At 40.3% G+C, this 117,912-nt stretch overlaps 4 protein-coding genes across 10 annotated transcripts; 2 read left to right on the plus strand and 2 right to left on the minus strand.

Moving 5' to 3' along the window:
* The first annotated feature begins 6,026 nt into the window (after positions 1-6,026).
* On the plus strand, positions 6,027-81,550 carry KIAA0232 (KIAA0232 ortholog). Of its 7 annotated transcripts, none has more exons than XM_032219581.1 (13): positions 6,099-6,192; positions 6,703-6,812; positions 33,987-34,491; positions 38,279-38,416; positions 41,823-41,889; positions 43,096-43,180; positions 46,809-50,055; positions 51,171-51,279; positions 74,691-74,789; positions 75,029-75,103; positions 75,388-75,513; positions 77,966-78,063; positions 79,048-81,550. In XM_032219581.1, the coding sequence occupies exons 3-13, from the start codon at positions 34,261-34,263 to the stop codon at positions 79,225-79,227; spliced, it is 4,455 nt and encodes a 1,484-aa protein (XP_032075472.1). In that variant the 5' UTR covers positions 6,099-6,192; positions 6,703-6,812; positions 33,987-34,260; the 3' UTR covers positions 79,228-81,550. The 7 variants fall into 7 exon arrangements, with proteins under 7 accessions (XP_032075471.1, XP_032075474.1, XP_032075478.1 ...); XM_032219585.1 differs by having other exon boundaries at positions 33,987-34,028; XM_032219580.1 differs by lacking the exon at positions 6,703-6,812 and having other exon boundaries at positions 6,027-6,192.
* An 8,781-nt stretch (positions 81,551-90,331) lies between these two features.
* Positions 90,332-92,838, minus strand: CCDC96 (coiled-coil domain containing 96). The gene is made up of 2 exons (XM_032219963.1): positions 91,726-92,838; positions 90,332-91,246 (listed from the first exon to the last, which is right to left on the minus strand). Exons 1-2 carry the CDS (start codon positions 92,797-92,799, stop codon positions 90,701-90,703), a joined length of 1,620 nt encoding a protein of 539 aa, XP_032075854.1. The 5' UTR covers positions 92,800-92,838; the 3' UTR covers positions 90,332-90,700.
* Positions 92,839-93,033: 195 nt separating this feature from the next.
* On the plus strand, positions 93,034-101,813 carry TADA2B (transcriptional adaptor 2B). The gene is made up of 2 exons (XM_032220094.1): positions 93,034-93,347; positions 99,487-101,813. Exons 1-2 carry the CDS (start codon positions 93,078-93,080, stop codon positions 100,477-100,479), a joined length of 1,263 nt encoding a protein of 420 aa, XP_032075985.1. The 5' UTR covers positions 93,034-93,077; the 3' UTR covers positions 100,480-101,813.
* A 1,639-nt stretch (positions 101,814-103,452) lies between these two features.
* GRPEL1 (GrpE like 1, mitochondrial) lies at positions 103,453-111,580 on the minus strand. The gene is made up of 4 exons (XM_032220164.1): positions 111,475-111,580; positions 109,386-109,551; positions 105,652-105,733; positions 103,453-104,843 (listed from the first exon to the last, which is right to left on the minus strand). Exons 1-4 carry the CDS (start codon positions 111,549-111,551, stop codon positions 104,497-104,499), a joined length of 672 nt encoding a protein of 223 aa, XP_032076055.1. The 5' UTR covers positions 111,552-111,580; the 3' UTR covers positions 103,453-104,496.
* Between the last annotated feature and the right edge of the window lie 6,332 nt (positions 111,581-117,912).

Raw genomic sequence — 117,912 nt, forward strand, 5'->3', positions numbered from 1 at the left:
ACATACAGTTATGAAAACCAGAATTTTCCTTCAAATATCTTCTAAGAAAGTTCTCGTTTTTCATTTGACTTGTAGGTCCTGAGCCCATGGAGAATAGCAGTCTCTTACTTCCCTCTTTGGCAGGTAGAGGACAGTTTCTCCTATTTATTATGCAACACCATTTTCTTTTAAATTTAGAACTATGTGAAAACTAAATAAAGTCTCATAACTGGATGGATAAGAATTAGCTTGAAATGTAATTTTTTCTCTATAAAATAAAACATTAATCTCCATACTTTCCTTTTTATTTGTAAAGCCTATTATACTAAGTTCCAAGCAAATTCTGTGACAGTATTGATTTATTCCACTGTAATCAGTGTTTTCCTATGGATTTAAAATATTCTAGCTTGGAATATGAGAGAAAAAGTGCATTAAGATATTTAGTTTATTATCAAAGTAATTTAAAAAAACCTGTTAGATAGTTGGTAAGATATCTTCAGTCCTGTTCCAGGACTGTTTCCCACACTATTTCCCCCAGTTTTACTCCGTGGAATATATAAGGCATCATGTGACACCTAACTATGTAAAAGTGGAGCAAATGAAGGCAACAATAAACAAATACAATAATCCAAACAGGAAATCAACATTAATTTATATGTTTAAAAACTGCTTTTCCCTGCCTTTAGGCAGACTGCAACTTATTAACATGCATACTATTAATTTTTTTAATATAATCGGTATGTAAGCAACATGTTGTTATTACTGTTATTATATATTACCTCAGCGATTATGGTGAACTGATGACTGAACAGGTTTCTGTTTTGCAAAACAAAAGTTGTTTAAGCATGCTTCATCGGAAAGACTATTCCAAAAGCCTTTCTAAAACTACATAAAATAGCTTTTTTAACAGTGGCGATCCAACTGGAAAAATACTCTACTTTCAGGGGAAAAAGAAGGAAAACAAATTTAATTAATTTTTTAAACTATTTTTATTTATTCAAAGAAAACTTAAAATACAAAACTAAAAGATTTTTTTTTAAAAAAATACAAAGCATCAAAGACTTTAAAAAGATGCATTAAAAAAGAAAAAGAACCCAACATATATTCACATATTATCCCCCTTGGTTGAATATTGATTCCTACAATATTAGTTCCCACCCCTTGCAAAAGAAGTCCCCTCTCCATTTTTTTAAACTAGTAAATCCATTTGCAAACTATTGCACCAGTGGCGGCTTTCAAAAATATTCACCATGAGGGAGGAGCCAACGTCACGATGACACATCACACGGACCCGACAGTCTGGGTCTCTCAATGAAACTTTTGTCCTTGGACGGTCCGGTAGGACCTAAACCGTCCCGAAGAAGCCAAAGCCTTGCTGGTCACAGGGACATCACAAAATCCCTGTTTGACCCAAGGGTAGCGCTTCCAACTGAGGACAAACAGGCAGCCCCCTGGCTGGCATATTCGGAGACGGCTCCTGAAGGAAGAGACGAAGCGAAAGCGTTCCATCTGGTGAGGTTTTTTTTTTCTTTTTTTACTTTCTGAAGATCCGTGTTAAGAAACTTTTTTCTTTAAAAAAATAATAACAACTAGTCCTCAAAGTAAGAATAAAGCGGCGAATTTGACACTTATTGGACTGCTACTAGAAAATTTCCTGCTTTAGTTAGTAACGATATTTTGTGGATTGAAGTAATTGCAACATTTCCTGTCTCCCTGCTTGTAGTCTATGGACTGATCTTTTTTTTTCTATTTTTTTTCCTTTTTACTACCCTAATTTTTTTTTGTTGGCTAAATTAAACTTCTTCTCTTACTTCAACAAATTTTTCCTTCTATTGGTTAAAACTATATGAAAGATATTTAAGGGAAAGCAAAAACAAACAAACAATTGACTAATTATTGAATCTGCCACCTGGAAGCCAAAGTTTTGGATACAATGTATCCTTTGTTCTGCTTCATTTGGTTTCACTGACCTTGCAATGGAAAGGTTTGGAATTCGCTTATAAAACCTGATAAGACTTAAAAGCACGAAACCTGTTTTTTAGTGCTTCTGGTAAATATTTTGGCAAGAGAAGGAAAAGACAAGCAAGAATAAAAACCCTCCTATTTTAAAAACTTTGAAAGAACTTGTATCTAAGACTTAAAATAAATACAGACACATCCCCTAAAATTTTGACAGGCTAGAGTGGCAGATTCTATTTCCTATTTTTTTTCTTTATATTCCTTTACATTTTGAAAAATGGATCAATATTCAGAGGAAGAAAATCTAATAATCCAAAACATCCTGGCTGGACTTCAAAATATTTCAGAAGGACTTAAGAGATTTGACAAGAAATGGGACAGTTTATGGAGTGCTACAGTTAAAGAGGAGGGGGTTGGAGCCCCAGAGATCAAAGAAGAGAATGGAAACATAGAAAATAAAGATAAGATGTCAGATGAATCCATCAATGGACTAAATACGAGCGCAAGTGAAAAGAAGGGAAGCTGGAAAAGTGTTTTTGAAAACTTGGAGCCCTTCTTTCAACTTCAAGATGCAGGAGGGGAAAAAAGAGTGAAAAGGATGGAATTAAGAAAACAAATATATCCAGAAACAAGTTTGATAACCAAAGTTAAGCCTACGTTAATAACAATTAAAGAGCAACGGAACTACATGAGAGATCCTTTAAGCTACAGAGTGCGGAGAGAAGTGTCAAACTCTGAAAAGATTCCAATAAGAGAAATGACACAACTGCTGGCGAGAGAGAAAGGATTATTTTGCTACTGGAAAGACATTGGCTGATAATGCCAATTGATGATAAAAATTAGCTAATTTTTGATGATTAATAAGTAGGGATTATAGTATTTTGTAGACTCTTATAGATTATCATTGAATGTTTATTCGTTAACATATAATATATCATATTAACAATGAAAGGACAACCTTAATTAGGATAAATAACCAGGCCGCAAATTGCAACTGAGATTTGGTGAAACGATAAAGCTTATAAATTTGTGTTCCAGACCTTGTTATGAAGCTATAAATAATTTGGATTAGAATAAGAGGTGATGTGATGTAAATAGCAAACAATTGTTTTCTTTTTTTTCTTCTCTGTCTTTTTCTAATTACAATAATAAAAGGGAATGTTAATGCATACCTTGGAGATTATCAACTAGAAATTTTAATTTGGATTAGAAATGGCAAACAATTGGTTTTTTTCTGTCTTTTAACTACAAAAACAAAAGGGAAGGTTAACATATACTTTGGTGATTATCAACTAGAAATGTCAACATTTTTCCTTTTCTCTTTAGATTGTCTTAGATTTTAAATCGTCATTTTGTTAACACATATTAATAGATAGTTGTTTAGAGATTGTTGCTTTTTGCGTCTGTGGAGAGAAGAGGAGAGAAAAATGTAAATAAACCATAGTTAACTATAATAATAATAAAGATATGTTAGAGAGAGGAAATGTTAGATGTCCTACTAATTGACTTTTTTTTTTCTTAGAATATGTTATAAAGATACAAAGATATGGCAGATTGACTGAAACTGGGGGAAGGGGGAAAAAATGCCAGCAGGTGGCTGTTTTTGAAATCTTAACTAAATGAAAATGGTGGTATGGTGATAGTAAAATATATAAATTTTTAACATATACAATTTAAACTGAATGGAATATATGTGATTGTGGAAAGAACGCACGAAATGTACTTGTGACCAATGGATACGCTTTCTACAAGATGTAATGAAAGATGATTCTTTTCTTTTCGTGTTTTTTCTGTAATAAAACTAATAAAATTTTAAAAAAAATTCACCACCACGTTTGGAGGGTGTGGCTAGGTGGGGGGCAGTGACTGAGTGGGTGTGGCTAACTTGACATCACTCCTGCACATGCAGTCACATGACACCCCCCCCATTGAACCGGACGCCATGGGGTGGGATCTCGCAGATGGGATCTCCCATCTCGTGGACGGGGCACAGCAGCCTGGCTCAGTGCATCAGCAGGAGTAGGGTGCTCCGGCTGCAACTCCAGGGAAGGCGCGCCAGAAGCAATAAGGGGCGCTCCTTGTGTGGCCATCACAGAAGCCGCCTGGGCGAGTCGCTCCCTGCCTCCACAGGCCATGCCCACAGGTCACACTAGACCGAGACTGCAGTTGCTGCCTGCTCCCTTTGTCTGCCCAGACTGGTTCAGAGCTGTGGTCAGCCGGCTATCGCTACTGATTTTCTGATCTCGAGGAAATGGCTGCCACGGGTTCGTGCGAACTGGTGCAAACCACTGAATACCACCTCTGTATTGCACTGTCATTTATCTGCTATATTAATGACAAAATAATTAACAGGAAGAACAATAACAATGAAAAGGACAAGATTAGAGTTTCCAAATCCTCTGTTAACAAAGTGTTATTGTGATCAATTCATAGAAAATTTACCATAGCATCTTATCTATCCCAAATCATACAGAAACGTAAGAGTAATTAATCCTGAATCAAATATCCACCTTTCTTTCTTGATACCATTTCTTCTCAATTATTGTCTAGTTAAATATAATATATTCAATCTCCACAATTGGTCTATCTTCCCAGATAAAAGTGGTTGGCACTTTTTACATACTTACATGCGATATGATTCAAAACCTAAAGGGTTCATCTTAAAGTTGTAAGACACTTATCAAAATGCTACTGTTGTGTTTAAGAGATGCCTATGGTTAGCATACTGTATGAGTTTACATAGGTAAATAAGTAAAGCCAGTCACAGTGCTTACCAACCATGATTTATGACATGCCTCATTATAACCCAAGCCACCATAGCTTCAGTTTCCACACGATAGAAAGTCATAATATCGTTAATTTATGGTTTCACATTATGTCTGATTTCAGCCATTGGGAATTTATCCTTAAGTCTGACAAAGCTCTTAGATAAGCCTATTAACGATTGGTCCATTTCAATGGGTTTATTTTAAGCATTTCTTCCTCAACTGTAAGTTGATCCATTCAAACATTGTTGTCAGTTGAATTTAAAAGTGGGCATTAATCACTATTGGTGGCGCAGTACTGGAAGAAGGAAGAATTGCCTACTATTCAAGAATGGACACTAAAAGTAACAAACTTAGCAGAGGTGGCTAAAGTATCAGCATAACTTAAGGACCATTCAGATGAGAAATACAAGCTGGAATGGAGAAGATGGATTGACTATATTCAGAATAAAAATGGGACTAAGAAATTCCAGATAGTTTATGAGTGAATGAGCAAGGAAGGATACAATTTGCTTAAAGTTAGCTGTACCAAAGGTGAGTTAAAGTACATGTGAGGCAGGGGTGGGTTTCTCGCCCCGTTCCAACCGGTTCGGTTGGAACGGGGCCGGCGGCATCCTCGTGCACGTGTGCGGTGCACGCATACGTACTAGAGTCGGCAGGACGCTCCAGCTGCTCCTGGATGATCACGCAGGCGCTGTATGCATCCTGCACATGCGTGGAAGCACAGAAACCGGGTAAGGACCGCGGGCAGGCGGGCGCGCCCTTCGCCATTCCCGGAAGTTACTTACTTCCGGGTTCAGCGACCAACCAGTTCGCAGGGACCGCCGCGAACCGGTTGAAACCCACCCCTGAAGTGAGGGATGATGCTAAAGTCTGTTAGCTTATTTTAGAATATGGATGTTAATGTTTATACCTTGTATTTGCTCTGGGAGGTTGGGGGGTGGGTGGGGGGGAGTTGGGTTCGGGGGGGGGGAGGGGAGGCATATATTTGTAAAACTTGTTTCTTTTAAAAATTTCAAAAAAAAAAAGTGGGCATTAATCAGCAAAAAAGCTGTACTGAAAAAGCGACAAGAGGGAAAGTGCTGTCTAGAAATAAATACGTTCGATTTTAGTTATACCAGACTGCCACTTTCATCACATTTCAACCCAAGCGACAAAAAGGGCAACAGTACGCCGTTACACAAGCTCGAGTGCCCGTCCACCGGCTTGAACCTGACGCCGAGAGGGTCCACCTCACACCCCCCCCCCACTTCCGCGTCAGGCTCCGACGACAGAGGCACCACAGCACACGGAGCTCCTCCCCCTCCCCGCGGAGGCCGGGGCGGAGTCAGCGGATAGCAAGCCGCTTGCGCAGTGGCCGGCGAGCGCGCCCCGCCTTTTCGTTCCTCCCCTCGGCGGGGCCGGTGCCGGTTTACGTAACGCCTCTTCGGGCGAATTCCGGCTTGGTCCCGCCGCCTGACTTGGGACGGGTCGCCAGAGGCCCCGGCAGGTAAGGGCGACCTTGAGGGAGGCCGCTGCCGTCTTCCTCGGACAGCGCTGTACCGCATCCCTCCCCTTCTCCTCCCCCCACCCCCCCTGCCTGTCCGGCCTGCTGAGGCCTGTGGCGCTGTAAGGCGAGAACGGACTGGAGAGGCAGGCCTATCCTGGTTTGGCCTGGCGGCCTTGTCCGCCGAGTGATCCAGAGGCCCCGCTGACTCGGCGTCAGGGGCAGCGGGGCGCCCCCTCAGGGAAAGAATGCTCGCGTTCCCTCGGCCTGTCCGCCTCCGCCTGCCTCCCGCAGGAGGGACAGTAAAACGAGCAAGTCCGCGCCGCGGCTTGCCGCCCAGGGGACTAGGTCGCTCCGACCGGGATGGGAGGCTACTACGGCCTTCGTGAAAGATCTTTCGGCCAGCGGCCTTTCGCGAGGTCGGTTCTGAAGGCAGGCAGTTACCGAAAACAGCTTGGTTTCCCAAATGACAGACGCGTTTCTTAACAATACACCCCCTGTGGTTTTGTTCAGATCCGTTTCTTCGTCCTTGGATGGTTCGGCACTGCGGTGCTGAACTGCAAGAGGGTGGAGAAGATCCAAAGACTTTGCTGTGAGAAGCGCTGCTTTCTTGGCTGCTGCAGGTTCGCACCTTGTTTGGCTGCTGGAGGTTTTTGCTGGCTTGGACTCTTACGGGTTTTGCTGAATAGTATGGTTGCACCGTGAGGCTCAATAAGTAGCGATTCAGTTTTGTTGGCTTTGGTGTTTACTGCATTGATTTAACTATTTTTGTGTTAAGTGTACTCAAGATGGTTTAGGCTTATACTTTAGGTATTAAATAGTGCCCAGATGAAAGTAGGAACCAAACGTTCTTAACTCTTTTTTGTTCCAGGTATGCATTGCCAGTAATAGATAGGTGACCTTGGTTGATCTTGAAAAACTTCAGCTGTGTTAAACTGGTTGCTATTTGGATGAGAAACCATTAGGAAATCTAACGTGTAGGCTTGAAAGTAAAAAAATGAATCCCCAAAGATGGTAATGACAAACCGCTCTTGTATAGTTGCTAGAGTAGATCACTACAGGAATATGAGGAAGCCTTGAAAATTACCCATTAAAACTGTGGCTTAATCAACAGTGTTGATAACACTGGTTTTCACATAAAGATATTGCTGACTATCTGAACCAAGCCTAAGGAACATATTACTAGCTTTCCTGCTCACAACTGCTTATTCATCTGTGTCATATCAATGTTTGGATGAGTTACCTGCTAAATTGCAGTTGAAATGCTGATCGTATTACAGTACCTGTACTTGAAAGCAATTATTTGTCTGAAAGGTTTTACAAGTCTTAATATGGTGGAAAAGTATAATATAAATTCCTAATAAACCAAGCTTAGTATGTGGTTTGAAATAAAAGACTACTCTGGAAAAAAGCTTTTTCTTCAAACTTTTCCAACTCCTGAATCTCAAAGTTTAAGGGAGGTTAAAATAGTTTTGATGTTATCCTGGATTAAAAATAAGACATTGAAAGGTAGCATTTGACACCTATTTTAAATATTCAAAGGAGGAGTTTCAACTATTTAGAATGAATTACTCATCCAATTAAGAAATACTTGTGTGGATTGTGTACATGGATTGTAAAACAGCATCTTCACCCCTCCCCCCCATTGAACCAGGACATGCATATGTTGCAATCTTAATTAACAGGGTGCTTGTGTAATCTATTCTCAATTTGTATATCAGTAGTTGTTTTCAGTCCTGAAGATTATTAAGTATAGTAAAGCACAGTTTCTCTGACTATGACAACTCCTTGGTTTCATGCAGACCTAGTCCCTGGAACTACAGTGTTTCTGTTCCTTCATTATCAACAAATAAATGTTAGTCTCTGAATACGTGATGAATGCTCATCAGAAAATCAGATCTGGGACTTCAAATGTACAGTTTGAGCTCCCCCCCCCCCCCGCTTAAAATTTGTATTTAAAATGTATAATGTTCCATGAATCACTGTGATCCTCATAGAATAATGGGTTTGCAGTTGCACTTCAGGTTCTGCTTTTTTGTCATGCAAAAGTATTTCTCACAAGTGTCTTTCAGTGAGTTCTCACCATTGATTTTCTGCATCTTTAATAATGCTGCCAATATTTTAATGCCTACTTTTTTATTAGAGTCAAAAGTTAACAGGTTCAACATTATTCACTTATCTAGTTCCTATTTTTGCTATGCCGAAGGGTATCTCCCATAGTAACTATTGTTCATGTTCTTTCTGTCTGTAGAATTGCTTTTGTCAGTCCTACCCCCACTCCCAATATTGTACACACAATATTGTAAATGGTGATAAGACAGATGAAGGCATAAGATTTTTATAATATCCCCAGTTATATTGTATAACAATTTAAGTTATAGAGTCAGTTTGGCATAGTAGTTAAGGTGCTGAACTAGACACTAGGTGTTTTATGAGTTGTAGTCCTGATGCATAAAGATGGCTGGGTGACTTTGGGCTTGTTGTTTTCTCTCAGCCCAACACACCTTGCAGGTTTGTTGTTATAGGAGGCGGGTGCTGCCTCCAGTTGTACAAAATAAAGGTGTAATATAAATAAGGCTATTCTACCATCTCAATTCAATGTCGGAAAATGTGCTTATATATTCGTTAGCAGAATATGATAATTTTTAAAACTACAAAAACCCAAAAATAATATGCAAAATATAATAAAGTTTATTTCTAAATTAATATATTTTAATATATTTTAGTTTGTGTAGTGTATAAACATGATAACTATATGGTTTATGTTAGAGTATAATATGTGAATGGAGTGATTGCTTGTTAACAGTGATTGGTACTTTATTTGGGGAAAGGGTAGATAGAGTGAGATAAATCACATTTGTGAATATTTCCATGGTATTAGTAAACTAGGGGAGCTAATAGGAGTTTGTCAACTGAGTTCAAGGGAGACTAACAATTTTTCTCCACTATGTCAGTACAAATAGTTTTTGTTTAGTGACTTCCTTGGACAGTGATCGTTTGCAGTTATGATGGTGATGAAAAGTAACTTTGCAAGCACTGCCTGCATTTATGACCTTCACAATATGCTTCTTTCTCTTTCTCTGTCACACTTTCACTATTTCAATCAGATAGTACATTTTGTCCTGTGCCTTGGTTTTTTTTCTCCCACTGCCCCCCCCCCCCCCCCCCCAGTCAAGAGATTGTTTAAGCAAGCTCTCTTCCAGAGCTGCTTTTCTCTCACGTACTGGAGTACTTCCCTAAAAAGTATTGAGAACAAGTTAACAAGTTGGGCTCGGTGATCTTAATTAGCTGATTAGCATTCTTGCAGTTGCTATCTACAATTGACAAGCTCTAATCAGTTTCACATTACAGGTAGTCCTCAGCTTATGACTACAATGAAGTCTGGAATTTTGGATGTAAATTGTTGCAGCTGCAAAGTCAAGCATTATGTGATCAGCTTCAATTTTACTACTATTTTTACAATGGCTCTAAAGCAAGACACCACATTCATTAAGGAAATCGTGTGGTTAAGCAAATCCAGTATCTATAGTTTTTTGCCATTTTCTGGCAGAAAATAGCAAAACATTTTGCAAGTTACAATCATGTAATTGTGGGGCATTACAACTGGTTATAAATGTGGGCAATTGCCAAAGTGCCTGAATTAGTTTGATGGGAAGGAGGGCAAGTCATAACTTTGAGAACAGATTGTAAGTAGCTTTTTTAAAAGTCCATAATTTTGAATGGTTCTTAAATGATTGGTTGTAAGTTGAGGACTACCTGTAAAGTTTTTTTGTTTTCTTCTAAACCTGGTTTAAAAACATCAGCAGGGTCCTTTTGATATATATTCTCTGTTGCGTCCCTGCTTACTCTCTTGTAATCCTTTCTTTTCCAATGAATGTAAATACAAACCTCAATTCTCTTCTTGCTCATTATGCCAGTATAAAGGGGAAGATTTTAAAGCATGGGGGAGAAGGTGAAAAGGAGTTATAGGATTTCCCTTTTTACTTGGCTTTCTCCTGAATCAAATTCCAGAAATCCTATTGGCTGTTTGGGATTTATCTAACACTTTAAAATAAAGGAAGGTGAAGTAAAATTGTAAGCACAGTCATGGTCATATGATTTTTCCTTTCAATCTCTTTGCTTAACAACTATGTTGCTGGTCCCAATTGTAGCGGATAGATGAGTACTACCTGTAGTGTAATCCCTGGCTAGTATGGGAACCTGAGATTCAAAAACAGATATACTTTTCTCCTGACATGTTTGCACTCTTGACATATTTTATGCAAATGCAAACTTACTCTGGTAATGGGAGAAGTAATCAGAATAGCAAATGCCCAGCTCCTAACCAAGAATGAAGAATTTTCAGATCAGCTAGTAAATATGCTATCACAAAGTTACTGTCTGTAAAAAACAAAAAGAGAAAGGCAGAAAATAATCATTTATAATTATAACTAAGGGAAAAAATAAAATAGCTGTAGCTATGTCATCATAGTCTTAGAGGAAGGAAGTTGAAAAATTCTGAAAAGTCACTTGGTGTTCTCATTGTATTCCTGGCCCATGAAAGAAGAATGGAAAGGGAAAGAAGAACATTATAAGTGAATGTTAAGAGTTCCACAAAGTGTGTCATGGATATTTAGTTTTTAGACAAAACTATTAAAGAAAGCCCTGTTGGCAAGAAATAAGGCATACTTTGTAAGGGAAAAATATATTTGTCTTAAGAATGTTGAGGTTGTTTACAAAAACTTTATCCTGTGGTGGCTGAACATGAAAACCCTGAAAAAAAGACTTCAGATAAAAACAATGCTCTAATGGAGCATGTAGATTGAAGTAAATGAAGGAACAAATAAACAATATTTTTGTAAGTATCCAGAGAGATATGGGTGATAGTTCTGAAACATAAATTGCAGATTTTTCAGAGAGGTATTAAATTGTAGTGATGGGGAAACACAGGGAGATAGGCAATCTGACCTTCAGACTAGATTCTAGAGCAGACAATAAAGTGAGCAGAATGAAAATGAGTGTGTTTAGAATAATTCGGCATGTATTTGATAGAAACAAGTATTACCAGATTGACAATCTAATTATTGGATCAGGTAACTTAATAGATTTCAGGAATGTTGTAGGCATAATATATCTTGATTCCAGCAAAGTATTTCATAAAGGCCTATAGGACATTCTAATTAACATACTAATTCTACTTAACATGTTCCGTGAATTCATAAATACTTCAAATTGTATTCAGAGAGCCCATGATCACACTAATAATATGTATGGATGCCACAAGATCATTGCGGCGGTTGAGTACTCGGCCGATGCTTCACTTAACGCCACCAAATTTTCATCAAGGGCTATGGCTTCAAATGTGACCACCTGCCGTTTACTGTGGCTACGCCACTGGCAGGCAGACATGAAGGCTAAGTGGAAGTTGGCCTCGGCACCCTTCAAGTGTGGCAAGCTATATGGGGAGGCCTTGGACTCTGTCCTGATTGAGTCCAAGGACAAACAGAAGTTTTTACCAGTGGTCACCAAGAAACCGGACCACAAAGGTCGGCCTTATTTTCGTAGGCAGTCCTTTCGGAACAATGAATCCCCTTCCACCTCGGAGAGCTTTGCCAGGTCCTATTCCCAATCACAGGACCACACCTAGGATAGGGCGTCCTTCAGGGACAGACCCAGGCAGCAGGGGAACCGCAGGTCCTTTCGAGGGGGGGTTCTCCAACCGCTCCTTTCACAGATCCAAGTGACCATCAGCGGTCCCCTCCCATCTGGGGTCAGCTACAGCTTTATGCCAATCAGTGGGAGGAGACAATGACGGACGCTTGGGTACTGTACACCATTCGTCATGGTCTCACCTTAGACTTCCTATCCCTTCCTCCTCGGTCCTTCATTCGTTGCCCCATCCCAAAGTCGCCCCACAAGCAACAAATGATGCAGGTGGAGAGCCAGCATCTACTGGACATAGCGGCCATAGAGCAGGTGCCCCGGGGTCAGGAAGGCAGGGGATTCTACTCGATCCTCTCTCTGATTCCCAAAGCTTCGGGAGGGGTGAGAGCCATTTTGGATCTCAAGAAACTCAACATCCACATAGCGTACAACCGCTTCAAGAGGCAGCCCCTCCAGACCATCTTGGGTTGCATCAGGCAGGGCGACTTTCTGACTTCAATCGACCTGAAGGAAGCGTACCTGCATGTTCCCATTCATCCAGCGCATCACAATTTCCTGAGGTTCCAGTTTGCAAACCAACATTATCAATACAAAGCGCTCCCCTTCGGCCTGTCATCAGCCCCCAGGACTTTCACCAAGCTCCTGGCTGCTGTCACTGCACACCTCAGGACTCGTCCGGTGAGGATCGCCTGGTACCTGGACGACATCCTGTTAATGTCGGCGTCCAGACAGAGGGCACGCCAGGATCTCGATGGCACTGTCCACGCACTATAGCAACACGGGTTCTCCATCAATCTGGAGAAGAGCCATTTGGAACCTACCTTCAGGATTCAACACTTGGGCATTGTGATCGACTCCAGAACCTGCAGGATCTTCCTCACACAGGAGCAAAGGGACAGCATCACATCCCTAGTATGCCAGGTCAGGAAATCCAGGTCAGCACTTCTAGTGACTGTCTCAGCTGCTGGGGAAGCTGATCTCATGCATTGCTGTTGTTCCATGGGTGTGGCTGCATGCACGAGAACTTCAGTGGTTCCTTCTCCCCATACAGCAACGCAAGGTCAGCAACTCCAAGAGGGTGGTCACCGTTCCCCCAAGAGTGGTTCGGTAGCTCAGGTGATGGCAATCCCCAGCGCTAGCGAGGGGATCCCCCTTCAAGGAACCAGAGCGCCTGGTCATAACAACAGACACCAGCTTATAAGGCTGGGGCGCTCCCCTACAGACTCACGAGACGTAAGACAGGTGGTTGCAGGCGGAGCTCGCCAACAACATAAACTGGCTGGAGCTCAGAGCTGTCAGACTTGCCCTGCGCCACTTCCATCGATTCATTCAGGGCTGTCATATCCTCATTCTGATGGACAATATTGCCACCAAGGCTTATGTCAATCATAAGGGCAGCACTCGATTGACGGCCCTGATGTTGGAGTCAGAAGCGTTGGGGCGTTGGGCAGAACGGCACCTTGAGTCCTTGAGGGCGGAGCACATCTCCGGGGAGAACAATATGATGGCAGACTGGCTGAGCAGAACAACCATCAGCAACTCAGAGTGGCAGCTTCATCCATCTCTGTTCCACCAGCTGACGCAGAGGTTCTGTCTCCCGATTCTAGACCTATTTGCCAGTCCCGAGAATGCTCAGCTCCCCCGGTTTATTTCAAGGTTCCAATGCCCGACGCGGAAGGGACGGATGCTCTTCCCTGGACTGCTGTACACGTTTCCTGCCCTCCCACTGATACCTCAGGTAATCAGGAGGATCCTACTGGAGGGAGCCGAGGTACTGTTTGTGGCTCCGCACTGGCCACGGAAGTCCTGGTTCGCTGACCTAGTCAGTTTTCAATTGGCCATGTGCACTTAAGGGGAGCTCCTGAGGCAGGACAGCTTCTCTGACAGAGTCATCCGCACTATCCAGGCATCCAGGAGACCTTCCACTGTGCGGATCTATGACACGACATGGACCAGTTTCTCTTCCTGGTGTCACTCCCATCAAATCATAGCCACGGCTGCGACAATTCCGCAAATCCTGGATTTTCTACAGGACGGTTTGGACAAGGGTCCTGTCCCCAACACACTTTGGAGGCAGAATGCAGCCCTGGCCACCATCTTGTCCAGAGACAATTCTCAACTGCTCAACAGACACCCAAGGGTTTGCAGCTTCCTGAAGGGGGCTACTAACTTACGCCCCCCGACTGTGAACCGTTATCTGACTTGGGACTTGTCAATTGTCTTGCAGACCCTAACATCACCGCCATTCGAATCTATTCGCTTGGCTAGTCTTCGACATTTGTCGCTCAAAACTGCCTTCCTCATAGCCATTACCTCGGCACACAGAATCTCAGAGCTGGCTGCGCTCTCCATTAGGGAGGACCTTTGTATCATACATTCGGACAGGGTCATTCTGAGATTGGACCCGGCCTTTTTACCAAAAATTAACAGCTTATTCCACAGAACGCAGGAGGTGATCCTCCCTGACTTTTGCCCGCACCCTAGCCATCCCAGGGAGCGGGTCTGGCACAAGCTGGATGTGCGTCATGTTGTGCGGGTGTACAAAAAGAGGACGGCCTTCTTTCGCAAGTCGGAATCATTCTTTGTTTCCAACCTACTTCAATGGGCAGGAAGATGTCATCTTCCACCATAGGTTGCTGGCTGCGCGCATGGATAAAGTTGGCCTATGAGCAACAAGCCAGGCCTGTTCCTCCTCGTATAAAAGCACACTCCACGAGGAGCGCCACAACAATGGCTGCCTGGGCTACTCAAGCACCCATTGAGGATATCTGTCGGGTGGCCACTTGGTCCTCACTGTCTCCGTTCATTCAAAACTACAGACTACACCTTTGCCTCGGCTGAGGCTTCGTTTGGAAGACGGGTCTTACAGTGGGTCCTTGCGGCCCCTGTTAACTGGGACGTTCCTTCTTCCCACCCTGGGACCACATAGCTTGGGTATGTCCCATGCTTGGACACTCCAAGTAGCACCTAGGAGAATGGCCATTGGCTTACCTGAATGGTCATTCTCTAGGTGCTGCGGGAGTGTCCAACCCTGCCCTGGGGTTTTTTCTTGGAAGGGTGCAGGACCTTGCACCATAAGACACAGACTTTTCCATATAGCAACCCTTGGATCAGATACCTTCGTTTTTAAAACTGAGCCTCTGTGGGCAACAGGAGGCGTGGCTACACAAAGATTTGAACTCAGTCCTTGGGCAGCAAGCTGAAGTTAACCCATGCTTGGACACTCCCGCAGCGCCTAGAGAACGACCATTCAGGTAAGCCAACGGACATTCTGGGAAGACTGCTGTATTTATTCATTAAATCATTTTTTTATTTATTAAGTCAATCAATTTCACAAACGTGATCCGGGCAGCTAACCACACATTAAAATAATAAAAACATGCTAGCAGTCCCATTGTATTAATTCCCAATATGCATCATCCCATCAACTCCTCTCAGTTTCTGCTTTCAATCTTGTTGTTGACTCATGAGGAGTGCTTTGTGGTTTGCCCACTTCTAGCTAACTTCCTTCTTTTCTGACAAGGAATGTTGCCCAGCTTCCTAGGATGGAGGAACTACATTCCAGAATAACAGGTGACAGTCCAGTTTAGATAGTTTGTATGGGAGAAAAAGGGTCAGAACAGCTACTCCCTAATGATTCCCAGAGTATATATTTCCTGGTATAAGTAAGTTGCTTTAGTTTGACAAAATTCCTGTCTATAGGTGAGCAACAATAAAAGAAACTGCTTAGAAGAACGTCAACCTGTCTTTCTTGTTTTTTTTTTTGAACCTGACACTTACTGACTCAATCCTTCTGAAAATAAAGTAATATTTTCCATTTTATCTTCAGGTTCCGAGATTTATGGCCATTATTTATTAGGAAATTCAAGTTTCAAGTTTTATTGAACTTGTATGCCGCCCTATTCCCCGAGGGGACTCAGGGCGGCTAACAAACTAAATAGGGGAAAGGGGAAGTACAAAAAAACGAAAAGACAGACAAATACAAACAGATTAAAAACTCATCAACAGCCGCAACAAATTCGAGTGGGGCTGGGAACTCATCAGCCCCAGGCCTGCTGGAACAGCCATGTTTTAACGGCTTTGCGGAAAGCCTGAAGGGTGGCGAGGGTACGAATCTCCACGGGGAGATCGTTCCAGAGGGCCGGAGCAGCCACAGAGAAGGCCCTCCCCCGGGGGGGGGGGTCGACAATCGACACTGACTAGTTGATGGAATCCGGAGGAGACCTAATCTGTGGGATCTAATCGGTCGTGAGGAGGTAATTGGCAGAAGGCGGTCTCTCAAGTACCCAGGTCCGATACCATGTAGGGCTTTAAAAGTAATGACTAGCACCTTGAAGCGCATCCGGAGTCCAATAGGTAGCCAGTGCAGCTCGCGGAGGATAGGTGTAACGTGGGTGTACCGAGGTGCACCCACAATCGCTCGCGCGGCTTCATTCTGGACAAGCTGTAGTCTCCAAATACTCTTCAAGGGCTGCCCCATGTAGAGCGCATTACAGTAGTCTATCTATCAGCTCATGTCAATTAAGTGTCTATTTAGCACTGTGTAGATATTGAATTGTGCATCTAGTGATTTAAATAATTATTTGTATTCTTCTGTGCGCAGAGGTTCTGAAAGTAAAATGAGATTTGAGCTATCTTCAAAATTGTGTAAAATTCCACTATTATGCAATTATGACTTTCAACCATGAGTCCTCTGTCAATTCCTTAAACTGCTGTGCATGATGCCAAAACCATTCATTTCAGAGTGATGTTATGTTGTTGAAACTATAGCTTCAAATTTCTGAAGAAGCTTCTAGATTCCTAGGTAATCACTGTGATTTCTAGCATTGGCACAATAAAACTGACAAAAAACTGGGATAAGAACAGGTAGGAAAATAATAAGCAAAAGAAAAATGACATTCCATTGGAAACACCCTCCCCTGGAGACAGAGACTGGTATATTGTAATAGTTTTTTTTTGTTAGTATAAGATATCCTTTTTTTATAACAGCTCAAAACTCTTACGTTTGCTGCTTTAGTGCAGTAATGAGAGTGAAAACAGATAAAGATACCATATTTTTCAGAGTATAATTCGCACACACCCCCCCCAAAAGGGTGAAAATCTGGGTAGGTGCATCTTATAGTCCGAAGGTAGGCCCATCCACCAGCTGGCCCTTACCCACAAGTGGCCCGGGGAAGCATGGAGGTCGGGACTTGGTTGGCAAAATGTGTGCTGAACATGAGATATAAGACAAGGTGGCTAGCAGCTCTGCCTGCCCCTTCTCCAATGATCCAGGCGGAGGGTAGTCGGCTTCTGCTCCTGGCCTGGGAGGAAAGAGGTGAGTCTGTGGAGAAGGAGGGTGCGCGGCTCTGTGATGTGCAAGGGGGAACTGGGAAGGAAAACATTTTCAGAAAGCTGCTCTTTTCGAGCAATGGTTTAAGGCAGGTTCCAAGCATATCTTTGTTTCTCAGTTACTCAGAGGCTTTGGTTTAAGGTGGCGTTGTTTTACGCTGCCCTACTTCTCCTGCAAGCGAGAGGTATCTCAGAGACTTAGTGGGCATCTCAGGGGAGACAATGGCCACGCTGACTTCACTCCCCAGCAATGTAAGGAGCCGCCACTGCCTAAGCCCTCCCAGGAGCCGAGCCCTGCAGGAGCCCTGAAAGCCAAATGTCTCTCCTTTCCAGCCACCACCGCCCGTTGGCCCAATTCTCTGATGCAATTCACGGAGCCACTTGCCATCATGAAAATGCGGGAGTGGCAGTTTCAGCGTGCGGAGACCGAAAAAGCAATCCTTGCCACCTGGAATAGTGTTTTTCAGGCAGTTAGTCACTTTTTTGGCCTCCGCCCAAATCAGGGAGGAAAGCAGTTTCGGGCACCAGCGCTGGAATCCCTTGCCTGAATCCAAAAATGGGACGTACAGCTGGCACTGCCACCTGAAAATGTTTTCCTCCCCGGTTCCCCGATGCACATCACAGAGCCGCACAACTCCCTCCTTCTTCTCCTCTGCAGATTCACCTCTTTCCTCTTGGGCCAGGAGCAGAAACCAACTGCCCTCCACCTGGGTCACCACGACAACACCGTGACCACCAAGACAACCAGCAAGCGACGTAACCACGAGACTTAAAACAGAACTGCTAGCAGACCCCTGGTTCTGAAACAACCAACAAATCTTGACAAAAAGAGATGACCTCGCATGGAAGAGGATGAAACTGTACGTTCTGGAATCCCTATGCACCCTAATTCTCCAGAGGTGCCATGACGCCAAACCGGCAGGCCACTTTGGATTCCTAAAGACTTTACACTTAGCCCAGTTCTGGTTGCCAGGCATAAAGAAAGATGTGGACAGTTATGTGAAAAGTTGTATCACCTGCGCCACAATGAAGAGATGATCGGGAAAACACCTTGGACTGCTGCAACCAGTAGGAGAGCCAACGAGGCTGTGGGAGGATATTGCAAAGGACTTTATAGTAGAGTTGCTGAGAAGTGGGGGAAACACGGTGATTTGAACTGTAATAGACATGTTCTCCAAACAGGTAAACTTCATACCCTGCAGCGGACTACCCTCAGCTCACAAGCTGGCCAAACTGTTCCTGTAGCATATCTATCGCCTTCCTGGTGTACCTCAAAGAATTACCTCAGACAGAGGGGTCCGGCTTATATCTAAGTTCTGGAGGGATTTCCTGCAGTCCATTGGGTCATCCCAGGACCTTAGCTCAGCTTTTCACCCGAGCTCCATGGGGGGAGTCAGAGAGACTGAACGCTATGGTAGAGCAGTATCTGAGGTGCTACATGAACTTTCAGCAGTCCAATTGGGCAGACCTTCTGTCTTTTGCTGAGGTTGCATACAATAATGCTGTTCACAGTAGCACAGGACTAACACCGTACAAAATAGTGAGTGGCATGGACTTCGTTCCAATGCCTGAGTATCCAAGGGATCCCCCCTCCTCAATCAACTTGACTGATTGGATGTCAATGCTAAAGGCAACCTAGGAAAATGTCAAAAAAGGGCTGGCTAAAGCGGCACAAACCTATAAGAAACAGGCAGATAAATACCGAGCTCCGCAATGACCATTCTTGGTGGGAGAAAAGGTTTACCAAACAAGTCTGAGGGGAGGACGTAGCCTTAAATCCTATACTCAAATTGTTTTTGCTTCGCACAGGTTGCTTTTGGAAAGTGAGGGAAGCTGAATGTCAACTCTCAGTGTTGTCATGGGGACAGAATGAGGGGAAGTGCATTCCATGCATACTGTCGGCTGGAGTCGGATCTCAGATTACTGCAGCCGGTTTGGGAGGGATGCATCTTATAGGGTAATGTGATTTATGACACAAACTGAGGGGAGGGAGCAGGGGTAAAGTTCAGAGATAAATCAAACAAAGTATAGACTTGACTGCGAAGAGATCTTGCCTAATGGTACCCCTAATAAATGACTGGTTTTGTATTGAAAACGACTTGATATTTATGAATCAATTAGGGCATTTTTAGGAAATCTGATAGCAGCTATGTGTGTTCAAGAAAGTATTCATTCTTGTTAATGAGGCATAGTTGAAAGTGACACGATATAACAATATATTGGACACATTGCCTATTTCTCGGGCCCGCTAGGAAGGGAAGTAGAGGCTTTTTCATATGGGGTGGCCAGCAACAACATTGGAGGCGTTGGGAAGCTTTGAAATTGCTGCGCTTTCCCTTCGGCCTGCCACAACCTCAAGAAAGGCATTTCGACGCCTGGAGTCCTCTGTCTGAGGACTCAATCATGCTCCGGGCATTTCGGCACATATTTGGCTGCAGAAGGATTGCATGGATGGTCTGCGCAGGGATTATTCCTCTGCAGGTGGTGAGTGCAATACCACACTGACTTCAGAGCCTTCAGCTGTATTGAGCTTGGCCTCATGGGTTTAGGCCTTTCCATTTTTAAATTAGTGCAGGCATGTAGAAGCTACCAGTCCTAGCCAGATTCAAAATGGCGGATCACCACAGTAGAGAGGTCTCTGAAACTGGTTCCTCCAGCAATCGCCCCAATGCTCAACACCACTTGAAGGCATTGGAGAAGTAATTTGCCAAGGCCCAACAAACCAATATAGCGGCAATAGAGGAAAGGGAGGTTCCCATTCCTTCATAGCCAGCATTCCTCCTCACTCCTCTCCTCAGTCAAGACAGGAAGAGAGACAGGATTGGTCTTTGGAGGGTCCCTCTGATTTTCAACCTCTTCAGGCTGCCTGTTTTGAGGAGGATTTCACCCCCTTCAACTGCTTAGCATCAGTAGGGGCAGTTTCTGCAGGCAGAGCCCAAGAGTCAGCTCCAAAAGTAACCTTTACTCCCTCTGCAGCGGGTCTCTGATCAGAGGAAGGTCAGGGCTCTGCCCCCCCCCCCATTGTGCATGCACAATTCGGAAGCCATTTCTCAAGGTATAGAGGGTGCTCTCTCTAGCAGAAGCCATTTACGTCTTTCCATTCCGGAGCATGTCCTCCTGCCCAATCTACAGTCCCAGATGAATGCGGATTTGATTTCTCTCAGTACAACCTTCCTCCTCCATCCATCCATAGCGAGGATTCGTTAGTTGAGGAAGGTGACCTAGGTGAATGGGTTGTTGGAAGATGAAGGTCTTGCCCCAGAGAAGCCCGCCTTATGGGCCTATTTAAACCAACCTTGTTTAAATCCCTCCTCTACAAGGCCAAGGCTATGGCTCGGTGGGAGTGGTGGACAAGCCTGCAGACACGGCCTTATCTTCTCAAGACCCTAGTGAATGGGCTATTCAAGGAACCAGCCGCAGAGCAGGATATTATCCCATCCCCTCAGCTGTTTGTTGACATTGCCCAATTTCAATGGAACCAACCAGGGACAGCTACAGACACCAGTGGCAGTGATAGAAAACTGTATACCACTGGACCGGAGCTAGAAGAGTTGCTGCAGTGGCCCAAAGTGAATATTCCGGGGGCTTCCCTGGCATCTTTAGTGGTTCTTCCATCCGAATTATCAGAGGGCCTGAAGGTGGAGGATAAGAAAGCAGAATCATAATTCCGCAAGACTCATTTAGCAGCCAGCTGGGGTATCAAAGCAGCCACGGATTCATCCTTCTTCAATAGGACTTCCCTCATCTGGCTTCACCAGCTACAAGCCAGGGTTCCCCCCCGATGACATCGGTGCCCAAGGACATTAATAAGCTAGTGGCTGCCACTGAATTTTTGGCAGACTCTATCCTTTACGCAGCTAAATTTGCATCTAGGGCCCTGGCCTCTAACATCTTGCCACCTTTTGTGGCTCCACCACTGGCAAGCGGACATGAGGTCCAAGTGGTGCCTTGCTTCACCTCGCCTCACTTCAAGGAAGGCAACCTCTTCAGAGAGTCTCTTGATCCTATTATGGTAGAGGACAGGGGCAAAAGGAAGGTATTGCCTTTCTCTTACAGGCGAGTGGAACAAAGACCCTTGCCTTATTTTCGTAGGCAATCCTTTCTGGCAGCAGACTCTGGTTTCCATGCTCCTCAGTTCCAATGACAGTATCCCCAGGCAGGTGGCTACCCTCAAGATAGGAAGTCCTTTTATGACAGGGGCAGAGAGCAATGCTATTCCCGAATGCCATTTCGAGGGTCTAGTAACATACCCTATTGCAGGAGCAAGTGACTCCCATCACAGCCTTCCCATTGGCAGCTGGTTACAACTTTGCGCCGACCAATGGGAGGCGATGATGCATGGGTCCACCAGTCAGTGAGGTTGGTCTCACCCTAGAGTTTGTCTCTAGCCCTCCGAGACATTTTATTCAGTGTCCAATTCTCAATTGTCCTTCCAAAAGGCCAAGATTCAACATCTCTTAACATCAGGGCAATAGTGCCAGTTCCTCCAGAACAGGAAAACCTGGGGTTATTACTCTATTCTATTCCTAGTCCCAAAGCGTTCGGGGGTGGGTGGGTGGAGAGCTATCCTGGATTTAAAGAGACTCAATGTTCATATAGCGTACAAATGCTTCAAGATGCATTTCCTTCAATCCATCTTGAGTTGCATATGAGAGGGAGATCTTCTAAAATCCATCGCTCAAGGAAGCGTACCTTCACATGCCCAACCGTCCATCTCACAGGAAGTTCCTGAGGTTCTGCTATGCAGAATGCCATTTCCAAAACAGGGCCCTTCCCTTTGGCCTATTGTCAGCTACCAGGACCTTCACCAAACTTCTAGCAGCGGTTGCTGTGGGCCTCAGGTCTCGACCTGTGAGGATACAGTACTACCTGGACGACATCCTCATCCAATTGTCATCCCATCGGCAATCATAGCGGGGCCTATGCATCATGCTACAGTCTCTGCTACATCTAGGAGCCATCATCAACACCATGACCTGCGAAGTCTTCCTCTTTCCCAAGTGGTGTTCCAGCATAGGGTTGATGGTAAACCAAATCCGGACAATGAGGTCAGTGTCGTTAATTCTTCTTTCCCAGCTAATGGGGAAATGATTTCATGCATCGCAATCGTCTATTGGGCGCGATTGCACGCCAGAACATTGCAATGGTTCGTGTTACTGCATCAGAGATCCAGCAGAAGCAGCTCCAACTCCCCAGTTCGAGTACCGCAACAGGTCATCCACTCCCTCCTCTGGTGGACCTCTCCGGCCTTGGAGATAGGATGTCTTTTCAGGGAGCCCTAGCGAGTGTCCATAACATCAGATGCCAGCCTCTTTGGCGGGGGCAACTACAGTCAGTCCTGCATGACTCAGAGGAAGTGGTCTCAGGAGGAGTTGGAGAACAATATCTGTGTGGGGATAAAATGGCAGCCACATTTGGCTTGCTGCAGTGCGGCCTGAGGACACATGGTCTGCCCTTCTTCCATAACATGTGGTCCTGAGAGCTTGCAGAAAGTAATTGTGGGGCAATGGTGAGTGGGGAGGAGGCCCAAACACTACAGGCATCTGGTGGGGTGGGGTGCTGCAGTGACTTTATGGTAGGTCATAAGGATGAAGGATTGCAGGCCTGCATCATAATTTTGAAATTGGGTTATAATTAGCTTTCGAGGGGTTGATTGTAATATAGAACATTCATTAAATGGCCTTTCGTACCTCAAGGATTACCTGTGCTGAGAAAATAGGCTTGTTGCTGTAACCATATAATATTAGCGGTCTCTCCTTCCTTGGCAGTATCTAAGGAAGAGGATATAACATGGGGAGAAATTTAGCACTTCACTCCTATATGGACATGTGCTGAAGATCTCCTCTCTACAAATTTATGATAGTTAAACTTAAAAGAAATAGCTACAACTGATACTAATAGATTTTTTGAAAAAACTTAATGTCAGTATGAGAAAATTGTGAATTGCAGCATAAGAGTTGAAAAAGATTAAGTATCCTTTCTCTGACAGTACTTCCCTGGCCCTAAGTTACTAAAGCTTCAGAAAAAAGTAATTTTTTTTGGCATTAATACAAGTGAAACTCGAAAAATTAGAATATCGTGCAAAGGTTCATTTATTTCAGTAATGCAACTTAAAAGGTGAAACTAATATATGAGACAGACTCATTACATGCAAAGCAAGATAGTTCAATCCGTGATTTGTCATAATTGTGATGATTATGGCTTACAGCTCATGAAAACCCCAAATCCACAATCTCAGAAAATTAAAATATTGTGAAAAGATGCAATATTCTAGGTTCAAAGTGTCCCACTCTAATCAGCAAATTAAGCCATAATACCTGCAAAGGGTTTCTGAGCCTTTAAATGGTTTCTCAGTCTGGTTCAGTAAGAATTACAATCATGGGAAAGACTGCTGACCTGACAGTTGTGCAGAAAACCATCATTGGCACCCTCCATAAGGAGGAAAAGACTCAAAAGGTATTGCAAAAGAAGTTGGATGTTCCCAAAATGCTGTATCAAAGCACATTAATAGAAAGTTATGTGGAAAGGAAAAGTGTGGAAGAAAAAGCAGCAGGGATGACCGCAGCCTGGAGAGGATTGTCAGGAAAAGGCCATTCAAAAGTGTTGGGGACTTTCACAAGGAGTAGACTGAGGCCTCTTGTCAAGCTGCTCCTGAACAACAAACAACGGCAGAAGTGTTTTACCTCCCACCAATGTGCCAGAACCCCCTGCAATGACATCTGATCCTCTGCCAGAGGTGGTTCCACAGAGGGAGGGCGTAAGGTCAGTAAGAAGACCAAGCATCAAAACGCTTCTCCCCAAGGCAAAAAAGTCTCCAAGCCTGCCTCTAATTTTGAGCGCTGCAAGCACAAGGCTTTAGAGTGCATTTACAAGAAGGCCAGTGGCAAGACAGATTCTTCTGCCCCAGTCCTTGAAAAGGGACTTTCTCTGGGCCATGTGCCTGTTTTAGCTCCACAGGGGGGAGTAACAGAAGGGAACCCCTCTCTCAACTTGCGGATCCCTATTGACACCATTAGCCTTTGGGGTTCCAATCAGGGTTGGCAGTCACCCCCACGCCCTGCACCAACTGTGCCTCACCCAGCCATAGATACAGTTAACATTCCCACTCCCTCTTCATCTGTAGGGATACGTCCTAACCAGATGTCCACCATGGGTGTTCCCAATTTTCAGGATGATGTTTAAAGCCTTCCAACAGTGTAAGATGGCTGCCTTTCAGCAACCACAGCTTCAATCCGATGGAGGGGTCACACCTACAGCCCCAGAGGTAGTGGAAATTCTGGAAGAGCACCCCCCAGTCTCCTGCCCAATCGCAGGAGGATCCAGAATCTGATTCAGAGGAGGGGGAAAACGGGGAGGAAAACCTGTCTGAGGATGAAGGCATGCCCCCTTCCAAACCCACTTTTTCTGGCCTGTTCCAACTGTCATTGTTTAAGTCCTTACTATTCAAAGCTAAGGTCTTGGGCAAATTTGGAGGCAAACCTTCAGAATCATTGGTGTAGCCTCAGGCAATATCTTCTGAGACAATATTTGCAGACCAGGCCATTGAGGCAGACATGGTGCCCACCCCTAAGACCTTACTTGACTTGGTCAAGCCACAGTGGGAATCTCCCACCTCGGAGCCTATATCTACTTCAAATGATAAAACATTCTTCAATGTGGACAAGGACAGGGCCCAGGTGCTGTTGCAATCTAGTATTGATGCACCTGTCACGGCCTTGCATACCACTACAAATATGCCTGGAGCACCGGAGGATGCCTTGAAATCGGAGGACAAGAAGGTTGACCTCACCCTGCAAAGGGGTCATCAGGCAGCGGCCTGGGCAATGAGAGCAGCCACAACCATCTCCTTTGCTTTGGTTTCAGGATCTCCAGCAGCGAACCCCGATTGCAGATGTCAGGTCCCACCAGGACATCAATAAGTTGGTGGCAGCCATCCAATTCTCATCAGATGCCACTTTGGCTGCAGCCAGGTTTGCCTCCAGTGCACATGCTTCTTCTGTAGCATCTCGCAGGTTGCTCTGGCTATGGCAGTGGCAAGCAGACGTACGCCATAAGTGGCATCTGGCGTCAGCGCCTTTTACGGGGGGTTCATGTTTTTGGTTCTGCTCTTGACCCCTTGATTGAAAATAAGGACAAGTGGAAGGTGCTTCCCACCACTCCAAGAAAGGGCATTTTCCGACCTGCGCCTTACCCCCGACGTTCTACCTTCTGTGGTCAAGACTACGGGTCCTTTAAGGGGTCTGATTTTGGGTATTCAGGTTTCAGGCAGTACCAGGGGGGCTACGCCTCTAGACAAAAATACGAGCCAAATCGACAAAGGGGCAGGCAGCAAAAGCATCCCTTTCCAGGGGGCAGAGGAGGCAGCAACGGGTCTTCCTACTGTAGAAACTAGACATAGGCCCAGCTCTCCCCCCATCGGGGGACGCCTGGCGTATTTCGCCGATCATTGGGACTTATCTTCCTCCGATGCATGGGCTCAGTCCACCATTAGATCAGGACTTTCCATCAAATTCCTCTCCAGCCCCCCGAGCTTTTTCCGGATCTGTCCGGTCTCAAATAACCCGACCCAGAGGAAACTTATGCAGACCATTCAACACCTATTGGACATTAGGGCTATCCAGCTGGTGCCTCCAGCTCAACAGGGTCAGAGTTATTACTCCATTTTTTTTGTGATCCCAAAAGCCTCAGATGGCCGGAGAGCTATTCTTGATCTGAAGCGTCTGAACAGCTTTGTGGTTATCGGAGGTTCAAAATGCACTTGCTGCATTCCATTCTAGAGGGTATAAGGCAGGGGAACTTCCTCTCCTCCATAGACCTTACAGAGACCTACCTGCATATACCCATAGCTCCTGAATACAGGCAGTATCTAAGGTTTTGTTACCTAGGGCACCATTTCCAATACCGGGCCTTATCCTTTGGTTTGTCATTTGCACCTCAAGTGTTCACGAAGGTGATGGCAGCATTGGCAGAGTACCTGAGGCAAGTGGTTCCACCACAAATCCGTGAAGCCCTTATCTGCGGAGACATAAGCGCGAAGACTAATCCGTTCGAAGCGCTAAGGAAAAACGCGACCCTACCGCGATGACATAATCGCGGAGGGCAAATCCGTGCATTCCCAAGCACTCAGCATCCTAACCCTAAACCTAAACCTAAACCTAAACCTAAAACAAACCCCTAAACCTAATCCTAACCCTTACCTTAATTTAAATCCGCTTTCTGCCGCCGCGCTGTTTTAATGCGCCCTTTTGTCGCCGCGCTGTTGTCGCGGCGGTGATGACGCGCGGTGATGATGTCGTGGCTTTAGCGACGCGATTTTATCACCGCTATTTTGATGAGCGCGGTTTTGTCGTGCCACGGAGGCAAGTACCTGTACGAATCCAATGTTATTTGGATGACCTTCTTTTGCAATCATTTTCTGTTAATGGTGCCCTAAGACAGTGGTCCCCAACCCCCGGTCCGCGGACCGGTGCCGGGCCGTGGAGTACCTGGCACCGGGCCGCGCAGCGGCCGGGGGCCATGATCGCTGCAGCGGCCGGGGGCCATGATCCCTGCTGCCTCTTCACCCACATGCGCAGCCTGAGATCAACCCCGGGACTCGAACCCGAGAGCCACCTCTCCGGTCCAAACCCCACTCCCACCCCGGCCGCCCGCCCGGCCGCCTTGGTAGCCCGTGGAGACGGAGCGCGTTCGGTTCGCCGCTACCTGGGGGCGCCGTCCCCATGACGTCACCGCGGAGTCCTCGCCTCCTTTCCTGGCGAGGCTTTCTCCCCGCCAGCCAATCAGAGGCCAGTCCCCGGGCAAGCTGGGACAAGTTGCTGGCCGGTCGAAGCAGAAGCGGGAGATTGGAGGGGGGGGAGAGAGAGAGAGCGAGAGAGCGAGCGCTGGGCGGGTGGCAGCGCGTTCCACAGCGGACTAGGCACGCCGCGGGCTGCCAACCCCCCCCCCCCACACACGTACACACACTGCCTCTCTGGCAATTGGCTGCCCAGGAAGGGAGCGGGGAGCTTTCACAGATAGGAACGTGATGGGGTTTGTTTTCTTCCCCCACTCCTGAGACCTTTTTTTTTTTTTTGCTTGCCTTCTGGGGTCTCCGCCGTGGAGCAGCCGAGGTCAGATGGGGAGGCGGAGAGAGAGAGAGAGAGAGAGAGAGAGAGAGAGAGATGGGCGGGTGGCAGCTGTCTGTGAAACATCTTCCCCTCCCCACCTCCTGGGCAGCCAATTGCCAGAGAGGCACGGTGGGGGTGGTGGGGGTGGAAGGAAATAAAAAGAGAAGTTGCCCTTTCATTTTGCAATCTCTCTCTACGACCTTGTTTCATTCTCTTCCCTTTTGTTTCGTCCTCATTTCTCAATCTCAGCAACTTTAACACTTTTGGACTTCAACTCCCCAAATTGCCCAGCCAGCTAGAATAGATAGATAGATGGTGGATAGGTGATTGATAGATAGAGAGGGATGGATGGATGGATGGATGGATAAATAGATAAATAGATAGATAGATGATAGATAGATAGAGGATATATACACATACACGCATACACACATACATACACAGAGAGAGACAGAGACAGAGACAGACATGGATGGATAGATATCACAGAAGTGAGTACACCCCCTCACATTTTATCAATATTTAAGTATATCTTGCAGCAGTTTAGACATTAATGGCTGGGGGCCATGATCGCTGCAGAACAACGCCCCCCCACCCCTGCGCGCGCTCAGCGGGCCACGGTAAAATTATCAAAGGCTGACTGGTCCGCGGCGATAAAAAGGTTGGGGACCACTGCCCTAAGAGACTTAGACATTACCATGTCAACCCTGAGAGACCATGTCTGTTAATCTGGCCAAAAGCCATCTGCACCCTACCACAAGGCTAGTCCACCTTGGGGCTGTAATAGATACATTGTCGGGCACAGTTTTTCTATCATCTGAGAGGCAGCAAAATCTCAGGGAGTTGGCTTCCCAGTCATCAGGGAGCGAAGGGTGTCCCTAGCTACATTGTCCAGGTTATTAGGCACCATGGTGTCAGCCATTGGCATTGTCCCTTGGGCAGCTTTCACACCAGAGCCCTTCAATGATTCTTTTACCATTTCAGCAAAGGCTCATGAACTGCTCCCAGATCAAGGTCCTGCTACCTGCAGAAGTATTCCAAACTTTGCTTTGGTTGAGGTCCCCAGCTATTGCCAAGGGGGAATACTTCAGGACTCCAGACTGTGTGACGGTCACTACAGATGCCAGTCTATTTGGATCTACAGGCACAGATGGCACAGGGACAATGGAGCCAGGCAGAACTAGCTCACAACATAAACTGGTTGGAACTCAGGGCAGTCCGCCTGGCTCTCAAACAGTTTCGCCAATTTGTCAGTGTCAGAAATGTTCTGGTCCTCACGAACAACATAGCCACCAAGGCTCATATAAACAGACAGGGGGGACCAGGTCAAAGTCCCTCGTGCTGGAGGCCAAGACACTGAGGCTTTGGGCCACGAGGAACTTGCTATCGATAACTGCGGAGCATATAGCAGGGGTGGACAATGTCAGGGCCGACTGGCTCAGATGGACCGAGGTGGACAATTCGGAGTGGCAGCTGCAGCCAGCAGTCTTGCGGGCGATTGTGGACTTTTTTTGGCCACCTGGAAGTCGATCTTTTGCCACCCCTCTCAACGCTCAGCTCCCGAGGTTTTATTCCCGGTTCCCATCGCAGAACGCGGAGGGGGTGGACGCTTTGCTGCAGATGGCCCCGGGGACTCCTTTATGCCTTCCCACCTTTGCCCTTGATTCCCAGGGTAATACAAAATATCTTGCGGGAGGGGGCGGAGTGGTGATGATTGCCCCACATTGGCCCAGGTGACCTTGGTTCGCCGACCTCCGATCTCTCTCTGTGGACAGACCCTGGAAGATCCCTCAAGAAATGATTTCGCTCAGCCAGGGGTCGCTGGAGCATCCGGACCCTCAGTGGCTCCAAATGACCGCCTGGCACTTGAGCAGAGCGTCCTGAGGGAGGACAAATATTCCTCCAGGGTCATACAGACTATTCAGGCTGCACGTAGACCATCCACGCAGTGCATCTATAGTTCTACATGGCACTCATTCTGCACATGTTGCACCAGTAAGAATTTTGACCTGGTACAAGCCACAGTCCCCCAGGTCTTGGACTTTCTTCAAGTGGGTCTGGATAAAGGGTTAGCTCCTAATACCATCAGGAGACAAGTATCTGCAATCTCTTCTGTGTTTCTTTGTGACAGGTCACGAACACTGACTCAGCACCCTATGGTCACGTGGTTTATCAAGGGTGCTTCTAATTTCAAGCCACCCACGGTACATAGGTATCCTTCTTGGGATTTACACAAGCTGTTGGATGCTCTAACATGTGCCCCCTTTGAACCGCTACGGTAAAGTTTCTCTCAGGTTCCTGACCCTCAAGGTGGCCTTTTTGGTGGCCATCACCTCTGCCAGGCGGGTATCTGAGCTACAGACATTGCCTACAAGGGATGATTTATGTATATTTCACCATGACAAGGTGGTTTTAAGGCTGGACCCCTCCTTCATACCCAAGGTGTGCTCTTGCTTTCATAGATCTCAGGAATTGATTTTGCCTAATTTCTGTCCAGATTCTTCTCATCCTTTAGAGAAAAAATGGCACACCTTGGACGTGAGGAGGGCTCTGAGGAATTATCTCAAAAGGACCTTGTCGACCAGAAAGACAGAAGCATTGTTTGTTTCTTTCCAGCCGGGATCCCTGGGGAATAAGGGGACATCTACTACCATAGGCAGATAGTTGCGAGCCTGTATTGCTACTGCTTACCAAGCACAAGGGGCCCGGGTTCCAGGGTCTATCACAGCCCATTCCACGAGAAGTGCGGCTATGTCAGCAGCCTGGGCTATGCAAGCCTCTTTGACTGAGATTTGTAGAGCTGTTACATGGGCATCCCCTTCCCCGTTCATAAGGAACTATAAATTAGACTCCTTTGCCTCTGCTGAAGCCACCTTTGGACGTAGGGTATTACAGTCTGTTCATAGAGATGGTGAAATAGCTCACAATGTTTAAATGCTATATATATATAGTATGTATATGTATATGTATGTGTATATATATGTATATGTATGTGTGTGTGTATATATGTATATATATATATATATATATATATATATATATATATATATACACATACATACATACATACGTACATACATACATACATACATACATATATACACATATACATATATACATATACATACATACTATATATATCACCATGACAAATTCTTGTATATATGTATATAGATCCTGTATGGACCCTCCCAAGGGACGATATGGCTTTGGTACGTCCCAGTCTGGATGCTGCTCCCTCCACTATGGAGAAAGGGCGTTGGTCCTTACCTGATACGCCTATTCTCATAGTGGGGGAGTAGCATCCAGCCCCTCCCTGAGTTTGTAATGTTTTTTCTGGATTGTTCAATGCATGTTGCTACTTGTGTTTTTTGTGCAAAATAAAATGATTTTTAGTCTACAACAATTGTCTGAAGAGGATCGGACATCGAGTCCGATAGAGTCCTTTGCCGGAAGCTGGGTTAGCCTGGCAACATGGGCGTGGCTTAATTGTCTTATTGGACTCAGTCCAATCAATGAGCGGATGAAGTCAACCCAGTCTGGATGCTACTCACCCACTATGAGAATAGGCGTATCAGGTAAGGACCAACACCCTTTTTCCAGCAGGACTTGGCACCTGCCCACACTGCCAAAAGCGCCAAAACCTGGTTCAATGACTGTGGGATTACTGTGCTTGATTGGCCAACAAACTCGCCTGAGTTTGCCAAGAGAAAGATGAGAGACATGAGACCGAACCATGCAGAAGAGCTGAAGGCCGCTACTGAAGCATCCTTGTCTTCCATAAGACAAGCAGTGCCACAGGCTGATAGCTTCCATGCCATGCCACATTGAGGCAGTAATTGCTGCAAAAGGGGCCCAAACCAAGTACTGAGTACATATGCATGCCTATACTTTTCAGAGGTCCGATATTGTTCTATGTACAATCCTTGTTTTATTGATTGCATGTAATATTCTAATTTTCTGAGATTGTGGAGTTGGGGCTTTCATGAGCTGTAAGCCATAATCATCACAATTATGACAAATCACGGCTTGAACTATCTTGCTTTGCATGCAATGAGTCTATCTCATATATTAGTTTCACCTTTTAAATTGCATTACTGAAATAAATGAACTTTTGCACGATATTCTAATTTTTTGAGTTTCACCAGTAGATGTACACAATTCTGGAACTGGGAAATCTTTTGAAAATAATCTGTACATGCTCTGTAATATAGAGGCCATCCTCAATTTACAACAGCAGTTGGGACAGACTTTCAGTTGCTAAGTGATACAGTACACTTAGCAATGGCAATTCCTACAGTTCTAATTGCCATCATTAGCTGAATTGTGCAAAGTCAGTGGGTAAGCCAGCATGACATTGTAAGTCCAGGGCATGCATTGCTGGGGGGAGAGGAAACAAGGGGATGTGCAGAGATACGGGGGAAGCCAGGAAGGACACATGAGCATGTGAAAAGGATTTAGGAGGTCAAGGAGAGTGCACAGGTGTGCCCAAGATATCCAGGTTAGGGAGGTTGCAAGACGTCTCTTAACAAGTGTTGCACAGATTGGGGAGAGTACACAGGAGTGTGTAAGAGGCACTGCATGGGTCAGGAAGGATGTACAGGGGTGTGCAAGTGCCAGCACAGTGCAATCACAGAGGGGCTGAAGGGATGCATGAGTGGGGGAGATTATTCCAGCGACTTGTAGTCTTCCCTGCCCGGTTTCCCTTTTGATTTTCTGGAGAAGTCAGCATGGAAGGTTGCACATGGCTGTCGTGTGTAAATGCAAATGAGTTGCCAAGAACATGATTTCATGGCTATCCAAAACTCCAAGGACAGTTGTAACCACCATTATTCAATGCCATTGTAACTTCAAATGGTCGCTGAACAAATGGTTCTAAATAGAGGATTACCTGTAAGAGTCAGATACTTCAGCCCCTCCCTCTGCTGGAGATAGGAACGTTTGAGTGGCCATTCTCCTTGTTCTCTCACAATACAGTAATCTCTTTTAGTGTAATCCTCTTAGTAGAAGTCAGGCCTGTTGCGATAGTTAGTGTTGTTATCAAACTCCAAAGATGATTGCTCAGGGCAAATGGAATAACGAACTGATTGCCATTCCCTAGTGTTAAAGAAATTGCTCACTAGGTTATGAGCAGTGATCCCACCAAGGTTGTCCTGCAATAGCAGCTTGTTCTGGATAGATGCTTGGCTCTCACAAATGGGCATATAGTTGGCAACATTTTTGTAAATTCATACATATCTGCTGTATCTTCTGTGTTTCTAAAATCCTAAGATAAAACTAATTATCTGCACCATCTTTTATTTCAATATACATTTAGAACTGGAAAGCTGAGCTTTTCTTTCTTTCATAGCTTTTTCATAGTTTTCAGACATTAGAAAATTAATTATTAAGTAGTTAAACATAGGACATTTTTTAAAAATGGCAGTCATTCAATTCCTCTCACAATTTCTGGATGGCTCAGTGGTTTTATACTGGTGGAAACTAACCCTTCAAACTGGAAGTGGGTTTTTGTGTGGTGGACATAGTATAAAGGAGGAATAGAACATTCTAGAGTTAGAGCTATGATTGTGAGATTATTCTCTAACACGGTGGAGAATGCAATACTATAACATAATTAATGTTCCACATATTCTTAATTATGTGCTCTCAATCATTAACTAACTTCATTTTTTATATAAATGAATATTTCTAAAACTTAATTTAGCAGGGGATTTTTGACTAGTTTGGCATTTTCTTTCTTTCTTTGGTACTTCACACATAATGCCACCGTCTAGACCTTCCGCACAGCCCTTAAGACCTGGCTATCCCGTCAGGCCTGGGGATAAAGACCACAATCTGTCCCCACCTGGATGATGAATGAATGTTGTGTACTATTTTACTCTCATGTATTGTTTTATGTTTATTGTTTTGTACCCCCCCTCCCTATTTTATGTAAGCCGCCCTGAGTCCCTCAGGGAAAAGGGCGGCCTATAAATGTTAATAAAATCAAAATCAAATCAAATAATAATTGTAGTTCTTTCAACTAACAAGGCACTGCCATTGTACTAAAATTCTATTCATATTCCATCTGTTATAATACAATAGAATAGCAGAGTTGGAAGGGACCTTGGGAGGTCTTCTAGTCCAACCCCCTGCCTAGGCAGGAAACCCTATATCATTTCAGACAAATGGCTATCCAACATCTTCTTAAAGACTTCCAGTGTTGGGGCATTCACAACTTCTGGAGGCAAGCTGTTCCAGTGATTAATTGTTCTAACTGTCAGGAAATTTCTCCTCAGTTCTAAATTGCTTCTCTCCTTGATTAGTTTCCACCCATTTCTTCTTGTTCTACCCTTAGGTGCCTTGGAGAATAAGATATAAGCATGTTCACTGCTTACTGCTAATGTAACATGGGGTGCATGAAAATCAAGTTAGTGAGTTCTAACATGGTGAATGCATTCATAGGTAGTTTGTATTTCCAAATGTTGAGAAGACAAGTGCTTTGGAAGAAGCTCCTCAATTTTTTCTAAAATTCTAACTTCTCAGCATTCTAAGCAGGTGCATGTCTAATTCTTTCTGTGAGACTTGACTTTTATTGTATGCTCCATTTATAGGAGGCCAAGTTTGATTACTGCAGAGAGGGAGGGAGGGAGGAAGAGAGAGAGAAAGAGAGAGACATCTTAATTGCTATCTGTTTTCTTAATACAAGTCACAATTTCTTTTTTCCCCTTTTTATAGGTCCTGCTGGGGATTTACATCTGGCTTCAATGTGAAATTAAGGTAGAAAAATGCACATAAACATGTGTTTCCTGTTAAGATTTAGTATACTCTGGTTATGCCTGAAGAGTGGGTCTTGTCTTTAGACTGTTAACTGCCAGCAAATATAAATGATTGTCCTAGATGTCAAGCGTGTCTCCTCTGTACTGGAGTGAAAATATCTACCTCCAGGTTCCCACGGAATATCATCTACAGAAAATGCTTCATGTTCTAAGGATGAAAGCCACCTAGATTCATGCACCTAGTCTATACAGTTGTTGTGGATGGTTTGCCATCTGAAAGCTCCTCAAGCTCCTGTCTGGGTCCTGTATCTGTTTCAGAAATGTCTCTGCTTCAGGCTTTGGGCCCTGTGCAGACCTGGCTGGGACAAGAGCTAGAAAAATGTGGCATTGATGCCATGATTTATACTCGCTATGTCCTCAGTCTTCTGCTGCATGATAATTATGACTACGATCTTCAGGAACAGGTATTTACATATTTTAGATGTGCTTGACTGAAAAATAAGTATGTTTTAAATTATCTGTGTGTGCTATTATAATAAATAATACATCATAGTTTCATATTTTTAGAGCAGGAAACTTGGGACTTTTGAAGCTTATCCCAAAATTTAGATATACTCCATGGGTTGTTTGATAAAATAACCATCATGACAGAATGCCTTTGTAAAACTGAACTTCAAAAATAATTTGTGATACAGTTTGGAAGATGGGACATACCTTTTAAGAAATATGATTTTTAAGTCTAGCAATTAGTACTATGTCTACAACTTACAACTATTTATTTAGTAACCGTTCAGAGTCACAGCAGTATTGAAAAAGTGATTTATGATTGTTTTTCACATTTATGACAGTTTCAGTATCACAGTGGTCACGATCAAAATTTGAATGCTTTGCAATTGGTTCATATTTATGACGGTTGCAGTGTCCCAGGGTCATGTGATTACTTTTTGTGACCTTCTGGCAAGTAAAGTCATTGGGGAAGCCAGATTCAATTAACAATTATGTAATTAACAACTGCCGTTATTTACTTAACAACTGTATCAAGAAAAGTAAAATGGAGCAAAAATTACTTAATAAATGTCTCCCTTAGCAACATATTTATCTTTGGCTTCAATTGTGGTCATAAGTTGAGGGCTACCTATATTTCATTAGAAAGGCATTGTATTTTAAAAGTCTTAAATGTTTGTAGTGAACTGTGCTAAATCTTTTTAGATCCTTTTAAAAAAGAAAATTTTAAAGAACAGAAAAGTCTACTTTTGCTGTACTAAAAGCTGCTGTTTTATCCGTGTTTAGAAATTGCGGGCAGAAATTGTGCTATAAATTATCTTGTATTATTTTCATGTTCGTTTTCTGTTTTTTAATGTGTATAGGAACTTTTAACTACTCATTTATTACACCATTCATATAAGTGAATAACATATGACTTGGTCTAGAAAAGCTATGGTTATAGTATTATGGGAGTAATTGCTTTTCCTTAAAATATTTTTAAAAAATAAGTCGCAAGAATGCTATTATCACTATATTGGCTTATATTAGGATTGTTTCCCAAATCATCCTTTATGTGATACTCTTCAGATAATGTTTTGTGAATACCTGAGTTATGAAGGGGTTAGGACAACTTGCCCCGACCGAATCATCATGGGATATTCAACATGACATAACTCAAAAGTGGGACAATTGAATTGCAGCAGGCCTTGTCTTGCTTTAGGGTTGAATCTTCTTAGGTTAGAAGTCTTTGAGGCTAGGGTAAGCTACAATTTTACTTGTCCCTCTCTTGAGTTATCATGAGGCGAGTTGGCTACAGTGAGTTATCCCACAGTGAATTATCTCATGGCTAGTCATTCAGGGCACATTATTTCATTCCAGTTTGAAGCATCCCATTGGCCTAAAATCCTACCTCTTATTGCTTTGCTGTCATGCGTAAAAAGAAGAACATGGCTGGGAAATGTATTTAAAAGCTGCACTCATGTATTCAATATTATACAGTGTTGCAGTGACCATTCCTACGGCTTAGGTTTTGATACTAACATTCTTTACTTTCTATAATTCACCATAATTTGTAGGAAAGAATTAAATGTTGAGTTATTGTAAAGTTCATGTTTTAATTCCAGATATGAGCATCAAACATTTTTGGAAATATTTGCTTAGACATTTTTTGACATGTCACTTGTTGGCTACATCTTTTCTGGCCCCTTCCCAGTTCATCTCTGCTTTCTGTGCTGCAGTCTTCCTGGAGAAGACTGATGCAGTGCTAAGGGAGAGTCTCAGAAATGTTTTGGTAGGGGCTTTTTCTTAGGCATTGAGCAGTGATGCAGTTACTTTCATAGTCCTGTTTTGACTCTAGGAAAGTATCCTCCTTGTCATACTATACATGGTCAACCAATGCAAATTGCAAAATGTGTTTTTGCTTTATTTGGGGTATGTGCATATGCATATCCTATATTCCACGATTTCAGTTGATATGGCTCATTGATTACTTTTGCAGGTGTTGAAATATAAGTAGTTATATTTGTTCTGCTGCTTCTTTCTAGAAATCTTAACTCTTGTTCCTCAAAGGAACCATCTCTTCAACTGCATTATACTTTGCAGAAAATTGTATAGATATATGTATAATATATATGTTGTATTTGTGCATATATATATATGTAAGTATGAGAAGCTTATTGTTGTACAGAGATGTAATTTGGCATGCTTACTCTGTATATAAAATTGCTGCTTTCTATTAGAAATTAGGAGCAGAGAATCCGTTGTTACTTTGTTTTCCTACATCAATTCTACCTGTACCACAGAATAAAATAGAAAAATCAGAGGAAACAGATAATTTTGAAACTTGAAAAACCAAATGCCAAAGAACTCTTTGTTTTATCATTTTGTCTCTGTATGTCTTTCTGATGTATTAATATAGCTTTGTTTTAACCTTTTTCTAGTATATTATTTCTTCTTTTAATTATCAAATAGTAAAAATTACCATAATCTCTAGCACCTAGCTTGGGTAGAAGCAATATTTCTGGTACAATTTATGCTGCAAGCATCTGATAAGCAGCGGCTTATTTTCTGCTCAAATACATTGAAGAAATGGGAGACTTGCTATAATATAATTCAGGAGAAAACGAAAGAAAGAAGAAAGGACTTAAGATACAATTGTATATTAAGTAAAAAAAAATTAAAGCAGAATTGAACCATAGAAGAAATAATCCAAACTAATGATAGTCAGTAGTTTGGATAACTAGGAAGTATAGATGAGCTTTTTTTGTTGAATTATGTATCTTTGAAATGATCCCACTCACATTCACTAGGAATGTGGTGCTTAAAAGTTTGTGAATCTTTTGAATTTTCAATATTTCTGTATAAATATAAATATGCCTCAAATATAATTTGTTCTCCTTGCAAGTTCTAAAACTAGATAAAGAGAACCCAGTGAAGCAAATAAGTCAAAACATTATATGTGTTTATTCATTGAGGAAAATTATCAACTTGAGACCATTGGGGAGGAAAAAAGTCCATAGTCTTTGAATTGTCATGCAGAAGGAGTCAGTCACCAAGTGGCAGCATATGAGCTATGGCATAATGAAAAATTATTGATATTTTCTGTTACACGGATGAGGGAGTTTTTTTAGTACTTCTCAAGATAAGTATGATATTGGATTGGGATTATATCTGCTTTAGCCTTTCCACTTCAGGCAAAATCTGCTTATCCAGAGACTCTAAGGACAACTTGAGTATTTTCATCTCCCCCTCTCTCACTTTTGCCTTTAGTTGTTTCATGTACTTTTTTCTCGAGTTCTTGTACATTTAACTTGAACATTGTGTCCCTAGTTGCTGGTTTCATTAACTTCTTTATTTGGTATTTAATATTCTGATTAATGGAATACAGTCTGCATAGTTCCTGTTTTAGTGCCATTTTGGCAGAAAGTCAATTTAATGTTCCTAGTCACTAAGTTGGTTTTTACCCAGTTTTACTATCTGCTATTTTAAGATGTTGCTGCTACTAATTTCAATAAATATTACTAATGTTACATTGCATTTTGAATAGTAAAAATAGTAAAACTGGAGAAATATCTTGCAAGGATGGGGTATAAAATGTCAATATATAAGTAAAACCAAGAATTGTAGTAAATAGGCTCATAGAATATATATCTGTAGTTAATCTTTCCAGACTCATATTCCCCCCCCCCCAGTGTCTTTCTTAAAAGTCATTAAGAATTGCAAAGACAAGAAAATATTGCAGTTATTATGATTTTCAATTTTTTTTAGGAGAATGACATCTTCCTGGGCTGGGAAAAGGGAGCTTACAAGAAATGGGGGAAAAGTAAGAAAAAGTGCTCTGATCTTACATTAGAAGAAATGAAGAAACAGGCTGCTGTTCAATGTCTTCGCTCTGCTTCTGATGAAGTAAGGACTAACAATATAGTCAGTTATGTTTAAATTCTGATTCTTAATTGTGATATAAAATAGCATAACATTTTTTGTTCATTTTGTTCACTAAAAATCTAGTTGAAATTGTTACTTTGGAAATAATTTTCAATATAATTAAATGGAATAGAATGGAGTCTGTATTTAATGTGAACATGTTAATTTCTGCATTTGCCGTTTATTAAACTTAAATCCATAATCATTTATAATAGGACTAAAATAGGCTGACCATAAGTAACCCCCAAGCAGTTCTTAAGATGCTCGCTACTTTTGTTGTGCATGGGTAAATAGCAAATTTCGATGGTAATACCAGTGTCCAGTTCTATTTTTCAGCATAGCCTAATCCAGCAGACTAATTTAAATTCTCTATGCTCTTTTCAGGAAGATTCAGGAGAGAACTCTTCCATCCTGCTATTTGCTTGGCCATTTCCATTAAGCTTCAGGTTTTCGCATTAATATTTTGGTGATAAAATTAATTTAAATCATCAGATGAATTAAACTCAAAAAAGGAAAGTAAAAGTAAGGAAGATACAATTTAACTACTGCTCAGAACAATCTCTCACTAATTTTAAGCATTTGTTTTTTGGATTGTATTCCTGTTGCAGAGAAATTACTATTTGGAAAAGAATGATTCTTTAAGGTCGCTTACAACTAATTCTTCAGGATGGGAAAGATAAAAAATATGGCCACAAATAGTCAATGGTCTGCGGAGTTCATGTTAAGGGCAACTTATAAATGAATCACTTACTGATGTAAACTAGTTATGTCAAACTTTTATATCTGTATATGTAACTATGAAAATGTATTCTATATTTCTTTTTCAGTTTTTTTTATTATAATGTTGTGTTTTCTGTTTGCATATTGTATTCAGTTATGGAAAATGTATTATAGAAAGAGGAGTAACTATTGCGTTGTTTGAAATTTATTTGTAAGAGAGAGTTTAGTGTAGCGGCTCAGGCATCAGGCTAGAACTCAGGAAACCATAGGTTCTAATCCCACCTTGGGCACAAAGGCAGCTGGGTGACCTTTGGCACATCATTCTCTCTTAGCTCTAGGAAGTGGACAATGGAAAATCACTTCTGAAATCTTGCCAAGAAAAGTATAGGAACATGTCTACCAGTCGCTAGGAGACAACACTGATTCAAAGAAACCATAAAAAAGGTGTATAGGTAGATCTCGACTTACAACCATTCATTTAGTGACTTTGAAGTTACAGTGGCACTGAAAACACTTAATGACTGTTGCAGCATCCCCATGGTCACATTATTAAAATTCAGATGCTTAGCAACTGGCATGTATTTATGAATATTGCAGTGTCCTGAGGTCATTACCTTTTGTGACTTTCTGACAAGCAAAGGAGAAGCCAGGTTCACATAAAATGGGGCAAAACTCACTTAACTATTTTGCTTGGTAATGGAAATTTTGGCCTCAATTGTGGTTGTAAGTCATCAGTCCCATTTAAGGCAACATTAACTGCTAACTTCTGGTTGAATAAATCTGATATAAGAGAGCTGCTACCTCTGGATAATTGATTATATAACTCAGGAGTCCCCAATCCCCCGGCTGTGCAAATGGCAGGCAGGTCCATGAAGTTTCATTTGCACAGGATGCAGGCACAAAACCATCTCTTTCCCCCCTACCCTCCTGCTTCTGCCAGTCCATGGAGCTAGAAAGGTGGGGGATCACTGATGTAGCTCATTTGTTGTAAATATTAGGAAATTATTTGTAATATTCAATCAGAACTTGCCTTCCTGTAACATAAACCCATTATTCTTTCCTCTGAAATGATAAAAGAGCAGGTTTCTCAATCCCCCTTAAATATGGCAGCCTTTCAATATTTTCTTACAAATATTTTATGCTGCTTATGTTAGGCAAATCTAAGTAACTGTCATTTCTCCTTATGCTTCTCTCCTGAAGACTAAATATTTCCAGATTTTTTCATAAGAATTAGTTGCTAATATTCTGATAATCTCCACTGGCATTCTCAGACTTTGTTTCAGTTTGCTTGAATCCTTCTTAAGCGTTCCAGCCAATATAGTACTCAAAGTGGGATCGGACTAATAAAAAATCAGTAGAACAATTATTACCTGTTATTGGGAACCTTTATGTTAGCTGATACATTATAGATTAAAAATATAGTACTGTAAATTACTTATGGAACTATTAAGTGCTAATAGATATAGATTATTGTTTCTTAACTGAATCATTTCTATGTATGTTATAATTAATGACTTTGGTTCTTAATTTTTTTAATCTTCAAAATACAGGCAGAAGGATTTATTTATGGTTGCCTTTGTGAAATTGGCGTAGAATTGAAGCATGTCACATTAAAATCTTCGAAGGAACAATGTGATCCTTTAATGGTCCTGATATTCCTGCAACAAATGTAATGTTGTTCCCTAACCCTAACAGAGAAAAAAAGAAATACACATGGAGCATCGTTATCATTCCATACGTTGCAGGAATATCAGAAAAGCTCACATGGATTTTCAACAAACACAACATGCATACACGCTTTAAACCAGGAACACTAAGATAGAAGCTAGTGCACACCAATGACAAAACAGCTAGACACAAACAGAGTAATTTTGTATATTCAGTACAGTGCAGTGAAGCATGTTCAGATGTGTACACTGGGAAAACAAAACAATCATTACACAAATCATGGTACAAACACAGAAGAACCAACTCAGCAGGACAGAATTTAGTAGTCCATCTCTACCTGAAAGAAAAGGGCCAATCCTTTGAAGACAACAAAGTTTACATTCTGGACAAAGAACAACCTTGAAAGAGGAATCAAAGATGCTATCTATGTTAAAATTGAACAGTCCTCTCAACAGAAGGGGAGGGATACAATACCACCTGTCTTCTTAATTCACAGTTCCACATTCATGTTGCATTCTTATTCTGGTGGCTTTGAGGACCCAGGTGATTAACCTCCAGGTGATTTCAATGGACCCTCAGAGTGTTAATTAGCTAGCTGACTGCAAAGACTATAAATCCTTTCTATTTCCACCAGTTAGTTAGAACTGAAGAAGCTTCTTGGATAAGATGTAAAATATCTTCAAGAAAAATAAAAAAAAAGTCCAGTTGCCTTTTTAAGCATATCTTTGAAACAATATATTCTTCTGCTTCATTAATTTTATTTTGGCCTTAAGACCAATCTTCCCATTATTTAGAGAGCAGTGATCCTGTATATATATCTAGATGAAATCAGTGATATAAAATTGAGGAAAAGTATATTTTAATTTTACAGCAAATGCATAAAAAAAGACTTGCAAATTATTTTTGCATTATTTTTTAGTAATGTAAATAATCACTAGACATGCATTTTATGAAAGTTCAGCTATAAATAATTCAGTTTAGTGTGTTTTTTAAATTGCAGAGTTCTGGGATTGAGACATTAGTTGAGGAACTTTGTTCCAGGCTAAAAGATCTCCAGAGCGAACAAGGTGAGATTCCATTTTGGGATGAGATTTCTTGGAACATGTTAAGTGGGAATATGGCTCCTTGATCAGAAATGTAAAATCCTGACCTAAAGCCAATTTGTTCTGTGGTTAGGATTTTTCTCTGAATCCATTAGATTTTTATAATTGTGCTTGGCATATAATTTGCTTATACTTAATAGGATGACTGGACAGTATTTAGCTGGATTAAGCTTGTATGCCTTTTTAAAAATAGGGATTTTACAAAGTGGTGCCTTTCATTGAGATCTGCATAGAAATCATATGTGCAAAAAACGATACCAATATACAGCACTATCATTCTTATATCAAGTCCCCTCCAGTCCTTTTATTAGATTTGGGAGATCAAGTTGTGGATTTCTTCAGTAGTAATAGGGCGGACACGGTCAGGGGATCCGAGATGAAATGCTTGGTAAGTATTTAATGGTTTGGGGGCATCAATCACTGACATGATTAATTGTTTAATAAAGCTTTGGAGGAAGCTAAAGAAATGGGAGGCTAGTGCAACTCTTGCAGTTAGTCACTTAACTAAAGACGATTTTTATTTCTGAATTAGATTGAACTAGATGCTAGGTGAAATGTTAAAATTAAATGATTAAAATTGAATGATTTCAATATAGGGAAGTAGTTACTATCAGTGCAAGGGATTATTTCAGAGTTGAATAAAACATATTGATATTAGTATGTAATCAATAGTATGATACCCATGGAGGTCTGAGTCAACCTTGAGCCAAACTGCTGGCAGTTGTCAGAATTAGCCTGAAATACTGCATTCTGACCACTGCGCCACCACGCCACCAATTAAGAAATTTAATTATTCCCAGAATTTCCTTAGAGCAATCCTAATGGGATAATATTTTCTTTTGGTCCTGTTGGAAATCTTTGAGAAAATTAGTTGTGACTATTTTAAGTATATATCGTGTACTTTTTCAACAAATTGTAAATAATGCCACTCATGGTTTAGAACTTTGTGTGGGAGCTTCATCACTAATTTGATAACTCCCTACCAATATCCAGATAGATGAAATAGTTTACTGTTAAAAAATGTGGATGATGTAATTAATTCATTTGTATATTCAGTGTATACATTCTTAACATAAGCTTATGGGCCAGAATATGGAATTGATGATTGCATATTTGTATTTATTTCAAAATGAGTCTGATCAGATTTTTGTACTGACTTTTTTTTAATAGCGGAGGAGAAGATTTCAAAAAGACTTGAGGACTCTTTGCCTCCTGAAATAGATTTATCTCCTGCAGCAAAAGATCAAGTAGAAATGTATGTTGCATTTCTTAAAAAACACCCTCTTAATTATTTTATTCTTCTAAATTGAAAAAGCATGCATATTTTCTGCAATAGTATTAGCCATGAAGTAATGAATTCCAGCTATCATTTTCTATTAAAATGTTTTTAATGGATCATTACACTTTTAAAAAAAGTAGTATTAGTTTAGATGAACTGTTTCATTCCAATATAGTTTCTTTTCCATTTAGTGAGTGATAACATTGAGTTTTATCCTCAACATCTTCATGTTTTTATTGTGAAATTATATTTTTAGTGAAATAATGAGACACAAATTAATAATTTGGAGTAGAGAAGCGTGCTACAACCTAGAAACATCAAGCATAGTGTCCTGACATCTTGTCATCTCTATGGAGATACCAAGACATTAGAGGGAAAGGAATATACAGAATGCAAGCAATACAAATACTCTGAGAAAAATAATTGTTGGTGTATTTTACATGCTTTTTTCAGGGCAGAATTGTGGCATTATTTGTTGTCAGTTACAAACTTTAGTTAATGTTCATAACTTAAGGCTCTGTTACATGCATGAATCTGATAACAGATGGACATAACAGATATACATAAGATAAGCAAGTTTTAAGTCTGTGCTTCTAATGGTAGAAGGGGTTAATTTTTCCTGAAGAATCCAGTGGGAGGGAGACACAGGGCAGATAGAAGCATTTCTGGTCAGTGCAGGGGGCATGGCCAGCACTGTGACGTCTCGTGTACAGACCCAGAGCTGCTCTCTCCTGCATGCCACACTTGTGCACGAATCATCATCAGGGTCTTGGTTCTAGGCTGTTCACACTTTTTCATTGCAATTCATGTTAGCTCGTCATTCTTCAACCGTTATGTTATGGCTCTGTGAAAGAGTATTAATTCGCCAGACAGTTTCTGTTTCATCTGTGGTGAATATACAGTGTTGAAGCAACAGCAGAATATTACAGACTTTGTGAAAAAAGTATACTTTGCATACTTTGGACTAAAAATTGGAGATCAAGATAAAGTTTGGGCACCTGATAAAGTCTGCAAACAGTGTGTTGATGACCTCCGAAACTGGTTCAAGGATAAGAAAAAATCTTTCCGCTATAGGATTCCTATGGTATGGCGAGAGCAAAAGAACCATAGTGATGACTGTTACTTTTGGTCGTGCAATGTGAAAGGGTTTAATTCCAAATGGAAGCATTCCATTTCATACCCCAATCTTCAATCAGAAATTCGTCCCATCCCCCATGGTACAGATATACCAGTACCCAAGCCCCCTGCTAGGTGAAGTCATACCTGAATCAGATGACGAATCAGGTTCTGACTTTGAAGATGATACAAGACCAAAATTGTTTTCTCAGGAGGAGATGAATGATTTGGTAAGAGACTTGAATCTTCCCAAAGATGCCATTGAGTTACTTGGATCAAGGCTGAAAAGCAGGAATTAATTGTTGCCAGGAGTGTCATCTTCATGGTTCAGACATTGTGAAAAGGAGTTCCTTCCTTACTTCGCCCAGGAAGACAAGTTGGTTTATTGCATCGATGTCGAAGGTCTGATGGGTCAATTTAAAATCCAATATGATTGAGAGCAATGGCGTCTTTTTATAGATTCTTCAAAAAGAAGTCTCAAAGCAGTTTTACTCGACAGTGGTTTTTACGCTTGCATACCTGTAGGTCATTCCGTACACTTGAAGGAAACCTACAAGAACTTGGAATTGGTTCTTCGTGAACTTAAATATGAAGACCATGTTTGGCAAGTGTGTGGGGACTTGAAGGTCTTGTGCATGCTGCTCGGGCAGCAAGCTGGGTATACCAAATACCCTTGTTTTCTGTGTCTATGGGACAGTCGAGACCGACAAAATCACTGGACCAAGAAGAGTTGGCAGACGAGGGTGCTAACATTCGGTGAAAAAAATGTCCTCCAAGAAACTTTGGTACCTTCCCATAAAGTTCTTCTACCACCTCTCCACATAAAATTGGGATTGATGAAGCAATTGGTAAAATCACTTCCAAGAGATGGGGAATGCTTCAAATACTTGGTCACCAAGTTGCCATGCCTGTCGGAGGCAAAATTGAAGGAAAGTATGTTCGTCGGACCAGACATTAGAAGGCTTATAGTTGATCAAGAGTTTGTCAATACCATGATGGATCCTCAAAAAGAAGGGTGGATTGCATTTAAAGAAGTCGTACAGAAATTTTTAGGCAATAACAAAGATCCTCACTACAAAAAGATCGTCGGAAGAATGCTGAAAGCATTTCAAGCTTTAGGTTGCCTGATGAGTTTGAAAGTGCATTTCCTCCAGTCCCACCTTGACTTCTTTCCTGAAAATTTGGGAGCTATGAGTGAGGAACAAGGTGAACGATTCCACCAAGACATTAAAGAGATGGAAAGGCAATATCAGGGAAAATGGAGCATTGCAATAATGGCAGACTATTGTTGGATGCTTCAGAGAGACATTCCAGATGCTACTCACAAGCGTAAATGTACCAAGAGGAGCCTCATAAGGAAGAAGAATTGAATTTAATGTGTGTAGGTGAGCTCATTTCAGTTCAAAAAAGGATTTTCATGAAAATATTGTAATAAAACTTTAATTTTATAAGTCTATTTCCATTTATTTTGAGGTATTGCCTTATTTAACATAGTTACCTAAATTGTCAGGAAACGTGATGTCCTATGATTCAGCGCATCAAAAAACATAAAGATTACGTGGAATAACCAAAGCAGCTCTCGAAAAAAAAAAATTTTGCAGACCTGTGATCAAATCAGTCCTCAAAAACCTTAGCAATGTAAGCTTGTAATGTGACTACCACATTTGAAAACCTTGAGAACTGAAGAGTTTTTACCCGGTAAGCAGTGAAACTGAGTCAGATCAAGAAATATCACTCCAGAATCAGCCAGCTCTGAATGATGTGCATTTTGTGAAGGGGTGCAGCAGTTCATCATATGCAGCTCTGTTCCCAGGCCAACAATTCAATCTTCTCAGTCATTCACAGAATCCCAGTACAAAACTCCAAAGCAAGAGGAAACAGAAACTATTTATCTCTCCACTAAAATAGTTATAATGAACCTGTTCAAAAATTGCATAGCAACACAATTGTCTATTTTATTTTGTCGGCTCTCTTAGGTTCCTGTAAAAGACCAACACTGTCCTGCCCATGAGGGTCTTTCAAGTTATTTGAAAATAATTGTTAGAATTCTGTAGTTTATATGTTGAACAACCACCAAGCTTATTCTTATATAAAAGGAAGAAAATTATCTTTCCCAACTTGGTGCTCAACAAAAATGTTGAATTACCTATCCCCAGATAGAAAATAAGAATAGAATATTTCAACTGTGTATTAATATTTACTGGGAAAAGTATGTAATGATATTTTGTTTTATTTTAACTACAGTGACAATATTTAACTTATTAACCACCAAAACTTATTTTTGAAGTACAGTAATAGTTTATTTTTTCCTTAGAGATGAGCTAAATAATATATTGATTAGTAAGATTTGTGTTTTAAAACATAGGTCATAAAAACAATAAAAGTGAATGTTGATAGTAAAATCATTAATGTTTAGTTAGTCTTGAAACTTCCTTTTGGTCTGATTCTCCAAAACATGACACTGCATGTTTATCTTTTTCTCTCTCAGGTATTATGAGGCTTTTCCACCTCTTTCCCAGAAACCAGTTTGCCTGCAAGAAATCATGACTGTGTGGAATAAATCCAAAGTGTGTTCTTACTCCAGTACCTCCTCATCTTCCACTGTCCCAGCAACTAGCACAGATACATCATCTCCAAAGGACTGCATTAGTGAAAATGAAGCATCCAAAGAGAGAAATAGTAACAAAGCATCTGTAACTATACAGGAAAGAGCCACAGAAAAGAATGACAAAGATGAAAAAGAGAATAAGTTTGGAAATCGTATTGAAGGAAAATCTGTTTCATACAAAAAGCAATTCCGGCATAAATCTGAGGGGAAGATACGTCTTCGATCCTGGTCTTCTGGCTCCAGTGAAGAAGGTTCAAATTCTAGTGGCAATCATGGTGAATTAAAAGCAGCTACAAAATACGTAAAAATAAGACACAAAACAAGGGAGGCTCGAGGTAAAAAAGGATGGAATGGACAAAGTAAGTATTTGCCAAAAGCTGGTGAAAAAACAGAAAGGAAAATCCCTGGCAGCAGCAATGGCTCTATCAAGCAACTATGTAAAAGAGGTAAACGGCCATTAAAAGAAATTAGACGAAAAGAAGGTGGAAACCATGAGAGAAAAGAGCTATATTTTGATAGCAGGAATGAAACTGAGTATAAGGAGGAGCCTTTGTGGTATACTGAGCCAATCACAGAATATTTTGTTCCCCTGAGTAGAAAAAGTAAGCTTGAGACGACATACCGCAACAAGCAAGAAGATGTATGTGATGCAACATCAGAGGCTGTAGAAGAATTAGCTGAATCAGTGCAAGGTCTTTGCATTAGTAACAACAATAATATTAATAAAACATACCTCGCAGCAGGTACTTTCATTGATGGTCATTTTGTGGAAATGCCTGCAGTTTTAAATGAGGATATCGGCCTCACTAGGACCTCAATATGTTCTCCACCAGAGGACAATATACATTTAGATGGTGTTCATCTGTCAGAACTAACACACTTCTATGAAGTGGATATTGATCAATCCATGTTGGATTCTGGTGCCTCAGGCAAGATGCAAGGAGAAAGTCGGATTTTGAATATGATTCGGCAGAAAAGCAGAGAAGGAACTGATTTTGAGGCAGAATGTTGCATAGTGTTTGATGGAATGGAATTGAAAGGGGAAAGTGCAATATGGGCAGATTCGGCCACCTCTGGTGCGGAAGGGTGGTTCTTGCAAGATCTTAGTAATTTAGCTCAATTTTGGGAGTGCTGTTCAACTTCTAGCTCTGGTGATGCAGATGGGGAAAGTTTTGAAGGAGATTCTCCTGTTAGACTTTCCCCAACCTTAGACAGCACAATGCTTAATTCATACATGCTTGCAGGCAATCAAGAGTTGTTTTCAGATACTAATGAAGGGTCTGGTTTAAATTCTTTTTCAGTGTTTGAAGTGCAATGCAGTAATTCTGTTTTACCATTTCCTTTTGAAAAACTAAATTTGGGGAATGAAAATACAGATTCTAGTAGCAATGTTGGTATGTTTGGGAAAACACAGTCAAGATTGTTAATATGGACCAAAAATAGTGCCTTTGATGAAAATGAACACTGTTCTAATCTGTCAACAAGAACTTGTAGCCCATGGTCATATTCTGAAGAAACACGTTCAGACAATGAGATTTTAAATATTCCACTTGAAGAATCCCCTCAATTTAACTCTGATGATATTAATTATATAGTTCCCAGGGTTTCTTCAAGTTACATAGATGAAGAAATTGTAGATTTTTTGCAGGAGGAAACCTGCCAAGAACAGACAAGATCTTTAGGAGAAATACCTACTTTAATTTTCACAAAAAAGTCAAAATTAGAATCTGTCTGTGGTATTCAGTTAGAACAAAAAACAGAAGATAAAGAATATGAGACTCCACAAGTATGTAGTGACAGTAGCCCGCATGAAGATGACTATGGCTCAGGAGTTATGAAAGATATCTGGACAAATATGACAGATGAAAATTCTGCAGCCATTGTAGAAATAGAAGGAATCGAAGAGGAACTGCTTCCAACTGATGTAAATCATTATTGTTGCTGCTTAAATGATGCAAAGGTAGAAATTCTCCAAGGTCCAAACAAAGCAGTACAAAGATCAGAATACCATCTTTGGGAAGGTCGGAAAGAAAATTTAGAGAAAAGAGGCTTTGCTTCAACCAATTTATCAGAAGTAGATTGTGGCGATTATACTACACCCTCTAAATCATGGGATGTTAATCAAGATAAAGAAAGTTCATTTATTCTTGGTGGTGTGTATGGGGAACTGAAAACTTTCAACAGTGATGCAGAATGGGCAATAGTGCCCCCAAATCACCCAAAAGGAAACTTACTACAGTGTGCAGCTTCTGATGTAGTCACAATAGCTGGTACAGATGTCTTCATGACACCAGGAAATAGCTTTACTCCTGGTCACAGACAATTATGGAGACCTTTTGTATCATTTGAGCAGAGTGAGCATTTGAAATGTGGTGATCATGGATTAAATAGAGGTTTTTCTTTTATCTTCCATGAAGACTTGTTAGAAGCTTGCAGTAATTTTCAAGGTGAAGAGTCTGGTCTTGAATATTCTTTCTCTTCCTTTGACTTAAATAATCCATTTTCACAAGTTCTTCATGTCGAATGTACATTTGAACCAGAAGGAATTACATCCTTCAGCCCTTGCTTTAAACCCAAATCAATCCTTTGCTCTGATTCTGACAGAGATGCTTTTCGCCCTAGAATATGTGGTGCTGGGAGGACGCAGTACAGAGCAATACGGATTTCTCCTAGGACTCACTTTCGCCCCATTTCTGCATCTGAACTTTCTCCATGTGGTGGAAGTGAATCTGATTTTGAATCGGAGAAAGATGAGGGGAATATTCTTGTCTCTTCTCAAGCTGAACCATTTGATGATCCACAAGCAGATCTCAAACCACTGGAAGAGGATGCAGAAAAAGAAGGGCATTATTATGGGAAATTAGAACTTGAATCTGGGAAGTTCTTTCCTACATTAAAAAAGTGTGGGATGGAAAAGAGTGCACAGACATCTCTGGATTCCCAGGAAGAATCATCTGGAATATTGCTGGTAGAAAATGAGAGTTCTTGCTTAGAATGCAGTGTGAAAAATGTGCAAGATACAATGGCTGTGAAAAATTCTGAAGCTAGCTGCAAAGTTGTGGAGCCACAAGAAGAGGAAGACAAGTCTTGCAGTTGTAAAGAAAGCTCATCAGTGCACCTGAAAGAGGTATGTCCTTGAGAATTGTGCATTGTATATAGATAAGTTACAGATTTCAATAAAATGATATATAATTCAATAGATTTAATGCCTTTAAAATATATTGGGTTAAAATATATCCTGATTTCACAAGAATTAATAACCTTTTCCAATCCAAGGTGCTACTGTGCAACCTTATTTTTTTTCCTGCACGAAAATTAATGTTTGAAACATAAAAATGTTCTAACTGAGCATCTGCCTACTTTCTCAGGTGCCTGGAAGAAGTGATATAATTCTGTTCTGAAAATGAACATAGAAGGGAAAAGAGAAACTGCTAATAGTTTCTATGGAGGACACATTTCTTTAGATGGTAGGGGTTATATTACATTGGGTCCTCCCCCTTTTCTTGCAAATAAATACACATAATTGCTTTTGTGCATCTATTCAACATCGTCAGCCATTCAGTCGTGTCCCGACCCTTGGCCACTCTATGGATTGGCACTCTTCATACCTCTCTGTCTCACGCTGCCTCCTTCAGATCCTTCATGGTCATCCTGGTATCATCCTTTATAATGTCCAGCCAGCAGGTGCTAGGGCAGCCCGTTCTCTTTTTTTTCCATTGATCATTCCAAGCGTAATTGACTTATGTCAGCTCACATGACATGGCCAAAGTATGATAGCCTTTATTTGGCAATCTTGGCTTCAAGTGATACTTTGGTGAGGCTCAGTCTAGGATCTGTTTCTGATTTTTGCAGTCCATGTGTAATAGTTGTCTCCAGTATGCACTTATTTCGCTAGTCAAAATAGGCGTTAACTCTTAACTTTTAGAGAAAAAATGAAAAAGAAGTTATTGAACATAAAAATGTACAAGAAGATAATACCTATGTAACATTTAATGTTTATGTGGAAATAATATTAGAAATTTTGAACACTAAACTTTTATACTGCAGTAATAGCCCCATGCAGTCTTATCTTAGTTGGGTTAAACATGTACATTTATGTTTTGCTGAACTTACTGAGACCAGCTGTTTGTATGGAAGCATTTCATAATTCCTTGAAACAATATCACACTTTATTGGATAAGTATTATACTGTAGGATTGTTTTCTTTGTTTTTGAACTAAAATATAATTCTTCTCAAAACAGTTTCCTGTATTGAGTAGTGACCTTCAGAAAATAAGCTACAATCAAGCAAAACAGTGCTGGTGGGAGAAAGCTCTTTATACTCCACTCTTTCCTACATCACAGTATGAAGGTAGCAGTATCTTTGACCTCTTTGTAATTGACTGAAACTTTACAGCTGAGTTAGATAAAAGATGAATGCAAGATGATCATGTTTCAAATGGAAGCCTCTTAATTATCTGAAAAATTGTCCCATTCATGGGCTTCCATTGTTTTCTCATTCGTGGCCATCGTTTCTCCATATAGCAGGATGATGCTAATTAATTTATCAAGTGGGTGCACTTTGATAAATTAGTTCTTAACTATTATCAAATAAGTAGTCATTGCTTTCCCTGTTATCAGACTGGAGTGCAAAGGAATAAAGCTATTGAGAAACAAGAGTGACAAATGTCACACTGTGGGGGATTCTGAGCTTTGTAGGAAGGGAATGAGCTGTAATTAACTGCATTAGTTTCTGCTAGCCAGCTGTGAAGTCTAGTCCTGCTTGGGTACTCCAATATTACATGCATATGTCAGTAAAAATATTGTTCAATGAACTCTTGGTTCTAATAGGTTTAAACATTTAACAGGTGTTTCATTCTACATATTTAAACAGCCATCTTCTTTTTCAACTGTTGAAGGCAGCTTTTCTTTTCCCATCTCTCCTTTTCCAGCTCAAATGTTAAAAGAGCATTTAAGCTGTTTTGCATAAGGTCAAACCAGGAGGTCCCTGCCTTCATTAAGATGTCATTGTTCATGGTCTTTTAGTAACTTGAAAATGTTTTTGGGATTACTTTAACAGGTTGCCAAAAGTCTCTGAAGAATGAAGCTCCTTTTTCAAAATGCACTGCACTAACATGAGCCCCACTGCTAAAAATATCCTCCTAGGCAGGCATATGGAGTAATATATCTGATATGTTCAAGTTGTACAGCCTTTAAGATTGAATTATTCTGAATGAGGAACTGAATCTGGGTGCTCCCAGTGCAGCTGATAAGGCATAGGCACAATCTGATCCAACAGTAAATCCATGTTAATGATTGTGTAGTCTTATTTTGGGTTAAATATACTTTCCTTATTATATCTACCATAATATACTGCAGTATTTACATTTTTCTGTCATATTCAACATTGCAACTGGCAACAGGTTTTGGAGAGGCTGTAAGAACCATCTCCAAACCTTGGGGATTACATAGGATCATGGGAGCTATGAGGAAGTGATCTAAAAATTATAGTATTTCTGTCTTACATGAATTACAGTAGTCCTGCTTGCTTTCATCTATTTTAGAATGTGCAAAGAGTAGGAGAGGAGTAAGAAATATGAAGCCAATTTAAAGGCAAGAGAAGAGAAAAGGAAATATAGCTACAGCAAGTTTATTATAATTTATTACACCATTCATTATAATTTCATATTTTGTCCTTGCAAACTATCCTTTTTATCACATCTGTACACAGCTTTGTATCTTACCTTTTCTTTTTAAAAATTGCCATCTTTCTCTTTTTCAGTGTCTCATCAATTCTATCCATTCATGATTTTCTTGATCTTTTCCTTCTTTTTGCCCATTCATTCTTCTTTGATATTTATTTCACAACTTAGTCCTTTTTCATTCAACCTTATGACCACATAAACCTGATATACTTCTTTTTTGTTGATTATTCACTTTTGTAATTAATCTGTTATCCATCACTGTTTATTCTAGACTCAAGCTCCCCTTGTTTCAACATTGCTTAGATACTTAAATGCTCATTTCCATCATATTTCACTTCATGTTTCTCCTGCCATTCTCAACTCTCATTTCCATGTAATAGGGGCAGAAACGCAGCTCCTATTCATTCTTTCATTCCTTATCTTTGACCAGGTAATACTTGCTATCTCTCTGCACATATTTTTCCATTTCCCATTTTAAGTAAATACGTTATTTTAAGTAAGCTTTGCAGTTCTCTCATCAGAAACATTCCATTTTATCTAAAAAATAGCTTCACTCTCTTATGTCACAATCAGTAACCACTCTGAACTCTGTGTTTACCTAAAGATTCCATAAGTAAGTTGATTTGCTTATGTGCTTTCTGTAAATCAGAAGACATCCAGTAATTTTTCTTCTCACATATATATTTAAATAATTCATACATTTCCCAATCACTTGCTGAATTGTACTTTTTTTTTTTGCTCGTTGACATTCCTTTTCATCAGAATTCTGCTAAATACCTTTTAGACATGCTTAACTGATCTTCCTATGAATTTGCATTCATGTTGTTTCTCATTCCATAGGGAAACAATAACAGTATCTTCTGTTCTTTGAGCACAGGTGCTGTTTTTTATAGATGTGTTAAACAAATCACACAGCTAAAGAAAACGTCTCTATAAACTTAATATTACTCCACTTACATGATCCGCAGCCTTAATATTTTTGTTTTGAATATAAAGTACACTGATGAAAACTAATGCAAACTATACTTGTAGAAAGAAAAGAGACTGGAGGGAAAAGTGAACTTTTAAAAAGGTTAAGAGTTTAAAGAGCATTTAAATGGCTCCACCAATGTTGCAAGGAAGATGGCTTATCTCATTGTCTCCTGGTACTCAAACCTGTGGGGAAAAAGTGTCCCATGATCTTCTCACAAGACGCAGCTGTCCAGAGCACATCTGAGTGATCTTCTATCCTCCTCTTGTCTGGAAAGACTTCAAAGAACTGATCTACTCACTGCTTCCTTGGTGTTTGCTATTGTTGGTTCCACTTTTGCAGAGCCATCTTAAGTTCACCATACCTTCCCCAGAACTTCACCTTAATATTTTTGAACGTTCTAACATAATTTAGTATTATTTTTCTTCAGTTGCTTCTTGTACATTAACTAGGATGAAAGCCAATTAAAATGAAACTATAGTCAGCTTTACTTAGGAGTATATAGAATTTTTTAGTTGCCACTCTCTTAATCCCTTTTGCCACACATAACAGAACATGTATATTCACTTCTTTGTTCCCTTGTAAAAAGTCATTCTGAAGTGTAAAAGAATTGCATCCAAGTGTTAGTATTGTCCTGATGTCTCTTTAATTTCTTAGTACCCATCATACTTTCTCATTCACCATTGCAATTAAGTCTATATATGTAAGATTAAAAAAGATATCTATACTCTGGTTGGAATGGAGCCTGGGTTTTAAGGAAGAAGCGTTTTGAAGAAATCAAAATGAAGGATTCAGCATTTGCTACACCTTTGCAACAAATTGTCCACAAAGGACCTAATTACAAAAAGCTGAATATCACATACACAGTAATTTGTAATTAATCTGCAGCCATGCAGCTTCTATCATTTCCCATTCCCATTTCAATCACTGTAGTTATTACCCCAAAATGATGCTAAACACATATAGAATTTTGATCATATATTATATTGTGTTTTCTTTTTCCTTACCTTAGATATGCATGAAATGATTTTTTCTTGCATTCACTAAGAGAACAAGTTTAATAATAATATTATAGAGAAATCAGAATTGAAATATATTATACAGGTGAAACTTAAAAAATCAGAATATCGTGCAAAAGTTCATTTATTTCAGTAATGCAACTTAAAAGGTGAAACTAATATATGAGATAGACTCATTACATGCAAAGAAGATAGTTCAAGCTGTGATTTGTCATAATTGTGATGATTACGGCTTACAGCTCATGAAAACCCCAAATCCACAATCTCAGAAAATTAGAATATTTCGTACCTCTGAAAAGTATAAGTATGCGTATGTACTCAGTACTTGGTTTGGTCCCCTTTTGCAGCAATTACTGCCTCAATGCGGTGTGGCATGGAAGCTATCAGCCCGTGGCACTGCTGAGGTGTTATGGAAGACCAGGATGCTTTAATAGCGGCCTTCAGCTCTTCTGCATTGTTTGGTCTCATGTCTCTCATCTTTCTCTTGGCAATGCCCCATAGATTTTCTATGGGGTTCAGGTCAGGCGAGTTTGCTGGCCAATCAAGCACAGTAATCCCACGGTCATTGAACCAGATTTTGGTGTTTTTGGCAGTGTGGGCAGGTGCCAAGTCCTGCTGGAAAATGAAGTCAGCATACCCATAAAGCTCATCTGCAGAAGGAAGCATGAAGTGCTCCAAAATCTTCTGGTAGACAGCTGCGTTGACCCTGGACTTATTAATGAAGCACAGTGGACCAACACCAGCAGATGACATGGCTCCCCAAATCAACCCAGACTGTAGAAACTTCACACTGGACTTCAAGCATCTTGCAGTTTTTGCCTCTCCATTCTTCCTCCATACTCTGGGTCCTTGGTTTCCAAATGAGATGCAAAAGTTGCTCTCATCAGAAAAGAGGACTTTGGATCACTGGGCAACAGACCAGGTCTGTTTTTCTTTAGCCCAAGTAAGACGCTTCTGATGTTGTTTGTTATTCAGGAGTGGCTTGACAAGAGGAATACGACATTTGAAGCCCATGTCCAGGATCCGTCTGTGTGTGGTGGCTCTTGATGCAGTGACTCCAGCCTCAGTCCACTCCTTGTGAAAGTCCTCAACACTTTTGAATGGCCTTTTCCTGACAATCCTCTCCAGGCTGCGGTCATCCCTGCTGCTTGTGCACCTTTTTCTTCCACACTTTCCCCTTCCACATAACTTTATATTAATGTGCTTTGATTCAGCACTTTGGGAACATCTAATTTCTTTTGCAATTACCTTTTGAGGCTTTGCCTCCTTATGGAAGGTGTCAATGGTGGTTTTCTACACAACTATCAGATCAGCAGTCTTTCCCATGATTGTGATTCCTACTGAACCAGACTGAGAGACCATGTAAAGGCTCAGGAACCCTTGCAGGTGTTATGGCTTAATTAGCTGATTAGAGTGGGACACTTTGAACCTAGAATATTACACCTTTTCACAATATTCTAATTTTCTGAGATTGTGGATTTGGGGGTTTTATGAGCTGTAAGCCATAATCATCACAATTGTGACAAATCATGGCTTGAACTATCTTGCTTTGCATGTAATGAGTCTATCTCATATATTTGTTTCACCTTTATTTATTACTGAAATAAATGAACTTTTGCACGATATTCTAATTTTTCGAGTTTCACCTGTAAGTCAATACTTTATTATAAGTCTTAGATGCACTAAACATATCAAAAGCAATAAAAATAGAATACAATTCAATAAGAAAATATATTTATTAAGTTTATATGCCACCCATCTCACTTTGAGAGCAACTCTGAACTGCTTACAATGCAATAAAATAGGGGAATCATCATCATTCTAGCGATTATTTTATCCAGTGCAAGATAAAGTCTTCTGCATGTTTCCAAACAATATAATCTTGACCTTTCTTTTTGCCAATTGGACCCTCAATATTTGCTGATGACGTCACTCCATCTTGTTTTAGGTCTCTTTCATTGATGCTTTTTATCAAGTGGGATCCATTCTATGACTGCCTTATCCCATCTGCCATCAGTTCTTGCTGTGTGACCAGTCCATTTCCATTTCAATTCTTTTACTCTCTTGATGATATCGCATACCTTTGTTTATTCTCTAATCCATGTGCAGGGTTTTCTATTTTCTAATGCCGATTATGTATCTTTTCATGTCTCTTTGTGCCACTCGTAACTTTTGTATCGATTGTGATGTCCATGTTTCATTGGCATATGTTCGAACAGGTAGCACTCACTGATTGAAAACTTCTCTCTTTAGGCATAGGGAAGGTTGTTATTGAAATTATGCTTAGCTTGCCAACTGCATTTAAAATGCCTTTCAATTTCCTTTATTGTATCACTTTCCATTGAGATCTGTTGGCCAAGGTATTTGCAGTGATCTACTACATCTAGTTCGTCTCCAGATATAATTTTTTTGTTTCTTTGGTGAATTTATTAAACATTGCCTGGCTCTTTTTCAGGTTTATTTTTAAGCCAAGTGGTTTTCCTGCTTTATGAAGCTCTTGTATGTATCTTTGTAAGTTTTCTGGGTTTTGTGACGAGAACAAGATCATCTGCAAATTTTAAGTGATTTAAATAGGCACCATGGATTTTTATGCTATCTTTTGCCCAGTCTAGTTAGTGAAATACAGCAACATTTGTTGTTGTTAGTTGCAAAGTCATGTCCGACCCATCGCGACCCCATGGACAACATTCCCCCAGGCCTTCCTGTCCTCTACCATCCACTGGAGTCCATTTAAGCTCATGCCTACTGCTTCGGTGACTCCAGCCACCTCATTCTCTGTCATCCCATTCTTCTTTTGCCCTCAGTCTTTCCCAGCATTAGGCTTTTCTCCAGTGAGTCCTTTCTTCTCATTAGGTGGCCAAAGTATTTGAGTTTCATCTTCGGGATGAAGATGAAGGAGCAATCAGGACTGATCTCCTCTAGGACTGACCTGTTTGATCACCTTGCAGGCCAAGGGACTCGCAGGAGTCTTCTCCAGCACCATAGTTCAAAGGCCTCAATTCTTTGGCGCTCAGCCTTTCTTATGGTCCAAATTTCACAGCCATACATTGCAACTGGGAAAATCATAGCGTGTATACACACTTTTGTTGTCAGGGTGATATCTCTGCTTTTTAGTATGCTTTCTAGCATACCATAGGAAGCCATAGCTTTCCTCCCCATAGCTCTTCCTTCCTGGAGCCCAGGAAAATAAAATCTCACTACCTCCATTTCTTCCCCATCTATTTGCCAGGAATTGAGAGGGCTGGATGCCATGACCTTAGTTTTCTTAATTTTGAGTTTCAAGCCAACTTTTGCATTCTCCTTCTTCACCCGCATCAAGAGGCTCTTTAGTTCCTCTTCACTTTCTGCCATTAGAGTGGTATTTTCCTGTGATCGTGGGGTATGCTCCGTCCAGTAACCAATTGGACTGCGTCCACACTTATGGTGTCATTGGGCCCTTGGGGCTCCTCTCCAGTTTCAGACTCGGTCCAAGCAGGACTGGCTGTGAGAATTGATCTCTCCTCCAAAATTCAGCTTTATAACTTTAATTGGTGATTTTTTTCAAAAAAATATTAAATTGGTTTTTAAATGATTTTTTTTATTCTGACAAATTGGGGGGAAATTCAAAAATGATTTCTGGTTGCCTCTCTTCAGCCGTTTGATTGCCTGCGGCCATGAGTTCACTCAGGAAGCCTGCCTTGCAGTCAGATTGGCCAGCTCACGAGCTACGGCTCCGGAGCTGTTTTCCCGTGGCGTTCCTTGACTCTGGGCACTTGGACGGATGCGCGACCAGCCATTTTGCACGCAGTGGTTCCAGGCGAGTTTGGTGGCCATTCTGCAGATCGCCTGGCCACATTTAGTATTGGTGTCCATTTTTCGGGTCGGAAAAGCCCGCGAAGATAGCAGCAGCCATTTTGAGGCTTGGAAAAGCCTCAGAGAAAAAAAGTCTGCCATTTTGGACACTTTAAAAAAGGTGCGAACTCTACAGCAGCTGTTTGGAGTGCCCAGTGACACAGGATCATTCCAGGTGGACCGATCAGGAGTGCCTGGCCAGCAAATGGGTGAGACCGTTGCCTATCTTTATTGGGGTGTTGATTTATGTTTGGGGAGATGGCTGATCCAGTTGTGGCTACAGATGCAGGATTAGAGGAGGCAGGGCCTTCAGGGGCAAAGCAGCAGGAAGAGGCAAGCCGAAGAGGCCCCTTCCTCAGGGGTAAACCCCAAGGTGTCTAAAGCAACTACCAGGGCAGAAGATCACAGGCAGAAGGCCCTTGAGAAAGAATTTCAGAGGGCCCAAAAACAACAACAAACTCTAACTGCCCAGCCCTCCCTCCCTCCTCCCAAGGATCTCCAAGTTGTCTTCCCAGCTCTACCTGTCTTGCTTCCCATGGGCCCTTGCCCTTCCCTGGCTGATTCAGGTGGGGAATTGTCTTCTTCAGAGTCCTCCTCTTCTATGGAACCTGACAACAGAGGCAATTTCTTTAATGTCCCTCTCAATAGGGAACGTACCTTTGAACAGGCTTCCCTCCCTGTTGCGCATGGTTCTGGGATTCCCCAAGCCATGTACACCTCTCCTGCAGATATGGCAACCATCATTGCTGAAACTATTAAACAGGTCATGGCTGCTGGCCTACAACAGCGACCCCAACCAGCTCCATCGCATGGCCATAAGCATAAACTTTTTGCTGCTGCTCAACAACCTGATCCCTCTGCCTCTACTTCTCAGGCCTCAATTGGCGGGGAGCAAGATGCCCTGCGGGATTCAGACCTGTCTGATGACGAAGTGGTCACCCCAGATGCCCCGGCTTTTGCCGGATTATTCAAAACTGATCAAGTCTCTTCTACTTAAGGCCATTAAAGCTGCTAATTTACCATCTTCTGCTTCAGCTTCTACTTCACAGGAGAAACCAACAGAACCGGCTTCAACTAAAGGACCCAGTACCCCATTCACTGAACCTATTGTGGAAAAGGAGGTGATCCCTGTTCCCAAGATCGTCCTGAACGTCATCCAGAAGCAGTGGGAGTCCCCAGGCACGGGCCCACAGCCGACCAACCTCGACAAATGTCTCTACAACATTGCACCGGAACTCACCAAGTTCTTCAAGACTCCCCCAGTGGACACACCGGTTGCAGCCCTGTTTTCCCCTACTGTGGTCTCTGGAGCCCCTGAGGAGATCCTCAAGTCTGAGGAGAATAGGTCAGATCAAACCTTAGTCAAGGCTGGGGCCTGGGTTGTTAGGGCCTCTACGGCCACTTCCTTTTTCTCCAGGGCGGCCCTGATTTGGATTGAACAACTTCAGGAGCACATGGCTCCTTCTGACATTAGATCACATAGGGACCTCAACAAGATTAGGGCAGCCGTTGAATTTGCGGCTGATTTCTCCCTCAATGCTGCCAGGTTTGCTTTTAAAGCCATGGCCTCTTTGGTCCCAGCCAGGTGTCTGCTTTGGCTCAAGCCATGGCAGGTGGATGTCCGTACCAAGTGGCACCTGGCAGCCTCTTCCTTCAGTGGCACCCAATTATTTGGTAACCTCTTCGATCCGTACCTCACGGAATCTAAAGACAAGCGCAAGGTTCTTTCATCCATCTATAAGAAAGAGGACAGTCGGCCCGCTCCTTACTATAGGAGGTTGCCCTTTCGGCCAACGGACAGGGGAACTTCCTTTTCCCGTCCACAACGCCAATTCTACACTCCTAGGCAGGTATCTCACCAGGACAGATCCAATAGAAACACACAGTGTTACACCTCCAAGAAGGGTTACCGTGGAGGAGGCAACCGCCAATTTTCACGTAGAAAATGACTATCTGGATTCTCTTCCGATCGGAGGACGCCTAGCATTCTTTGCCCACCACTGGGAGGAGACCACATCAGACAATTGGGTACTCAAAACTCTCAAATTTGGCCTCATGCTGGAGTTTCTCTCCATCCCCCAGGAACACTTCGTGCCATGCCCGGTCTTTCTCTGTCCTCGCAAGAGGGCACTGATGGAACAGGCCATTCAGCACCTGTTGGAGATCCGGTTTATCCAACCGGTTCCTCCCCACCAGGAAGGGCAGGGTTGTTATTCCCGCCTGTTTGTGGTACCGAAGAATTCCGGGGGATGGAGAGCAATTTTGGATCCAAAAACGTTGAACTGCCACATTGTCTACCGGCGGTTCAAAATGCATTCTCTGCACACCATCCTACAGGGGGTCAGGAAAGGCAACTTTCTCACCTAGGTGGAATTGACCGAAGCTTACCTTCATATCCCCATCTTCATAGACCACCGAAAATATCTCCGTTTCTCTTCTGGGGGGAGGCACTTCCAGTACCAAGCTCTTCCATTCGGTCTATCCTCGGCCCCCAGGGTATTCACAAAGGTACTGGCACCCACATCAGGTCATCCCCAGTTCGGATTCTCTGTTACCTGGACGACATCCTCTTGTTTTCCACGTCTCTAGTTCAAGCAGAAGGAGATCTCGCCCTCACCATTCACACCTTGCGGAATCACAGGTTCAGGGTGAATCTCAAAAAGAGTCACCTCGTTCCCAGCACTTGCATTTTCCACCATGGCGGAGAGGGTGTTCCTATCCAACAACCGCATACTCAGTCTGAGGGAGCTTGTCAGGAAGGTGCTACGCCTACACAAGGCGTCCCTTCTTCTTCTCCCAAGTCTTGGGCAAGATGGTGTCTTGCTTTGGGGTTGTCCCAGGTGGCCAGGTTTCACAGCAGGACCCTTCAGTGGTTCATGCTTCCACATCAAAAGGCCGACAGGAGCTGCTCTCCCCTCCAGGTTCCCCTTCCCAGACCAGATCTTACACTCCCTCAAATGGTGGCAGTCCCCAGCGATTTTGCAAGGGAACTTGTTCAGAGATCTGTGCTGTCTCACACGACAGATGCAAGTCTGACGGGATGGGGGGCACACCTGCAGGACCTAGTGGATCAGGGTCAGTGGTCCCTCGAAGAGAGCCAAAACAGCATAAATTGGTAAGAATTGTGGGTGGTTCGCCTCGCCCTCAGACACTTCCACCACAGAGTTTAGGACCGTCACATATTAGTCCTCACAGACAATACCACGACCAAGGCACATATAAACAGACAGGTGGGAACACGTTCCTGGCCCCTGATGCAGGAGTCCAACCTGTTGTGCCGGTGGACGGAATCTCACCTGTCATCTCTCAGGGCAGAGCACATCTCAGGGGCCTCCAACGTTCAGGCAGACTGGCTGAGCCGGACAACGATAGATCAGGTGGAGTGGAGCGTCCATCCGAACCTCTTCCATCGACTGACACTGCGATTCGGCCTCCCAGTCCTAGACCTGTTCGTGATGGCAGACAACATCCAGGAAGCCAGGTATTGCTCGCAATTCATGGACTCCAGGGCAGAAGGAGTAAGACGCCCTCAGGTGCCAGTGGCCCAAAAGTTTCCTGTACGCCCCTTCCCCTCATTCAGAGAATAATTCGAAAAATGTTGGAACAGGAAGCGGAACTATAGCTACTAGCGCAGAATTGGCCACACCGGCCTTGGTATGCTGACCTAGTGACTCTGTCAATCTCCGCTCCATGGCACATTCCACGGTCCCTCCTATCTCTCCACCAGGGGTCTGTTTGTCACCCCAACACCCAGTGGCTGCAATTAACCACATGGCGATTGAGTGGAAAGCCTTAGCAGCCGATAACATCTCCCTCAACGTCATTGCTACCATTCAGGCATGACACAGAAGCTCTACTAACCGCATTTATGATGCCACTTGGCGGACTTTTGCACTGTGGTGTTCCAACCAGACTGCTGACTGACTTAAGGCATCCATTCTATAGGTATTGGACTTCTTGCAGAGGGGGCTTGATCAGGGACTTATCCCTAATATGCTACACTGACAGGTGGCCGCTTTGGCTTCTGTCCTAGACAGTCTGGCATCCGAACATCTACCGTCTCATCCTTTGATCCGGAGATTTCTCCGTGGAGCATCCAATTTGCGTCGTCCTGCCATCCATAGATATCCGACTTGGGACTTACCTCGTGTCCTAGAGGCTCTAACTTCCTCGCCCTTTGAACCTATGAGATCCGCTTCTTTGAAACTGTTGTCCTTTAAAATGTTGTTTTTGGTGGCTATCAACTTCAGCCAGACGTATTTCTGATTTGGCTGTCCTTTCAGTCAGGCATGACTTGTGCGTGTTCCATCCAGACCAAGTTGTCTTAAGACTGGACCCGACATTCATACCAAAGGTGAATAGCTGCTTCCCCAGAGGTCAGGAGTTAACCTTACCTGATTTCTGTCCGTCTCACCGTCATGAGAGGGAACGTAAGTGGCATACTCTTGACGTACGTTGGGCCCTCAAGATCTATATCGACTGCACCGCTTTGTTCGCCACTCGGAAGCTCTCTTCATCTCCTTTCGCCAGGCCTCCTTGGGTGCCAAGGCTTCATTGTCTAGTCTGGGGCGCTGGATCAGGGCCTGTATTAAACTGTCTTATGAACTTCAGTCCTTGCAGGTTCCTCCAAACTTTACACCTCATTCTACACGCAGTGCTGCAACATCTGCGGCTTGGTCCATGCAAGCCACATTGGAAGAAGTCTGCCGGGCAGCCATCTGGGCATCTCCCACGGTCTTCATATGTCATTACAAGTTGGACAAGTATGCGTCGGTTGACATGACCTTTGGGCGCAGGGTGCTGCAACAAGTGCTTGTGCCCTAACAGACCTTCTTTCATATTCCCACCCTAGTGGACAGCCCAGTCTTTGGTACGTCCCAGTCTGGCTGCTGTCTCCACGATCACAGGAAAATGGGCGTTGATTCTTACCTGATACGCTCATTTTCTGTTGAAGTGGAGACAGCAGCTAGCCCCATCCTGGGACGAGTCACACATTATCACCTTTTTGTGCGGAGGCGAGAGGAACAGAGACTATGGACTTTTCTCACAATTCTCACGAGTCTACAGTTTCCTTTGTCTGAACCTGGGGAGGAGCCACAAGGGCCCAATAACATCATAAGTGTAGTCTCAGTTCAATTGGTTACTGGACGGAGCATGCCCCAGTCTGGCTGCTGTCTCCACTTCAACAAAAAATGAGCGTATCAGGTAAGAACCAACGCCCATCATCTGCATATCTGAGGTTGTTGATATTTCTGACAACAATCTGAATTCCAACTTTTGATTCATCTAGCTCCACCTTTCATGATGTGCTCTGCATATAAGTTAAATAGACAGGGTGACAGTATACAGTCTTGCCAGACTCCTTTCCCAATTTTGAACCAATCAGTGGTTCCATGTCCAGTTCTCACTGTTGCTTCTTGACCCATATATAGGTTTCTTAAGATGGTCTGGTACTCCCATCTCTTTAAGAACTTGGCACAATCTGTTGTGATCCACACAGTCAAAAGCTTTAGCATAGTCAATGAAGCAGAAGTAGATGTTTTTCTGGAACTCCCTAGCTTTCTCCATGATCCAGCATGTATTGGCAATTTGATCTCTACTTCTGCCTCTTCGAAATCCTGCCTGTACTTCTGGTAGTTCTCGATCCACATACTGCTGGAGCCTAGCTTATAGGATTTTGAGCATAAATGTACTAGCATGTGAAATGAGTGCAATGATGTGGCAGTTTGAACATTCTTTGGCATTGCAGCTGACTTAATAACTGCAAAGATTCATTTAACAACTGTGGTAAGAAAGGTTGTAAAATAGGACAAAACTCCCTTAATAAATGTTTCACTTAACAACAAAAATTTTGGGCTCAATTGTAATAAGTTGAGGAGTACCTGTAGAAGATAATGATGAGTTGTCTATCTATTATGGAGGATTTAAGTTTGTTTCAAAGATTTTCCTGGAGTTGAATCTATAAATTACTACTATATTTGGGAGAGTATTCCATTTAAATAAGAACATATTGTATATTCATAAACCTTGAGTGTTATTTCATGAGTGAATGCGTTTGTATGTGTGAGATAATCTCCATTTCAACCTGTTCTTAGTTGGGGATAATTAAAAGTCCTTCCAGAGTCAGAATTTTGCTGACCAACCTACCATAGCAAAGATCCACATCTACTAGGGTTAAACAGAGGATTTCTGTTTGTAGCTTGGATTTTTCACCTAAGTTGAAGGTATAGAGTCTCAGATAGATAATTACAATTTGGGAAAGTAATAATTGTAAATTTTTTCAGATGCTTTAGGAAACTTCATGAAAAGGCTATGCAGTTATTTGTATTAACTTTGGAATCTGCCTAGAAAGTAAATTTTCTCAATCGGTTTCCCTGGGGTGCTCCATTTAAAATGTGATGTTTTATTATATTTTGTCGGTTTTAGCAATACATTATGCAAGGCAAAGTTCAGCATAATTGCATTTTCCATCCCAAAGTTGAGGCAACTCTAAGGTAGAAACAAATTAACCCTGACACTGCCCCCCCCCCCAGTTCTCCACAAGCACTGGGGCTGTGGAGACTCACTTACCTTACAAGGATCTAGCAAGCCTTTGGTTTCTTTGCCTGCGTTATTGCTTCAGGCCTTCACTGCATTCGCAGAGAACAGAGGCCTAAAGTACCACAAGATCAGTAGCACGAGATCTTGCGCTGCTGGTCTTGTGTGATCTCACACTACTTCAGGCCTTTATTCTCTATGAATTGAGGCCTGGATAAGATCTGCGGCAAAAGGCTTTGCAAACAGAGCAAAGGCTTCGGTTCTTCAGGCTTTCCCCGTTTGCTATTTCCTTGCTGAAGCCTGCAGGGGCAAGATATTGCATCTTTATAGGCTCTGGTCCTCTTGGCAAAAAGCCTTTGTTGGCAAGAATGGAGCCCAGGAGGGGCCAGCGCATCCCTCCTGGGCTCCATTCTTGCTTGCAAAGACCTTTTGCAAGGACAATCGGAGCCTAGACAGACACAAATCTCCCTGTAGGCAAAAAGCCCTTGCCACTGAAAACAGAGCTGTGCCGAAAACAGAGCCTGGGAAGGACATGGCAGCGACTCTGTTTTTTGGCAGCAAAGGCTTTTTGCAAAGACAATTGGAGTCTGGACAGAGGCAAACTCCCTCTAGGCTTCATCAAGCCTTTGTTCAAGGCGAAACTGGCAGAGAGGCTGGAGAGAAGAAAGTTCATTAGATCTTCAAAAGGTAAGTAGACCCAGTCAGGCAGGATTGGGGGGGGGGGGGGGAGATATGAGATATCTCAGTGGATTAGGGGAGGCCTTGGGTGGTTGGAAGCACTAACCCCCCCCCCCCCCCCAAATCCTCTTCCCCACATTGAGCAAATGCATGGGTGAAAGCAGGAAATTTTCACATTCATTTAATGTGATTCACTCCAGTCTTTGAGTTACGAATATAATTGGCAGGCTCCATTACATTCATAACTTGAGGATTATCTGTTCTTTCTTTAGTTGGGTGTGGTACAAAAGGCCAGATCACTTGACCCTAATCTTGCATTTAAAATCATTACCTAGCATAGTTTGAATTTAAGGTTGATTAGCTATCAGCTTGGAAGCATAATTTTCTAGGCTGTGCCATATTTTTTGTTGTTAATCTGTGGTTTTACACGTAGTAGAATAAGTAAACATCATCTGAAGAGAATGTGATTTGAAATCCACTACCATTGCCTTGAATGACACTATTACAATATAGTTTGTTTTAACTTTGGGTGAAATTAGTATAGTCAACCTCTTATTTGGCTGATTTCCCAGTAGAGGCTCTACCACAGTCAGTGAACTTACTGTATGTAGGTGTTCTTTCATCCATTTTTCTGATAAAAAGATAAAATCAAAATTAGTTATAAAACTGAACAATCTGGATCTCTTAACATAGCTCTCGGTCCTGCAGTATTCCAGAACAGTGAGGAAGGATAGTGAAATGAAAGCAATTATCAGCTTCCTATAATCAGAGGGTCAGCCATCTCTTTTTGTGATAATGACTTCTCTGTCTTGGGGTCAGCTATCCTTTCTTCAATTCTTGGAAGCATAATTTATGTGGAATAGCTTTCCTTGTGGAGTAGCTTCTATTATTTCATATGGTTTGGTAGTGGATTATGTGAATTATCTGCAAGGGAATGACTTTCTAATTGCAAATATGCATTTCAAGATGACATGCTTTATTTATTTATTAAATTTATATGCCCCCTATTTTGCCAGTCGAAGCAGCTTTGAAAGGCTTAAAGTGTAATAAAAGATGCAGATATAAAAACAATTATAAATATAAAAAGAGATAAAAATTACAAAGGATTAAAACAAACTAAAAAAACCCCACAGTTTTGGAATGGAGCAGTAGTGGTACATTCTCTGTTTCTGCACCTACCGCCTCCAGTCAACTGGCATAGCAAAGTTTTAAGGCTTTTCCTGAAGGACAAAGAAAGGTGCAGATCCCACCTCTAGTGGCAAGATGTTCCAAAATTTGGGTCCCATGGCAGAAAAGGCTCTTCTGCTGGACCCCATCAGCTGAAACTGCTAGGGTCCAAGGTAGGTCCCTTCTGCAGAATGAGTGGGGTGGACTGATCTCATTGGGAAAAGACAGTTACTCAGATATCTTGGACTCATGCCACAGAGAGCTTTAAAGGTAATAGCCTACACCTTGGATTGGACCTGGAAGCAGATGAGCAGCCAGCACAGCTCATGTAACAGTTGTTCCCTTCTTGGTCCTTCCCCTCTCTCCCTCCCCCTCTTGTTCCCTCTCCTCCTGCCTTATTTCTTAAACAGCATGGAAGGAAAGATAGCCTTCTTAACTGCAATTATAATTCTGATACCATCATATGAAAATGATAACCATTCTCTCTAAACCCCATCTCAACAGGATAGATTTATGTTTGCATCAGCTGTCCCAATTTAGAATTGCTCTACCTGAGTTCCATTTCATTCTATTAATATTGAGCCTTCTCATATGCAAGTGTGCTTGGTTAGTGGCATTTAATACCCGAATTGTTCTTCAGATTGTAGGAGAAGAACTTGTAACTCTATAGTAGCAAAAAAAAAAAAAAAAGAGTCTGACAGTACCTTCTCTGACCAATAAATTTTATTAAAAGCACAATGGAAGCTGCAACTCACTTCATCACTAATTAAAAGGTGCTACCAAGCTGGTTCTGAAATAAGCGTTATTAGGTGGATAAGGTTCTCTGAGACTTTGTTACCTCTTTGAGCTTGATACTGTTCTGCTCTTTTGTTCTAGCTTTCCTCTTTAACGACACTCAGGATTTTACTTTTTGTATCGGCAGTCATTCCAATTCTGACTTTTTAGGTAATTTCTGCTATATATACAAAATCTACGAAAACACACACACACACACACACACACATACACACACACACACATATATATATATAATGTTATGTTTGTGCTGATAAATAAATAAAGGGAGACTAGTATAGTATAGATCTATTTCAAGCTATTTAGCTCTCATCAGCTAGCCATACCCTTGCTGGGAATCGAACCTGTATCGAACCATATTTGGGCATACCAGGGGTTGTGACTTTAAATATATACCTTTCACCCTGGCCTGGCTGATAAGGAGTCGAGCTCTGTAGCTCAATGGTTAACACATCTGCCTAAGAGGCAATAGAGCACAGGTTCGATTCCCAGCAAGGGTATGGCTAGCTGATAAGAGCTAAATAGCTTGAAATAGATCTATACTAGTCTCCCTTTATTTATTTATCAGCACAAACATAACAAATGTAACAAAAAGGCAACAGTAAAAAATATTGGGTTTCTGCCTGGATGGTCTCTTGTGACGAGCCGAAGGACAGAGAATGGAAGTGTGATCTTCCTCCCATATTTGGGCATACCAGGGGTTGTGACTTTAAATACACACACACACACACACACACACACACACACACACGTCGCCAAGATACTCTCAATCTTACACGGGAAAAGACCCGAATACGCCAAGACCTGCACACACACATATATATCTTTCTATAAATATTGGTGGGGGTATGTGGAGTGCTGGCTTTGTTGCCGTAAGCGGGTTGGTTGGCTGTGTTGTTACATCTTGATTAGTTGATTGGTGCTGATTGGTGCTGGCTGTGTGTCCATTGTTTTGTATTGTAACGGCCTGGGTGGTGGGTGGTGCTCGTTTGTTGACTAGGGCTGGTTTCATTTATGTATGTATGTATGTATGTATGTATGTATATGTATATGTATGTATATATGTATATGTATATTTGTGTTGCATTTGTGCTGATAAATAAATAAAGGGAGACTAGTATAGATCTATTTCAAGCTATTTAGCTCTCATCAGCTAGCCATACCCTTACTGGGATTTGAACCCGGGCTGTATTACATATTAGGCAGTTGTATTAGCCACTAAGCCACTTATATAAGTATATGTATATATATATAAACAAATCAAAAAGTTTATTTAGTTCTGTTTATTTAGATCTTACCTGTGTATTCAAAAATGGAAAGCTCAGTTTTCATAAGTAAAAGGCACTGTTTAGATATGAATAATCATTCATAGTTTCTCTGGGTTGTAACAAAGACTAATTTATTTATAATTGCTCTAGCTGTATCTGTTCAGCTTGCTTTTTTAATAAAGCTAATACCTCACATTAATTGTCTATTTGTCATAAATTTAAATTATTCCAGATATTTATGAATGCTTTAAATGTCAGCAAAAGTTAATTTTCACCTTTTTTTTACATTTTGTTCAATAGTTAGTCAGAAGTTATCCTTTCTTGTTTTTTAGATTTATTTTTATTTCCTATCTCTGTAGTGCCTCCTATTAGTACTTTCTTATCACATCCAGTGGTAGCACAAGTTGTAAATATTCAAACAGTGAGGTGATATAAATAAAATACATTCCTAATAAAGATAGTGAGTTAAAACAGAGCTCAGTCTCTATCTTGCTAGTCAATTCCTTTCTGTATGAACAAAAAGTACATATTCTATGTAATATACTGTATTTTTCGGAGTATAAGACGCACCTTTTTTTCCTCAAAAAAGAGGCTGAAAATCTGGGTGCATCTTATACAACGAATACAACATTTTTTTGCCTCCTGAAGCCCCGCCCCTTCACCAAAATGGCTGTGCATACCCTTATGGAGGCTTTCAGACAGCTCCTGGGGGCTGGGGAGGGCAGAAATGAGCAAAAAACAGGCTGTTTTTTGCCCCCCCCCCAGCACTCTATAAGCCTCCATAAGGCTATGCATGCAATTTTTTTGACAAAAACCAGGCCCGTTTTCACAGAAAATGGGCCATTCTTTGCTTGTTTTTGCCCCCCCCCCCAAGGCTATTCATGCCTTTTTTGGAAAAAAAGGGGGGACGTTTTTGTGAAGAACAGGCCATTTTGGGGAGGTTTGCAGAGTGCAAAAAAAATTTTTTCCCTTTGGAAAGCTCTTTAATTGATTGATGAGAATTACATTGATCAACTGCTGTGCCAGCAGAAACACCTACCTATCTACTGTATTTCTATCTCTATTTCTCTCTCTCTATCCCTTTATCTACCTACCTACCAAACTTCTCTCTCTCTCCCTACTTATCTACTGTATTTCTCTCCCCCCCTCTCTTTCTCTATCCCTCTCCCTACCTACACACACACACACTCTCTCCGTACCTACCTACTGTATCTCTCTCTCTCTCTTTCCCTTTCTCTCTATCCCTTTATTGATCTACCTACCTACCTAACTACTCTCTCCCTCCCTCCCTCCCTCCCTCTCTACTGTATTTCTCTCTATTTCTCTCTTTCTATCCCTCTACCTACCAACCTACCTACTCTCTCTCTCCCTACTTACCTACTGTATTTTTCTCTCTTTCTATTTCTCTCTATCCCTCTACCTACCTACCTACCTACCTACCTACCTACCTACCTACCTACCTACCTACCTACCTACCTACCTACCCTCTCTCTCTCTCTCTCTCTCTCTCTCTCTCTCTCTCTCTCTCTTTTCTCTATTCTTTTATCTACCTACCTACCTACCTACCACTCTCTTTCTCCCTACCTACCTACCTACTGTATTTCTCTTTCTCTCCCTATCTATCCCTCTATCTACCTATCTATTTTTTTTTAATTTGCCTCTTCAAAACCTTGGTGCGTCTTATACTCCTGTGCATTTTATACTCTGAAAATTATGGTAATATGATGGGATTGTGCAAAGCAAAATTAAAAGGGACACAGCAAAATAAAAAATTGTAAGTAGCCTCTTCCCCCCCCCCTCCAGTTTTACCCAATAGTTTTGATGAGCAACTCACTCACACGTAACATGAGGAATTAAATCCATTGAGTGTTTGGGGTCATAAAATTTACCTTTCCTATGTTGAAGGGCTAAGTTTCTTAGCAGAGTCACCATTGTCCAACCATTGTCATGGATGCCAGAAAATATTAAACTTTATCTGAATGTCAAATTAATATATGTAATTACTTCTTTCTAAAATTTAGCATTAGATGATCACAGAGACATTTTGTATCAAAGCATTTCCAATAGCATAGGGATTTATTCATATATTCATCTTTTCTATGCAAATGAAGTTGGATCTATTAATTCCAAAACATCATTTTCCATTGCATAGGCTGTCCAATATAAAATCTATTAAAATGTTTGATATTGAGGTTAAAACAACTTATCTTTGTTCAGATAAAATGAGTACCTCAATTCCTTATTCCATTCCATCTTTAAAATTTGTATATTTTACTGATTTATCAATCCCAGGATTGTAGGATCACTTTTAACAATTTGAATAAACTGAGGCTGAAAATGTCTCTAGTCTATTGAGATGTCATTAAATGTTATAAATACTGCCAGTGGATGATGATGGAAAAATGATATTTTTCTTTTAACAAAAAAAATGATAAAAAACATCATCAAATAACAAATATAAAGTAAAAATGTTAGGATCCATCTAGATTTTCCTTATAACATCTCTCAAATTTAAATATGAATTATACATAACATCAATTTGTATGAGAAAAAAGATAAAAGTATGGTTTTTTTTAAACAAAGGTCTCAATTTTCAGTTTGATACAATAATGACAGGAGATATATATATCTGATATTTTGGAGTCAAAATAGTAAAAATAATGAAAAGTTTCACATTTGAATATCCCAAAGAAATAGAAAATAACATTTAAGCTAAAGTGAACATATCCAAATTTTGGTATTAGTATAAGACAAGATTCAAAACTAGAAATGCAAATATCAAATAACTTAGAATTACATTCATGCTGAGATTCTGTATCTCAGGAGTAGGTCTTAAAGACTTCCATAGACAAGAAAACCTCTATATATTTTATTCATCATGTTCTATAGGCACAATTTGTGCATTATAGGAATTTGAGCAGATCTAATAGATAAGAGATGTTGGTGCACATCCTCGTTAAAGAAAAATTATAATTAGGTTGGGTCATATATAAAGACTATTATTCTTGAAAAAAAAATTAGGAAAGTGACAAAAAACTGATAAGTGGGTAAACTTAAACTATACTGTGTCTAGAATTGTATCAATTCTTAGCCTGGTTCCAATATAAAATATATAACTTAATAGATACAACATTTTTTAAATTAGGGCTTTCTTTCAAGTGGATTGAAAGGTATAATCAGTCCACCAAGATGGATTATAGTTAAGTTTGTGCCAATAATTAAGAGCTATAATCCAGGCTTTGGCAGTAATGAAGACAGTATTGGGAACATGCTTAGGGGTGATTTCTGTACTTGTATTTGTAATGCTTTTGAACACAATTGGTGGCATTGCAATATGACCCAGTTATTTTTAAATACACTGCCAAGTTATATAATTTTTTTATTCAGATAGTGCTTTTTAATAGCCTATAAATGGACTTTGGATCTTGGTTTTTGATAGTTAATCACCAAGTGTTGTTCAACAGAATATTGGAAAGTGTATTTTAAAAGATCATCACTTTAAATTTGGGGGATGCATAGAGTATTTGCCTATTTTAGAAATTCTTTGAGAAATCCACTTTTGGGTAAAGTAACGTACATATGTTTTACACATTTTATCAAAAGCTTTTTTCCCTAATATGACAGAATTGCAGCTTTGTCTTTTCTTGTTCAAAATCAATCAAATCTACCATTCATCAAATATTATGTGATCCATGTATAGTTAATAAAGCCCATTTCATTCTATTTAACAACTGAAAAAATTACTTGTTGAAGTTTATTAACCAAAACAAAATATCTAATTAATCAGTGAAGTAGGATTGTAGTTAACATAATGTATGATCTTTTCCAGGTTTTGATATAATTGTAATATATGCTTCACTAACTGAAGATAAAACACCATTTTTGTATGGTTTATAGAATTTAGGAGCAAGTATATCAATAAATGTTTTATGCCATTCCACAGGAAATCCATCCAGACCTGGTAGGATCTTGGCAAACCGCTTGAAGTGAAAATAAAAAAGAGATGGAAAAGATGGGGATGATAAGATATATAGTTCTCCTGAAGATATACATTTTCCATTTTTAAAATATTACTTGGACTTATATAGTAAACTGAAAACTTATCTGATGAAGATACAGAGGTTTTTTTAGCTAAACTCGACTGTCTGCAATTAGAATTTGAAAGCATGCATAGACCCTGGGACCACCAGTGGCGTGTGGTGGCTCTGCATGCACACAGATGAGGAGACAGCCTTCCAAGCAGTTGAGCAAGCCTTGCCTGGAAGAGGTGCTTTCTGCTAACGCACCTTCCGAACCACCTATTTAAAATGCTTTGCACAGCCCAAATATGTTATTTCTTTTCAAACAGGTATACCAACAAAACTACTACTCTATACTTAATTGTGAAATGATGGTCTAGCGTGTCATGAGGAGTTACTAGATACCTTTTGTCTGTACTATGACCTTTATTGCCTTTTCTTTTTCTCATCATCTGATGGCTGCCTTCCCCTTCTCATAGCCTGTTGCTCCAAGTTTTCTGCTTTGCACCTGCTTTCATTGTAAGAACAAGAGTTTGTTAACCTTTATATGCATTCTAACAGAACACAAATTATGCTAATTACACCTATTTCAGTTTTGTTTTGATCTTACGGTTTTATTAATATAAATTTATAAACTTTCTGTCTTGTGGTTTGTGAACTTTTAACCTGATGGAGAATGTGGCTGTAGGAACAAAGAAAAATGCAACTTCAAAAGGTGTTTGAAAAGACTTTTACGCTGTAGTATGTTTCAATTCAAACAAGTCACTTTTCTCACCTGTGATTTAATTATTAAGAGAATCTGAGATACACCTCTGAGGTATGGTTGGGCTGATGTCTTCTTTGTGAGTTATAATGAGGAAAGTCTCACTACAGTAGGAAAAGGATAACAGTGAACATGGGGCAGAATGTTTGGAAGGAATGTGAGAAGGTAGGCAGGTTCCAGTAATCCATGAATGCTTATTGCAGTTATTCTCTGATATCCACTCAGAATAATCAGAATTTTGAGGAACAGTTAATGTTTGAAACTAAGACATGTGTTGAAACTATGTTATATCATGGTAGGACAGTAAGCATTTTCTGTCCTGTCTATAAAATAATTAATGTAATATATCTCAGTGCTAGTAGAAATAAGGTTAGCTATATGGATTAATTGAATGCTTGCATTCCTTTTTTAATGAAAGATTACTAGTGATAGAGAAACCTATCACAATTTTATTCATTCACATTTTTTCAGTTGTTTACATTTTTGTATCAGTTTTGAATTTGAAAAATAAAGTTGATCTAGAATTTCATAGATATTTTATGCCCTTTTTGAGATACAAAGATTACATTGCACAATTCTAAAAAGCACTGGACTTGAAATTTTTTTTTTGTTCAGGCTAGATTTGAAAGTTCAGTTTCTATAAATATTTGGAGGGACTGAATTTGTCATTCTAACCATTAGAAAAGGATGACAGAATAATTTCATCTGCATCACAATACCACCATCTGGAATTGAAATGGTAGAGGGAGAGGAGAGAAATAGGACTTGATTAGATTTTTCTCTGTCAACATTGCTCCTTCCCCTTATGCTAATGTAGTATTACACCTATGAAAAATTAGCTTAAAATATAGCATAAATGTATGGTTACATTTTCTGTTTGGAGAAAGTGGTGCTCTATACAACTATGTTGTGTGTTCATTAAGTTAATGAGCATTTGGCAAATTAACAGAGGAAGACTTTGTGTAAATCACAAATAGCCAAAGCTAACAGTAAATACAAGAATAGCAGATGAATAATTTTTGTATTCTTAGACCCCTTACAGGTACTCTGCTTCTGGACTCCAGGCATGCATGTGCACCAGGAACCCCATTGCTGTAACTGGGGATTAAAAGACAAGGCACCTCATATAGGTAATCAAATGGGAAGCTATTCAGTATGGAAGAGTATGCCTGAAACTCCTGGACATTTTCTATCCTTTCTAAGCACTCTCAAAATGAGCAGTGTATTCCTGTTCATAGTTAGGCTATTTTGCCCCATAACTTCTGAAAACTTCAGAAACTCTGTATTAACTAAATAACAACCCACTACTTATTAGAACATAACAATGGCACTGTATTTGCCAAACTTTGTTATAAATTCTTTCTTTCAGAATCAGAAATGGTTGATGTTGGAACAGAACAGCTGTTGGACAAAGAGGTCCGGTCCGATTCCCTAAATTCAACAAGTAAGTATTTCATCCAGAGTAACAACACCTCTCATACCCGGCATTCTCCCAAACCACAAAAATGCATACTGGGCAATGGAAATAATGGCAGAAGAATGTGGAATGGCAGCCTTTTAAGTGAGGGCTCTTTTTCTTACATCTTACTGTTCATTGACTATGTTACAGAGAAGCGGTGTGTGTGTGTGTGTGTGTTGGTGCGCTTGCGAGCGTGCACGCATGTATATGTAACACTACTACTCTGTAACATAGTTGTACAATATCTGCCCTTTTTTGTTTTTCCACAGGTAACCAGGCAGACATTCAACATACACAGAAGCAAGGATATTCTTCTCACAGCTTGTCATGTAGACAACAAGGAAGATCTACAGCTTCAGCAGCTGCCAGTGAGGATGCCACTATTTCTATATGGGGTAGTCACCATTTTGTTCCAAGATAATTTTTGTCTCTTTAAAAGCTATAAGATACAGTACATGAGATAGTAGGGGCACCTGTTCTTGGCATATGAATGTAGTATTGTGGAAAACTGCATCAATTTGCTCCTTTTTTGTGTAACTTTCAGGACAATCGTCCTTTCAAACAAGTAGGAACCATTTTTACCCTGTAATAATGTCAGAAATTGCTCCACAATTGAAACTCTCAATAAATGTGGTGACTTTTTCACATGCTTTACAACTGTTAACAACTGATGATAGGTGACTTGAGCCAAGTGAATTAAAAGTTTCTCAGAGCTTTTTTGTTGGGAGTCAAAGAGATGATCCCAACAATCTCATGTGTTTATTCCCTTTTCTTCAGTTACTAAGATAGAATAGAATGTAGAAGATAAACATGACAATTTGTGACCTAGACATGAATGAGTTAGGCAATTATTTGAATATGGTAAATGTCTGTTACTGTTTTAGTGGCTGTATTAAGTTGAATGAAAGGGCAGGAAGAGGGGAAGTAGGCTCTTATCAGCTTATCATCTCAAGATATCACTAAGTTCTCTTATATATCCTGAGTGTGCTTTTCTTCTAGGATTTCCTGGAATTGTCAGTATCAAGCCAAAGGCTTGATGGGACTATCCAAGGAGTTGTTGTTATTTGTAGTATTATTTATGAAACTAGTATTTATTAAATTATGTTCATACAATGACTGTTTGGAGAGTTTGATGAACAATAAGAAGTTTCATGAGAGGGTAATGAACAGACGACTTTGGGACCCCTGACATAGGACATAGCTATTAAGGAAGGCCTTCTCTGTTGGACTGTGTTGCTGGGATTTCTGAGTTTCTTCACAGAGGTGGAAAGGGAATATGTGTTGTACTAACCCTACAGATCAGTTATTTCGTAATGAATTGTTTAATCCTGTGGAATTAAGATACATCTGAAGTATTTATTGTCTACATTCAAAGAATTGTCTTTGCATTGTAGTTGCCATACTTAATCCTTATTCAAACATGAAATTAAAGCTGTGTTTCCTATTAGCCACTGCATTGATCTTTGCTATGGAACAACTTCAAGGTGTGTTAACCAAGTCTCTTTCAAGAGGAAGGTCATAAAGATACCAGTATAATGTACACACAGCCTACTGGGCTGTATATTTTAAACCCAGTTCAAAATGTTTCTTTAGACCATATAGAATTTGAATGACCTTATCGAATAAGCTGCACTGTTTGAAGTAAACACACCTGCTTTATTGAGTCACCATACATGTTGCAATCCTATTTCTTTGTGTTCCAAAAGAACTTTTTCAGAATTAAATCAAAAATATTATATGCACCAGTTGCTTAAATAATGTAGCATAATCTCTTCAACATAGGGCCATCTGCTAGAAGTATGAAGGTAATGTGAATCTCTCTCTATATATAAATGGCTGTGTGTGTGTGCGTGTTTTCCAGCATAACTCTGGAATGCCTTGAGCAATTTGAACCAAACTTTGTACACAGATGACTTACTCTCTGGAGAAAAATACTGTGGGGGTAAGACACCCCTAACACCCATTTGGGGTGGTGGTGTTCTGTTAAGATATAGCCTATTGTGCTGTACTGCCATACTGGCTTCTACTGTACAGCGCAGTGGAGTTGCCATGGTGACAGCTTCATAGTACTCCACAAGCGGGCTCCCTCTGGTAAGTGGGAAAATCCAACATTAGAAATTACATTTGGTCAAAACATTTTCCCCCTATAAATAAATACCCAGGCAACGCCGGGTTAGCCGCTAGTTTATAATAAAACATTTGAGGGTGTTGCATCAAGGAAGGTTAGGTTTCAGAACAGTAAAAATACTTGTTGGAGAGCAGTTGCCTATTGATTCTTTTTGCTTGCCAAACCAATAAATGTTTGGCACTTAAAATTGGAGTGATAGTCTTTCCTTGCTTGTTCAATGTTGGCTATTAATCTTACAAACAGTGACTTGAAAGCTGCTGCAGCATTTTAGTTGCCAGTGGATTTGGACTTTGTCTGTGGAGCTTACTCATTATCCACAGAGATATGTGTGAAACTCTTCTTGGGGCAATAGGGCTGTACCCAGATGTAAATGTGTTCAATCAGAGCATTATAGTATCAAATATTGATTGTGCATTTTGTGGATGAGTAAAGTGAACAGGAAGAAATTAAAAGTGGTGTCATGGGAGAATCTTGGGGCTGACTTACCAAAATACCTCTTGATCTACTTTTTTTTTTTTTTCAAAATAAGTCTAAAAGTTTGTCTGAAATTAACCTGACTTCGGAAATTGGGTTTTTTTCACCAGCTGGAGCTTACTTTTGGTTAACAAATATTATAACTATAAGGGTTTTTTTACATAGATCTTACTGAATTTAATTTTTAAAGTCCTTTTTTCTCTCTCCCATCATTGCCTTGATACTTTGAAACTAAACTTTCAAAGAATGCTGTTCAAATATCAAGAGGGAGAATAGCGATGAAGAATTCACGGATTTGAAAGAATTACTACACAGCGAAGATCATCTTCAAGATTTTAATATGGTAAGTTGAAAAAACATATCAGGTATGGTAGATTCATCTAAAATATGTAAATGTCGCTAAAGAACGGAAGACATGTTATAATTGTTAAGTTTGTAATAAAATTAAGAGTGAATTGGGGAACAGTTTTTAATTTTAAATCTTCTGATAGAAATACATAAATAATCCTTGTTTAGCAACTCCAGTTGGAACCAGCAACTCAGTCATTAACCAAAAAGTCACTAAGTAAAACCGTGACTATGCTTGCAATCTTATTTCAGCTTTCCTTTGCTTTACAGACCTGCAAAGGTTGTAAATATGAAGATAGGTTGCAAAGTACTTTTTTTATTTATATCATAACACAAATGGTTGCTAAATAAGGCAGCTGCTAAACAAGGATTACCTCTGTTTTAAGGGCATATAATCAAATCACTCATGAATTCACAATTCATCCATGTGATAAAACCAAACAAAAAGAAGCCCAGACTAAAGAGATGTTGTTGATAGTCCTTTTCAAATCATAGCCCTTTAGAGGAGACAAAAGATGTTTTAATGAAAAACAAACTAAAATAGAAGACTTCACTGTGTATCTTTCAGGATTGATAGTGATAGATCAAAACTCCCAGAGTTTAACAATAGATTGGACCCATCCTTGCTCCTCTGAATAAGAAGGCTTTTTTCCCAGAGTGGATGAGCTGAGTTCTAATAAATAAAGGAAGTATTTCTCTCCCTTTCTGACAGAATCATTCAGCACATTGTCCCAGAGGGTTCCTTAGAAGTTAAAACTGGTGCTAAGGGCTGCAGGGAAAAGAGCAATTATGAAAAAGAGCAATTATGAATGCAATCTTTCTCCCTTTTCTTGAGTGCCAACAAAAATCTGCTTACTATCAATTTTAATTCAATTTTAAAAAAATACAATGTGAAAATGTGACTGATTTTGATTTTTAAGTTTTTTAACTCTCCTTTTACAATTTATAATGTATAATGTTTTTAAATGTAATCCCATAGGTTTCTTCCATTCATGAAGCAAGGTGTGCAGATTCAAGAGATTCTGAAATAAAATCAAATGGCTTTAGAAAGAAGTTATACTCCAGTGACAGTTCCAGTTCTGAAGGTGCAGCATCAGAAGGTGGAAATGGTTGGACAGATCCTTGTGAAGAGGAGCTTTTTTCTCGAACTCACTTATAAAGTTATAGGATAAAAGGATGGCTTGAGGAATAACACGAGGTGGCAAACTCTTCCAGAAGGCTCGTAACTCAGAAACAAATTGAGTTCTTCCTTCATATAATGGATTCAGAAGTGTATTTATCTTTCTCTTCTTGGTATTTTATTTTTAATAGTGGGATATGATCCCACTAGAAGCTTTTTTTCTCCTTTTTCTCCAAAATATTAGCTCCTTGGCTATTTGGACCTAGAGTAGATTGTGTTGTCAAATCAAGAATGGATGTGCATGTGATTGTCTTAGTAGTATCACTGCTCTTTTGCATCCTAGTTGCAGTTATTTTTATTTTCAACTGCAGCTGTATCAGTATTACTATCCTACTAGCATTGCAGTGTCTACAACTATTCAGAGATTTTATCTTTTAGCACATTTAGGCTTTTAAGATTTGGGAGATAAATACTTTAACACTGTAATCTATCAGTGCCTTTCTGAATGTGAGAGGAAAGCATGTATGGCTTGTCCTGTCTTTTAAGATCTTATAACTCGGGAGTAGAAATACTAGGGCTGTGCTTTAGAGACTTTCAGAAACTCTACTTTCAATTCTAGGATCTCTTCTCCTAACATGCATAGAAACAAACAGAGTTGGAACAATTGTTTGTTACCTTCTTGCTAGCTAAAAAAAGCTGCTCATTTTTTTCAGGGAAGAGGAGGAAGAAAAACGATCATTCCCCCTTTTCCCCCTCTTGTTTTTAGGGTTTAGTATTTCTTCTTTTTCAGGACTGTTGAAAAGTAGATGATTCAACAAGTGACACTACAGCCTGAGCAAGCACACTTACTTCATACTTGTAAGTGTACTTAGGATTGCATTGTCAGGAAATTATGGAACAGTGAACTTTGAAATGAGCTTCATATAGTTGGCCTGAACAACAAAAGAAATCTTAAGAGTCAATGTTTAATATTTTTTATGCAGAGGATTAGTATATCACTCAGAATAAATCCAATGGCTCCTGCAGTTAGCTACTACTATAGCTGTAATTTAGTAAAATTTGTAGCTAACCTCGTGTCCTGAGAGAATGTTAGGAGTAAGTTGTGTGTTGTGGGAGGGAGTGGGAACATGATTTACATGTGTGATTGCAGTAGTGATTGTTGCTTTATGTGACCTGCTCTTAAGGTTTATTTTAACATAGTCAATGCATCTGTCAAAATGTAACTGTGCAAGACTATCAACTCCCTGTGCTACTAATGTATTATGCAAATCATGTCAGAAGGAGCAATATTGGTTTATACCATTTCATAGTTTTAAATTTTTAAAACTATATAATAGCGGCATGTTTAAGACACCAGAAAGAACAGAAAGTTTACTGTTGACTTGAAAATGCTAAGCCATTAATTTTAATAGGCAAGAAACTCTTTAACAATTATAGTTTTTTTGAAATGGTAAGCTGAACTGGCTTTAAATTTTTATTCTGTGCTAGTGAGCTTAATTGAATTGAATGAAGTTTTTTTGCCTTTTCTTAATTCATAGTACAAGATTTAAGATCTAGAGTTTCAACTCCTTGTACGGATTGTATATCATCCTTTCAGTTGAAACTCCCAACTCCATTGGCTTGGTTTGTACCTTCCAGGGAAATGTCATTAATAACATTAATAATGGCTTTTAAACTTTTATTTTAGCATCCATACTACAAATCCTTACAGTGGTTTTTTTTTTCTTCCTTATTTGAAATTTTGGATATGTGTTTAAATATTTACTTTTTTCTGGAGCTTCCTTTAAAATGTTATATAGGCACATGCACTAAGGATATTATTGTCAGTATGAAAGCAAAAAGAACAAAACTGATAAAGCCTAGTGATTAATGTAAAGCATTGTTAGAATTATGAAAAGCCAAATGGGAATATTTGGGGAGGGAAGAGCCCACACTTCAAAAATTCAGCTTATTTGGACTTTCACCTCAGTGAAAGGATGGTTCATTTTATTATGATTCAATATTCTAACACCTTTGAAAACGTGTATGTTACATGTGTGGGCAATAACAAATAATATTTATTTGTTTCATAACTGAATGGATAAAATTCTGAAGCTTTCCAGTGAGAAAGTGGATGTGTGAGTTTGTGTTTCTGTTTTCTGCAAGGATAATTTAAAAGTGGAAATGCTGAATGCACTGTGGTATGAAGCACATTGCATATCCATAGCACTGAAGTATCAGTTTTTCATTCCTGGGCTGAACTTGTTTCTACCTTTTCGCTTCAAGTGGTGTATTGTTCTGATTTCACATACATCAGAGTAACTGAATTTGTTTTTTTGTGGAGTTACTTAACACCAAATAAAAAAATAAAAGAATAATGAAATTGTGTTGTCTTTGTTCAATATATAAGATTGCTTCTTAAATAGCACTATGCAAATAGAGAACTTTGTACAGTACAGCAAACCTCAATTTTATGGACCACTTTTAGTTGCCTTCAGATTAAGTAGTTTAAATTTTTTTTTCTGTTTCTGAACACTTTCCTAATTTTTAAATTTATTTTAATTGTTTTTAAAATCATAATAACAAAAGAAAATAGAGCAAAACAGAAAGATAGTTATAATAGAAATACATACAATGTGAAAAAGAACTACACAAAGTACTTGGAAAAATGATATACTGTGTTTTTTTTTTCTTTTGTCACATTTTTTTCACTTTTTAAAAAGTGTTTTCTGGTTTTTATTTCCTTTTTTCTAATATATGTATTTCTCTTATCCCAAAATGTGTTATTTACATAACTGTGTTATGTGTCTCCATTTAAGTCATTCGCATGACAAAATAACATCAGTTGTATAGTCAACTATGCAGGCTATGTAAATTGATGCAAGTAATATAAATCATATCAGTTAAATTCATTTTTAACAACCTTTACCCCAAATTGGTTTGTAAAAGCAAACGTTTGCTATAGTGTATGTTCAACGAAAGTCCTCTATTGTCTCATATTGAATCATAACAGCTTATATGTGTCAATTACAAAGCAGTCCAAACTGAGCATAAAATTAAAACTTGCTAATTTCATGCCATCTCTTCTCACATTAAATTGAGCACCTTAAAAAAATCTTGTGATTATCAGTTTCCATCTATGAATAATGTAAACAATTATGTTTGTATCCCTCAAAGAAATTCCCTTAACTCTCATCTTCAGACAGAAAAGAGAAATAGTTACAAGTGCTGACTAGGCAGGTGATGCTTGAAAGTACGCTAGCTAGTGTGAATGGCTAGTGTTGCTGCATAGTTAGATGCTGTTTGGTTATGTTATATGGAGTTTAGTTCTGTATCCCTGCCTGAATAGAAGCTGAAGCTGATACACTTTTTGGGGGAGAAAGTATATAGAATGGCTAAGTATTCAAATAAATGAAAAGTTCCTTTTATTTCTTTTACTCCCAAATGCACATACCTTATGCTTGTGATAACCATTTACTTCCAAATATACATACCTTATGCTTGTGCTAACTCAAGAAAATCGGGAAACACTTCAGTATTAAGAAAGCAACTCAGTTCCCAAACTGAGACATATCCTATTAAAGACATTTTGTAAACATAACTAAAAAGATTCAAAGCTTCTAGGAAACTGAATGGCACTAGCAGTTAATTTTGTGGCTTGCATCCTGGGCATTCAAGTGGTATTGCGTATCAGTTCCTTAATATAGATTATTATTATCCTGTAAATCTTGAAAAATTAATTTCAGCCCAAACAGAATTTGTGAAAGCATTAGATTGGTAGCAGCATCTAATCATGCTCCTAATAAAAGTTTTCAAAAATATTTTTAGAAATACACTTTTACTCAGAAAAGCTTACAGGGCCTTCAGTGAACTCCCCAAATGGCAGCTTTTCAACAAATTGCCAGATCTGTCAAAGTAAAAGATAAATGATACCATGTTAAAGCTTCATTGTATATATTTTTTCTATTTTTTAATCAAACATGTTGGAAGAAGATATATAAACAAACAATAAAGAGATAAAAGAATAAAATATAGATCAGTAAATGTATAAAAAGAGGGTTTACAAATATGGTACTTATAATTTCCCAATGTTATATAATAATGAGTAATTGAATAATTTTAATAATTTTAAAGAACTAAAAGCCACTCTTAAGCTTGAAGCAAAATCAACAATATGATAAAATATAAATTATGAAGTGAAACTGCACTCTAAAAAAAAATCTAGTCATGTTTCTAAAAGTTGGTTCTGATATGGAAAACCTATATAGCTTTATCCTATATAGGGTAGTTTTATTTGGTATGAGTCCAGGTATTAGATATAGTCTAAGAAGGGCCTTTCAATTTTAATTAGATTCTATGCAAAATCATATAACTTTTCCAGTAATGAGAATATTATACCTTTACAGCAACTGATATGTAGAAATGTAGTTGAGGAAATCAGTTTTGTAAATATAATAAAAGTATTGCAGGTTGAAATGAGAATTTAATTTTTACTCTGCTCTGAATTATTTTTCAGAATTGTAATTGCTACAATATGATGTTAGATACAAAAAAATGATCCACCTGCTCATTACATCTTCAGTGAGTTTTTTAAAAATGAATTATCAATTTAAACAATCAAAGCTGGAGTAATATACTGACATTAAATTATCTTTTACCAATATTCTCTTAACTAGTTTTGGGCGTTAATGTAATATTTTTCTATTGAAATTCCATTGTTGCAAATGTAATACTACATCTAAATTCTGCATCCACATAATCATGTGGTCTTTGTCTTTTTGGTTTTTAAAAATCATATTGTACCACCAATTTATTTAAAAAATTGACCTACCAGATGCTCTAAATTATCTATTAAATGATTTTAAAATTCAATTGTCTCTCTCAGATTTCTTCCTTTTTTCTGCAATTCTTATGATTCTGAGCTATTAATGCGAAGATACTAAAATTAGTCCAATGAATTACACTACTGTGAACCTCAAACATTTTTATCTTTGTATTATAATAAGGTCTTTCAGTCTAAACTAATTGATTCCATAGAGCAAATTTCTTTGTATATTCATAAGAATAAATGTTTAGTAATAACGAAACAAGAAGGTGTTAGGCATTATTTTCCTGTATATTTTCCAAATGTTAAATTTAAACTCAGTGTCTACCCATGTGGTGAAGGAGCCAAAAAAACCTTCAAACATACTTTACTGTGATGTCTATTTTTTAGTTTTTTATTTTATTTATACATTTATATTTTCTTTGCAGCACTTCTACATCTTTTACATATCCATTGTGTTTCTTTTATCTATACATATATATCTTATATAACTATGTATATCTACCTACCTACCTATCTACCAGTGGTGGATTTCAAAATTTTTTAGAACCTATTCTGCAGGTATGGCCTGTTTTGTTGGAGTGGCTTGACGGTCATGTGATCGGGTGGGAGTGGCTTGACAGTCATGTGACTGGGTGGGCGTGGCCAAGTTGGAAAATGTGGTGAAACTCACTTAACAACGCTCTTGCTTAGCAACCAAAATTTTGGGCTCAATTGTGATCATAAGTTCCCTTCCTTCCTTCCTTTCTTCTTTCTTTCTTGGGTCTCTCTCCCCCACTTATTTTCTTTCTCTCACTTCTTTTCTTCTTGTCTGTCCCTCTCCAACTTTCTCTTTCCTTTTTTCTTTCTCATTCTTTCTCTCTCACACATACACACACAGCATTTCCTGCATGTCTGCCACTGATAGTTCTCAAAGAGAAGGAAGTCTAAGGACTCCTGCCTTGGGAAGGGGTTGGACTAGATTACTTCCATGTTCCCTTTCATCCCTCTATGTTCTCTGTCCCATTTAGTCACAAACAGCTCCATTCACTTTAAAGTTGGTCGCAAACTCCACTCACCCTGCATGGACCCTGGTCCCACCCAAGGAAGTGAGCTGTGGGGCGGGGGAAAGGGGGGAAGTCTGTGGTCCCACGTCTCTCGATCTTCTTCCCCGCCTTGGTTCTGCGGGTGGGAGGTGCTGCTGTTGAGGTGGCGCAGCTGTGGGGGAGTCGGGGCGCTGCCTGACGAGCAGTGTGACCCAAAGCCAGCCCAGGAGCGGTAGCCGCCACAAGCTGCCCTGCACCGCCATCACTTGCTCATCCTCAGGCGACCGGGCACGCAGAGGGGGCATGGCGGCAGCGAGGGCAGCTAAATGGGGGGCAGCGCTTTGGTGGGCACTGAGGGAAGGAATTGCGGGTGGGAGGTGCTGCTGCTGAGGCAGAGGCAGGGGAGTTGGGGTGTTGCCCGCTGAGCAGCGTGACCCAAAGCCAGCCCAGAAGCAGTAGCAGCCGCCCCACGCCGCCATCGCTTGCTCGCCCTCAGGCCGGCAGCCGGGCACGCAGAAGGGGTGCAGCGGCAGCAAGGACAGCCAAGTGGGGCCAGCTCTTTGGTGGGTGCTGAGGGAAGGAAGGAATGATGAAGAACTGAGCTGAGAGGAAAAACAAAAGTTCTGCCGTGCGGGGGAGCGGGGTGGGTCACTCCATGGCGGGGCGGTCCCGCCGCCGTGGAGCCTTTATTTTTTTCTCTTCCCCGCACGAGAGTCTCACTGACAGCGGCAGCGGCAGGAGGAGCAACAGCCTGGCCCGCGCGCACCTGATCCGGCCTGCCTGAGGAACAGGAGAGGAGTTCGGCTGTTTGAAAAGCCCTGTGTGGAACTCCTCTCCCGTTCCTTCTGCTGTTTAAAGAAGCCACGCGGGGCGTGCTCCCTTTCACAGCCGCCTCGTTTCCAATTGGGAGGGAATCCATGCAGAGGGAAGAAAAACATGGATTTCTTCGCCCCTCAATTGGAAACGAGGCGGCTGTCAAAGACAAGAGAGCGCTCCCCGCATGGCTTCTTCAAACAGGCGAAGAAGGAACAGGAGGTGAAGATTCGTTGGATAAGCCTGCTCTCTCCTCTGATAGCCGCATTTCCAATGAAGGGGGTGGGAAATCCATGCAATTTCCTTCCTCTGAATGGATTCACCTTCATTGGAAACAAGGCGGCTATCAAAGAGAAGAGGGCAGCGTACGCTACATGGGCTTTTCAGGGACCTCCGGAAGAACCGGTATGCTAAGGCACGCTAAATTTCACCAAACGGTACGCCCGTACCGGTCCACACCAGTGAAACCCACCCCTGCTTGCTACCTTCCTACCTACCTACCTACCTACCTACCTACCTACCTACCTACCTACCTACCTACACACACATACACACGTTTTACATATGCTTTATCTCTATTATTTCCATACATTACATCTTTTATATAATGTCTACTTTATGCCAATATTTGTTAGGACCTGTTAATTCCCTGGCCACTTAATTCATTGTATTTAAACCTCTTGTTCTCATATTCAAATGACTATTCCTTAAGTGTTGCCAAATTGTGTCACATAATATGTACGATGTGCAGCAGTCTGAATGGCAAATCTGTTACTTATTTAGATAATATCAATTTTATGTATTCAAGTGTTTCACTGATGGTCATTCCAATCAAGATTCTGATTCCAAATGTCCAATACTTTGCTTATTATTGCATGATCTCATATAAATTGTTTATTTCTATTTGTGCCAGTCAAAAAATATATTTACTGGAATTCCCACCTTTTCTGCATTAGGGCCATAGGAGATATGATCTGTAATCTATTAAGCACCTGACATTATAGTATAATATAAGCTCTACAGCAGTGGTAAAATTCGACCAGTAAGGACTGGTTCGGGCGAACAATTTGAATCGCATATGACATATAATCTCAGAAGTCTTATTTTCTTGACATATTTTCATTGCCAATAGTTCCAATGCCAGTAAAAAAAGGAGAAGGGGGACAATATTGTCTTTTCTTTTTGTATAATGTATGGTAGTGGTAAATAGCCATTTACTATTAACTTGGCATTTTATCCTTTATAATCTATCCCCATTTTTAAAAAGCTACATCTTTTTAATGCAAACATCCTAGATTGTCATACGTTTTCTGTATAAACAAAGACTGTAGCCACTTTTTGTTGGTGTGATTTAATCAATAACATAAATCTCTGATGTCTTTTCAGAACAAATCCAATCTGATTAGTTATATCATTTCAATTTAAACACCATTTATTATCTTTTGAGTATTGCCTTAAAAAGTTTATAATCTACATTCAGTAAAGAAATTAGGTTGCATGTCTATGGGCAAATCAAAATCTTTCCAAATTTATAGCTAAGTGTTCCTGAATCTCTTTTATTAGTTGAATAATAGTTTTAACTACGATTACTTGGAAAGTCTTCTGGTATATTGCAGAAATGCCATCATATCTCAGCTTTAATTTTTTTAATTGCCTCTAGTTTTATCTTAAGTTATAGAATGATTAAAGACATATTTTTGTTGATCTATACATCTTAAAAGTAACATCCTATTCAGCTATTCTTCAGTGTTTTCTGGACTTAACTATATAATTCAAAATAATTTAATTTAAAATAGTACATTATTTATTAATAATAAAGCATTTTTGGTTCCATCCCAAATAGAAATGAAAATTCACCTCAGTTTTTCTGCCCATCTGATTTTTATCCTATATTGCTTTATAAGTAATTCAAAATGATGAACAGTACTACTTCCTCCTCCTCCTATTTTCCACATCACAATAACTCGGTGAGGTGGATTGACTGAGAGAGAATGGCTGGCCCAAACTCACCCAGCCTGCTTTTATGCCTAAAGTGGGACTAGAACTCACAGTTTCCAGATTTGTATGCCAGCACCTTAACTGAATAGGCATGCTTCTGGTCTTGTTAGCTAAGGAGTGCCACTGGACAGGGCCTCAAAGACTTGCCTTATGGAACATTCTCCCTCTGGCTTTTTGTAAGTTTTTTAAATACCTAGCTTTTGTCTGAACTTGAAGCTCTGAGTGTATTCAGGACATTGGTTAATTTGGGTAATTTTTTCTTGGCTTCGTATTTTAAATTTTGCATTATTTTTAAAGTTTTGTTCATCACCCAGTCTCATTTGGTGAGATAGGCATCCATAAAAATTGATTGAATTCAGTCAGTCAATCAATCAATCAATCAATCTCTTTATTCATACCTCCCAAAATTAAGATATCTCCCTCTGCAATTGTAAGAATTAATTGGTTCTTTCATAATCTTTGTTTTATTAATAACTTGGAAGAATAAATTAAGAGTATTTTTTTTCAAGTTCAGTCTGAAAGCAGTATGAAATTTCCTTCTTCATCTTGTATTTGTTCTTCTAGAGCAGTGGTCTCCAACCTTGGCAACTTTAAGACCTTTGGACGTCAACTCTCAGAGTTCCTCAGCTAGCAAAGCTGACTGAGGAACTCTGGGAGTTGAAGTCCACAAGTCTTAAAAGTTGCCAAGGTTGGAGACCACTGCTCTAGAGCAGTGATGTCAAACTGGCAGCCCGTGGGCTGGATGTGTCACAAGCAGGCCATGCCTACTCCAATTCTGTGAAGGGAAAAAACACTGCAATACATCAAGTGACCACAATGTGACACGGCAAGTTTGACACCTGTGTTCTACAGTCTGACAATTTTTTTCATATATGTACCGCAGCTGCTTTATTTTCCCCATCTATTTGAGGCCACCCATTTTTGAATATAGAATTGTTATTAAATCTTTTAATTAAAAAAAACCCCAACACAAACTAATATAAAGAAGAAAAAAGAAAAATTAAAAGAAAAAAAGCGCAAGAAAAAAAAGTTGAAGAAAATCTGAGATCTGAGTAGTTGTGACACATAAAACAAGCAAATAGGCGAGAAGTCATTAAAAACCTGACTATATTAATACAAAACAATGGATAGGAGCACAAAAACGTTTGTAACAAAGCCCTCTTTTTTTAAGAAAAAGTGTGAAGGAACCATCATATTATTCTTGGCTTCATTAACAGTGCTAATGGTATGAACAATATGCTTTGAATATTTCAATATCCGACCTATAAATATCCCTTACTTGCATTTAGCCACACGTTACAACTGCCGTACATACATTCTCCTATGCCCATATTACATAGATAGATAGACAAGCGAAGCCTTTCATGTTTTGGATCTATAGTTCTTTAACCACACTCCGAATATTGACACCAATCCTATAAGGTTTTTCATTTCTAATGATGTTGAAAGATTGAGGAAAAAATGGGTTGGTTAAAAACTACCGCATTTTTCGGAGTATAAGACGCATCGGAGTATAAGACACACCAAGGTTTTGAACAGGCAAATTTTTTTAAAAAGGTTTTGCACTCTGCAGACCTCCCAAAACAACCTGTTTTTTGCAAAAACCGGGCCGTTTTTTTTCCCCAAAAAGAAAAGGGCTTGAATAGCCTTTAGGAGGCTTGTAGAGTGCTCCTGGGGGTTGCCCCCCCAAATAAGCAAAAAACACCCTGTTTTTTGCAAAAACAGGCCCATTTTTGTCGAAAAAGGGCATGCATAGCATTTAGGAGGCTTATAGAGTGTTCCTGGGAACTGGGGGCGGGGGAGCAAAATTGAGCAAAAAACTGCCCATTTTTTGCTTATTTCTGTCCTCCCCAGCCCCCAGGAACACTCTGCAAGGCTCCTAAAGGCTATGTATGGCCATTTTGGTGAAGGGGGCGGGGTTTGGGGAGGCAAAAGATGCTGTATTCAGTGTATAAAATGCACCCAGATTTTCAGCCTCTTTTTTTTTTAGGGAAAAAGGTGCATCTTATACTCCGAAAAATACGGTCTATAGTAAACCTGATGGGGAAAGCTACAAAAAATTACAGCTTTCTTTAAAAACATGCATATAATTTATCTTAAAACCAATAAGAAATACAGAACCAAATCCAGTTGCAAAGCACCAAATTACTGAAAATTCAAAGCAGACAAGCTGGCAAATGTTATTGCATTGTTTTCCACATATAGTGGGGGAGGGGGAACTACGCTCTTCAGAATTTTCTCCAAGAGTAACAAGCATATCTGTTTCAAAAACCTTCAAAGTCCTTTGTCCTATCACAATTCCCTGAGCACATCTGTCATTTCCCACTTCCCACATATACAATACACATTTAAGGATATTAAAAAAAAAGTTTGAGAACCATCTTTATTGAGGAAAGAATCAAATAATCAAATAATCAAAAATCGTTTCAAAAGATGTTGATATATAACATTTTTTTATTTACTAGAATAATTTTGATACTATTAAAGAGTCAAGGAAAAATGAAGATACATTACCTATTATGGCTAATTAAAACATATAAAAAGGCAAATTTCTTCAATGGAGGCTAAGCACTTTTCAATTTTATTATGCTTATTCATTAATAATTGCCAACATTTGCTTATAATCTATTTTTGCATTAAAATTGAATATTTTGTTGAGTTTAGCTTTGTATACTTTTGCTGTCAATTAATAGGGTATTTATGAATTTATTATTATTAAAATGATATCCTATCCTGCTTATATAAGCACTCATGATGACTATTTGGATTTGAGGCTTGAACTACACCTACCTAGAATATAATCTAAAGGCACTAGTATGTTTTATTTGATTTTTTTCATACATTACTTTGTTCTGTTTACTACTAAAGACATTTAGAATGGCAGAAAAGATTTTGCTCCTTTGATTTTCTTCTTGATTCCATTGCAAGTAAGGGACAATCCAGCATGATGACGCTTCAGTATCTCCAATTTCTTTTGCAGTATCTCAGCAGCATCCACTTTCTCCTCAAAGTCCCTCAATAACAATGTATTTCCAAGTAAACCACATTTCTGTTGAAGCCTCTGATTGTCTATTCTCAATTTATCACGAGCCTGCTTTGTCCTTGTTAATATATCTCTGTTTTGCGCTACTAGACTTTCTACTGCCATTAGTTGAGCCTTCTGGCCTTGATTCTCTGCTTCCACAAATTGCAGTTTTTCTTTTACTTGAGATAGGACTTGTACTGTATTGGTGACCTTTCTCCGGAGTTTCTGAAGTTCTTCATTACGCTCTTCAATCTTTTCATTGTAAGTCTGGTTTTCGATCTTCAGCTGCTCAAAGTCTATTAAATGTAAACCTTCCGCCAGTTCTTCTTGGGCTTTTAGACTTGCATCAAGTTTTTGGATCCTGTGTTTCAATTTTATATTTTCAAGACGTACCTAAAATGATAAAAACTGATCTAATAACACCACCAAATAATTGTTTTATGTTGGAGCAATACTAATTTGAAATACAGTTTGGTGTACCATGCGAACCTTTCGTTAGCCATTCTCTAAATCAGAGATTTGGATAATAGTTCTGAAGAGTCTTTAGGAATGGTTTGCAAAGACCTCTGCAGTCAATTAAAGAGAAAATTTTCTCTTTCTGATATCTGTTAAGTTACAGGATAATTTTGTCCACGCTTTCAGATAAGCCCCACTGACTTACCCCTAAAAGAGCATGGGATTTTAGATTTAGTGTTCAATAACACTATCACAGATGATTCCTAACTATATATAAAAATGAGTCTAAATGAGTTGAACAGAATTGGCCTTGATAGACAACTTTTCCCTTATGATCACTTGAGAAACATGCAATTATCCCAACAGCAGACTGTTTAGATAGGGCATTTAATATCCCTCCTCTATGCAGGGCTCACCTCCGTCATCTCCTGTTCCTTGCTTTGTTCCTTAGCTTGGATCTTGTCCACTTCCTTGATGGCAGCTTGTTTACCTCCTAGCCGCCTCCCCATAGTATATACAGCGACTTCCTTCTTGACCGCCTGGTAGGTCTTCCATTCACTTTCCACCTTGGTCAATTTCTGTTCGCAGGACTGCTGGAGAGCATCGATCTCCTTCTGGTACCAAGCCATCTCCTCTGCCTGCTGGCTACGCAACTTCTCTAACATGGCCAGATAGCGGCTGTAGCGCTGCTCCCAGTCCGGCATGTGGTGCTCTAGTTCTCGGGCGCGATCCTTGCCCTTGGCTTTGTTCAAGAGCTCGGCCAGTTTGCCCTGCAGCTTGGTGTTGTAGCTGCGGAGGCGGCCTCGCTCGGCCAGCAGCTGCCGGTACTGGTCCATGAGTTCGGTTCGCCGCCGCTGCTCCTCGGCCTCGCGCCGCTCCCTCTGCTCCTCCGTCTCTGCTTCCAGGGCTCCTTCCATGCTCTCCGGGCTGCCACCCACATCTAAGGAGCGGCTGCTCGTTTTCCTCTGCTCCAGCTCCCAGAGGCTGCGGCTGATCCTGCGCTCCAGTTCCACGCCCACCTGCAACGGAGACGGCTCCTCCGGCTCGTCCTCCTCGAAGGAGGCGCTGATGGGCAAGTGGCGGAGGAACGGTAAGGTTTCGTCCGGCGGCAAGCTCTCTTTTTCCAGTTTCTCCAGGGAAGGGATCTCCGAGGGGCTCCTCTTGGTCTCCTCCGCATCCTTCGGGGCCTCGGCTTCTCCTGGACCTTCGCTCGAGGCTGCGTCCTCCGGTTGCTCCTTGTCCGCCCCTTCTAATGCTGGCGGCTCTTCGCTCGTCCGTTGGGGCTTCTCTCCCTCGGTCGCCTCGTCTGCCGCTCTTCCTCGAGTCGGCGGCTCTGCAGCGGGGGCACTCTTCGCGGCCTCTGCTTTCTCCGCATCCGCGGGCGACTTATGTGGTTCCGGGGAAACCGGAACAACGACATCCTCCAGATTTTCAGGTGTTGGAGTAGAGATCTCCTCCGGCTCCTCCTGGATCTCCTCCATCGCATGCATCTCCCCGTAAACAAACCGCTTTGCTCCGTCGCTAGGCAACAAAAGTTCCTTTCTTCAACCAATGGGAAGAAATTAAGAGAAGCGAGGCTTGATTGGACGTCGCGCGTGAAAGAGCACCGGGGATTTCGAAGTCGATTGGCTATTTCTTCCTGGGACACGCCCACAAAATTCTGCCTCGGCTAGTGGGCGGGAGTTGGTCCCTGTCGCAAACTTGGACGTCAAAGCTTCGCTGCTCTTTTTACCTCTGAGGTGGGGGGTGGGGTGGGGAGGAAAGCAAGATGGCGGAGCTAGGGAAAAAGTATTGCGTGTACTGCTTGGCTGAGGTCAGCTCGCTTCGTTTCCGCTGCACCGAATGTACCGACATCGAGCTTTGCCCCGAATGCTTCTCAGCGGGCGCCGAGATTGGCCCCCATAGGCGCTGGCATGGCTACCAGCTGGTAGATGGTGGGCGTTTCACTCTCTGGGGTGCCGAGGCCGAGGGTGGCTGGAGCAGCCGCGAGGAGCAACTCTTACTGGATGCTATCGAGCAGTTCGGCTTCGGCAACTGGGTGAGAAGTTCCATGCTGGTTTGTCGGCCGGCCCTCTCCTTCCTCGTCGGGGAAATTCTGTTCCCATAGCGGTTCCTCAATTCACATTTTTAATAGCACGATTGATGTTAATGGAGCTGGGCCCTTGTTTAGCTAAGGGAAAAAGAATGGCTGGAAATATTTGGGCAAAGCTAAAGACTTATTCTGATCAACATTCAAAACACAGGTCAAGCAATAGTGTGAATACAAACCTCAATTTTAGATATCATTGAATTTAAAATTAACCTAAATTCATCGGTATCATATCTCTGTAATCAGACCGCTGCCTTTCAAGCTATCCAGTAATTCCATAGAATAAAAATAATTATACAAAAATATGGTGAATAATTTATATGTTCAAAATGCTGCAGCTTACATTTGGATAACCCAAAACAATACAATCATGCCAACTGTCCTGAAAAGTATGTACGTTGTATTGCCCAAAGCTGTGTACATGGAACGCACTTTCATGTTGCAAGAAAAGATTAATAAGTAATCAAATATCTGCTTTCAAAAATATACATATCCATCCCAAATCATATGTTCACATGTCATGGAGAGTCCTTGATATAATGTATTTTATCCAGTTCAAACTTTGAGAGGTGCTTGGTGCTCTGAGCTTGCTTGTTTTCTTGCAAACTTTTCATCACCCAAACTAGATGATGATTTTATCTCCTTTGCATAATGAAACGTCTGCAAGAAAACAAGCAAGCTCAGAGAGCACCAAGGACCTCTCATTCAATTCTGAGCTACAAATATTCTCCTTTATTAGTTCAAACTTGATCTGTTTGTGACCTGCTATTCAATAAGACTTGCATATTTCCAAGAAGGGATGAAATAATAAAAGTGTATGGAAGAATCTAAAAAAACCCCGTAAAAATCAAAATTATGCTAAAATACACCTGGAAGTTTTAACTAAATAAAAATTTATGTAACTTTATGAGATTGAAATTAAGGAGCTCTTGACTGCCATACTGTCTTTAAATTATTTGAGGTCTAGAGATAGACCTCTGAATAGATGAGATACTTCAGAAGTTGAACCACGTAAAAGTGAACATTTTTAATCAAAATACCATATTCTATCACCATCTATGTAACAGATATTTGTCAGAATTTCAGTCTTTCATTGCATTTGTCAATCTTTAGACAGCTGAAATGGGATTACATCATAGATCATCTGGAACTATGGCTGTATGATTTTAGGTGGCCTAAAATGATTTGGGATATAGATGCTTTATTATTACGATTCATTGCAGTCTGACAAATGTTTAGACTGGATTTGGCGTTTTCATCCACTTATCAAGTCATTCCCAAGGACCTAGGATAGGGAGATGTTGTTGTTTCATGGCATTAAAGCTATTGTTTCAGGATGTAAGTTGTCTTTGGAATTGACTGCTGGTGATTTGTCAGTGCCAATGACCTTCAAATGATGCTCCAAAAGTTTTTGGGTTTGGTATTATCTTCATTTCATTTTGCCACAGTTGTTCTTCTTTTTGCAGGTCTTTTTATTTTGTGATTTTCTCCAGTTCCTTCTCTTCTCTTCTGCTGTTTCCAGATACTGCCATGTCCAATATCTAGGCTTTCTTGACTATTTGTTAACAATTATTAAGCTTGGTATATTATATGGCAGGTAATTATCTGTTTCAAATCTAAAGTCTGTGAGTACTTTAGCCCCTTCATTTTCTTTTATTTTGTCTATTTTAGACAAAATCCCACCAGTTCTTGCTTGAAGATAAATGGTATTTCTTGCAGACGTTCCAGTACAACATTATTGCTAATTTATCATATGATTGTTTGTAGTCAGTCTGTGGTATCATCTTGCTGTAGCTAACTAGGTGGTCCATATTTTTTTCAGGTTACAGAGATGGCATTTGCTGCCTTTTGCTATCTTCCCAAGTTGGGTTTATATGCGTTTGTTCTTAAGGCTCGGTCTTATGAAAGCAGAAGTAGTCCCTCTGTCTTTCTTCAGTTTTCCTACTCTTAGCTACTGCCAGATCTTGATTATTTTTTGTTTTGCCTTATTGGTTTGGTTTTTTTTAAAAAAAAACAAAAAACCACACACTGGCTATGTAATGCTTTGTCTTGCCAGATCTCATTTCTATTCCTCATTTGATCTTTGGTCCCTCCAATACTCAGTAGGCCTTCATGGTGTGCTAGTTTCATGGTGTACTAGGTTCAGTGCATCTTCTTCACTGTCCTTCAGATATTCTTCCAATGCCCTTTTTTCTTCTTAAACTGTCTGGTGTACTTGCAGCATTCCATGCCCACCGATATTCCATGGTAGGTAGAGTCTGTCAATGTTTCTGCAAGGATGAAGGGCATGATTCATTGTCATTATTTTACTGGTCTTCCTATCCAGGGTGTTTAGTTCTTCCTGAGTCCAATCCTCTATTCCAGCTGTGTAACTAATGACTGGAATAGCCCAGGTATTAATTGACTTTCCTCCACTGAGTTTGGACTTTAAGATCTTCATTTGCATAATGTATTGACTTGTATATGGAGATTTTCAGTCATCCAGGTCATGATTGTCCCAAAGGTGCTTTTTCTGGACTTTCGGGGGGGGGGGGGCAGGGAGTCCAGTTACCTCTTGAAAAGGCACCTTCAGGACAATGTATTCACGTCTTGACTTCTTGACTTTGCATGCTTGATGTAGTCGACTTGAAGGATGCCTATGTATTTGTAATGATAATCTTCATCCAAACTTCTGATGTTATTTACATATATACATACATAATACAAAAATCATCCAAAAGAAGACAAAAAAGAAAAAGGACACAAAAAATAAAACAATCAAAACATTAAAAAGGTGCATCAAAACAACAACACATATACATATATAATCCCCTCTAGTTGAATACAGTATAACAACATTAATTCTCACCCTTGCAAAACAGGGCCTCTTTAAATTACTAAATCTATTTGCAAATTATTGACCTGTCTTCTATATATTATATTACTGACAAAGTAGTTAACAGGAAGAATAATAATACTAAAACAAAACAAAAAGTTTCAAAACTCTGTGTTAGCATCTGTTACTGTAATCCACTTGTAGAAAGTTTATGGCATCTTATCTGTCCCAAATCATCAGTTATAATTTGTCCTGGATCGACTACCCCCATTTATTTCTTAATGCCATAACTTATAGAGTTGCTTACTTAAGTATAATAGATTCAGTCTCTGGAATAAGCCTATCTTCCAATCAAAACCCAGATAGAAGTGGTTACCAGTTAACTGTAATAAATCCATCTAGTCACCCTCAACTTTGTAGAGGGAAGAATTTGTTGCTTCCCCTTTCAGTCAGAGTCCTGATATTATAAGGAATATGCAGACTTAAACTTCAGAGCAATAGATGAAATCCACTTTGTTAATTCTCCAGCCATGAGAATGTCTCTTTGGTCTGGAACTGGATCAGAGTCCTTTTGTGTATCTTTAATCAAAATTTAATGCCCTAACATATTTTGCAAAAGTATTATTGTCTCATCAAGCTTTTAAAAGAGAAATACAGCTAGAAGTGGCATATTCCCCTGCTCTCCTTCCTTAGGTTTCAGCTACTGTTCAGCCATTTTAACCTGTGAAACTTGATCAGGGAACAAAGAACAAAGAAAGTATGTTTTCTTCTATATTTCAATCCAAGATCATAAGAAAACTTAATAAAAATAAACTCCAGATATTTTGCAAATTCAAAAAATATAGAGATCCAGTGATGAGTCTAAAACCTCTTTACATATCCCCAAATGATGCCACGCTTCCAGGCGAAAGGAACAGAAGTTATCCAGAATCAAATATATCAAAAAGAAAGAAAAAGAAAAAGCATTTAGAGTCTAGCAAGAGGTTGAAATATACTGTGTGCACAATTATTAGACAAGTGAGTATTTTGACCATATTATTTTAAGGCATATTTTCAATTTCCAAGTTGTATAAACTTGAATGCTTGGTGCTGGGATGGTGAACCTATGGCACATGCGCCGGGTGGCACGCAGAGCCCGCTGTGGGCACACTCGCCATTGCCAGCTGCTCTTCCAGGTTCTGGTGCGGACATGCGCACCAGACAGCTGGTCCAGTATGCATGTGCACCAGACAGCTGCTCTCTTCTGGGTTCTGGTGCTCTGGTATGTGCAAGAGGGCACTCGGTGCCAAAAAGGTTAGTTAATACAAGCATATCAGGTGATGTGTATTTGTGTAATGAGGGAGAGTGTAGCCTAAGATGTAGTCTAGCTCCCTATATCAAGGTGTGCATAATTATTAGGCAGCCTCTTTTCCTCAGGCAAAATAAGCCAAAAAAGAGATTTAACATTTTTTAACAAGTGAGTCAACATTTTTATTGAATTATAAAGTATTATAAAATACAAAGTAAATAGAAAAGCAAAAAAGAGATTTAATTGACTCTGAAGTCAAAAATGTGCAAGTAGTCAACAGGGTTGTTGAGAAAAAAAAGATGCACATTAATTGCCAAAGATTTGAGAAGAAATCCAAAACTACATATTCCACAACTGCAACCTACCTGGAGTGCCCTGAAGTATAAAGTGTTCAGTGCTCAGAGAAATGGCCAAGGTAAGGAAGGCTGAAATCCGATCACCATTGAACAAGATATGTAAGATGAAACAGCAAGACTGGGCCAAGAAATATCTGAAGACTGGTTTTTCAAAAGGTTTTATGGATTAATGAGATGAGAGTGACTCTTGATGGACCAGATGGATGGGCCCATGGCTGGATCAGTAATGGACACAGAGCTCCACTTCAACTCACTAACAAGGTAGAGGTGGGGTACTGGTATGAGCTGGTATTATTAAAGATGAGCTAGTTGGAGCTTTTTGGGTTGAAGATAGACTCAAAATCAACTCCCAAACCTACTGCCAGTTTTTAGAAGACACTTTCTTCTAGCAGTAATACAGGAAAAAATCTGCATCTTTTCAGAAGACCATGATTTTTATGCAGGACAATGCTGCATCGCATGCATCAAAGTACTCCACTGTGTGGCTAGCCAGTAAAGGCCTTAAAGATGAAATAATGACATGGCCCTTCCTCACCTGAACTAAACCCTATTGAGGACTTGTGGGCACTTCTTAAGCGGGAGATTTAAGGTGAAGGAAAACAATATACCCCTCTGAACCGTGTCTGGGAGGCTGTAGTTGCTTCTGCACAAAGTTGATTGTCAACAGATCAAGAAACTGACAGAGGGGAAATAACATACAGAGAATTATATAAATTCTTTATATTGAAGTATATTATTACAGCACGTTGATAGGAATATCTATCATGTTTACCAAATATATATGAGTATAAAGTTTTCTTAGAGCCTTATTTATATTATTATTGCCTTATGACATTTTCTGCCTGCATATTAATTTCATTCATCATCATACTCATCTCTAGAACCAAAATCAAAACAACACCTTCTTTCTCCCAAGAAGTGCTCTGGCCTTTAATGGATGCTCCAGAATAAAATTAGTAACATATAAAGGCTGCAGGATAGGAAATTGATTTTCCTTGGGTCATTTCTTCTGATTTACTTAGTATCTTTACATTTTTAAAAAGCAAAAAATTTGTGCTTTAATATTCTTTTCTAAGAATATTTCAATTCATTTGGGAATTTTGGATAGAGGTTTTTAGTGCTCCTGAACTATGGAAGAAAATGTCCTTCAGCATCATTCATATAGTATTTGCCACCATCTTAAAACTGCATTTTTGGGGGGTTGTGGGACTGTCTTTTGCAGCTGCAACAGATAAAGCATGTTTAGGTGTTGCTGACAGGTACGATGCACTTCACACATGCTTCAAAGCACCTTTTTCACTTTGAACCTCAAGCACTGCATAGCCCTATTTTTAAAAACTGAGATCTATGAAATACTTCACAACAAAGTTCCAGTTCTAAACTGATTAGCAAAAAGTGAATTCATGGGAAAAGCTTTACATAAAATTCCTCCAGTTTAAAACCTTCTGTTGAATCCAGTGGACTAAAATAGTACTTTAAGATCACCATATATGAACAAGCACTAGTACTTTGAAGTTCATAGTCATTGGCTGTATTTAAAAGAATGTGAAATGTCGGGTTGTGTATCTATATCTAGCACATGCATGTTCTTGTGACAGATAATTAAAAATTTGGTTTTCTTTATTGTAGGAAGATATGGCTACTCATGTTGGAGCATCACGAACGCCTCAAGAAGTTATGGAACACTATGTGAGCATGTATATACATGGAAATCTTGGAAAAGCCTGCATTCCTGACGTTATTCCTAATAGAGTGACTGATCATACATGCCCAAGTGGTGGTCCACTTTCTCCTAGCCTTACCATGCCTCTGCCACCTTTAGATATATCAGTGGCTGAACAACAACAGCTTGGATACATGCCACTTCGAGATGATTATGAGATTGAGTATGATCAAGATGCCGAGACTCTAATTAGTGGCCTCTCAGTTAATTATGATGATGATGATGTGGAAATAGAATTAAAAAGAGCTCATGTGGATATGTATGTAAGAAAACTGAAAGAGAGGCAGCGGCGAAAAAACATTGCTCGTGACTACAACTTGGTTCCTGCATTTTTAGGCAAGGATAGAAGAGAGAAAGAAAAACCTTCAAAACGCAAAACTACAAAAGAAGAAAAGGAACTGAGGTTAAAATTGAGGTCTCTTTACCAGTTTATGTCTTGCAAAGAATTTGATGATTTCTTTGAAAATCTGCACAAGGAAAAGGTGCTTCGAACAAAAATAAGAGAACTCCAGCGTTATCGGCGAAATGGCATAACAAAAATGGAAGAGTCTGCAGAATATGAAGCAGCTAGACACAAACGAGAGAAAAGAAAAGAAAATAAAAACATTGGTACTTCTAAAAGAGGAAAGGAGGAGGGTAAAGATGGAGAATTCTCTGCAATTGAAAATCTTCCTGGGTTCGAACTGTTATCTGACCGAGAGAAAGTACTTTGTAACTCTATTAATCTGAGTCCAGCACGCTATGTGACAGTTAAAACTATAATTATTAAAGACCATCTCCAAAAAAGGCAGGGCATCCCCTCAAAAAGTCGCCTTCCTAGTTACTTGGATAAGATACTAAAAAAAAGGATTTTGAATTTTTTGACAGAAAGTGGTTGGATATCCAGGGATGCTTCTTAAATCTTGACTACTTTGAAATAGCATCAGTATCAACAGAGGAACCAACATTCACCATTGATCTAGTTACCAACTTTTTAAAAACATCCAAGATCTTGTAAAAACTCAACAACTGGATTTTTCCGTAATGGATCATGTACATGTTAGATCTTATTTTATGAACCACTTTACATATTACCTTAAAACAGCACACTCTGGGTGAAGTGGTTTGTTTTTACCAGTGTATCAGAAGTGAGATGGGAAACTCTGACAATACCTACTGAAGTCTACCTCTGCTGCACAAACTTGTATTTTAAGACATGATACTGGTTTAAAGTTGCTATTTTTCACACATTTACTTGGAAGTATGCCCCCACTACACTGAATAGTATTTATTGTCAAGCAAAACCATCAGATAGGGCTGCTTATGTGTCCTACTAAATCTTGGATAATGAACTTAGGCATAAATTACTATTTCATATTGGAAATGTATACAAGTTTGTTACATTTTTTTTCACAAGCCAAGGCATTCTGCTATATTGCCACTAGAGCAAAGAGAATGTAAACTGAATAATATAAAATGGTTTAACACAGCACACCACATGATTAAAAAGAGTAAACTAGCTCCACAACGTAGCTTGCATAGAATCATTGAAAGTGATTTTCAGCAAACAGGCATCCTGATTGTAAAACATAGTGGTGGTGAAATAATTGCTTTAATGTATATACTAATGTTCCACTTGATACAATTTGAAAAATGAAAGCAAGAATCTTTGTGTGGTTTTATTTAAATATAAATATCAACTGAAAAAATGGGAATGATGCAAGTTTATGAGAATATAATTGGTATATATTAACACAAGATTCTTAAGCAACTATACATTGCTTGTGACTTATGATGGTGTTCTTCAGGTTTACAAACACTTGTTTAAACACACTTTCCCAGTCTTGGACAAGAATCCCAATATAAGGAAACCTATAGATTGCCAGGCTACATATGGATATAACAGGTGACCACTAAGTGTGATTAGCGTATGATGCTTTGTGTTCCTCAAGATGTTTTAGCAATGTATCAGTTTATAAAATACATCAGATTGTATTTTCTTTCCTGCTACTTTTTTCAACATTGTAGCTGCAAGTTTTTACTTTCTTGGTGGACTTTAAAATTCCTGTGCTTCCCATATTCCCCTACAAACTACTTAAAAAGGAAAGAGGTACACTTTCCCTATAATTTTGGGTATGAATAATCTTGAGTTATACATAGGCAAGATTCTGATCGCTATAGATTCTCAGTCATCCAGCTCATGGTTCTGTGTAGTTTTTTTCTTTGAAGACGTTTCACGTCTCATCCAAGAAGTTTCTTCAGTGCTTCTTAGATGAGAAGCGAAGTCTTCAAAGAAAAAAACAGAAAATCCACTTGCCTCTTAAAAAGCATCTTTGGTACAAGATTCTGATAAAATATCCATTACTAAAACAGTAATTCTGATCTACTCACTTTGCTGGAGGAGTCTTGATAGCTTTTCGTTGAGCTTATTCATAAACTTTTGAGTGCATAATTTACTACACCTACAGCAGAAGTGTTTCTTTTGTCAGTGAAAAATGTGCTTTGAGTTACAACATTAAAAGTTTCTTGTATTTTCAATTTTAGAAATCAGAATCACTATGCGGTTGCATGGAAAAGTTCAAAATGTGTGCATCTGTGAATCCCTAAATGAACAGAAGCCAACAAAACAATTACACTGTACAATTTAAACAGCATCTTTCTGCAAATCTGAATGCCTATTATCCATTCAGTTTTTTTAAAGTACCATATTTTTCGGTGTATAAGATGTAATCCCCAAGAGAGGCTGAAAATTTGGGTACGCCTTATATACCGAATGTAGCCCTGCCCACTCTTCGGCCTCCATGTGTCTCATTCCAGGATGCAGGGATTGCCATAGACCATCGCCCCCTCCATGGCTTGCATTTTCAACCTCTGACTGCTCCATTTGAGACCAAAGCTGCGGGGGGTTCGCCAGAGCACATTGCCGCCTCTGCGCATTGCATTTTCAGTCTTTCAGCATCACGTTTTTGGCCTCTGCACATTGCACTTTTGTGCATTGGTAATCCCTGCAGCCTTGAACAGGTCTCAAACGGAGTGTTTGGAGGCTGAAAATGAGAGGCGTAGAGGCTGAAATGGTAACCCAGAACAGCTGCTGTCTTGTCTGATTGGTTCTGCGCTTCACCTGCTATACTCACTCTAGCTCCTTGCTATGATCAACTGTGTTTTTGAAGCTGCATATCAGCCCCAATGAAGCTCGCAATCAGTGCACGCTCTCACAACCAACGAACCTGTTGCTAAAGTTCACCTCTGGTAACAACTGATTGGGGGTATTCCAGGAGGCCACCGCCCATCAGCTGCTCATGCTGAATTAGGCTAATGTGCTGAAGCTGGCCAGGCTGTTTGCTAAGGACGCTAGCCAGATGAATACTGATGGATACTGGTAGGCAGAGGTAGATTTTTTTTTTTCATTTTCCTCTCCAAAAACTAAGGTGCGTCTTATACTCTGAAAAAATACGGTAAATATGGCAGATGCATAACTGAGTATGCTTTGTTAGAATTTCTAGCACCTTTGCTACAAGTAACAGCTTCCAGGATTACTTTTTTTCCTCACTCTTCCTTGCATGTCTTTTTTTTTCTGCTAACACATACCGATTTAATACACAATTCAGAAGAAGGATAATACTAAAATATACTTGCAGTCAATAATGATAGATTTATAGCGTTCTGCAAATCATGTGTATCTTCCACATGTAGCTTATTATTACCCGTGGGGGCTGACAAAATAATGCATGCAGGCACAATTTAATCTAAAAAAAGAACAAAAACCTTCCAAGATTATCACAAAACAATATAACTAAACATTTTAACATTAAAGATCATATGTTGTCATTTTCTGGTGCTTGCATTTTATGATAGCATTCAATAGCTAGGGAAAAATTGCATACACCAGTGAATACAAGTCACAAATTACAGTTCTATTTAATACTTTCTTATTAATGAAGTAAGAGAAGTACAAATACCACTGTTCCTGTAGGAGGTACCTCTTTTCATGCTTCTGATGAAACCTCATTTTGTGACTTTTATCATGTGATCTCTCATTCCGATTTATATGAACAATATACCAACTATAATGAACTTTCATTACTGTCATTGTCAAACTTAAATGCAAGATAAGACACTACAGTTAAAAACTGATTCCCCTCTGCATATACCAACTACTTACATACAGACCATTAATACAAAGAAATGTCCATGACATTTCACACCCTTCAGAAAAAATAGAAAAGAAACGGGGCATGGTAATTTCATTGGGAAATATCAACTGCATTGGGAAGGAAACTGAGTGAAAAGATTGTAGTGAGAGGACATGAATGAAAGACAAAGGAGGAAAGAAAAGACAACCTGTTGTGCTATTACAGAAAGACTGAAATCTAATAGGAAAGCTGATCCACTTCAGCAAAAGTCAATTTTAAAGGCATTCATATTTAGCTTAGGTGCATGTCAGTCAGAAATGCTAAGTGGCATCAACAAGGAATGGTTTCCAGTAATCTCACTACACACATAGGATGATGCCATTATCGGTTGTGCATGTATATCTTGCCACCACCTTCTTTTGTTCCATCAAAGCTCCATCTCATCTCAAGAATAGGGCTTGAATAGAAGCAAAAACAACATAACACCAACAGTTCAAAATATTTCAATGCGGAAATAACCTATATGGCGTTCTTCTTGTTGCTCAGTTATTAGGTAGATTATCCTTGAGGACTTGAGTTAATGAAAAGGTACTATGTATAATTTGATGATGTAATTTATGTTAGCAGTTTGCATTCTCTCCACATTATATACATTCATTTAAAAACATTTTTACATTGCTTTATCATCCATCATTTTTCTCTGTATTCCACCTCATTTGGTGAATCACCTCTATATAATGGGGCATTATTAAGAAATCTAACTAGTATCTATGTGATGCTTATTAATTTTTTCAGATTAGACTGCTATTGTTCTTTAACAACAGCTACCAATGCAGGCCTTAAAGTACGGCTATGCAATTTATAGCCAACCTTTGATACTAAAGCTACAGTGCCCGGTTCTTTCCCTTCTGCGGGGACCTGAAATAATGCTTCATGTTCATAAGGATCAAATTTGGCTCCGAGAGGATTCAATTTCACCAATCCATGTTTTTTGAACACTTTCTGTATTTGAACTTCAGTCATGGCAAGACCTTCATAAAGATTTTTCAAATGCGGGTTTTCATCTTTAAGTTCTTCTTTGGGAACAGACTCGGTTGCTTTTTCCAAAACATCAGCAACTTCCAGTAAGTCCTTGCAGAAACTCTGAATTCCTAAAGTGCAAAACCATAGTAAAATTATAGTCAATTCTTAAAGATAGATCATTTCCACCACATGCAAAAATGGCATTTGAAATGCATTTTACTATAATAAATTGAAGCGGAGAATCAGCTAGATCCAGAATGAATCATCATGCTGCACATCAGAACAAGTTTATCATAACTAATTTAAGTACCTTCATTTCAGTGGAACTACAGTACGACTTTTTAAATATAGATCCAATCAATGGATATTTTTTCAAACTACAACATTAAATGTATGAGAACATTACCAATCATTTAATTCTTTCCAGACTCACTATTAGCTCCAAATTATAACAGAGCTTCTATATGGTAAAAAAGCTGCACTCTTTTTTCCTCTGTAAAATACCAGGTGACGTTTGCTACAGGTTATATGGCAAATACAGTTTGTCATCTCAGAAGACAAAGTCTTTATCGTCTGAAATTATTTCCTATATTTTTCAAATAAAGAATCCCGCCCTCACATTTTTTTGTTTCCCATTCTTACAAAACCCAAACAGAAGAAAATCAAGCATTGATAACAGTCCTAGGAGAAAACTAAATGGACAATTTTAATCAATGACCACTACATGAATTTAAAAAAAACCCACTAGTAACTATGGTGTATTTTATAACTATAATTGGTTGTCTTGTATAAAACCATGGACCATCATTAACAAATTACAATAACTGATTTTATACATTGAACCAAGAGCATCAAAATCTAGTCAAAATCTGTAAGATTTAAAATGTTCAGGCTTGCATCTGCATTCTAATTTCAATAAGCAAAATGTGTATGTACCATATAACTTTGCTTCTTCTACCAGTTTCTGAGTTCTCTGCCGCAGATTTTCTGCATCTGCCAGAGCACGTTTATATTTATCCTAAAACAGAAAAAGAAGTGTAGTGACACAAGATGAAACATAAGAGACAAATTATAGCAATACTTGCTCATATCATCCTCATTGATATCCATTTAACTTATCAGAGATTTTTAATTGTCTTTTATTCTGATTATTTTGGAAGTCCCAAATATGTCTTACCATAAGTTCAGATGACATGCTAATCTTTCAACCCTAGTTAACGAATTACAAGCATGCATATGTTCTCATTAATCCACTCTCATTAATCCTTTGTTGTGATTTAGGATGTAGTGGGAATACTGCTAGTGAGGTATACTGGTCACACCTGGCTAAAATATAAAACTACTACTGCAGCAACTTGTATGCTAAATAGGATGATGGGAGAAACATAAAAATTGCTTCTTATATTGCACAGAATAATCTGTTACTTTATTTTGCACACACCAAGTTATAGTTTATGGCCAATTTTGACTTTATGGCTGATCTACGAGTTTATGGTTGATTTAACATTGATTAAAATCATTCGTCATCACTTAACATAATATAGGTAATGGCTAACCTTCTTGTCGCCAAGTGACAAAAGTGTGCGCACGCACGCAATAGCACCCATAATGCAATGCACGTGTGACACCCCCGCGCTCCCCCCGTCCCCTGTGCATGCACACAATTTATGTTGGCAATTGCAACTGGAACTCCTGCAATTCCTAAATTCCCATTTGCTGCTGTTAAAATTAATCCCATGATTGTTAAGTGAGGCAACATTCTGCCAACTTCCCACAACCAAGTCAGTGGAGAAGCTGGCAGGAAGTTGCAAACCCAGGGAGCTTGTAAGCTGTTAAGTGGCTGCTGCCAGGTGGGGAAGGGTACAAAGGAATACAGGGGAGCACACAGCAAGGGTGGGGAGGGTGCCTAGGTATGCAGGTAAGGCACAGTAAAGGTGTGCAAGGGAAGCAAGGCAATGCTCAGGGAGAAGGTGCAGGTCAGAGAGGGTGCATGAAGGTGTGCGTTGGGGATGGTACCAAGGGTCTAGTGGGTGCAAAGAGGATAAGTGGAGGTGAGAGAGTTGGGAAGGGGAGTGCAAATGGATACATGATGTGAGAAAGGTGCAGTGTGTGTTGGGAAATGTCTGAGCAAAATACAATGCAAGTCTGGGAGGGTACAAGGGAACTGTAGCAAGGATTGGAGAAAATACATACAAGAGGTGTGATACAGTTGGGGAGGATGTGAAGGAATGCATAGGTAGCCAGAGTGTTCCAAGCACAGAAAGGTTGGTGCAGGAGACTTACTCGAGTGATTTGGATGTTCCCTGTCAACTTCCCCACTTATTTTCTTGGGAAGTTGGCAGGAAAGGTTGCAAATGGAGATCACGACTGCAGCATGCTGCAACTGATTGCGTCAGCCAGCTGCCATAGGCTCAGATTGATCACGACTAGGGGTGCGGGAAAGGCTGGAACTCTGAGAACCAGTCATAACCACAATTCATTCAAAATCATTGTAACTTCAATTGCTGAATAGCCTACAGTTGAGTATTATCTGTATTAAAACTCACCCTAACTGCAGAGATACAGGCAGTCCTCAGTTAACCCTAATTTGGACCAGGATTTTTAGAATTATCACAAATTTTAATTTGCAGTTGCTAATCATGAATTCAAATTCTTATTCACATAAACTAAAAATTCTATTTGTTCCCAAAGGACAAAGACAGATGGGATCCTGCTGTAACTTAGCAAATTATCCAGGCACTCCTGTATATCTTCCTTTGTTTAAAACTGGAAGTAATGGGAAACGGCTTTCTGTGGCATTGGAATTAGTTTTAGAATCATAATGCAGATAAGCCTGAACTTGAGACCATTTGTTTAACAACCATTCAGTTACAACAGCATTATGACTAGTCCTCACGCTTATGATTATATAGTGTTGCTGCAGTCACATGATCAAAATTGAGGCACTTCATGGCAACCACCATGTATTTGACAGTTGTAGCATTCTGGGGTTTCATTTGTGACATTCCCAGGGGAGCTATGACAAGTAAATTCAATAGTGGGAAGCTGGATTCGCTTAAAAAGAAGCATGATTTGCTTAATGACTATGATAAAAAAAATTGTAAAAACAGGCATAACTCACTTAATGATTGCATCACTTAGCAATAGACGTTCCATTCCCAACTGTGGTGGTAAGTTGAGGACTATGTGTAAAGCATTAAATTGTATTCCAGAACTCTGATTCTTCATTAACAGTCTTACTCATAATAAAAATCTAATATTTACTGTATTTTTCGGAGTATAAGAGACACCCTTTTCCCTCAAAAAAGAGGCAGAAAATCTGGGTGAGTCTTATACACTGAATACAGCATTTTTCACTTTCCAAAACCCGGCCCTTTTCACCAAAATGGCTGTGCAGAGACTCTAGGAAGCTTTTAGAGAGCTCCTGGGGACTGTGAAGGGCAGAAAGGAGCAAAAAATGGTCCGGTTTTTTTTGCTCAATTTTACTCCTCCAGCCCCCAGGGACACTCTATAAGTTTCTTAAAGGCTATCCATGCCCTTTTTTAAAAATGAAAAACGGGCCCGTTTTCGCAAAAATGGGCATTTTTTTGCTAGTTTCTCCTCCCCTCCCCCAGGAGCACTCTGCAAGCTCCCTAAAGGCTATTCATGCCTTTTGGGGGGGGGGGGACGGGCCCGTTTTCACAAAAAATGGGCCGTTTTTGAGAGGTTTGTAGAGTGTAAAAACCTTTTTAAAAATTTTCCTCTTCAAAACCTTGCTGTGTCTTATACTCCCTTGGTCACATGATTGCAAATTATGACATTTTTGTTGAAAACTGGCATTTACTTCTGGTTCCCAGCAAAACTGACCACTGTTGATGTGAGGGCCATCTGTCTGCAACATCTGTCACCCTTATTGATTGCCAGAATTGATCCGGCTGGCTAGACGAGTATCACCTTCCTCCATGACCACTCCATGTGTGTCCCCTCCAAAGCTGCACATTCAGTGGAAGAGGACCATCCCAGATAGAAAACCACCCATAGTAAACAATGGGTTTGCTTAACAACCATTATGTTCAATTAACCACTGCAAAGAATCATAAATCACATGACCCACTTTATGACCGTCATGACTTATAATAGTAATTGCTAGGCTCAACTATAGTCTTAAGCAAGGATTACCTGTACATTTCTACAATTCATTAAAATTAGGAGCAGAAAGTATGCTAACTGCACACATACGTCTTTATCAAACCTGATTTTTAATATTTTATTGTAAAAACAAAAAAAACAGGCCTGATGCCAACAGTGTCAACCTTCAGTATCATCCTTATTACAGTATTACAGAATTAAGATAATTGAAAAGGACTTTGGAGGATTCTAGTCCAACCTCCTGCTTAAGCAGGAGAACCTATTTCCAAGAATGAATCTAGTTCTCACAGTCAATCTTCCATAAAAAAACTATGAGATTGCAGACTGACATTTGGAATCTGTTTATCTGCCCCAAAATGATGTTGAAGGGAATGGAGATAGAGAGTAATATCACCAGTTTATTTTTTGTTAAGCAATCATTGTTGGTTAGCTATGCCCACTTTTAGCTTTATAAAAATGAACATATTGTGTGACATGTGATTCAGTTCTACTAGGCTACAAAAAATTTATTTTCCCAACAATAAATAATTTAAAATTCTTACAGTTATTTCCTTTAATTGCTGTTCCAGTTTAGTCTTTTCCTCTGTTAATATATTTGCATCAGAGCAAGAATCGGGTTTTTGTTCATTGTGGCCCTGGCTTTGTTCTTCTTCCAAATTTGGTCCAGTACTTTTCTCCTGGGTCACTGTGCAAAGCAGCTGAGTAGATCTAAAACAAGATTGGAATCAGCAAAATTCTAAAAAAATAGGAATATGAATGCACACAAATCCAGACTATTTTAGAGCAAGATAAAAGATTTTGTATTAGAAAAACTAGTAATATGCTGCTTAACACACTCTGATCCCAAACCACTTAACTGTGTTTTTTGTCAATGGCATACAAACTACCGGTAAGTCTCTCTGGGAGGTCACTTATCCTTGTATTAAAATAAAATTAGTACTTTCATCATCATCACTTTTTTCTTGGAGGTGCAGGGTCTGTTTTTCGGATCAACAAGCGTACTCTTGTGGCAATCAAACTATTAGTTGCCCTTTATTTGACTATTGAAACAAGGTTTAAAAATACTGATATTAAACTTGTTCTCATATCATCTATAAAAGCACATTTCTATGCTAAGTTTATCATAACCACTGTAGACTCCAACATGATTCTAAGAGCTTTTATTATAGTCCAACAACCACTATTCTATTTCAAAAGGTTAGTTCAGATCCATCCCAGGGACCTGAATTATTCAGTTATTCAAATCACATGCCTATTTTAGCAAAAATAACATTATTCCAGCCTGCTTACAGCCTCTCATTGATATTCTCCAGCTTCGGGATGGATAAAAAAATCAATTAAGAAAAATAAAATAAAATTCATTTTTTAAAATTTGTAAATCAGATTTTTTTATTTTTCTCAAATTTATTTTAATAAAATGCTTTTGGCGTAAAAATCTATCTAAAGTTAGTTTTCTATTAAGATACATTAGTAATTTAGTTTATTCAGCTTGAAATGGAACTTAGTTATGTAGCATAAGACTATATATTCTGCAATATTGGGACGTGAGTAAACAGTAGGTCAGAGAAGCCGCTTGATCGTTGCTCTTTAAAAAATATGATTTAAATCAAGTCTTTTTACTAGTGATTTAAAATCATCACTTAAATCGACTTGATTTAAATCAATCCACCCTGTCCATCTTTTCTTTTTTATGCAATTGTGACCCACTTTAGGAGGCTTTTGAAAATAAGAAAACAGGAAGAATGGTTTTTAGCTTTTGGTGTAATACTTTAATATAATGCTAAAACAAACAGGAAGTTAATCCTTAAAATATAAATCAGGCAACTTTTAATTTAGTTTTAAATTAATCAGCTTTTAAATCAATTATTTCAATTCACTCCTAGGCCCATTCCATGTTCTTTCACAGTCAGTTCTGTGTTTTATTTACTTTATTTAGCTCAACAAGTGTTATTCGGGGCTACTATTATATGGTACGGACATTCAAGTCCTTTCACTATGACCAAGAAACTGCTATTTACATACAGTCCTGGATTTTAAAAAAAACACCCGACTTTTCCTATTTCGGGCAGTAAAATTATGAGGTAAAACTGAAAAGAAAGAGGAAAGAGAAAGAAGTAATCCATAAGACTGGCTTGCCCGCTAGGCTAAAATACAACCTTTTGTTTGCCTTTTGGAGCCTTTAAATTAAGTTTTGAAATTTGATTCAGTAAATAGCACTTCCTGATACACACAAGCTTTTCAAAAACTTGAGATATTCTCCCTCGAAGCCGAGAAAAACCGAAAAGCAAAAACAGGGATGGTCATATCATCCCTCCCCCTTCGCCAGAAGATGGCCCAGCTCGGAAACCCACGTTTCCTCACTTATAGGTCAGGCCTTTCTAAACCCAGCCACCTCCCTCGCCGTTCCCTCCGGCTCTCTCAGCACACCTCCTCTCCCAGCTCCAACTCCTCCAGACGTCTTTCTTTGGTTGGGAGCTGTCCCCGCTTCCCTTACTAGCTCGCCTTCCTAAAGAGCGAGAGGGCCCTGCTCGGAAAGAGACGCTGGGTATTATATTCGCTCGGCGTTTGGCGGCCGGGCTCCCCTGCCAGGAAAAGGGAAGCGCCGCGCCTCCATCTTCTTCTGCCTCTTACCGCCGCGAAGCCCCTGACAAGAGAAAAGCCGCGCGCCCGGCTAGCCGCCGCGCGCCGCACACCACAACCGCCGCCATGCTGCCACCTGAGTCCCTTCCGCTTAACTTTTTCCAACGGAAACTGACCCCGACAAATCAGAGGGCGCGTCTGTCGCACTTGGCGGCTGACGTAGCCAATTAGGAGGGTCCTTCAAAGCACGTGCCACAAAGGCCGTCTCCTGCTGCTTAAGAGGCTTCGTCCTGAGGAGGAGAAGTAGCGCTTTACCGGCGGAGTCGCAGTTGCGTAATAGCTCCATTCCCCTACCTATTGAGAAGACAATGTCGGTTCTTCCGCAGCATCCAAAGTCAAATTTAACAGAATGATACTTTAGGTCAGGGGTCTCCAATCTTGTCAACTTTAAGCCTGGCGGACTTCAACTCCCAGAATTCCCCGCTGGGGAATTCTGGGAGTTGAAGTCCACCAGGCTTAAAGTTGACAAGGTTGGAGACCCCTGCTTTAGGTGCCTGGGTTTCTTTCTTTTTCAAATATATATGCGTGTCGCTCCTGCTGCCTGGATTCTAATCCTTCCAGTTTTCTTGGCGAGATTTCAGAAGCGATTTGCCACTGCCTGTTCCCTGAAGGGTTGAGGGAGTAGAGCTGCTGACCCAAGGTCATTCAGAGCTGGCTTTGCCGTCTTCCGGTTTCTAGCCTGCTGCCTTAACTAACAGGCTTAATCTGGCTCTCTTGTACCAAACTGACTCTCTGCCCCGGTTTCTACTCTTAACTTAAAATAATCACAGCGGGCGAATAAATATTAATTCTTTAGTCTTTAGCTACTATGTGCTGCAAATGTAGCCAATATCAGACAAGGGCTACATGAAGTTTAGTAATAATTTTCTGAAAAAGCTATAACTTAAATCACGTTATGGTTGAATTTACATGACAGACATAAACTATAGCTACATCTGGTCCAGTGGTGGGTTTCAAAATGTTTTAGAACCTCTTCTGTAGGTGTGGCCTGCTTTGTGGGAGTGGCTTGCCGGCCATGTGACTGGGTGAGAGTGGCTTCACAGTCATGTGACTGAGTGGGAGTGGCCAACTTGCAAAACGTGGTGAAACTCACTTAACAACACTCTTGCTTAGCAACCAAAATATTGGCTCAGAATCTCTGGCATTTGAAGCACGCAAGTCTTAAAGCTGTCAAGTTACAAGACCCTTGCACCCCTAACCCTTTAGAAAAAAAACCCAGGGGTGTTCAAACTTGACAGCTTTAAGACTTGTGGACTTCAACTCCCAGAATTCCTTCTTCAGTCATGTTGGCTCAGGAACTCCTGCATTGAAGCACGCAAGTCTTAAAGCTGTCAAGTTACAAGACCCTTACACCCCTAACCCTTTAGAGAAAAAACCCTAGGGGTGTTCAAACTTGACAGTTTTAAGACTTGTGGACTTCAACTCCCAGAATTTCTCCTCTCGTTCTTCATCTTGATGATGTGCGGACGGGCGGGGGGAGGGAGCTGGAACCGGTTCTAAATGGCACTGTAGATTTGTGAGGTTAGAACTGGCAGGAACCCACCTCTGATCTGGTCTGAACTTTAGGTACCTGACTTGCTCACTGATCCCATGTCAGAGTGTCATTTCTGATTGGATGGGGCAGTCATCCCTGAGGTGGCTACACTCTTGACTTTTTAAAATATTTAACAAAACAAAACAGATTAGCAGAAGGTTTATTACTCTCATTTCATCTCTCCCAATCAATTGGAAGGGCGGGATGAACCTATCTCCTTCAATGCAGCTGGAAGAGCCTCCTAACTTCACTTTTTATCTGCCTGCCTGCAAACCAAAAGGCAAGGTTAGCCTGAAGTTTTCTTTTTCATGTTTTGATATACTGGTAAGAAGTCATGCCTAAATCTGGATGACAGCAAGCAAATGAGGTACAGGTGGTCCTCGATTTAGGACCACAATTAAGCACAACATTTCTGTTGTTAAGTGAGACATTTGTTAAGTGAGTTTTACCCCACTTTACAACCTTTTTTGCCACAGTTGTTAAGAGATTCATTGCAGTTGATCAGTTAGTAACCTGGTTGTTAAGTGCATCTGGCTTCCCCATTGACTTTGCTTGTCAGGTTGCAAAAGGGGATCATGTGACCCCAGGATACTGCAATTGTCATAAATATGAATCAGTTGGCAAGCATCTGAATCTTGATCATGTGATCACAGGGATGATGGAATTAGTCATAAGTGTGAAAAATGGTCCCAACTCACATTTTTCAGTGCTGTTGTAACTGAACAGTCACTAAACCAACTGTTGTTAAGTCTAGGATTTCTTGTATTGAAAATATTTCTACCATTTAATGAATATTCTCATTTTTACAATCAACATCTTGTAGTTCTAGTTAACCTATTATTGCACTTTTTAACTTATTCTCGGGGGCTTCTAGATTAATTTAGCCATGATTCTGACTCAACCTACTGGATTTGCAAAGCTCAAGGGCAGTTAATATCCCAATTCATGTAAACTGTTCATTTCCAGGCCTGAGCTTATTAAGAATGATTACATTGTAGAAAGTTAGCATCCATCCATCTCCTAGAAGAGTGAAATGTTTTGGGAAATATTAAAAAGGCTGAATGTTATATTTCCCTGGATGAAAAATGGAGAAGCATGCTCTTGGAAAGCAGCCCCCACCTTCCTTAATAGCCCACAGCAGATGTCAGCACTTAAGAGATAAAGAGATCTGGGTAGCTCTATTCATAAGCAAATTCCCTGCAGCAAGATCTGAACAAAGGTAGGATTAACCCACTACCATCTAGCAGCAGAGCTCACCAAATGGCACAATCTCCTGGGGACATTACATTACCCTACAGGCTTCAACCAAATTTAGCTCAGGCAACCTACAGAGCCCGCTATGACCCCCACAACAACCAATAGAAGGCATGTTCTTGCATAGGAACAGGAAGTTCTAGTGCAAAGCTCAAGAGAAGGTATAGAAGCCCCTCACTCTCAACTCCATGTGGTCAGCTGCCCAGAACCACCCATGTGCTTCTGCTTCGTCGATAAATAGACCCTCTTTCCAATCACCTTCCAGTCTCCATTTTGTCTCCAGTGCCTTTCTCCCACCTTGGAACTGAACCAGGTGGATATTTCTTCCAACAAGAATGAATAAGAAACTGGAAGCTAAAACAAAGAATTACAGGAATTGTGTATGTCTAGTCTAATGAAAAAAAGGATTGGGAAGACATGATAGCGGTGTTCCAATATTTGAGGGGCTCCTACAAATGCGAGGGAGTCAAAAGTATTTTCCAAAGCATCAAAACATAAAGAAGAAACAATGGATGGAAACTAACCAAGGAGAGAAGCAATCTAGAACTAAGAAAATCCCTAATAGTTAATGCAATAAACCAATAGAAATCTATCTTCCTCCCTCCTCAATGTCTGTCTTTCTTCCTCCCGATTCCTTCCTATCTCCCTTTTTTCCTCCTCCCCCTTCTGTTCCTTCCATCCCTTCCATCTTCCCTTCTCCCCATCCTTTATCCCTGTTCCTCCGCCCCGCTTCCCTTCCCTTTCCAGCAGGCAGGTAAATGTCAGCTGCCAAGAAATGGGAAGAGCAAGTAAATACACAAGTGGTCATCACAGTGCAAGCCCAGAGGGACTGGAACATTTCTGCATCGGCTTTTCCCCAACAATTATAACAATCCCTTCCAGGTGCCCAATTGACTTGTGAAAAACTCTCAGGAATGTTGAAAATGAGGATCACATGACTAGAGCTGACCTTGGCATTGTGGCAGCAATGTTACATAGCAGCAGCACAGCAAAAAAAAAAAAAAAAAAGGGCTGAAGAAGTCAGGGGGTGGGTGGGTAGGAGGGAGTGGCTCGGGGCATCCCATTTTCACATACCACACTGCTGCCACTCTTGCTGCTGCCATGTGGAGCTCCAGTCCAAAGAGATTGGAGAGGGTGCAGAGGTGGGTTCCTACTGGTTCGTACCAGTTTGGTAGAACCGGTTCGTCAAATCTACTGAACCGGTTAGAAGAGGTTCCACCAGTGGACCCGGAAAGCAGGCCACACCTACAGAAGAGGTTCCAAAAATTTTTGAAACCCACCACTGACACACACACACACACACACACACACACACACACACACACACACAGACAGACAGACAGACTCACACAGAGAGAGAAAGAGAAAAAAGGAAGAAAGAAATAAAGAAAAAAGAAAGAAAAAGTGAGAGAGAGATGAAAGAAAAAAAGGAAAAGGGACAGAGAGACAAAAGGAAGGAAAGAGAGAGAGAGAGAAAGAAAGAAAGAAAGAAAGAAAGAAAGAAAGAAAGAAAGAAAGAAAGAAAGAAAGAAAACACATAGCCGGCAAGCCACTCCCACACAGGAGGCCACACCCACAGAGTAGGTTCGAAAATTTTTTGAAATCCACCACTGAGATGGCGGTGGTATGTGGGTAAAAATGGGATGCCCCCCTGGCTGCCGCTGCTTCCCCACCTCACCCCCACTGTCCCTGACCTCTTTGGCCTGGAGCTCAGCAGCAGTGGGACTGCCAGGGCATGTGTGAAAATGGGATGCTCCTGGCCGCCATCGACTCCCTGCTGCCTTCTCCACATACTACCACTGTCCCTGGCCTTGTCAGCCTGGAGTTTGGGGCAGTGGCTGTGGGTGTGTGAAAATGAGACATCCCTGGCTGCCACCGCTGCTTGTCCCACCCATCGCTGCCACCACTGTCTCCAGCCTCTTCAATCTGGAGTTCAGTGTGGTGGCAAAGGCAGCAGGGGTGTGTGAAAACATGAAGCCCATAGCCACCAGGTCTGCACTCTGCCCACCCACTCACTCACCCATCCATCCACCTGGCGAGTTGGCTGTGTGGAATTCCGCGGCCCCTTGGAGGCAGTGAATTGGCAGATGCGACTTGGCAGTGGCAAGCTGGAAGCCAATTCACTGCCTCCAAGGCGCCGTGGAATTCCACACAGCCAGCAACAGCAAGTTGTCCTAGACCTCATTTGATGTACCTTTTTTTGACAAAAGTATTGCCCTATGATGCAATATTTTCTCCAACTGAAAGTTGCAAAGTATCAAACACACAAGTGTTTTAGTAGAATGCAGGTAGTGATTTTACTCCTTAAAACTACTCACATGCATCTAAAATGGTGTAATCCAGACTTTCACACTTACAATTTTTGCAGTCTCCTCATGGTCACATGATCAAAATCCAGGGGTTGGCTAGCATGTATTTATTACACCTGGACTGTCCAAGGGTCATGTAATCATCATTTGTAATCTCAGCCAGCTTCCAACAAGCAAGGTCAATGGGGAATGATACATTTGCTTAACAACTGCATGATTCACTTAACAACTGCACTGCAGTGATCCACTTAACTGGCAAAAATCATAAACTGAGATGCAACTCACTTAACAACTGCCTTGCTAGCAACAGAATTTTGAACTCATTTATGATCCTAAGTTAAGGACTTATCTGTATAAATTTCGCATATGATAGTTAATGGTTTAATATGTTAAGCAAGCCTAGAAAATTAAATTAATTGATAAATTGTAATGTATTAATGACAGTATTTTAATTCTATTAGAGTAGATATTGCACTTCTAGAAGAAACTATGATTGCATAGGGAAAAAAGAATACAGACAGTAAAATAATTCAGAAAGCAAAAGTTGTAGAGAAGGAAAAACAATTGATATCTGATAATTATTTACAATATATTAATTTATCAGTAATAATTCAACGATATGGAAAAATAAATTATATTCAAAATATGACTTAAACAGATATAGTCCAATAAGATTGCATATAGGCAATATTATCGTGTTATATGGTAGTACATTGGCTTTATTATATTTTTATTTTGATGCACAGATGGGACTTGTATGGTCTTAGAATTGGTTCTTGTTGGAATATTTAAAACCTTTGCAAATAAATAAAGTAGCTTGAAGTGTAGTAGATTACACTTGTGTTATGGAACTTTTTTAGTTTTTCTTGCACAGGAACATATCATTCATGGTGCACAATTCTTACTTAGAGTTTTAAGGTACGTTGATGAATATTGCAATAGACCGCTGGAAGAAAAATTAAGATTAATTTAATGAACCATTATTGTCATCTAGCTCTTGAGTTCAGTATTTTAACCCAAAGAAGTCTATAATAGCCATAAAGTTGATTGCTTTTTTATTGGTACCTTGATTTCATCATATTTTCTTCTTGCTCTTCTGCTGGGAGTTCAGGACTGCCTCTTATTACAGCAAGGTGCCAAATGCTGGAATGAAGAAATATTTATCTTGCAGGGCTGTTGTTTTTTTCAGGGTTGACAACAAAAGTGAAATCTGAAATGCTAAATCCTGCTGTTCCCGGCATACCCTACTTTAGATAATTGTTGGTTGAAAGGATGAAATCATAGATAGAAGCCATTTATGACATTCTGAGCTTTGAGGAACAATGAAATGGG

The sequence above is a fragment of the Thamnophis elegans genome, chromosome 6 (assembly GCF_009769535.1).
Source record: "Thamnophis elegans isolate rThaEle1 chromosome 6, rThaEle1.pri, whole genome shotgun sequence".
NCBI lineage: Eukaryota > Metazoa > Chordata > Lepidosauria > Squamata > Colubridae > Thamnophis > Thamnophis elegans.

Coding starts and splice junctions, on each gene's coding strand:
- TADA2B (XM_032220094.1), top strand. CDS start 93,078: ATGGCGGAGCTAGGGAAAAAGTATTGCGTGTACTGCTTGGCTGAGGTC. Junction 93,348..99,486: donor AGTTCGGCTTCGGCAACTGG/GTGAGAAGTTCC, acceptor TCTTTATTGTAG/GAAGATATGGCTACTCATGT.
- CCDC96 (XM_032219963.1), bottom strand. CDS start 92,799: ATGCATGCGATGGAGGAGATCCAGGAGGAGCCGGAGGAGATCTCTACT. Junction 91,247..91,725: donor AGGAACAGGAGATGACGGAG/GTGAGCCCTGCA, acceptor TTATCATTTTAG/GTACGTCTTGAAAATATAAA.
- KIAA0232 (XM_032219580.1), top strand. CDS start 34,261: ATGCACCTAGTCTATACAGTTGTTGTGGATGGTTTGCCATCTGAAAGC. Junction 34,492..38,278: donor ACTACGATCTTCAGGAACAG/GTATTTACATAT, acceptor AATTTTTTTTAG/GAGAATGACATCTTCCTGGG. Junction 51,280..74,690: donor TCCTACATCACAGTATGAAG/GTAGCAGTATCT, acceptor TTGTATTCTTAG/ACCCCTTACAGGTACTCTGC.
- GRPEL1 (XM_032220164.1), bottom strand. CDS start 111,551: ATGGCGGCGGTTGTGGTGTGCGGCGCGCGGCGGCTAGCCGGGCGCGCG. Junction 109,552..111,474: donor TTGTCAGGGGCTTCGCGGCG/GTAAGAGGCAGA, acceptor ATCTTGTTTTAG/ATCTACTCAGCTGCTTTGCA. Junction 104,844..105,651: donor AGAAGAAGCAAAGTTATATG/GTACATACACAT, acceptor TTTGCACTTTAG/GAATTCAGAGTTTCTGCAAG.